The sequence below is a fragment of the Tachysurus vachellii genome, chromosome 4, assembly GCF_030014155.1.
Source record: "Tachysurus vachellii isolate PV-2020 chromosome 4, HZAU_Pvac_v1, whole genome shotgun sequence".
NCBI classification, from domain to species: Eukaryota; Metazoa; Chordata; class Actinopteri; order Siluriformes; family Bagridae; genus Tachysurus; species Tachysurus vachellii.
Genome location: NC_083463.1, coordinates 17,702,089 through 17,846,267, shown reverse-complemented (window position 1 = coordinate 17,846,267; position 144,179 = coordinate 17,702,089). Strand labels below are relative to the sequence as shown.

The 144,179-nt window shown below is 36.4% G+C and overlaps 5 protein-coding genes across 10 annotated transcripts in view; all 5 read right to left on the bottom strand.

Moving 5' to 3' along the window:
• Nucleotides 1–8,641: 8,641 nt before the first annotated feature.
• Nucleotides 8,642–24,910, bottom strand: LOC132843965 (immunoglobulin-like and fibronectin type III domain-containing protein 1). 2 transcript variants are annotated; one of them, XM_060867110.1, is made up of 24 exons: nucleotides 24,791–24,910; nucleotides 23,279–23,344; nucleotides 21,220–21,342; nucleotides 19,435–19,574; nucleotides 18,293–18,392; nucleotides 18,097–18,120; nucleotides 16,571–16,616; nucleotides 16,237–16,426; nucleotides 15,959–16,072; nucleotides 15,681–15,849; nucleotides 15,255–15,527; nucleotides 14,636–15,142; nucleotides 14,409–14,533; nucleotides 12,899–13,040; nucleotides 12,508–12,801; nucleotides 12,114–12,410; nucleotides 11,708–11,887; nucleotides 11,422–11,550; nucleotides 10,986–11,294; nucleotides 10,808–10,893; nucleotides 10,462–10,654; nucleotides 9,965–10,258; nucleotides 9,283–9,609; nucleotides 8,642–9,164 (listed from the first exon to the last, which is right to left on the bottom strand). In XM_060867110.1, exons 2-24 carry the CDS (start codon nucleotides 23,289–23,291, stop codon nucleotides 9,160–9,162), a joined length of 4,080 nt encoding a protein of 1,359 aa, XP_060723093.1. In that variant the 5' UTR covers nucleotides 23,292–23,344; nucleotides 24,791–24,910; the 3' UTR covers nucleotides 8,642–9,159. The 2 variants fall into 2 exon arrangements, with proteins under 2 accessions (XP_060723093.1, XP_060723094.1); XM_060867111.1 differs by lacking the exon at nucleotides 18,097–18,120.
• A 5,132-nt stretch (nucleotides 24,911–30,042) lies between these two features.
• Nucleotides 30,043–38,729, bottom strand: igfn1.4 (immunoglobulin like and fibronectin type III domain containing 1, tandem duplicate 4). Its single transcript, XM_060867262.1, has 22 exons — nucleotides 38,681–38,729; nucleotides 38,387–38,509; nucleotides 38,016–38,155; nucleotides 37,831–37,930; nucleotides 37,690–37,725; nucleotides 37,513–37,555; nucleotides 37,236–37,422; nucleotides 37,037–37,150; nucleotides 36,780–36,942; nucleotides 36,440–36,712; nucleotides 36,030–36,332; nucleotides 34,479–34,591; nucleotides 34,154–34,286; nucleotides 33,440–33,733; nucleotides 33,036–33,335; nucleotides 32,702–32,881; nucleotides 32,408–32,536; nucleotides 32,216–32,295; nucleotides 31,934–32,126; nucleotides 31,328–31,621; nucleotides 30,148–30,468; nucleotides 30,043–30,047 (listed from the first exon to the last, which is right to left on the bottom strand). Exons 1-22 carry the CDS (start codon nucleotides 38,727–38,729, stop codon nucleotides 30,043–30,045), a joined length of 3,573 nt encoding a protein of 1,190 aa, XP_060723245.1.
• Nucleotides 38,730–46,303: 7,574 nt separating this feature from the next.
• On the bottom strand, nucleotides 46,304–58,782 carry igfn1.3 (immunoglobulin like and fibronectin type III domain containing 1, tandem duplicate 3). The gene is made up of 22 exons (XM_060867261.1): nucleotides 58,734–58,782; nucleotides 58,488–58,610; nucleotides 58,238–58,377; nucleotides 58,050–58,149; nucleotides 57,775–57,820; nucleotides 57,467–57,650; nucleotides 57,203–57,316; nucleotides 56,935–57,097; nucleotides 56,556–56,828; nucleotides 55,171–55,815; nucleotides 54,792–54,916; nucleotides 54,545–54,686; nucleotides 53,812–54,105; nucleotides 53,407–53,703; nucleotides 51,224–51,403; nucleotides 50,769–50,897; nucleotides 50,387–50,695; nucleotides 50,175–50,260; nucleotides 49,820–50,012; nucleotides 48,020–48,316; nucleotides 47,578–47,904; nucleotides 46,304–46,326 (listed from the first exon to the last, which is right to left on the bottom strand). The coding sequence occupies exons 1-22, from the start codon at nucleotides 58,780–58,782 to the stop codon at nucleotides 46,304–46,306; spliced, it is 4,239 nt and encodes a 1,412-aa protein (XP_060723244.1).
• A 5,056-nt stretch (nucleotides 58,783–63,838) lies between these two features.
• Nucleotides 63,839–92,072, bottom strand: igfn1.1 (immunoglobulin like and fibronectin type III domain containing 1, tandem duplicate 1). Of its 4 annotated transcripts, XM_060868123.1 has the most exons (27): nucleotides 91,956–92,072; nucleotides 82,552–82,636; nucleotides 81,434–81,463; nucleotides 80,462–80,581; nucleotides 77,967–78,106; nucleotides 77,730–77,829; nucleotides 77,574–77,615; nucleotides 77,352–77,391; nucleotides 77,039–77,222; nucleotides 76,813–76,926; nucleotides 76,537–76,705; nucleotides 76,158–76,430; nucleotides 75,289–76,041; nucleotides 74,761–74,937; nucleotides 73,218–73,784; nucleotides 72,097–72,221; nucleotides 71,735–71,879; nucleotides 71,370–71,663; nucleotides 70,993–71,289; nucleotides 70,714–70,893; nucleotides 70,490–70,618; nucleotides 69,970–70,278; nucleotides 69,723–69,808; nucleotides 69,262–69,454; nucleotides 66,991–67,287; nucleotides 64,910–65,236; nucleotides 63,839–64,514 (listed from the first exon to the last, which is right to left on the bottom strand). In XM_060868123.1, the coding sequence occupies exons 2-27, from the start codon at nucleotides 82,598–82,600 to the stop codon at nucleotides 64,510–64,512; spliced, it is 5,145 nt and encodes a 1,714-aa protein (XP_060724106.1). In that variant the 5' UTR covers nucleotides 82,601–82,636; nucleotides 91,956–92,072; the 3' UTR covers nucleotides 63,839–64,509. The 4 variants fall into 4 exon arrangements, with proteins under 4 accessions (XP_060724106.1, XP_060724108.1, XP_060724107.1 ...); XM_060868125.1 differs by lacking the exon at nucleotides 74,761–74,937; XM_060868124.1 differs by lacking the exon at nucleotides 81,434–81,463.
• Nucleotides 92,073–114,563: 22,491 nt separating this feature from the next.
• The window catches only part of grm4 (glutamate receptor, metabotropic 4), a 157,910-nt gene continuing 128,294 nt past the window's right edge, over nucleotides 114,564–144,179 (bottom strand). Inside the window, exons 4-11 of one of the 2 annotated variants that reach the window (XM_060868120.1) lie at nucleotides 141,061–141,196; nucleotides 140,394–140,548; nucleotides 139,888–140,028; nucleotides 134,156–134,356; nucleotides 129,728–129,864; nucleotides 128,504–129,439; nucleotides 119,720–119,969; nucleotides 114,564–115,636 (exon numbers count right to left, since the gene is read on the bottom strand). In XM_060868120.1, the coding sequence (XP_060724103.1) occupies nucleotides 115,587–115,636; nucleotides 119,720–119,969; nucleotides 128,504–129,439; nucleotides 129,728–129,864; nucleotides 134,156–134,356; nucleotides 139,888–140,028; nucleotides 140,394–140,548; nucleotides 141,061–141,196 (2,006 nt within the window). In that variant the 3' untranslated portion in view covers nucleotides 114,564–115,586. The remainder of the gene's footprint in view (nucleotides 115,637–119,719; nucleotides 119,970–128,503; nucleotides 129,440–129,727; nucleotides 129,865–134,155; nucleotides 134,357–139,887; nucleotides 140,029–140,393; nucleotides 140,549–141,060; nucleotides 141,197–144,179) is intronic. The other variant, XM_060868121.1, reaches the window with a different exon arrangement.

Genomic DNA, 144,179 nt, shown 5'->3' with positions numbered 1-144,179 from the left:
AACTGACCAGCTGTATGAGAATAGATAGAAAAAAGGCAGAAATAGAACAAGTAAAGAAAAGAGGGTTCTAAAAAAAATAAATAAAAATAAAAATAAATAAAAAAATAATAAAAAAAGAAAAATAAACACATCAAAACAAGTATTAATCACGTTACAAGAAATATCTCATCATATCTCTTCAAAAAAGAAATACATTTTTTGTTATTAATTACTCTCAGTGATTTAATTAAATGTTCTACTACACATAAGAACTCTATAAAAGTAGGTATTTTCTTAAGAAATCTTTGTTTGTGAAAATAGATCTTTGCCACGAGGATAAGAAAGTTAACAGTTGACTCTAAAGATTTGTTTTGGTTTTCAAAAAAGCAAACAATATCCTTAATGTGAAAAACACCATTCACGTTAACTTTAGAAAAACAACAGATTTAGACAAAAATGCATTACAAGGGTATATATTATGCAAAATTTTGAAGTGCACTTCTTTCACTTTATTCGGTATGCAGTATTTATATGGTAATAACCATGTTTTCCTCCATTTAATGTTATCTATTTTAGAACTCCAAAAAAATTTCCCTTTTGGAGAAATTGAGTTTCGAGATTGAAAAAGTTGACGAATACATTTATTATTACAATCTTTACTTAAAAGCGAGACACCTCCCAAAAATAACTGTGAAAGTTGTTTTGTGCATGACTCATGGGTAAGGGAAGCTTTCATTAGACATATTAATCCATCAGGAATTGCCTTTATAACAGAGTTAAATTCTTTAAATGGAACGGGACAAGGATGGATATTCAGAAAGCTTTCATAATATAATAAATCACCATTAGAGTTGAATAGATCAGCAACAAAAATTATGTTTTTATTAAACCATTTATCAAAAAAGATTGATCTTTTTCTAATTTTAATATCCAAATTATTCCATAAGATGGTCTTGTGGGGTGAAATGTTGTGGTTGTAAGCCAGTTTCCAGGATAACAAGGCTTGTTGATGAAATCTAGCCAGTTTAATAGGTAATTTACCAGTGGAGTAATTGCATTTCATCAAAAAAGAAAGGCCACCTACCCTCTTAAATATATTATTAGGAATAAAATACCACAAAGAATCTGACCCAAGCAAACATCTTTTTAACCAATTAATTTTAAATGTATTGTTAGTATCATCAAAATGCAGGACTTCGAGACCCCATCATTCCTTTTGTTTGCTAAAACATATTTCTTCAACTTGTGTGACTTATTGCTCCAAATGAAATCAAGAAAAATCTTATCTATATTTTTGGAGGTGTGATTATCTACAGCTAAAGACAGGGAAGGGTACACAAACCTGAATAATCCTTCTGTTTTGGATAAGAAAACTCTGCCTAAAATTGATAAATCTCTTTGGAGCCAATTATTAAAAATATATTTTGTTTTCAATAACCGTTGAGAAAAATTCAGAGATTGTCTACTAATTAAATTTTTTGTTATATGAATTCCCAAATATTTCACTTCATTTTTAATTGGTATATTTTCAATTTCAGTTTCCACAGTGTCAAATAAGCAAATAATTTCACACTTAGATAAATTAAGTTTGAGCCCAGAAGCATTAGAGAAGGCATTGATTGTAGTTAAAACTGGAGAAACTTGCTCTTTATCCTTCAAAAATAGAGTAGTATCATCTGCTAACTGTGAGATTTGAATCTCTCTGTTAAAGATATTAAGGCCAGCAAAGTTATTATTGTGCAAAATATCTATGGATAATGTTTCAACAACAAATAAAAATAAAAAGGGGCTCAAAGGACAACCTTGACGTATTCCGCGAAGGACAGGAAACCTTGGTGATGTACGTGAATTTAAAATTATACAACTATCTATTTCTTTGTACAGCATTTGAACAATATTTATGAGTTTAGAAGGAAATCCAAAAGCCCCTAAAGAGTCTATAAGGAATTGGTGCTTTACAGTATCGAAGGCCTTATAAAAATCGAGGAATAAGATAATTGCATCAGACTTGATTTCATCTCTGTAATCAATAAGATCCAGAACAAGTCGAGTATTACAACTAATATGACGACCTTTCATAAATCCAGTCTGTGTTTCATTAATGATATAATGTAAGTGCTGTTTTAATCTCTTGGCAAATATGGATGCAATTAATTTATAGTCAAAATTAAGAAGAGTGATAGGGCGCCAGTTATCAATTATAGTTACATCTTTATCTGGTTTGGGAATGAGAGATATCACCCCTTGTTTCATAGTAGGAGTCATTGTACCATTTTTTATACATTCTTGAAGCATTAAGAAGAAAGGTTGTTCTAAAATCTCCCAGAACTGTATGAAGAATTCTAAAGTAAGGCCATCGGAGCCAGGCGATTTCCCCTTTTTCATTGATTTCATTGCATCTCTTATTTCATTTAAGGAAACAGTAGCCTCACATGACAATTTAAATTCATCACTTATTTGAGGTATATAGGTATAGGTATAATCTGTTGTAGGTATGACATACTTTGGTTTGCCTGTAAATCAGGGGAGTACAGGTTCCTATAAAAATTAGTAACAAATTTCTCAATTTCTTCAGGGTTTTTAGAAACTGAATTGTTAATTTTTAATGCAGAGATGCTTTTCCTTTTAAAATCCCTTTTCTCAAGTGAGAAGAAGAAACTCGTATTCTTTTCTCCTTCCTCAATCCATCTCGCTCTAGATCTAACGAAGGCACCCTTAACTATTTCTAAATATATATTGTCTAATTCCAATTGCAAAGTTTTTAACTGACTAATTTCTGTAACAGAGAGATTCTCTTTTTTGATTAAGGTAATTATTTTAATTAGCAAGTCCGCTTCTCTATCAGCATTAACCACTTTTAAGGTTTTAGATTACTATTTATTGCTAGTAATCTTGCTTTATATTTAAAATATTCCCATTTAGCACCATGAGACTCAAATTCATTATTTGAAAAAATTCCATTAACTAATCCCTTGATTCGATCATTAAAATTTTTATCTTTTAGCAGATTATTATTCAATTTCCAGTAACCACATACAGTACTCTCCCTGCGTTTAGTCTGCAAAATCAGCTTAATTACTAAGTGGTCAGAAAATGGAGCATATTGGTGACTGACATCAAACACATATTGCAGTAACTGTTGAGAAATAAAAAAAAAGTCTATTCTAGATTTAGAAGACAACAAATTATTACTCCAAGTATATTCAGTTACATCAGGGTGATAATAGCGCCATGCATCTGCAATATGAAAATAATCACACAGATTACAGATAATATTATTAGTGAGGCTCATCTTAGGAGGAAATGTGTCAACTGAATTATCTAATACATCATTAAAATCTCCAGCAATAATAATAAAAGCTTGTTGATATTTATTTTTCAAGGCTTCGATATTTCTCTGTAATAAGAAAATAAGAGACTTGTTGGCAGATTTTAAGTTGTGGCCATATATATTACATATTATAAAAGTAGCATTATCAAGTTTAGTGACCAGAATAACCCATCTTCCTTCCATAGAAATCAACGATTCAACAATATCTCCTTTAAATTTGTTAATCAAAGTGAGAACCCCTGCGGAGTGGTTAGATCCGTGACTAAAGTAGGCCTTGTCACCCCACTGTGATTTCCAAAAGCGAACATCACCCTCACAGGAATGAGTTTCTTGTAACAGTATTAAGTCAGCATTCATTCTTCTACAGTATAAGAATAAGGCTTTTCTTTTAGTGAGATCTCTCAAGCCACGAGTGTTCAACGATAAAATACTCAAAGAGTTAAACTCCAAGTCTTGCATAAGAGAAAGAAAAAAGAAAAAAGAGAGAGAGAAAAAAAAAACAGTAAAGAGTAACTTGACTAAGAACACAAGAGGTTTTAAAACTTACCGCTGTAAAACTGCGTTGACAAAGAGGTAGTTGAAGCTAACACATACCCTATAACTTAGGCAAAAGTGCAACTGTATGAGAGAGCATCACTTATTGTGATAAAGGAACCATAACAAAGTATAAAACTTTCACGTTGCCCCATAAATCGGTCTGTATTTAGAGAATGTTTGTCAATGCACAGTTCAGGAGCCAAGTTCGACTTCAGATGCTCCATGAAGACTGTAAATAAGATATTATTATAAAATAAAATAAGAAATTGTCCGAGCACAAATGAAACGTTCAAAAGGAACACTCTTTGAAGGTTATTTGTAAATGAAAGACTGATCAAGAGCAACTCGTGAAGAGAACACAGGGGCAGACATCAAAACGTGAAAAACTGTTCACGCACAATTCACACACACAGTTAAATTCAAAATAAGTTGCGCCATGAAGGTAATCTGCGAATATAGAACAATACGTTGTCCATCTCAAGGGCAAAGTTCGAGTTTTTTTCCAGCGACAAAAGCATGGGGACCCTTCCACGAAACCTTCTTCCCCTCCTCACGAGCCTTCTTAACCAATGGCCATAATTTGGCTCTAGCCTCAACATCTTGTTTGATCAGCGCCTCCTTAATCCGAAGCTTGTTTTCTTTTAGATAGCGCGAGTCTTTCGCAGCCCTCCATACCATGTCTCTGTAGGTACGCATGGTAAAACGCATGATGATGTTACGAGGTGCTCCGTCGGATCTCCTTAGCCCCAGGCGGTGTACAACATCAACTACATCATCCAACTTGTTCTGGATACTAGGGACCATCTTCTTTAGGGCGTCGAGTGTCACTCCTCTCGCATCTTCTCCGTCGCGCTCTGGGACCCCCTGTAGCTTGAGATTCCATCTACGTGAGTACCGTTGCATTTCATCGAAGCTTTCTTTCAGACTTACATTCTCAACTCGCAATTCCTTAATCTCCTTTTCAAGTTGAACGATCTTGACAGCGTGCATCTTGACCTCTTCACTCATATGGGAGACTTTTTCAGATAGTTTGTCGAGTTTTCCGCAAGAAACGGCAACTGTTTTATCAATGGAGATCACCTTGTTGTGTGTTTCATCCACTTTAGCAGTTAGCTTCTGAATCGCGTCAAGTAATGTAGATAAGGAAACTTCGTTCATGCCTTTTGAACTCACAAGTTTCTTGGATGGAGTAGAGCAAAGAGGCCTCGCAAGAACCTCATCATTGGCACCGATTTCTGTCTCAATATTAATATTAATATTCTCCATGTCGACCGACTCCATGCAGCATTCTTCCATAAGGTGTCCAGCTAGTATAGCGCTTTCATGAATGGACTGATTTTTCCTTTTTTTGCCCATAATATCACGTCAAAAAGTGCAAGTATTGCCAGAAAAATATCGAAAAAGCATATATTTTCTAAGTTGGAACTTTACATATTCAAATTTAAGTTTGTTAGCTTCAAACTCCTCAAACTACGTAGACGACTCTAAAACGTGACCATTCACACCGCTGCCATCTTGGCCCCCCGTCTATTTTGTTTTTAAATGTTTTTAAACGCACGCAAGAGCGTAATCTAACCACGTGACGCAGCAGGCAAGCAGAGGGAGCGCGCGCACTAACTAATAAACCTTGACAGTCGTGACGAAACATGGAAGGCGCTACACCCAAAATAATTAAGTTCGGGTACCGGGATTTTGTGCAAGATGAGAAGAGAAGAACAGCAGAATGCGACCACATCGCTCACAATTGAATGACAAAGTTCTATCAAATAAATTTTTTTGAAAGCGCAATGTAGTGTAAATGGTTTATTCACTGTTTATGTGGAAATATCAGCTTTTTTGCAATAGCTCTTATAATTGGTCTTCAGTGTTAGGCTTTGAGTGAAAAGCGTATGGATCGTTTATGGGGATGCATATATATATATATAAAAAACATAAATATAAATATAAAAATAAAAAACTTCGGAGTTGCAAGCAGAGCCATATTCTTGTCTCGCATGCACACGCACACACATTCAATTTAAAGGGATAGTTCACCCAAAAATAAAAATTTTTTTTTTATCCAAACCATTCATGAGCCCCATTCACAAACATAGTATTCTTTTTTCCCACTATGGAAGTGAATGGGGCTCATGAATGGTTTGGTTACAAACATACCTTAAAATATCTACATGTGTGTTCATCAAAACAAAGAAATTTATACAGGTTTGTAACATAATGAGGGCGAGAAAATGATGACAGAATTTAAATTTTTAGGTGAACTATCCCTTTAATATTACTAAATTACACTCACTCCAATCATCTCTCTCTCTCTCTCTCTCTCTCTCTCTCTCTCTCTCTCTCTCTCTCTCTCTCTCTCTCTCTCTAATAGTTAATTCACTTCAAGGTTTGTGGGATTCAATAACTTTTTGATTGACGTGATTGGTTGTTGTTGTTATTCTGTTGTAACAAAGGAAGGATCTAATTTAAGGATGTGTTCATGTCCCATTAAAAGGGAATGCCTGTTCAAAAATGCCATTTGGTTCCATAGAAACCATTGTACTTTTTTTTATAAATATACTTTTCCATGGTCTTCTGCCATGTTTGAGGCATATTGAAACTTTTCATGCTTTTATGTTGGCCTTATTTCAGTTACATTTACATCTTAGGCTTTGTAGTTTTGATTTTTATTCATTTTTAGATTTTTATTGTATTTACAACTCACCTGTATGTGGACAAATTTTAAAAATAAATGCATATAATCATTTTTTGTTGCAAATAAAACTCTCATAGTACATAAATACTGTAGATTTAACTTTGTTTAATATATACATTTAGTTAAATTATCAAACATCTGTATGACTTGCCAGTGACTTGCTTGACTCAAGCTATGACTTGACTTGACTTGCTTGACATAAAGCAGTGACTTGACTTGACTTGACTTGACTCTCACAAAAAATGACTCGGACTTGCTTGAGACTTGAAGGTTAAGACTTGAGACTTACTTGTGACTTGCACATGTGTGACTTACTCCCACCTCTGATTATATCTTTTATCCTGGATTTGTTTTAAAGCTCATCATTGAGTAGTTTTATTTCCAGATTGTATTGTGTTGGATTAGCGCTATTTGGCCAGTAGATGGCGACAAAATGGGAAATTAATCCTTCATCTTCAGTACTATAGACTACAGTGATCAATTTGTATTTTACACCTAAAAACTGCTACAAATTTACAGTCATGAAGCATCATTGACATGGGATGCTTTAAATTTATACAGTTAAGACGCCTTAATTGGCACACAGCTGAGGTAAAGAAAGTGCTCACAGTTTTAATAGTTTTATTGTGTACAACGGTGTAGCCCGTTAACCGAGACCAAGTCTAAATCCAGTGTTTTAATATTTTAAAATTTATTTTTTTTAATAATTTTTTAATAATTACAGCTGAGGAACAGTGAGGTAAAGAGCAGGAACTTTGTATCTAATGTTAATTTGAGTCACACATTCTGACAGTTGTAATCATATTTCCCAATGAAGATGATCATCTCAGTTTGACTATCAATAATATCTCAGGTTGACTGGTTGTCCATGTTGTGTGTGTTTCTAGGAGCAGCTCTGTCTCTGCTGATTGCTCAACTTAATCTTGTTCACAATCTTTAACTAAGAAAGTAAAACTATTCACAAAAGGCTTGACTAAGCTGTGTTTTCAGCTTGGAAAATGTCTTTTCTGAGTCCCAGCCTCCCTCCACAATCACCGATCCTTCCCAGTTCTTAACAGGTGACCCAATGCAGACCCATATCTCGACTGTTTTAGTCGCAGCTCAGGTGGTTAACGATTTGGAACAACGAGCCATTCCAGCCAATATTAGCTAATTATCCAAAAGCGGTCATTTTTCTTACAGAAGCATGCATCCAGCTACAGTCATTTGCAGAATCAACAGAATAAATCATCGACTGTATTCTGGTGGGTAAAACACAGCTTGGAAAAAAAAATGCTTTTATGTCAAGAGCATGCTTAGTGTAGATAGGTTTGTGTGTGTGAACGTTAGGGCTCTGTGGAATTTTGTAAATATTGGTCATGAGGACAACTGGATTAGGAGTCAGGGCCACTATATATGCTCACCTAATACAGTACCAGCTCACCCTAATATAACTAGTTGGAACCGGCCGTGGTAAACAATATTTAACTCCATTGTGTGTCTGGTGGGGGGTGGAGTGTGTGTCATGGTGGCTTAGTGGTACAGACGTTTATCTATCACCTGTGTGTTTCCAGTTTGATTCTTACTTCTGCCCTGTGTGTGTGTGTGTGTGTGTGTGTGTGTGTGTGTGTGTGTGTGTGTGTTTGTGTGTGTAAATGCTCTGCCTGTGATTTTAATGTTTTTTCCACAATCCAGAGAAATGCACCCTCTTTATAATCTCTGTTCAATGTCAAATGTCCAGCATCAGCACAGAACATAAGAAAAGCAACAGTGGCCTTTCTGTGGCAGTTGTATTTTTCCAGTCAGTATAGCCTGCTGTGGGTGCAGACCGAGCATTTTCTTCCCCAAATAATTTCATGTGAAACAGAAATACCTTTTCAAGTGGAATAAAGCAACCATTCTTTTGGCACCTTTACACTAATTGCCAGTTTGCCAAGTATTTTGTTGAATGTCTCAAAATAAAGGTCTGACATGATTCATCTTTGGTTTATTTTTTATGTCACAAAAACTTGAAAAGTGTGTGTAGACTTTTTATAGGCACTTTATTTCATAAAATATCAAGCCATGTCATCCCTTTGTCACAATTTGTATGTTTCAACATTTTCAACAGTGTCTCTTAATAGTGTTGTTCTGTCAGTACTCTGTAGAGAAACACATATTAACCTTAAATATCCTTTAAATCAATACATATGAGTATTTGCTTTATGTAATTCAGTGTTTCATTAATTTTTTTACAGAGGAAAATATTTTGCAGAAGACTAAATATACTGAATCATGCAAAAAACTTTAATGGAAAGCCAATAATCATATCCTCTTCAGGTCAGCTTATAGATATTTTTAATAGTTTTGGTTCTAAATAAAAAAAAGCAAACAAGAAATACATTGGCATTCCAGAAAATAAGTCTTCACATTCTATTCAAATTAAAATTAGTAGATGAATTAAGGTTATATTAATTTGGCTTTATGTTGATCCTGTTGAATATTCCAATAAACATGCACACAATTTATTCAGAATTTTCACAAAAGAATTTTTCTCAGTAGAAAGGGCCATGCCACCACTACTAATGAGTACAGCTTGCTTTGATCCAGGGGCTCTAGCCTCAGGGTTCATGTTGCAGAAGATGTTTTGGCTTTTTTTTTTTTATTCTGGCAGTCAAAAAAGTAAAAGCAAATATTAAATAGTTTGATCACTTCTTACTACTCAGCCTCTTTTAAAACAATATTCAATAACAGAAACTTTGTTGTCAATATCTTTATACTGTACCTCTGACTGTGAGATTGGTAGAAGTCTCAGCCTGGCCCAGATGGTTCTCTGCCACAACTTTGTACTCTCCTGTGTCTTTAGGGCCCACCATCAGAATGAGCAGGGAGCAGACTCCACATGTGTTGGAGATGTAGTAATTGGTATTTGTGTTGAGACTAACATTGTTATGATACCAGGTGACATAGGGGGTTGGTGTACCACTCACAGCACAACTCATGTAGCACTCATAACCCTTTGGTGCTATGTGCAGTTTCAGAGGCACTGTGAATTTGGGAGCTGACTGGAAGTTCAAGTTCTTTGGTTCTGGATGGTTTACTATGAATTTACCTTGAGAAAAGGAAAACAGCATTCAATACATGGTTCTGATTATGTGAAAAGGCCCAAAATTAATCTGTCCTTGGTTTTTGAATTGTTCTTCTGGTATTGATGGTAGAACTCTTCAATTAGTTAAATGACTGGTTTGAAAAACAATTAATGATTTTAAATAGGATGCAAAAAATGTACAGTATTTATATTTATTTATACTTATTGTTATTTACGAATTATTGTAGTGATTGGTTTGTGAATGGGTTGAAATGTTATGAATCAGGTATAATAGTACTGGTTTTATGATATCATCCATATTGTACAGACAAAAGACTGTGTGTGAAAAATATTTAGAAAAACCTATGTATATCCAAACCTTTCTTTTTAACAGCTCCCCATGTTGGAGACTCAGATGGCTCAGACAGCCCCATATCATTTTTAGCATATACACGGAATTTATACTCTCTCCCCTGCATAATAACCATGGTAGATCTGTGGTTGAACAGGTGATCTGCTACCGTCCACCAGGTCCGTTTAACAGAGTCTCGTTTCATCACCATATAGTGCAGACGGTCATCTCGTTTCTCATCAGGAGATGGAGTCCAGGCAAGAGTTAATGTTCCCTCAACATTCTGCTCAAGTTGCACTTCGCCCGGAGGTTTGGGTTCATCTGAAATCATTTAAGCTATACAGTATAATTATTGAAAACCTTCAAGGACAAATCTTTGCAAGTGACACCAGGAGAATTTACACATTCAGTTTACAGAGTACCAATAGAATTTTTTTCAACAGAGGCTAAAATTTTAAATAACATTTGGCAAAGTACAAAGTAGCAACATAAATGTATGATTTATGATGATAGATTTACATTACCAGTGACTCTAACATCTACACTGAACGTTTCCTGGCCAACCATATTTTTGACAAGGATAGTGTAGATGCCACTGTCTGATCGACTGGAAGTTGGAATGAGCAGCTGGGAAACCTTCTCAGAATTAGTAATTGTCACATGTTTAGCCACAGGCACATTATCTTTTAGCCAAGTGATGTCTGGTAAAGGAGAGGCCTGTAAGTAAAATATTAATAGCAAACTTGAATAATAGTATTCAATAATACAACTATTTTTATCTAAATGTTGTAAGTAACTGTTTTAAGACCAAAATGTATTATTAAAATGGGGTTTCAAGCTACAGTTGAACTCTAGAGGTTTTATGTTTACCTCAAAACATATGGTGACTCGGACTGTGTTTCCAGCTTTCACAACCATAAAATTTTTCATCTTGCGGTCCGTAAATTTTGGTTTTACTGTAAAAACCAAATTGAACGTTACTGAAAATGTCATATTAAGGCAGAGTTTCTAAAGGAACAACTAAAAGTTGAACGGCATTCACACCTACCAGGTGGAGGCATGGCAGTGACGTAGTTGTCAAATCCTTGTGGCTCTCCCTCTCCTCCTTCATTGGTTGCAATCACTCTGACCCAGTACATGGCTAAGGGCTTTAAACCTGTTATAGTAAAATAGGTCTGGACAATAGCATTTGTATTGCAGCGGCTCCACTCAATTTGGTCTGTAGGTCTGATTTCTACAAAGTACCCTTTTACTTCATCTTCCATTCCTTTCACCACATTTGGTTTAGACCAAGCCAGGCACAAAGTGTTATAGCTTGAGTCAGTTACCTTGAGATCTTTAATCTTTCCAGGAGGCTCTGTGGTGAGAAAAGTAATATAATGAGAAGTATACAAAAAATATCAAAAAGTTAGATTGGAAAGTCTAAGGTTACTAGCCAGGAAACCTAAAAAAATCTAACAAACTCTGTTGTTGTTTAATCTTACTTTGAGGGTCTCTTGCAAACACACTATCAGAGGGGGCACTTGGTTCTCCAGGACCACATGTGTTAATTGCAACCACTCTGAATTCATACTCGGCTCCTTCCATCACATCCGTCACTGCATATTTTTTCTCTGAAAAAAAAATAAAAATTATACAAATATGTAAGCATTTGTGATGCAATTTACATCTGGAAAACATCTGAATCATTATGAAAGATTCAAACAACTAATTGCACATAAAAACAAGCAAATTATGCATAAGATTTTGACATGGAATTTACAAAAACACCTCTAATTGGCTCATTTAGAGGATTCACTTGACTCCAGACATTACTGCCTTTTTTGCGTTTCTCCAGATTGTAGCCTATAATACTTCCCCCACTGGTGTTTGTTGGCATGAGCCATGATAGATTAATACAGTCCTTGAATGCACTGACCACCTTTGGAGAAGCAGGCTGTCCAGGGAAAGCTGAAAAAACAGAGCTAAGCTCAATAAATTTCATCTAAGCAGCAACATGAGATGTCGAGAACACACTTATATTTTCTGCAGCTCAGGGAATTTTAGTTTTTTAAACAAAAAACACACAAAGTATTCTTAATAAAGAAATACCTCAACTAGCTGAGGAACACAAACTCTTAGTTTGGTTAACATTCATAAGGTTCATATAACATAAAACTCTATATTAAAAATGTACCCAGTGTGCCAGCTGCTATGTCATCGGTTACAATGATATCACTAATGCCTTCTGAATTTTTGGCACTTATTCTGTAGCAGTACTTCCTGCCACGGTCAATATCTGTATCTCTGTATGCAGGTTGTGCAGAGATTTCTCCAATTTTAGTCCAGGTGTTACGTCCCACCTGCTGGCGCTCTAGGATGTAATTGGTCACAGGACAGCCCCCATCATCTTTTGGAGGCCTCCATTTAAATTCAATAGCAGACAGTGAACTTTCAACCACATCTACAGGTCCTTGTGGTGGACTTGGTTTGTCTAGAAAAGAAGAAATGTAAAGATCATAAAAAGCTCTTGTTACTTTTTAGTTGTTTTAATCACTTTCTACAAAGCAGAAGGGTAACAGACAACATACCAAGTACAATGAGCTTAGTTCTAGCCTCAGTGGTGGCAAATTCATTCTTAAGTTTGATTTTCACTTCTCCAGTGTCTTTACGCTGACATTTATTAAGAAGAAGCTGGCTTTGGGTTGAGGAACTCTCAATCCTGACACCAGGGCCTTTCAAAATCTCCTCTTCATCTTTGAACCACTGCACTCTGATTGGTTCCTTTCCTGAGAATGGAAGCTTGAAAACTGCATTTTCACCAGCTCTTACAACAACAGCTTCTGAGAACTTACCCAGGGCATCTGCATCAATTTTTGTTGGCTCTAAATATGAATGGAGAGAATGGAAGAAGTTCATTACTATAAGATGCATGGCTGGTTATGTGATAATCAAATTATGAAATCAGTTTGTTGTTTTTACCTTTAATAGTTAACATGGCCTCTGATTTCCTTCCTTCTGCTTCAAATCTATACACCCCTGCATTACCCTCCTGACAATTCTTCAGTATTAGTTTGTGAATGGCCCCTTCTTTGGAAACAGTAATCCCGTTCATAGATTCCAACTGATCCACAAAACAAAAAAGAATAGAAGATGCTAAAGATTTCTGTTGTACATTAGTCAAGTCAAGTCAAGAGGCTTTTATTGTCAGTTCAACCATATAAACATGGCTACATAGTGAAATGAAACAGCATTTCTCTAGGATCATGGTGCTACATAAAACAACATAGAGCTTCATAAAACAACACCGACCTAAGGACTAATTTGTTTTATCCACATAAAATGCAACATGTGTAACCTATTGCAAACAATGAATGACAAAAGACAGTACATTGTATTATACATTACAAAGTGCAAACATAGAGGTGTCTGAACAAAGGGGTTTCCTGTAAACATAACGTCGCTGTCGGACGGAATCCTCATATCTCCAAAACCATTATTTTTCAGGAAATGAAAAAAACGCTGTACCTTATCTGCAATGCACAGGGTTTAGTCCGTGTTGCAGTGGATTGTCTTGCGCTAAATTCCTGTCCTCAGACGAGCACCAGAACTAGCGGGGGTCAAGATTTTTTTTCTTTGAGCCCAGTGTTTTGATTACATTACCTCAGAAGACGTGTTGATTCGTTGCGACTCTTATTAAGGAGAAATATGCCGCGAAGCTCTCCCGCGGAGTGAGGAAGAGGTGAACAGTTGAAGTGTCCAATGGAGTTATGAGATTTGCCCTCAAGCTATTTTCAAGACTTTAGATTGGTTAATAACTTGTAAAAATAACAGACCCACGTGGGGACTGACCAATAGCATCGATATGTGAAAAAATATGAAATTGACCAAATTTGGACATACAAGGTTTCCGCCCGACAGCGACAATATATACACTTGTTTTGCACACCACATTTCAATGCCTCATGCAACTGCTGCTATTACACAGCAATTGCGTGAGTAAGGAAAGCTTGTATTGTACTCTTAGAAGATAGATACAGTATGCAATGTTTTTAACACTGCAGGAACTCCTTACAAATAATGATAGGTAGGATATAGAGTGTACACAAGTGCAACAACAATAGGTGCGCTACATATTTACATTATGTTCATATATTGTTATGTCTTTAAAGTTTATCTACATTAAAAAAAAATTTAGGGGCATTGTTGCTTAGTGGTTATCTTGTTTGCCTCACAACTCCTGGTCTGGGAGTTTGATTCCTGTCTCTGTTTGCATGGAGTTTATGTTCTCCCTGTGCTTTGAGGGTTTTCCACCCCAGGTCCAAAAACAATGCAAAAACATGAATTGTAAGCTTGGCATAGTGTTTGTGTGTAAGAGATCGTGCCCTATGACAGGTTGGCACTTTGTCTAGGGTTTCCGTGTTCTTGTGCCCCTGAATTCCAGGGATATCCTTATTCAGGTAGGATAAGTGGTAAATTAAGAAGGGTTCACCTTTTGACCATCTTTGTACCAAATTCCAATACAGTCCTTACTGCTGAGTGTGCAAGATAATTCTGCAGTCTCTCCAAGATTGGCAGCAGTATCAGACAATCCACTAACAAAGCGGACTTCAGGTTCTGTAGACAAGAACAGTGGAGATACTAGTTTTCAGATTACTGCTATGTTATGCACAATTCATTTTTGTTTATTAAAACTAGAGTTTAGCATACAGTATATACCTTTGTTAGTGTCAGAAACCAACTGACCAGCTCCAAGGTTCTTTTTATGCTTAGAATCTCCAGTTTCATCTCCATTTGTCATGTCTCCACCAGCTCCAGTTACTTCAAAACCATCTTTTCCTGACCCATCACCCAATAGTCCATCTTTTTCGGCTCCATCTTTTCCTGATCTATCATCTAACAGTCCATCTTTTCCCGATCTATCTTTTTTTGATCCAACTCCAGATAGGCCATCTTTTCCTGATCTATCTTTGCCTGAACCATCTCCGAGTAGTCCTTTTTCTCCCAACCCATCTTTTCCTAATTCACCTTTTCCCTTTCCCTCCTGCCTATTTCCATCTCCCATGATTCCATCTTTTCCAATCCCATCCCCAAGGCTGTATCCACCACTACCAGCTCCCTTAGCTGTTTTGTTTGTTGTGCCCTGCAGCTTCCTGGCCTGCTCTTTATTCAACTTTTCAGCATTATCTGTACCTCTCTGGCCTTTCTGGAGGGCATTTGGATCATCTACATGAGAAAAGGCACAGTAAATGGTGAAGTTTGTTACTTTTATAGAATAATTTTGTTACTTATTTAATTTATACCTATAAGCATATTAAAGAAACAAACAACAACCCACCTTTTACAGTCAGAGCTGCTTTGGATAACTTGACCCCAGCAATAACTGTGATGGTACCATTGTCCTCTGCTCCACAGTTCTTTACTACTAGTTTGTGAGTAAGCATGTCTTCTGAGACTGTTATGTTGTATTTATCCCCTGGCTCAATGGATGCATCATTGGCACACCAAGTAATTTTTGACGCAGGACCAGATAATACACACTCAAATGTAGCATCTTTCCCTTTGACCACCGTGACATCCTTCAGAATGCTATCAATTTCAACATCAGGAACTGAGGAAAGAAATTAATGAAGGAGGTTGGCTATGCTGCTTTAGTCCAAACTCTAGATCAGCTCTTTGCTCTACAGATTTCTAAAACAACACTAACTATGCAGTTGATGTTGCTTGTTAACATTTTTAACACAGTGATTAAATTTAGTCTTACTCTTCAATTCAGTTGAAAACATGTTTGCATCTTCAACATCCACTTGATACAGGCCTGCATCGTCTGGGCACACGTTATTAATGCTAAAATAATATTTATCACCAACTTTTTTCAGATTGTGTTTGAAGGAATTATCCGTGCCATCGCCATATTCAATTGCATCACCATTCTGCAAAGAATAAAGAAATTGAATTAGATACAGCACACCTAAGCAGAGTGATTTTATATGTCTCTACTACACAAAATATCACTGTGTTTCTGAAATTGTTGGTTCTCACCTTGTAGAGATAAATGTTGCTTTTGGGATTCTTGAGCTTCATGTCAAGTTCAAATTCAGCTCTTCCATTTGGTTTAATCTCTATTGGTTTCATATTTCCAACTGTTTCCACATACTGTGTAAAATAAAGAACAATACTGTAAGGCACAGTATGTGTTCATTGCATCTAAAAACAAAATCGTGGTCAATGGAAAATCAAGAACATTTGGTGAAAATTCAGTGGCCTGGTTAAACACTTTAAATTAATCTTTGACTGCAGCAGTCTTAAGGTTCTGATACCTTCCCCTGTTCTTCCTCTCTCTCCTTCTTCATTTCGGCGAGTCTCTTCAACATCCATCGGAAATCAGTTATCCCAAACTCACGACAAATGCGCTCATAATCTTTCTTCTGAGCACTTAATAACACCTCCCAAAACTTTGGGTCAACCTCTCCCTCTTTCATTGGTTTTGGTTTAGCTTTTTTCACAACTCTATGCAAAAAGTGACAAAGTAGAACATCACAGCAATATTGTGAAAGAGATTTGCTATCCATACATATTAACTGTAAAAATAGATCATGTGAAACAAACAAAAACAAAAGTAGATTCCCAGATTATTTGGTTGTAATACTTTACACAGTTTTCTTCAGCATTTTTCTGAAGTCTTCAGGTTCATTTTGCCCTGAAATAAATGAATGAATAAATAAATAAATAAATAAATAAATAAATAAATAAAAATAGATGTCTGACTCATCAAACTATCCATCTAATTTCTAGTCTGAATCCTATTACCATTATCTTTAAATTAAATTTCAGTTAAAGCACAAATACTGCACCCAAACAGATTGTGTTTTGAAAGATTATCATTGCGGATTTGGCAGGCTAAACATATGTAAACTTTTGTCATATTTAGATTGGAATGTTTAACTTGAGTGTATTTAAGATATATGCACATGGTTTTGCTTACCTAAACAAAAATAACATTTGAATTCTATTTAATCTACAAATTGAACCCCTTAACTATTTAATTTATCTCAATTGACCATGTAAGGTCTATTTATACTAGTATAAGAATGTAAATGAGAGGTTATAATTTTTCTTTGATGTTGATGACTAATTCTGTAAATTGTACTGGATAACGGTATATGTTAAATGTTGTACACACACAGTAGTATAAAGAATAGAATAATGAGGTTTGCCGTTATAGGAAAATAATCAATGAGAGGTACAGTAAGTGTGATTTGGCTTACAATTGATTATTGATATCAGCACATCCTAAATTGTTTTATTCCTCATATAAAACAGCAATTAGGAAACAATTAAATTATTTGTCTTGATAGAAGATCCACACATCAGAATTTTTAATTTGTTTATAGTTCTATTTAATATGTTGATCAGTCAATTAGTTCATGTTATTACTCACCTTATGTTAGTTAAACATTTACATGGTATTTACATGATTCAGCTGATCACACCATCTGGCACTACACACAACCTTGGGGGAGTTCTCAACAACCAACTATCCTTCTTTCTCAGTTGGTCATCAGGAAGATCCAGACATTTCTTTCCATGGAGGCCACTCAGGTGCTTGTTCATATTCTTATCATCTCGAGTTTAAACTCTTGTGTGCAACTCACTTCTGACAGATCTGGCTATAAGCTCTATCTAATTCAGTGAACTCTTCAAATTCTCTTACACCACCTCATTGTTTTCTTTCTTTCTACTTGCTTTTTGTTGCTGCCCATATCAGATTCAAAACACTTGGAAATTGGACCAGTGCCCACATACTTAGAACTTATCAGTTTCAAGGTTCTAGCATGGCTTGACTTGACTGGACTGGACTGGACTGGACTGGACTCTCTTCTGTCTTGGCATACAGGAAGTGGAATGAACCTTCCCTGGCAGTCTGAACAATGTCTGTCATCAAACAAAGACTAAAGAACTACCTGAAATGACACATCTATTGAAATAATCTATTGTGTGTTCTCTTTTCATGCTGTAACATTTTAGCTTGATGACCTAAACCTAGTCAACTACCATTTGGAATATTTTGAGAGACTTCACTACACTGCAGTTCTTTTGTCTGTTAACTTTAAGAGAGAGAAATAAACTGAGCTGTGTACTTATAAACATCAGATTTACTCTGGGATTCTTAAACATACCTGGCCTATTTCTCCTGAATCCAGCTGAAAAAGAATGATTACAATGAAGCTGGGGTACAAGGAATTTTTATTATTATTATTATTATTATTATTATTATTATTATTATTATTATTATTATTATTATTATTATTAGTTGTAGTAGTAACAGTAGTAGAAGTGGTAGTATTTTATCTATGGACATAAATTTTGTCTTACCTTCAATAACCTTAAGCGTAGCTGTACAAACAGCTTTACCAAATGGGTTTGTAGCAAAACATTTGTATATGTCTGCTTGGTCAGCTGTTACATTTAATATCTATAACACAAACATAAACAGAATATTTGATTATACAGTGAGTAAGAATATATTTTGCAGAATTTAGGTTCACGTAAAAGAAGTTTTTTAATGTTCACAGCCATCTCTCAATGTTAAGACTTAGATATGTTAGAAATATTCAGTATTATAAGAGAAATCTAATGAATAATGAAATCTAATTGTCTCGTATCTACCAAAAAAAAACAAAAACAAACAGCACCTGGGGCTGGATGGTATGAATGATTATTAGCTTAAGCAGTATGATATTTCACCTCAGTATTACTTCTGCAAGTGATTTCATGTCATCTTTTGTCTTAAGAATTGTGAACTCTGTTCACTGTAATTCACAAAAACAGCACTTTTGGGTTGCTAAAGATTTTGACTTGGGTTAAAATATTAAATAGACTTACAATGATGTGTAAAATAATGTTTAGTTTCTGAATATCTTTAAAGATAATGTTAACTATAATTATAATTGTACTGAGGTATATAAAAAATATGCTGATTGTTTGCTTTGCAGTCTTGCACTGCACCCCAGTAATTGAACTGTGTCCTATCCAGAAAGTATTACTGCCTCACCCCCAGTGTTCATAGAAAAGGCTCTGGATCCACAATGACCCTGACAAGGATAAATCATTTACTGAAAGTGAAAAGAGTAAGTGATAATTAGCCTAGTCTGACAAACTAAATTAACTGGAACTGACATTTAAATAGTTGGCATGATGGTACAATGAGTAGCTTTACTGTCTCAAAGATCTAGGTTCCAGGATACCCAGTTCAATGTTGAGCTCTGGTTACTGTTAATGCAGAGTTTCACATGTGCCCCTGTGGACTTTCTGTAGGTTTTCTTATCTTCTAAAAACATGTTTGTTTGGTAGGTGGTTACGCTAAATGGTGGGAATGTGTGTGCATGGTGCCCTGCAATGGACAGAAATCCCATTAAGGGTGTATTGCTTCAGTGTTCTCAGGATAGGCTCCTGGTTCCCCACGACCCTGATCAAGGTAAAGTCGTACTTAAATGCATGAATGATTAACATTTTACCTGTAATATGTACTCTCCAGTCTTTTCATCATATCTTGTATTATATTTCGCTGGATCAGAGATATCTCCTTTGTTACGTGTCCATTGGATGGTGGGTGCTGGCTCTCCTTTTACCACTGCTCTGAAAGTAGCTGATTTACCTGCAATCAGGAAGTTAGATCATAGTAGTGCTCTGATAAAAAAAAGGTTGGACTTGTGACATTGGAGATATTAAGATTATACACTTATTTTTTATACAAAATTATACAATATTTTTTTTATATATTAAAAACCTTTATTTGTTTGCCTTAAAATACATTTTAAGCAGCAAATCAGGGCTTTAGCCCCTTCCTCATAGGCAGTTGTGAAAAAATAGAACTGTTTATAGTTTATTTTTCATCAATACACAAAATGCAAAGTGAATGAACAGAAGTGAAATACAAATCAAATCAATGTTTGGTGTGACTAACCATTGCCTGCAAAACACATCAATTCTTCTAGGAACACTTGTATTTTGGCATCCTAACCACAGACTGCCTCAAATCCTTGTCTCTTGTAATCCTTGTCTCATGTAATCCCAGACAGACTTTATGATCTTGGCTCTGTGAGGGCCAAACCATCTCTTCCAGGACTCTGTTCTTCTTTGCGTTAAAGATAGTTCTTTATGACATAGCTGTATGTTTGGGGTTTTTGTATGGATACAGAATCTCAGGGCAATTAGACACCTTCCTGATGGTACTGCATGGTGAATAAATATCTCCCTTTATTTTTCAGCATTGAGGACACTATTAATTCTGACCAAATCTGCAACACCATTTGAAGAACTGCCCCAAACTTGCAAGGAACATACACTATGCGTCACTGTTGCTCGTAGACACTCATTATTGTACCGCTCCCCAGCTCTTTGGCAAACAACCTGCCTCCTGATATAGCCAAATATTTAAAATTATGTCTCATCAGTCCAGATCACTGCTGCCATTTTTCTTCAACCCAGTTGAGCTCCTTATCCTTGTTTTTACTTCGGAGGTATGGTTTTTTTGGATGCAATTCTTCCATGAAGGCCACTTCTGGCCAGACTTTTCCAGACAGTAGATGGGTTTACCTGGGTCCCACTGGTTTCTGCTAGTTTGCTGATGGCACTGCTGGGCACCTTCCAGCGTCAAAGGGAAGTAAACATGATCTGTCTTTCAACTGCTGCATTAAATTTCCTTGGCATTCCTTGCATTTATGGTCCTCAACGTTGCCCGCTTCCAGTGTTTCTTCAAAATAACTTGAGTGATACTGTACCTTACTGATGCAATATAACTACCTTGTGTCTTGTACACAGTCTTGCCATGGTGTATGACCTATGACATGAAACTGTCTTCCACAACCTCACCTTAGTAGAAGTTTTAAGCTCCTACACAGCTGATTCTGTTTCAGTTAATGAAAGAGTTTCAAGCTACGTATGAAATTGATGATTAGAACCTGCGTGGTATAATCGGTTAATCATACACCTTCAAAATCACTGACTTTGTTCAATTGTGCAAGTGTAAGAATTGATGCTTGTTTAAAGCTAAAGGGTAGTCATAATATTGATTTGATTTAGATATTTCTTCTGTTCGTTCACTTTGCACATTGTAAATAAATAATAACTAAATAAAATATATATATTTTTGAAGGCATTCTTACTCTGAAGAGGTAAGATTTTCTTCACGCCTGCATAAAACACTTGCACAGTACTGCATGTATATAGGTAGATTTTTAATCTGCATAGTAAAGTTGTGAAAAAAATGTAAAATATGAAATATTAAGTTGTTTGAATACCTTCCATAATGTTTACAGCCATGGGTTTTCTGGTGAAGTCTGGGGTACTTTTTCCAGGTGGTATTTCTTCTACATACTGTGTGATAATAACACCAGGTATTCTTGAACTTTTCCTGATTGCCACTGTTAATATCACAAAAGAACTTTAAGAAGAAACATCTTTTCATTTATTTAGAAAAGTAATTAATTATTTAATAGGAATTTGTCATATATATATATATATATATATATATATATATATATATATATATATATATATATATATGTGTGTGTGTGTGTGTGTGTGTGTGTGTGTGTGTGTGTGTGTGTGTGTGTGTGTGTGTAATTTGTAACTGTCAGCCACAAGAGGGCAGTAAATTGCTACAGTGGATCAATCATATATATATATATATATATATATATATATATATATATATATATATATATATATATATATATATATATATGTGTGTGTGTGTGTGTGTGTGTGTGTGTGTGTGTGTGTGCGCGCGTGTGTGTGCGTGTGTAATTTGTAACTGTCAGCCACAAGAGGGCAGTAAATTGTAAATTGAAGTAAGTCGTCTCAGTACCATTCCAAACAAAATCTACAATGGTTTGATTGCAATGGAAAGATTTGACACTAAATCATCCAGTAATGTTTGATCTGTTCTAGGAAACTTGATGTGATGCGTAATTGGAACTAATAAACAAAAAGAAACATGAAACATTGCTTGTCAAAACAGTTTAGACCTCTATCTGTGTACCAGACACTTTGGGTCATCCTCTGATTTTGTATCCAATTGTGTTTTGACCCTTGCCTGTGCTACCATTTTGGTATTTGGCAGTGGTTTGGTATTGTAAATCGATCCTAAACAACCTCCTGAGTTCAGGGATCTATTCCATGAGCTAATAAATCTGGGGCCTATTTGAAATAGCCTATGCTTGACACAGAGTAACAGGTCAATCCAGCCGTACTGAGTTCCATCAATGATGTTCAGGTGCTACTTGCAGTGTTTCCACTAATTCAATCCAGAATTGGCCAAACAAGGCTCATACGTGCACACCACTGAGCACTTTATTTGGAACATTGCAGTAATACATGGTAATAGCCTTCATGGCATGGATTCCACAAGATGCTGAAAACATTGTGTTGAGTCCTTGTTGGCAACCTTTTGCTGGGAATCTTCTGTTCTACCACATGCCAAGCGTATTCTACTGGATTCCGGTCTAGTGACTGAGAAGACCACTAAAGAAGACTAAATTCATTGTCATGTCCATGAATCCAGGTTCAGACAACTTTTCTTTGTGACGTGCAAAATCATGCTGGAATTAGCCATAGATATATAGAAATACTGAAATATTCTGTCTGGCACCAACATCCATGCCACAGCATGAAAATAACTGAGATCAAAACGTCTAATGAAATTATATGACAAGCATACAAACATTATTGCAAGTAAAAGCAACATCTCAGCAAGTAGGCAGAAATTATACCATAGAATAAATGTGTAAAAGCATATAATTCAAACAAAACAAAATAATATGAAAGACAATATAAATAGGTTCTCAAAATTAACATGCTTAAACATATATAATCTCATCTACTTGAAGTACAAATAGTGGATTATAAGTCAAAAAACAGAGGATTTATTTTTGTTGATATCTGACTAATTTAAGGCCAGATTTTATGTATTGTAACCTGTTCATATAATTTCAGAGATGTCTAGATTTTTTTTACATTTAAATTTTAAATTTTAAATTTGCTCAATTCAAATGTGTATATTGGTTCACATGAACGAATACACTTCAGGCAACATAATTATCTCACATATTTTCAAAACTTTGGAATAAAACTGCTCATTCAATCTCAAGTTTTTAATATGCCAATTATTTCTCTCTATATAATTCAAATTAGTTGATTAGAATAATTATTTTTAAAAATAATTTTACTGTATGCAATGAAATCATATTTTGATGAGAGACTACTGTTTATTTATTTCATATAAATTATACATTATATTTAAACACTAGCAGTTTATTTTTGTTCTGCAAAACAAAACTGTAAAAAATATATACATACCTGTTGCAGACATTTCTAAAATGCCTTTGTGCTTTTTATTACACAGTTTAAAAAGGTGGCTTGGCTCTGGAAATAAAAAAAAAAAAAGGTAATTCAATCATCAAAATATGCCATAATAATAACTAATATCCTGTCATATTTACACATTTATTACAATCAGCATTAAAATGGATTTGTTTCCTAATATGAAATAATATTTGCATTTTTACATAATGTTGAATTCTAACAATTACAAATTCAGCGGTATCATCAGCACCAAAGAGGCTTGTGTGAGGATGGCAGAGAACAGAGATCCTTATTTAACCAATATGGACATGGTAATCTATCCTCTCCTATTCACATAATAAAACCAGGCCATCTTTCTCCTGCGGGAATCTGATGTTGAAATGCTTTTATTAATCATGCGCTAATCATGCTGTCATCATACTGTTATATTTTCAGTACTTACATTTCCTTTAATAAAAAAAAAAAACTTTTCTAATTTTTTTTTAAAGCTTCAGTGATAAATATTATGTCAAGATAGGTGTGACAGCACCTACCTACTTTAAGAAAAGCCTGTGACCTCCATTATTAGCCAATAAAGATATATTAAGATTTTGATATTATTGACACTGCATGTGTAGTAATATGAAGCTGATGATGTAGCTTTTACTGGCATTCTACAGTTATGAGATCCTTCTCGATGCATCAGCAGCTATTTAGGCTCTGCTTTTGATAGGTCACATACCTAATAAACTATGAGAGATATGCTGGCAGCCATAACAGCTCTGCTAAAGAAGCAATAAATAAATAAATAAATAAATAACTAAAATTATTCTAGTAACTGAATAAACACAAGCAAAATCATGCAAAGATCAGCAAAATATACCTTAATAATAACTAATATCCTGTCATATTTACAAAGTCAGCATCAAATAATTTCCCAATATTTGCTCCATGAAATAATATTTTCATTTATACATAATGTTGGATTCTAACAATTACAAATCTAGTGGTATTTTCAGTACCAAAGAAGCTTGTGTGAGGATGGCAGGGAACAGAGGTCCTTATTTAACCAATGAACATGCAGTGGTTTCATTCATGAGATCTAACAACATGCATTTCAGTTCTTGAAAGAACAGCATGATCACAAGTTAACACACAGGAAACATCGAAAAATAATGTGATGTTAAGGGTGATCTCTACATGCACTGGATATCTGCACTCTAGTCTGACTAGAAAAAAGACTTCTAAAGACTTATTTAGGAATGGACTTAGTTTTGCTTTAAACACATCAGTACCCTGACTCTATTGTTTCTTCTTTGCTGCAGGTATAACGTTCCTCCTGTTGTAGGTTTCCTGTCCTGATTCCTTTTTAAATGCATGATGTATTCTCTTTCATTTCTCCATAACAGCCCATTTTATGATGCATTTTGAAGGTAAATATGTGAAACCTTTGTTCAGAAAACGTGACTAGGTCATTTGCGATATATGATAGATACCTAATTGTAGATTGCAAATGGTAGGGCTTACCTTATAATCCTTGTAGCACAGTTTTCACACCTGGATTTTTTATCCTAAACGAATTGCTCCTTTTAAAGCAGTAAATATTGGTAGACTGAATGAGCAACCCCATAGGTAGCTAAGTCAGTCAGCTGTCACGGGTGTTAACGGCTTTTATTTGGGCGAGGCTTACATTAAGAAGGCGGTCCTGCACATGGTCTGTTAATATTTTATGATAAAGAATGAAAGATTTTTGCCTTATTCCAACATGGTCACATTCTGTCCTGTTGAAATTATACACACTACTGAATAAAAATTTGGACATACTCAGTTCAATATATATTTAAAGAGTGAAGCTAATGCCAGTGTATAAATTTACTTCTTCAAATCTAAATGTATTTTCAAGTACTCATGCTTTATCTTCATTCTGGAGAAGTTAGAGGAAAAAGCTTCTTTGGAAACATTCAGAAAATCCACCAGGGTGAAGCTCCTTCATGAAGCTGAGAATTTACAATATAAAATAGAGTTGATTTGTATTTGATATGTGTTAATGTTCTTGTTCACTGTCTATTTTATTATTATTATAGAATAGAAATTGCAGAATTCTGAGCAAGCATACACAAGCGTGGTAGTGTAGGAGTTTGCCATCCACTCAAGAGTAACTGAAGCTCAGACTAATCTCAAAAGAAAATCTTCACAGGTCTTTAATGCAGTATTAGGGGGTCTATAACCTCATCTCTGTGTCATGTATTCACATGCTGTATCCAGTTTCTGACTGTTGTGATTCCAACTGCACTGGATAAGATGTACCATTTACAGATTAATAACGTCATGTAATATGATCGATCATAGTTCCTGTTTATTATACAACTAAAGGACATCTAAAACAACACCGTAACCACTCACAGCCGGGGACATCCAGGATATAAGACACTTAAAAAGAATAACTGTATGGACAGGAATGTCTAATATTGATATGATAGCAAATCTCACTTTGTACAATAACAGGTATGGGCTGTTTTTCCATTTCTCCTGTAACAGGCTTATATTTCACATCAGCAGGTGTTTCCCTGACAGCTTTCCCTTAAAACTTCTGCATCCTTTGTATATACTGTAAGTATAACGAGAAATAATGGGCAGTGGAATAAAAAACTATTCTAGTAAAATGCAACATTTGTAAATTGTTTAATTGAATGTCAGCATGCTAATAACAGCTGTACAGTGATTATAATTACATATATATATATATATATATATATATATATATATATAATTACATATATATATATATATATATATATATATATATATATATATATATATATATATATATATATATATATATATATTATAGTATGGTGTGAGTATGTATAGCATAAACATGATATTTAAATCATGTTTATGCTATACATACTCACACCATACTATACTATAATAAAAATGTATAGCCAAGCTCATGGATTGCCAAGAGCACTGTCCTTAACCCCACTGAACAACTTTGGGATGAACTGGAACACTGACTACATGCCAGGCTTTTTCTCCCCTGACATCAGCACCTGACTTCACTAACACTCTTTTAGCTGTTCAGGCACAAATCCCGACAGCCATGCTCAAGAATCTGATGGAAAGTCTTCACCAAAGAGCAAAGAACATATAAATACGTTTTAGAATATATACAAGAAACTAATAACACATACACCTGTTCAAGGACTTTGGAAGTGAGTGTGTCTTTGAAGCACCCCCAACTTTCATTTAGACAGCTTTACAGAACATAAGAAATATAGTGTACAAAGTTTAATATTACAATAAAGATTAAATATCATACAAACGTTCAAGATTAATATTAGATATATTTAAATCTCTTTGTATTTATCCCCAATGAGCAAGCCTGAGGTGACTAAGGTGACTATGACAAGGAAAAATTCGATGGAAAAGGAAGAAACCTTGAGAGGAACCGGACTCCCAAGAGAACCCATCCAATGCTCAAACTTTCATGAATCCTTTACCTGCAATTGAAATAACAACAACAACAGCAATGATAATAACACAGGGCATGTCACATGTGAGCTGTTTAAAATTCTAGCATCTCCCCCCAAAAAATGTCTGCCCTTTTATAGAGGTGCCAGCTGAATCATTCAGTGGCAGTGATGCAGTGCATAAATTCATGGAGGTACAGTTGAAGAGCTTCATTTAATGTTTACATGAAACAGTACTATGTGGAAAATGTGATCTCACTGACTTTGACAGCGGTGTCATTGTTGGTACAGGCTGGATTTAATATTTCAGAACTGCTGGTACCACATGATTGGCGTTGTTGCATGACTTAACAGGTGCACATGTGAGTTCCTTTAAAAGTGGCCCATGATTGCAAATTTTAAATCATGTTTGCATCTTTACTATCCACCACTTGGTACAGGCCTGCAGAGTCTGGGCACATCGTCTGGGTAACCCTACCCAGATGTTGTTATTGAATGTCTACTTTCTGGCTCCTTGTAAATAATTTGAAGAGAAGCTGTAATGTGGGTGGCCTGGGGTATGCTATGGTCTTTCACTATCAAAATACTGCCATTAAAGGCTATTTATACTTTGCCTCCTGCTGTATTGCATTATGCTTGTCCTTTTCTCTGGTTAAAAACTCCTTATGCCATTCTAGGCTTTCTTTTTTCTTTAGATTTTCAGTGTAGTGTTAGAGCTGCATTGCAACAGTTATACGATAGTACCCAATATACTATCATGTGACACCTTTACTCTTAAATGGATATTAACATGCAGTCAGAAATGAAGAACACAGTGAAAAAGCATGGTTGACATGACCCTTCCTTAATAGTAAAATTCTTGATTAAGCTATTTTGTTCTTGAATAGAACGCACCTCTCAATCTTGTGTTTTCTACTTGATCGTTCTTCAGAGGCCTGAAAAATCTCTTTTAAATGAGAAAGAAAACACAGTGTAAAGCTAAATTAAGGACTTTTGAAATCCAAAATGTATAACATTTTTATATATCAGGAAAGGACCTAAAGATACCACATAACCAATTGTTGGCCAAATGAGCGGTGTAAATTTAACCTCCACTCAACTTAATGACCAGAGTAGGAGTGCCATGTTCGAGTACATTTTCTTAAATTTAACAGATGCCCACCCAAATGATGTCTGGGTTTATTGGCTGCTTGAGAAATGCTACTTACTTCAGTTCGTGATGGTAACTGTAAAATGTGATGGATATATTCTAAGTTTTAGGTTTGTTTAACATACAGTGGCAAAGTCCCTGAGACAGAAGTAGGGAAGAAACCAAACTCAGAAGGTAACATATCCGCGTCTGGACTCAAATATTGAGAATATAAATCATTACTTTTCTACATTTGTATACTATATTGTCAAGCTGTACTGCTATATTGCTTCATAAAATATTCGAACATACTATGAGGAGATGCCAACTCCATGTGGTCCTTAAGGACAACAACCTCCTCATCAGTACACAATTGTCAGACTGTATATTTATAATCACAACCTCCAGTGTCACCCAAATGAGGATAGGTTCCCCTGAGAATGGTTCCTCTTAAGGTTTCTTCCTTTACCATCCAAGAGAGTTTTTCCTTTCCCAGTCACCACAGTCACCTCAGACTTGCTCATTGGAGATAAATACAAACACATTTAAATATATCTAATATTAATCTTTTTTTAAATATATCTAATATTAATCTTTTTTTAATCTTTAATTTATTGTATTATATTAATCTTTATAACTTTTTGTTTCGTGTTAATATTTTGTAAAGCTGCTTTGAGACAATGTCCATTGTTAAAACACTATACACATAAATTTGAATTTATGTATGTAAAAATTATGTATTTTAGTATGTTGACCATAGTTTTAGATTTAAGTATATCATATCCAACATTTACACTTATGGGATTTGGCCGAACTTCTGTTAAGTATGTAAGTTATCCATGTTAAAATTGAGCAAAGGTTTTAGTGGGTATATATTAGAATCTAGAACTCTAGAACTGTGTATTGTGTAAGATAATCTTTATTTGTTCTTTAAACAGCTAATGTATATATAAGGGCCCTGATAGCCCCTTTATATTTCATAATAAATCACTACAAAGCTACATACAAGTGCTGAACTCCAAGCAACACTGTGTGTGTAAACATGTAATGTGAAACTTCATCTGACAGCCATATTTCACCTAGCACCCCATGGACACGTCTGGGTGTGTCATGAAATACCAGCCTCCTCATATCCTAGTAGTAAACTGCATCTGTCTAATGTGGCACTGATATTCAAGTCTGTAAATCTTGCAGTTGTGACTGTGCATTTCGGGCAATGTAACTAAATAATTAATACTAAAAAAGTTTTGAATGTCAGATATTACTGATATGAACTCATAAGAGTAGAAGTTTTTTGCTTCATGTGACTTGAAAGCTTTTAATTACTGTATGTTAATGGAAGCCATTGCTTGCCTTACATTTAGGACGATTAAACAACTTTATACAACTACCACCATAATATTGAAACATTTTTGACAACAATAAGCACAATATTTCAGCATTCTTTAATTATGATGAAGATTCAAAAAATCTAGCTTCTGTTTAGCTACTTGCATTACACTGAAAAAAAAAACACATTTTAACAAGCAGGAATATCTTGAATTAAATATTTGTAATACAATACAAAAAAAAATTGTTATCCATATTTCTAGATATTTTATTTTAAGCTTCTGTTCTATTTTTGAAATAAATAAAAATGAATCTTGAAATATATTAGGAAAAAATATTTTATTGTAATCTTTAATTTGATTGAATTATACTTAAGACAGGGGGCACGGTGGCTTAGTGGTTAGCACGTTCGCCTCACACCTCCAGGGTCGGGGTTCGATTCCCGCCTCCACCTTGTGTGTGTGGAGTTTGCATGTTCTCCCCGTGCCTCGGGGGTTTCCTCCGGGTACTCCGGTTTCCTCCCCCGGTCCAAAGACATGCATGGTAGGTTGATTGGCATCTCTGGAAAATTGTCCCTAGTGTGTGATTGCGTGAGTGAATGAGAGTGTGTGTGCCCTGCGATGGGTTGGCACTCCGTCCAGGGTGTATCCTGCCTTGATGCCCGATGACGCCTGAGATAGGCACAGGCTCCCCGTGACCCGAGGTAGTTCGGATAAGCGGTAGAAGATGAATGAATGAATGAATATACTTAAGACAATCTCACTTGCTGGTCAGATATAATATGTTTTTTTGAGCATCTGCTGTGTACGATCCCACTATTAACACTGAGAAGTTTGAATTGGCACAGTTCAATCTGAAAAACAGAAAAAACATAACAATACTTCTACTGAATCACTGTACAATAATAATAATAATAATAATAATAATAATAATAATAATAATAATAATAATACCTTTAACCTTAATGGTGGCAGAGCACTCTGCTTTTCCAAATGAGTTGACGGCGACCACTTTATATTCACCAGCATCTTTGAGCTCCACTCTGAGGATGTACATGGAGCACACACCATGAGCATTTGTGATGTAGTAGTGTTTATTTGAGTTGATGCAGATGCCATTCAGGTACCAAGAAACATGGGGTGTGGGGCAGCCTCGGACAGCACAAGTCATGTAGCACTGGTAGCCTTTTCGTGGCGTGTGGACTTTCAGAGGAACCAAAATGGAGGGGGGCCTCTCGAAAGTGATCATGGATGGCAGAGTTCTTGATAGTGAAGCTAAACAATCAACAAGTATTAAATAGCTGTGGAATAACTGTGAATAACTGTGAAAGTACATGTAAGTGTTTTTAATACCAGTATTGACAAGGACCCCAAAGCTCCTGCATTTACCAAATTGGGCCTAATTTACGAAGCTATTTCATTATCTATTTATCTATTTATCTATCTATTCTGTAACTCTTGTTGTTCATGTAAACCTTTTTTAAATCATCTAATTTGGAATTATTACTGCAATAGATATTCTGTCTGTTAAGTGTAAATTACTTATTTATTTACATTTACAGAATTTAGAAGATGCCTTTATCCAGAATGAGTTTTATAAATGTTTTGAAAGAGTTTACCAGGTCAGGGACTACCACTATGTGTGCCAGTGAATTTTAGTTATTTTATTTTTCATCATTGGAATTAATAATGTCTGTGATCACTTGAGTAAAGAGTAAATCTTTGTTCACCTCTATTTTTATCATGCATTATTTTCTTGTCACCACAACTAATTAAAAACCCAATTAACCTTGTAACTATATTGTTTTTTGAAAGAAAACTTTTAAGTTGCTTTTAGTGTGCTGCTGAATAGTTTTCTTGACGTGTGAAGTGAAGTGAATCAACATAGATTCAAATTCTGTTTAGAAGTCATTTTATGTTTCCAGCTCTCTGTTCCACTACATTTTATGCAGTGTTGTGGGTGTCACATTATGCAAATAAGCTGTGTTTAGAACGTTCTTTGCACCTACAGGTGATCAACATATCAGTATAGATTTTCTATGCTGAATATTACTTAATATTCAGTTAATAATACTTCTAATAAGAATAAATAGTTCTCATGTGCACACACATTCTTCAAATAGAATCTTCTTACTTTTCATGCTGTAAACTCCCCATATTGGTGAATCTGAAGGCTCTGACAGTCCCATATCATTTTTAGCATAGATTCTGAAATGATACTCATGTCCAGACTGGGTATCGGTAGTGTAGGTTGTACAGAAGAGGCGCCTAGCTATTGTGTGCCATGTACAACTGTTGGTGTCATGTTCTGCTACAATGTAGTGCAGCCGATCATCCAGTTCCTGGTCTGGTGATGGAGCCCATGTGATGATCACTTTACCATGGACCCGTTGCTCTAGTGTCACTGGGCCTGGTTTCTTGGGTTCATCTGGCAACAAAAAGAATGCTTTGATATCAGGAAGATCAGCAGGAAACCATTTGACCTTCAAGTATAATGATTAGAATAATGTATAGCATTAGATTACATTAGCTGCATGATCACTGGATTATGAAATTCCAGATCAAATTCATGTGATCTGAATATTCTATACACCATGCAAAATCAATTATAATGACATGACAGCTGTATGGACTATTAGAAAAATGGGACCATTTACAGTTGGATAAAGTGCAGGCATAATATGATTGGTGTGAGAACTTTAAGCATAAGGCTAATGAGAGACAGTAAGGTTAATGTTACCTGTTACTCTGACATCTATGTCAAAGTGAGTCTTCCCATTAGAGTTTTTAGCCATGATGGTGTACATGCCCGAGTCTGAGCGCTTTGTGTTGGGTATGATAAGTGCTGACATGCCTTCAGTGTTGACAGTTTTGAAAGACGCAGACACAGGTTCATTATTTTTTGACCAGCTTATTTCTGGCTGTGGGGATGCCTTTCAAAAAATTTATTTTGTAAAAATCAGTCATATGCAGAAATAACTAAAAATGATAAATTATCAGAGGTAATCTATAAATTACTTACATCATAATTTACTACAATTCTGACAGTGTTTCCTGCCCTGATAAGCATGAAATCTGCAGAGTCCTTGAAACGAGGTTTCACTGAAAATCAGTAATCGGTATAAAAATCTGTATAATACATTCCAAAAAAACAAGAAAACTTTTCAATTAATAATTGACATTTACGTTATTGCCTAATGTGCCCACCACTTACTGGTAGGATTTTTAGCACAGACCATCCGAGAGGGTTGACTGGGTTCTCCTCCTCCTGATTCAATAATTGCTGACACTCTAAACTCATACTCTGATCCTTCAGACACTTTCTTCACAGAATATTTCAATGCTAAAAAAAATGCCAGACACATTTCACTTTTTTCATTCATATCAAATTCATTGATACATGAGTGAGAGTACTAAAAATGCTGATTGCACAAAATGACTTAGTGGTCTGAAGTGATAAGAAGTGATTTGTCAAAATTAAAACATCAAAGATAAAGTTGCTATATACCTTCGATGGGTTCATTAATGGAATTCAATGCGACCCACTGGCTTGTGTCTTTCTTCCGCTTTTCTAGCTGGTAGCCCAGAATTTTGGTTCCTCTATCCTTCTCTGGAGGAGCCCACTCTAGATTAATGCAATTCTTGAAAGCACTGACAATTTTAGGAGGGGCTGGGCAGTCAGGAAATACTGCAACACAATAGCAGGTATTTTTTTTGTTTACTCAGTTTTTTTTATATGTATTCGATTAGCTTGTTTTCTACAATCCATACCTGGTTTGTCCACAGTGCTATATGACCATAAACTCTCTTTTAACATGTATGTTGACCTTTCAATCTCTTACCTAATGCACCAGCCATGATGTTGTCTGTCTCCAGTGGGTCCCCGATGCCCTCACTGTTCTCTGCATAAATGCGGTAGACATATCTTTTTCCATGGCACACATTTCTGTCCCTAAATTTAAGCCAATCTGCCGAGACATCCCCTAATTTCTTCCATACACTTTGGCCTGTATGCTGCCTCTCAATTATGTAATTCTTCACTGGTGAGCCACCATCATTACTTGGTGGGTTCCACTTGAGTTCAATTACAGATGATGTGCATTCCAATAGCTCAGCTGGGCCTTTTGGTGCACTGGGCCTGTCTGGTGAATGAATAAATATTACCACAATTCTTAAGTATTCAAAATAATGAGAAAGAAAATCTAAATTAAAATAATATTATGTTTGTCTTGAAAAGCTATTTTACCAAGTACGATCAGCTGGGATATGGCCTCAGCAGTTCCAGAAAGGTTTTTAAGCTGGATCTTAATTTCTCCAGCATCTGATTGCAGACAGTCTTTAATTTGAAGGCGGCTATTGTTTGGTTCCTTTACCACTTTCACTCCACCGCCATCCATCAGCTTAGAACCGTCCTTAAACCATTTGATTTCCAGAGAATCTTGTGGTGGGAATGTCATCTTAAAGGTCGCATTTTGGCCTGCTTTAACCACAACAGGTTTGGAGAATTTGTGCAATTCATCACTGTCAAATCGAGGAACATCTGAAACATTTATAGAATCTTTGTTATTTTCCTGTACCACTTATCATCACAGGGAAACAGGAGCCTAGGAGGGCACAAGGCTTGGACAGGGTGCCATCACAGTCACAGGGCACAATCACACACATTCACACAATTTTCAGACACCAATCAACCTACAGTGCATATCTTTGGAATGTAAGAATACCCAGAGAAAACACCTAAAGCACAGGGAGAACATACTGTACAAACTACTGTATATGCACACAGAGCAGAGATGGGAATAAATCCCCCAACCCCAGAGATACAAGTCAAATGTAATAACCAATAAGCCACCATGCTTTAGGTATTTTAAATTCTTCCAAAGTCATATGTAATCATAAAATTATTAGATTATTAGATTTTCTTCAGTTAGAAAAAGAACATAATAAATAGTCTTGATACCTCCATCTGTAATTGTAGCTTGACTGTTAGAGATATTTGCTGCAAACCTCTTTTCATCTGAGTTGGTGTCCTTGTCATTTTGGTTAGTCAGAGTAGGAGTACTTGCATTTTTACAACTAGGCACTTCAAGATGCTAATGTGAAAAACAAGTATATTTTAGAAGACTGAGAATATTATTGAAAATGTAGTGCAAAAAAAATGTTTGCAGAAAGCTCCAGAATTATTGGCACCCTTCAAGGAATATACAATAGATGGATAATTCTGGAGTTCATATATATATGAAAATGAAAATGTGCGTTTGTGTGTGTGTGTGTGTGTGTCTTACTTTTTCTGCATCATTGGAACCACTTCCAATCATTCTATCATCACTGTGTCTAGTGACACATGTTGGTGGCTTGCCATGGGCTGCATTTTCTGGCAGCTGGCTTGTCAGGCAATCTTGATAATAAAACAGAAGCACAGGTGGAGGTGTTGGCTATTTAGCAACTGGCCACAAGCATAATTCTGTTTTAGGTCATCAATTTGAATCTGTTATGCACTCAAATAACTGCATTATTTCCTGCACAATTGTTTTTACAAATACATTGTCTTATACATTTTTGCCAGGATACAAGCAATTATTTTTTACATTTTTCATGTGTGTTGGATTTTGCACTTTGATTCTGCACTATAACACAGCATACTCACAGTAAAGATTATATTGTGACTATAATTAATAAGGTTTTGTTATTTTCATACAATTGGAAACTCTTACTTTTTTCATAGATTATGTGCAAAAATTGGTCAATGAAAACAATAGGCAGCTGAATATTAGTTTTTTATTAGTCATAAATGATCTTAATAATACTATATTTTGTTAGTTGTATTACATTTCAGTTAAATAATTAATGCTGGTTAATAATGTTGCTTGTAGAATACTGACCATTTTGACAGCTTTCTTTACTGAAGGCTAGAGATGTTGCATTCCTGGTTGTAGAAATAAGGTTTGCATTGTCTTCAGATTTTGCCAAGTCTGATCTTGTTTCCTCCACTGGAGCTCCTGTCCCACAATCAGCCACACATCATTAATATAATTTTTACTGAGATATAGTGTCATACTAACAGAGTTTGGAATTTCTCAGAAACCAAACCAAATAAATAGCTTGAACTGATAGTAATTTGATTAATACTTTCTTTTGTTTAGAACTATCTGTCCTGAGCATGTTTTGTTATCCACACTGTAAAGGCTTTGTGATCACTTGCTCGCTTACATATGCATGAAATAAAAAGTCCTGTTTGCCCTGTTTGTTGCTTTCAGGTCTCAGTATCTCTCAATGAACAACTCCATTTTCAACAAGATAAATGTAAAGTAGATCAATAGACCTTTCTTTCTAAAAAAAAAAGAAAAAAGAAAAAAGATAAAACCTTATCTGTTCATTCCAAATACTATTTTTGAGTTCTCTTACATCCCTAGTCTAGAGCATTTATTAGAGTGCCACCATGTGGCTAAAGAACATGTAGCTGACAAACTACATTTTGACCCATAAATCCCATTAATCAGATGCTTTTGTTTTGCACTTTACATCTTTCTTAGATCTGCAAAACACCTTTATATACACCACTATATATAGTGACTCCATATCTATCTATATATCTATCTATCTATCCATCTCTCTCTCTCTCTCTCTCTCTCTCTCTCTCTCTCTCTCTATATATATATATATATATATATATATATATATATATATATATATATATATATATATATATATATATATATATAATCAGTATGAATGTGCTCATAATATTTCTTTACGCACTAAGCAAAATCTCCCAGAAATTGAGATTTTTTTTTGGTCAGTTTCTTAGTTCTATGACTAAAAATGTTCATCCTTACCTGACCTTCCTATATCCTGGCTAGCACTAGATCCTAAGCCAGAATTACACTCAAAAGCACAACCCCCCTCAGACTCAGATCCAGTGCCAGACCCTGATGCAGATATAGGAGTGTTGTTGTCTCCAGAAGCTGCTGAATCTTTCTCTGGCATAGTTGTTTTGATGTCTGATATCATCTCCTCTTTCTCTTTCTGCAGTTTGTTTTGCTGCTGTGATGCAATTTTTGCCAGATCAAGGCCTGATCCTCCTGCCTGTGTTGTTTTTCGCACTTTCTTTTTGCCATGTAGGTTTGGATCACTATCAGCTTTATCATGAAACACAAATGGCAAGTAACATGGAAAATATATTATTATTCATATTATACATATTATGTTCTTCATCTGTCATCTACCCTAGGGAAAATGAGCTTACTTTCCACTCTCAGCCAGGCATTACAGGTCCTGATACCTGCCACAGCAGCATATATACCCTTATCCACCAGCATACAGTCTTTTACCACCAGTCGGTGAATCAGCTTGTCTTCAGAAACTGTTATGTCATATTTTTCTCCCTGTTCCAGAAGGACATTCTTCCCCACCCACAGGATTTTTGAGAAGGGATTAGATAGAACACACTCAAACACTGCATCTTCTCTCTCCATAGCTTTAACCTCCTGAATCTTTACCAGGAATTCCACCTTTGGAACTAAGGAGAAATGTATTAGAAGGATAATATGAACATCACTTAGAGCTTACATAAACTAATCACTTACTCTTAAATTCAGTAGAGAACATGGTCACATTCTCAACATCTAACTGATAAAGGCCAGCATCATCATGAAGAAGGTCCCTTATAGTAAACACAAACTTATTGCCCACTTGTTTTAGGCTGTGTTTCATCTTCATGTCTTTGGAGTACTCAATCATTTCTCCATCCTACCATTTCACGAAATAAAAAAAGAGTTTTTGCCACTTTGAATTTATGCTGATTGTATTAATCAAGATGAGTAGTACTTTTCAGTCACCTCACCTTGTAGATGAATATCCTTCTACTTGGGTCTACAAGGTCCAAATCAACTTCAAACAATGCTGTGCTACTGGGTTTTATTTCAATGTGCTTCAGGTTGGAAATGCTTTTGACAAACTGGAGATAGGAAAGAAATGATCCATTATTACAGTACAATTTTCAAGCTGAACTGAACTCATTACCTGGAAGGTCTCTGAAATACCTCAGCTTGTTGCTCTTCTCTTTCTCTTTTTATTTCGTTTAGTTTCTTCAGCATCCATCGAAAATCGGTTACGCCATATTCAGAACAAATGCGCTCATAATCTTTCTTATCAGCGCTAAGCAAAATCTCCCAGAACTTGGGGTCAAGTTCTCCTTCCTTTTTTGGTACAGTTTTTGGACGCACATTACTGTAGACAGTGCAAAAAAACAAGTTTAGAAACTGGAACAAAATATAAGTAGATATTTGACTAGAATTACAGTGTAAATGCAAAAAAGACCTTTTTCTTTTCAGTGCAGTTTTGAGTTCATTTGGTTCCAATTCTGTTTCGAAAAAAAATAAAAATCAAGAAAATGACAGTTACAATAACATGATGCTGATGGTGATGATGATGATGATGATGATGATGATGATGATGATGACTATTATTATTTTTATTATTATTATTATCACTCACTTGCATCTTTCTTTGCTTTGTCTTTCTTGTATCCCACTGAAATGCATAAATACTACATTTGGAATGATTTAATTTCATTATTTAATTTCAATATTTTATTTATTTTTGAATGCAAACACAGGATATCATCAGATTTCACACCTTCTATGACATTTAACACAACAGTGACAGAAGCTCTGCCAAACTCATTTGTTGCAAAACACTTGTAGGTGTCAGCCTGTTCTGGAGAAACCCTGGGCATCTAGAACACAAAAAAAAACCAGCAAATATTATTTTCAGAATTGTCATTTGAAGGAAAGGCAAGCTAAATAATTCTATGTACTTACCTCAATTGTGTGTTCTTGAGAAGTGGGATCATACTTAGTCTGATATTTCTGTTGGTCAGATAAGTCTCCATTATTCCTGGCCCATGAGACAGTAGGTTCTGGATCCCCTATAACAATGGCCTTGAAAATAGCTAATTTACCTGTTTGAAAAGAAACATGGACATACTGTTTTAATAGAGTGTGGTTTTCCTAATATGTTAGCACTTTACAATATAGTTTAGTAATTCATAGGTAACTATACTGGGGCAAAGCAGGAACAAATGATAATTATTAATATATAGTAGTACTACATACATCACTATTATTAACTACTAATGAATAAGGGTAATTACTCAGTAAGCAATAATAAATAAAGATTTAAAGAAATATACCTTCTTGAATGGTCAAAGCGATGGGTTTGCGGGTAAAGTCTGGATGAGCTTTTCCTTCTGGAATTTCTTCTACAAACTGAGTAATCATCACTCCAGGCACTTTGGACCTTTTCCTGATGCCCACTTATAAACAAAACATGAGCAAGAATGACTGGTTTGCTACTGTCACCCTGTCACTTAAAATAGTTGAAGTTGATATAGATTTTGTTGTCAGGATTGTGGTTTGTGGCAAAGCACAACAGATACTTTGTATAAGATCTTTGTAGATCTGCAAATACTGTAGAATGCATTTACCTTGGCCTTCAGCTGTCTGATCTGTCATCTTTGAAGTTTTCTTCCACATTATAGTAGTCAGATGAACAGATAAATCACAAAAGAGATCTGAAAGCATGGCAACGAAGGCGTGGTTTAGGTTGATGATGCTTTGAATACGATCCAGATTAAAGACAGGAATCTTGTTATATGGTGTTTGAGTAAATCAGTATATAAATGAGTTGCTGTACTTCACCTTTAGGGGGCACTCAAGTCTTACTGGTGATTCTCTGTCTATTTCAGATTTAAGAACCTGTTTCAGATCAGGCTCAAAACAACCAAAGACTAAAGGGGAAAAAAAGGTTGACCAATCTTTTCATTGAAAATATTAATATGTAAATATATAAACATAGCTTGCTTAGCTGTCCCTCTAGCAAGTGATTTACTTCCCTATTCTTCCAGTTAATTATAACGTAGATAGCTAACAACGTACATGTGTAGCATAATAATAAAGGAATAAAGGTCCTGGGATTCGAAATTACAACCTTCTAATCAGTAGCACTTTAAACCACTGAGGCATTAGTTCAAAGCACAGCATTACAACTTGTTAACCACATTAACTACAACATAATTAGTCCTATTGCTGTGTTTTATTGAAAGATACTTACTCAAAACATTTATATTAGTTTATATTGACTATATTAAAGACTCTCTTTCCTAGCTTACAGCTGATATGGTGAAATTTAAAACTCTCATGAAATTCCCTAAACTTACAATGTAACTAGACCATGGATATTACACAGTAGACCATGAATAATATGCTTTCAGTTTAATATATGAATTTCAGCATCGGGCCTGGATTGGCTGTTGGGAGATTCAGGAGATCATTTTCACAGCATTTGTTTAATTATTGTTAAATGTAAAGTAACTCATGCTTAGAAATTATTATGAACTCATTTTAGGAAATCATTTTAAAATCAGGTAACACTGTGCATTCGTAGATGCAAAATGTGGTCATCTGAGTTACTGGAGCATTCCTGTCAGCTTGAACTAGCCTGGCCATTTTTCTCTTGCCCTTTTTTTCTTTAACAGTTTCTGAAATGCTCAAACCCGACTGGCACCAACAGCCATACCTCAGTCAAAGTCACTTAGATCAAATTGTTTCCCACATTCTGATTTCACATTTGATATTAATATTAACTGAACCTTGTGACCTGTGCCTACATGATTTTATGCACTGAGCTTTAGATATTTGCATAAATGAGCAGATCTGCTAAGGCTTCCTAATAAATTGGTCATTGAGTGTATTATACTCCTGGCTTGAATTTTTCTCCCAGTCTGGAACTGCTTAAGGGTTGTAAGAAAAAACTGTATTTTCATTTATAAAATGAATTATCAGCATTTACTAATAGACTTTAGAGTATATAAATAATAATAGATATTTACTGTAGCTGAGTAAACTTTAGAGGTAGTAATTGAAATGGATCTTCTGCTCTAATGAGTAAATGGTGTTGTGAAATAAATCAATGACCAATGCAAATGAAAAGCTTGAAAAGCCTAATTTTTTTTTTGTTTGTTCCAGATTTTTGTTTCTTCTGCTACTGTAGTGTTGAAGATGTTTATGCAACACTTAATGCTGTTAGGATTCTACTAGACGTTATTGCATTTGCACACTGCCGAAACGCAAGGTGGCACCATCATAGATCTCTGTTCTCATTCAGTATACTGTCTCTAGGATTGTTTTTTTTATGTTCTCAAGGTTTCAAGAATATTCTCATTCATATTCATTCATTTATATTCATGTATATATAAATGTTGTTATTTTATATCTATTTTATTCTATTTACTGAATGGCTTCTCATATTCAGTTTTATCTTATTTTCTGTTCTTAATCCTTCTTAAAGATAAAATTTCTTTATACCCCTTTTTATTTTTTATTTTTTATTTTATTATTTATTTATTTTATTTTATTTTTTACAAAAAATAAACATTCTGTAGAATTTTATTCATAATTAATAAAAATATGATGCAACAATCTACTAATGTAATACAAATAAAGTTGTCAATATTTGGATAAGCTAAAAACACATTACATTTAAAACATAGTAATTAAAGTGATATATCATTTAAAGCAATATAAACTTAAAAATCCAGACTATTCATCCAACAAAAAAGGCCATAATATTGTGATAAAATATTTCAAATGTTGGGTGAGATTCCAATGCAGGCTCTAATCAAGAGCACCTTTGAGTAGTATAAAAAAGTATAAAAATAATTAGACTTATAATGTGTTAATATCTGTTTCATCAAACCCATGCAGGTGTAAATTTGGCCTGTGCCCCATCAGCACAGGGGCTTTCCTTTTCTGGTATGAATTTCATGGCTGAAAATGGTCCACTGACAGAACATTTCAAGCTGGGGCACCTGTCTCAGTAGGGGTCATTTTTTATGATGCCATGTGGCTGGTTACATATGCTAGCATTAAATGCAGTCATCTGATGCCAGTATTCTTGCCTGAACAGAGGCATGGCAGGAGAAGCATTGCTCTCTCAATGTGTAAAATGACATAATGTACTCTTCAAGGGCATTTAGTATGCAACCTGAATCAAACATTTACAGTAGTATGAGATTTAAAGATAATAGATTAAAAGATTAAACTCAACTTTTAGCTTTAGCTTTGTGTTTACTTTCTGTGCACATAAAATATTTGCTTAACTCACAAGCTTTTTGCCTGCCAATGATTATTTTACTGCTTTTACTGATTACTTTTATTTTACTTTTATGATGGGTGAATATGTGTGAGCTTGAATGGTCATATTTACTATTTGAAATATATAAAGAAATAAAAAACCCTAGCTGAATCTATTTTTGCTTTTTAGGTTTATTATCATTTCCTTGTCATCCTGTCAACACACCACTTTTGTATCTACCAGTAATTATATAAATAATGAATTTCTGACAGCAGTTCTCAGACAGCTGTTAACAGTGACTTGGGTTCATGGAAAATGTTTAGCTGAGTGGGCACAGGCATTTGCTGGCATGATCTGAAACAGCACTGCAGATTTCTTAATACTGTAACAGATTGTTTTCTAATACAGCTTAGCAACATTATTATAACAACAATTTATATGAAAACAACTCTGGCAGTAGTGCTGGTTGCAATTCAAACCAAAGGTTTATTTAGACTCAATCTGCTATATTAGAATTTCTCAACATCCGTGGATTTATTTGGTAGATGTGCCACATAATTATCAAAAAATTAAAAATAAATGAACAATAAAGGTGTTACAGAACACAGGAACTACCTTGTAAAATAATAAAACTATGACAATAAATTGTTAACATTGCCATGGTGTAAGTGCTTTGCATCAGGGCCACATTACACCACACAAAGTAATTATTTTCATATATTATTATTATTATTATTATTATTATTATTATTATTATTATTATTATTATTGTTATTATTGTTAATATTATTAACAATAATAACAATAATAATAATAATATGAATAACAACAACAACAACCATACTACTACTACTACTACTACTACTACTACTACTACTAATAATAATAATAATAATAATAATAATAATAATAATAATAATAATAATATCGTTTGTTCTTCAAAAACATGTTTTTTAATCAGTTAAGCTTTAATTAAGTGTCTATTTAGTGGGTTCCATGCTAAACAAAAGTCAGAAATATAGGACCTATAAGGTGCATTAGGTTAATGTACATCTCTATAATGTGCAATCAACCAACTAATATAAATGCCATTCTATGGCCATAAAATATACTATTGTGTCTGTGTGTGTGTGTGTGTGTGTGTGTGTCTGTGTCTGTGTGCTGTTTGTTTGCGGGATGAACTAAGCCACAAATACACACAAATATGATTTGATATCAAAATCAAACAGTGTAGCATTACACCTTCAAAAGCGAATGAAACATTTGAAGGTGCAAATGATGCACATGCAATACAAAGTGATCATATTACCATTAAAATTGAAATTCAACTTCAAATATTAAAAGATTTTCTATCAATAAATCATATTTAGATCTTTAAACTGTGCAATGTATGAATCTAAAATGTGAGAATCAAACTGCCAACACAATTTAAATTGTAAACAGCAAAAAAAAAAAACATTTAATTGTAACATGTCTACAGTAAGTCTGGTGATGAACTTACCCTTAGTAAGATGATCTTCTCCACTCTTTGCTCTGCTGCTCCACCTAATAGTCCAGTGTATCCTCTGACTCCACAATTCTAATAAATCCTTTTGCAAATGCCAGCGCATCAGCAACGTTCTCCACCCCAACACTTTACTGCCCAGTGAGTGTCAGAATGAGGATCTTAAATTATAGTAGGGATCTACCAGAATTGATGCTAGTTGTGCAAGTACTCAGCAGAAAGGCACTAGAAGCATCTTAAAGGAGGAATGTTTCCATTAGCTTTTTTAAACAGAAATCCCCAGTATAAAATTTCACTGTTCTCACCATGCAAGATCTAGTGTTCTGTAGTATCACATCCCTTTACCATTTGATGTTTTTTCTGCTTCTACATCACCTGATTCTTCTTGCCATCTTAATAACATGCCTATAACAGACTGCACTGGGTGATTTAGAGGAACAACAACACCAAAATTTTTTGGAGGATAGTGGAAATGGAAGCCACATTTGCCAAACAAATGTGATGATATAGTCATAAAATGCTAAAACTGTGTCAGTTGTTTTTTTCTTTTAAAGTTTATTGAATTAAATATTTGTCACAAATATTATAGCGAGGAAAAATGAAATGAAGGCAGTTTTTCACATTGCTATGTTATTTTATATATGATTTGACGTAATACAAGATATTCAGTTAATATATAATATTTGAAGAGAGCCATAATGAATGTTCATATTGTGTATATTTTAAGTATTTATAAACTATTTGTTGTCTAAATAGAATGCTATTGTTCCTCTTTACTTGGTCTTTTGCCACTAACAGATAACATATGGTTATATAACCCAGGAACATTTTCCTCTATTCTTATAATATTAGACCTATATTATTAATGCAAAGACATGAAAAAAAAAATTAATTAATGGTGCCAATAAACCTGTAATTAGCACTATCTGAATGGAAAATGATGGGATGAAATATATATTTAGCTCCTCCATGTTGTAAGTTTAATAGTGAATCTTTTATAAGTAGCTTTTGAGCAATTAGATCCACTACTTTAATGTATTCCAGGATTTTCTCTAGCATAGCTATGAGACATTTATTGTTATTTTCTTGCTAGTCTGACGATAGTGTACATGAAAATCTTGCTATACACACTGGAGGTGAGCCTGTACTATAAGATGAACTAACTATAAAAATGAATAAACAAAGCATGTAATGTGAAATTATTGTTAATGTTAAAGTAAAATAATGTTCTGTCAGAATAGTTCTACATCAGTATAAATAATGACATACTATAGCTAAGCAAATAAATCTTATAGGACACAACTTATAATACTGATTTGCTATAACAATTTTGAACAATCTGCTGTAAGCTTTAGTGTAGGCTTTGTGAAGCACCTCTTCAGGAACCAGGAAAAACTCAAATAATATGATAATCTTGTGCAAAAACAAATTCTGAAAATATATTGAAACATGTAGATCACATTTGACATGCCAGATGATGACTGGTCCAGTAATATGTTCAGCCGACAAATTAGTGTTTATTCAGTGACTGTTTTTTACTGTCATAGATTTATTTTCAATTGTGATTCATGAGACATCTACTCATGAGTTAAACACAAAGGTATATATGATCAGTGTTTTGCCTATTTAAATGATTATTTGGTTATTTATATTATTATGTTATTTCAGCTGTGTGTGTTTTAAAAAGAATCATGTTCAACACAAACTGTACAGCATTCTGTCTGTGTTATATCAAGCAGCTCAGTTGAGCTCAAAGCTCAGCTCTGCCTTAAACCTTACTTTTTTTTAACATGAATACAGAAATAGATCATTCTAATGCAAGCACATTTGTGAGAGATAGATATTATATAAGTTTCAGTGCTTGACACTCCAGGGCAACATAAAGCAGGCCTTTTGTGTGCAGAGATGTATGTGATCTGATAGTGTTGATGTCCTAGAAGGTATTTATTACTGTGGTGAGGCAGGGTCAATGGGTGGCCATGGTCCAGCAGGAAACAATGCTCAGGACTGTGAAATAATTTCAGAGTCATGCAGCTCTCTGAAAAGCATTTTTTGTTACAGTGGCAATGGTGACAACAAAAGCTTAATTATTTAATTATTGCTGGTATTATGTTATGATATTGTATATATATTGTATGTATATATATATATATATATATATATATATATATATATATATATATATATATATATGTGTGTGTGTGTGTGTGTGTGTGTGTGTGTGTACATATATGTGTATATGTGTAAGTGTACAGAAATATTGTAATGTAAGATGCCTTTAGATACAATGAGATTATATAATTTACAAAAATAACAAAATAAATAAATAAATAAATAAATGAAAAAAAAATAAAAAAAAATTTGTCATGACATCCATTTACTGTTGACTGGCACAATTTTGTTTCAGGTAATGCTGAAAGCCTTCTTTATGTTTTTTGCCTGAAAACTTTCTATACATGTCTTGTATGAAAATCCATGGTGTACTTTAGAATGGAGTACCCTGAGAAACCCCCAAAGAACAGGAAAATCTCTAACTCTGGAGGTATGACGCAAATGTGCTAACCACTAAGGCATTGCAGATTGATGTTCATAAATCAAAAATCTCTCTACAGAAATCTAATCAAATCTAAAAGATCAAATAAACATCTAAGACACAGTTGGTATTTTCAAATAGACCTTCTTTGAACTCTTATCATTATAAGCCTAGTCCTTCTGTAGACCCCTGTAAATTTATTGTAAAATCCCAGGAGTACTATTTACAGAAATGCCTGTAGTCTCCCTTTATCCTCAGAGTTCGTCTCTCTCTCCTTGACAGCCACCCCAACTCATTGCATTTCTGTTTTATTATCAACATACAGTTATGTTCCCTTGCAGAATATTAGTTATTAATGGAAGACTGTAAACTGTGAGCATGGCTGATATAATGAGCACATGTCCAAATGTGTTTTCAACCTTTTAAGAGACATGCCGTATGGGTCATAGTCAGACTGCATCATTACACACTGCATGTTGATATTATGTAAGAAGAAAAACGCATGTTTATTTGACTTCAATCTGTGTTTAAACAGATTTATTCACCTCAAACAAAAATGCAAATGAAAGGCACCAAATTCAGAAAATAATTTAACCATGTAAACCTAATACATAATTCACAAAGTAACTTTCAAAGTAAATATTCTGTGAATTATAGCCATAATAAGCTACATTTAGATAGCCTAAACTCAAATTTGTCAGCTATATCGTACAATAATTAACTTTTTATTATTTACTTATTAGACATATTTTTCACATCTGTGTATATGTCTACAAATGCTGAAACATTTGTGCAACATCACATTGAATATTTTCTCGTATTAACATTGCATTTCTGTTTTATTATCAGCATGAGCTCATGTTTTTGTGCAGAATATCAGTAGTTATTAATAGAAGACTATAAAAGCAGGTCATGGTTGACGTATTGAACACAATGTCCTATGTCATAAATGTTTTCAACCCTTTAAGAGACAGACCATATAGTCATAAACAGGGGCATTTCTATTTTGATCACGTCTGTACTGGGGCACAGGCCCCCAAGACTTTTACAAAAGTCCATCAATATTTATAGGGGGTCCAGAGGCAAAGCCCAATGTCAAGAGATGTGTTGCAAAAACATGTTTGTATGTATGTTTGCATGTATGTATGTATGTATGTACTGTATGTATGTATGTATTTCTTTAAATTTACTGCTAGTATTTTTGTAAGTAAACTAGCTAATAAGCCCCCTAAATGAATAAATTAATTTAAAAAGCTAAAACACTTAGTGAGATATGCACTTTTTAGCAGTTAATAAGCTAACATTATCAAACATCAAACAATCAAACATGTGGCAAGAATATCTAGAAAAAGGGAAATCCTATTCAACTGAATACAAATTCACATACAGCTCATTTACACAGCGATAAGCGTTAGCCTGGTAGTTCTTTCTCCTCAGTCCTCAGTTACAATGTCATATTATGAATTATTGTCTGTCTGCAGTCGAGGTTTCCATGGTGAAAAGTTAAGGGAGGAGGAGCACAGCGAGGGGCGAGGCGTATGATTGCTTCAGTTGGCTTTACAATCAACCTTCATGTTTTAAATAATTAAAATTTTGTAAATGACAATATTCAATGACTTGGAAAGCCTGTTTTTAACTACTATAATCTACCTCAGCAATTAATCTTGACAATGATTTATCAGGAAAATTACATATTTACAGCAACAATAAGGGTCTAGCCATGCCCCCTTTTAAATTACACTCTGCATATGTATTCTTTGTTCATTTCTTTGATTCCTTTGTTCATTTCACTTTATGTTTTGATTAGAATTTTTCTTTTAAAAACTGATCTGCAAATGTTAAACACTAAATTCTGAAAATACGTTAACAATGTTTATCCAAACTGGCCTAAACACACTTCTGACATTGATATAGTATGATATGCTAATATTAACTCTAATGTTCATTACATTTTTTGTGTTTTTTGTGTATTTTTGTGTATACAAAAACAAAATCACCATGAACATTTTTGTATTTTCTTTTATTTTGGCTACTATTAAATACAACTGGCAAAATGTTACTTAAGTGAATGTTTATAGTTAATAAAGAATTTAAGAAAGCTCTGAACATCTCCAAAGTAGCATCTCTTCATTCTAGGGTACAAGAAAAAAAAAATAGTAAATATATATTCAGGTAAAATGTATAGTGTGGACTATTTATTCAAATAACTTACCTCTGATTTTGAGTTGAGTGGTGCACTCAGCACGACCTAAAGAATTTTCTGCAATCGCTTTGTACTCTCCATTGTCTTTAGTCCCCACTCTTAGTATTTTTAAAGAACAGACACCACATGTGTTGGTGATGTAGTAGTTGGTGTTTGTGTTGATACTGATGTTGTTGCGGTACCAGGTCACATAGGGGGTGGGATTGCCTCTCACAGCACAACTCATATGACATTCATACTTCTCTGGACTAGTATGTGTTTTCATTGGGACTGTAAAAGTAGGTGGTGACTCAAGGTTAAAGGCCTTGGGTTCAGGCATACTGAGGGTGAACTTTTCTGCAGTGAACAAGTACATGTATGTTAACATGACATCTTTATTCTAAATATGTAATTTCATGTTTTAGCAGAGATTAGTGTAGTTGGGGATTATTAGTTACACTGAATGCATTACCTTTCTTACTCTCACGCCCCCATGTTGGGGACTCAGAAGGTTCAGAGAGCCCAATGTCATTTTTGGCATACACTCGGAAGTTATATTCTCTTCCTGGCATGATGTTGACAGCTGTGAAGCTGTTGTTGAACACTCGGTCAGCCACTGTGTGCCAGGTCTGCTTGACTGAGTCACGTTTGGTCACCATGTAGTGCAGACGGTCATCTCGTTTCTCATCAGGAGAGGGGCTCCAACAGACTGTTAATGTGCCAGGAACATTTTCCTCCAGCTCCACTGGCCCAGGAGACTTTGGGTCATCTGTGTGATGGACACAGGTTTTTCTACCATTCTTTGTACAGCCTAAATCTGTTCTAAACCATTCAGATTCCATCCATGGAATCAATAAGTTTCCATTTTCTGATAGACTTGTCATTTATAGAATGTGAATATGTACTTTGCCTCACTTGAAATTCTTGAGAATATGTACATATGTACAAATATTTTAGAAAAGCAGAAAAATCAACTGACACCCTGAATAAACATAATACATACACTCTTCCAATAATTCTGAATGAAATGCTTGAGTAATACAATCCTAATCAACAGATTAGCTTTGATTCTTAGAAAATAATTTGCTAAGGTATACTATTAATAATGACATAATCTCAAATAAAATTAAACTGAGAGGTGATCACACTTGAATTATGTTGTTATTGACTAACTGAGTGTCAACAATATACAGTACAGTCATCCAGCCATCAGTCTAGCAGTTTGTTTTTGAGAGGGTTAAAGCTGAGGGTTAAAGCTGAGTGTTAAAATTTTTTACAATGTGCTTGATACAGCAAGTGTTTCCTATCAGGTTGCACACAGAAGGCTTATATCATTAACCAGAGGTGTTAGCAAAATTCCCTTTCCAACAATATCTCAAAAGCACACACATAAACTTGAAACTAGCCCAAATAATCTGGGCACTGGCAATGTATTTGCATGGTACATAAGGTTCCTGTAGTGCACACATATTTCTAATGTATGGATATTATCCACTCCAATCCTCCTTTCCATTAGCCAATCTGTGCAATATAACTTACAATAGAATTGGTTCTGTTTAACATGAACACACTGTTTGCAATTTAATATTTACTGACATTTCTTAGCATTTTCATGGGGAAGACATAGTATTTTTAAACCACCCTCATTTATAGTAAAATCTGCAGACTTGTCAAGCATGTTATTAACTGTTCTGGCAGCTGCTCTTCCACCAAACATCAGGCAGTGTGACTCTTGCCTGAATGAGCTCTTTAAATAATTTTTACATCTCCAATTTTGACCAACGCAAGACATGGCACTTAAATCATACTTCACAAAAATTTTTTATACTGTCTTTTCCCCAAAATTTTTCTTAAATCAGTAATTTTCCAGTACCCACTCATTAGCTAGGTCTCCATTATTACACAAAGCTGCCACAAAGTGAAGGCTAGCACCTGCTGTTTCCAAGTCACATGCCAGCGTTCGCCCAGCCCAGTTGGTAGCTGTAATGTGCTATTGAATATCTAGTGAGTGGGAGGAAAGATCCCGACATTTACTCGCAGATGCCCAAGATTGGCCTAATTGATAGAGGAGAGAGTGACAACTTTTGTATTACCCAAAGAGCAAGTCGAATTGCTCTCTTGGACTTGGACTCTACAGACATTTACCTTTTACTTCTACTGGATATATTAAATACAAGAAGCTTTGAAATTTTTCAGTCTGCTCTTATCAAGGACATTTTATCCACCCTTACCAGTTAACTCAATGTATTGCATATTCATTATGGTAACTTACCTGTGACCCTAATCTCAGTACTAAAGGTCTCTTGGCCCACCATGTTCTTGATTATAATGGTGTAAACTCCAGTATCAGAGCGCTCCGCAGATGGAATTAAGAGCTGAGATGTACCTTCTGTGTTGCTTATAGTCACATGTTTAAATGGAGGCATTCCGTCTTTGAGCCAGTTTATTGTGGGCATTGGGGAACCCTGCCAATTAAAAAATTTCAAAAAAATATATAACATCATATATATATATATATATATATATATATATATATATATATATATATATATATATATATATATATATATATATATATCGTTTTAACATATTCATTTCATTATTATTTTTTCATATATATTTTATACCTCAAACTGAATGTTGACCCGAACAGAATGTCCAGTTCTCACCACCATAAAGCTCTTCATTTTTCGATCAGTGAATTTTGGTTTGACTGGAAATGAATTTATAAAAGAGTAAATAAAAACATTAACATAATGCACAAATAAGTCATTTATATTTATAGCTAGTTTGATATATATATAGTTAATGGGTGGATTAGTTAATGAATTAGTTTTACCTGGTGGGGGCATGGCAATGATGTAGTTGTCCAGGTTTTGTGGTTCACTATCTCCACCTTCATTTGATGCCACTACTCTTACCCAGTACATAGCCATGGACTTAAGACCATGAATTGTGTATGAAGTTGTGATAACTTCATGGGAGTTACAGCTAGTCCATTCAGTGTTCTCTGCTGGTCTTAATTCTACAAAATATCCTTTAGCTTCATCTTGCACCCCTGTTTGCTCTTTTGGTTTAGTCCAAGTCAAAGACAAGGTAGAATATGTGGAATCTGCCACCTTCAGATCAGTAACTTTACCAGGAGGCTCTGAAAACACCAATGATCATTATTTAAGCTGAATCAAAATTTAGCCAAAGAAAGACATTTTTTCATGACTCACTTTTAGGATCTCTGGCTTTCACAAAGTCAGAGGGAGAGCTTGGTTCTCCTGCACCAGAGAAGTTGATGGCTATGGCACGGAATTCATACTCAGTTCCTTCAACAACATCTTTTACTCCATACTGTTTGGCTGGAGGCAAAAGCAAAAAGTGAATTTTCATTGGGTAGTTAAACATTTTAATTGTATTTAATTTTCTATTATTACCATGATTAAAAAGTTATTTCATGATTGTCTACTAGGACAGAATCTAAAACTGATCAAGGCACATTAATGATTAATGAATGATCATAAAGACATTAAGGCCAAAAGTAAAGTAGAATTTCCAAAATATATCTAGCTATAAAATTAACCTTTGGATGAATAATATCCCAAAAGTGACCCATTCTCAGTATATGTCACTAAGATACAGTATGTTGAAGGAAATTAAATGAAGAAATATGCATATACATTTTAACCTTTGATTGGCTCCTCTAGAGGGTTTACTTGGTTCCACAGGTTGCTGCCTTTTTTGCGTTTCTCAAGGTTATAGCCCACAATGTTAGTTCCTCCTGTTTTGGTTGGTGGGGTCCATGACAGGTTTATGCAGTCTTTAAAGGCGCTGACAACTTTTGGTGTGGAGGGTGGACCAGGATATGCTGTAAGGCAGATTTTTAAAGAATGCATTTAAAATATAAAAAAAATCAAATGTTTATGAACTAGCGGCTGTTCAGATTAGCAGACATTTTTCAAAATACCAGAATATGAATTAAAGTTGTTTTACATATTGTTTTACATAATTAACAGAAACGTCCATTCATGACCGTTTCGATTGATTTGGCATTGGTGAAGAACACAGAAACACAGACTTGCAAAGAATTACTCAAAATTGGACTAATAAAAGAAAAACGGTATAAGTTAAATAAAATAGTGATAAGTTTAAAACTTGAGCAGGTGAAATCCAAACATAGATCAAAAGTATGGATTCCATAACACAAAGAACAATCACAGGCAGGGATACTGAACCCTCAGGACACTGAGTATCTCTATTAAATTGAGGGTTTAAATGATTCCATAGATGGAAACAGGAGATATTTTACTACAATAGGATTAAAGAATGAGTGCCTGAGACCAGAACAGAAACAGAATCAGCCAGGAGCAGGGTCTGTTGGGTAACAGGAAGGCAAAAACACTGCTTGAGATTGACACAGAGACGAGATCAGGACCAACAATTGGAGTTGAGTTATGAGCAGTGACTGAACAAGGAGTAGGGAGCAGAGGTAGAGGTAGTGAGTGAGGGCAATGAAGCAGAAACATAATGGACTATGTTTGAGTATAGAGTAAATGTAATCCAGGGCCAAATAAGTGGCTGGGACAGTATTCACTAGATTGACCAGGACAAGAGTATGAAGAATCAAGTCCCCTTGCCATGTCTAACACCACTGTAACAGAGGGAAGGAATTCTAACCTAGACAGACCCTTGGCAGCTACTTCCAATCGCCTGTCTTGTTAATAAATCAAACTGAAGAGTAATTGGGTAATAAACCCTTCTACAAGCTGAGTTTTAATGCTCAACTCCTGAGTTACAGGCACCACTCATATACTGTACTATCACCCACCAAGAACAATAAGCTAATGCTCAGGAAATGGCCATTTTCACCATATGCATAATGCATAGTGAGCACTGAAAAAGAAAACTTTTCAAACCTTTGTGATGGGACAGACTCACATTACAACAGCTGGCAAACTGGGACAGTTTCCTTAGCAATTAATGCAGTGAAACCTGAATGCTACCTGAAAACTGACTGGTGTCTGATTCATGACAGTACAAAATAAACACTACCATACACAAAATAATGAGATATATTAAAGCAACATCAATGTGAGTAATGTTCAGAAGGATACAGAGATGGAGTTAGAATGACTGTCAATAGGAAGATTTAAAGAGATCTTGTAACTTACAATGAAAATGTGTGTGTATGTGTGGGTGGTGGTGGTGGTGGTGGGGGGGGGTTTGTTTGAATCTTGCTGCCTGCAGCTCATCTCCATCAAAATGACTGAAATAAAATGCTTCACACAATAATGTAATATCCTGCAAAAACTGCTGCTTTGCTTTATTGAAAAAGGTTGTGCATGGGATATTTACTTTAAAAATGCCCATGTATATTGCAAATAGTTTTTTTTTCCCTTTGGTGTGGTGTTTTAGTAGAGGCCCCTGATGAAAATTCTGTCATATGACCATAAGTCTATGCGGGGTTGCAGAATGTCTCCTGTGAAAAACATTAACAATTTATCTGCTAACAGAAAAGTTTTGTCTTTGTTTATAGAATATTATAGATTATTGAATTATTATATATATTATTATAGAACTATTGTCTCCTTTACACATAAACACCTGCACAAACTTTTTTTTTTTGCTTTTTTTTGGTCAAAAATTCACCATTTTCTGCATGTTTTAGTTTCACCTATCATTTTGTTTTGAGATCTTAATTTAGATGAACAACAATATAATTGTTGTAACTTGTTATAATGCCTATAATCCTTTCTAAAACTGTGTTACTCTGCTGTGATTTTCCTGTTCTCTTACAATTGTTTTAGCTTATCAAGACTTCGAAAGTTCACCAAATGGGTTACACCAAATGCAGTCATACAGCAGTTTCACCTTTAGTGCCAGCCTGTATGTCATCCGTCTCATACACATCACCGGTGCCTTCTGCAGTTAATGCCCTTATACGGTAGCAGTACTTCCTGCCATGGTCTACATCGGTGTCTTTATAGTGGGGCACCGGAGCAGTATTTCCAATTTTCTTCCAAGTGTTCCGCCCAATCTGTTGCCTTTCGAGATTGTAGTAAATCACAGGCGAACCTCCGTCATCTTTGGGAGGCCTCCACTTGAACTCCACACATGATGATGAGGCTTCAATTAACTCTACAGGACCCAGTGGATTGCTAGGTTTATCTATATTTGATAAAAGCAATGATATTATGAATTTGTACTTACACAACAAACAATAAAAGTACTTACACAACAAACAGTAAACACACACAGACCCTAAACACTACTGACCTAAGACAGTGAGCTTGGAGAAAGCTTCAGTAGTCCCAAATTCATTCTTCAGCTTGAGCTTGATCTCTCCTGTGTCTTTGCGCTGGCACTTAGTAAGAAGTAGGCGGCTATGGCTGAAGGATTTTTCAATCTTTATGTTAAAATCTTCTAGTAGCTCCTCACCATCATGGTACCACTGCACTTTTATTGGCTCTCGACCCACAAAGCTCAGTTTGAATGTGGCATTTTGGCCGACCTTGATGATCACAGGTTGTGAGAACTTGGTCAGGTCATCTTGATTCATCCTAGGTGGGTCTGGATTACACATAGGATATACATTCATTGTCCACTTTAATAGGATCCCCTGTACACTTGCTCATTTTTAAATTATCCAATAATTCTGATACTGTTTGTGTGAAAATACAAAGAGATCAACAGTTTCTAAATGTTCAAACCAGCCCAAACTTGCCAAGGTTAAAGTCACAAAGATCACACTTTTCCCCATCCTGATATTCATGACCTGTAACTTCATGATTTCATACATTATGCTGTTCCCACATGATAAACTATTTTGATGTTATTATCAATTAATGATAATATGCATAGGTAAGCAGCTACACTGCTTTTCCTATTCCTATGGAAGGCGAGTGTAAATTGTTCTGAACAAGTAAACATTTCTATTATGAATTGTTGTCTAAAACATACAAACATTAACAGCTTAACATACTTTGAATCAATTAATAAATTAAATTACCTTCTACAATGAGCAGAGCCTCTGTTTTACGCCCATCTGCCTCAAAGCGATACTTTCCACTGTCATTCTCTGTACAATTTTTAATCACCAGTTTGTGCAATGCTCCATCTCTGACAGTCATCAGGTCATCTGTAGATTTTATCTGTGCAGATATTATAGTGACTTTTGGACCAAAATGATTCTTTCCAAAAACTTACTTCATCACTTGCTCATGACCTTCATAAGCTGAGTATGAGGGGATACCTACCTCCTTTCCATCCTTATACCACACTCCATCATAGTCTGTGTTGCTTAACTTGCACACCATCTCAGCTGAATGGCCCACAATAGCTTTGACATCTTGCAGCCCACTAGTGAAGTAAACCCCTGTGTCTGGATAAGAGATTAATTGTCTGTAACTTGCTCTATTATATTTTTCTTGTGAATAACAATAAGAAAATACATTGTAATTAACTATTTTGGACTTGTGCATCTTTATTATTTACACCTCTGGTAGCTTATTTACATTATTTACTACATATCTATACTATACATAATGTTTATGCTACAATTTAAAATGAATCACACCATTCATAATGGTATAGAATTTTAGCTTTATACATGCTGATGCTATGCAGATGACATACCAATTACAGTATCAGGGATCAATGGCCCTGACCTGACTCTCTTATTCTTCTCCTCTGCTTGCTCTTCACTTATTGGCTCTTCATGCTGTTCACATTCCATGACTTGTCCACATTCTTTATGCTTACTCACTGCTTTTTGAGGTACTTTCTTTACTTCTAACTCCTTTTGCTCTTCTACCAACTCCCCTTTTTGCTCCTTTGGCTCTTCTCTCACTGCCTCCTTTGGCTCTTCTGTCACTTCCTCCATTGGCTCTTCTCTTACTTCTTCCTTTGGCTCTTCTGTTGCTTCCTCCTTTGGCTCTTCTACCTTACCTTTAGAGACAGAGTTGAGCTGAGCTTTAGGCTTGGTTTTAGCCTTGACTTTGTTATTCTGGGAGGTTTGTGGGATTTGCTCAGCTGCAGGTTGTGCTACAGGGTTAAGAAGAGTCTCGAGTGGAAGCACAACAGGAGGCTCAGCGTCATTTTCTTTTGCCTGTGCAGCCTGGTCGACCTGACATTGTTTGAGCATTGCTTTTCTCTCCTTCCTCTCCTTCTGTAACTTGGCTTGCTGCTCAGTTGCAGTCTTTTCCAAGTCAGTTCCACTACCTCCGGCCTGGGTTGTTTTGCGTGCTACTTTTTTTTCACGCTTGTCTGAGTCATTGTCAGCTGTTCCAAATGACAGACATATACAGACATGTAAATATATTATAAAGGGATTAAAAAAATCCAAACAAACAGAAAACCTAAATGAACTAAATTATAAATGAAAAAGGAATGAATGAATGAATGAATGCTATTGTTTATTGATTGTCAAACAGATTAATTTTAAACTAATCATTCAGGTTAAAAACTATAACCACACTGAAAATATGATCCTATTGTAGATTAAATTGTACTAATATCCCAAATGGTACAGTATACTGATAAAGATGTGTACCTTTCAGCTTAACTTTCAAACCTTTCAGCCTTATTATGAAGTATTCACCCCTCTTCCACCATTTGTATTATTATATTTTGAAATTGAAATAATCTGAATTGGAATTTGTTTAGTTTGATAGGTCCATAGTTTCATACTGCTGTTTGTTTAGATATGGTCTCAAACAAACTCATTCAGGATCAGATGTATTTATATTGAGATCATGTGACACTTTACTTGCACAAAGGTTTACTCCAATCATGTAATTGTCTGACCTCTGATGGCTTACAGTATGTAATCACACAATTTCCACAAATGTGTACATAATTTCATTTCCCTCCTTCTCTTCAATATTTTGCATTATTTCATGTCAATTCATGATGTCCAGTTTATGATGCATAACATGCTAAGAACTGAACTCTCCTCATTTATGCACAAAATAGTTTAAGCTGCTAATAACTAACAAGCAGCTGGTCAAATATGCACCTACCTTCCACTATCAGCCAGGCGTTGCACGATTTGATTCCAACCACAGCGGCATATATGCCCTTATCCACTAGCATACAGTCTTTCACCACCAATCTATGGATCAGCATATCTTCAGACACAGTAATGTCATATTTCTGGCCTTGAGCCAATGCAGCACTCTTTCCCATCCATGTGATCTTTGGGACTGGTGCAGACAGAACACACTCAAAGACTGCATCCTCTCTTTCAATTGCTGTAACCTCTCTAATCTTTACCAAGAAGTCCACATTTGGAACTGTAAGCACATAGAGCAGGTTAGACAAATGAATAGTTCAAATTCAACATGTACATTAGTGTATAAAAAATTATTTTGATTGGGATTTTTTTTAAATTATACTTACGTTTAAAATCTGTAGAAAAGATATTAACTCCTTCAACGTCTACTTGGTAGAGTCCGGCATCATCTGGAGACAGACCACTGACACTGAAAATGAACCGTCTGCCAACTCGACGCAGACTGTGCTTCTCACTTGTGTCAGCACTGAATTCAACCAGTTCTCCATCCTGTAACACCAACAATGCTGAATATTTAACAAATGCCTGTGCTTGATTTGTGTTTATATATCTAAGTGTGCAATTAAAATATGAGAAAACTTAGTAGTGTCTTACTTTATAGAGTAAGATTTTGGCATTGGGATCCCTGAGATCCATTTCAAATTCAAACTGTGCACACCCAGGGGTTTTGATGTCAATATGTCTCAAGTTGCTCAGATATTCAATGTACTGTGGGAAGAAAGGTAATTTCATGTTTCTAAGAATACATAATGTTTCATAAAATTTAGCAGAGATCATTAAATTTTCATTAATTTTGTTCTTTATTCTCAAGGCAAATATAAATGGAGCACTTTTAAATGAGATGCCTGACATTTTTACCTGTGCCTGCTGTTCTTCTATTTCTCTTTTCTTTTCATTTAATTTCTTCAACATCCACCGGAAGTCAGTCACTCCATATTCAGCACAAATACGCTCGTAGTCTTTCTTATCAGCACTCAACAGTAGCTCCCAGAACCTTTCATCAACCTCTCCATCTTGTCGCTCCTCTTTTGGGCGATTAGCTCTGTATGAACAAAGGGCACAACAAATGTGACTAGTGTATTATTAACAGAAAAATGTCAGACAGGATCCAGAATCTTGAAAGAGGAACAATGAAATGTGTTCACATAATATTTGAAATATCATACCGAGTTCTTAAGCTCTTTTTGAAATCAGCTGTTTGTTCACGTTGAGCTAGAAAATAACAGGAGGCATGATGTATTTGATACCTTTTTACTTTTAATTTAAAAAAAGATAAAATGCATGACATTAGGAAGACAGACCCGTTCGTGATTCTTGCAATTCCTTGCTCTTTTTGAATCCAACTGTAAGAGAAAAAATTTAACCAATTGTTTCATTAGATACATCATGGTTTTCAGCTTAGATTTTACACAGGTGAGTCCAGTTCTTGAAATGTACATACCTTCAATTATATTCAATGTTGCAGTAACAATAGCACGACCAAACTCGTTTTCAGCCAAACATTTGTAGGTGCCTGCCTGGTCTACAGCTACATTAGGCATCTAAGTACAATATTCATATACATTAATAATGATTTATATTTTCAACCATAAACATATCACAATACTGTTAAATAGACAAATACGGTACCTGTAGCTGGTGTTCTCCTGTGACTGGCTCATACACAACGATGTATTTTTCTGTGTCAGAAATGTCATCATTATTTCGAGTCCATCTTACTGATGGAGTTGGAGTCCCTGTTACGATTGCTTTAAAAACAGCAATCTTTCCTTATTTGAAAAAAGCATTAACAATGTGAGTAATGTTTTGCAAGTCTGCAGTCTCAAGATTACTGATCTTTTATCATTTAAATCAAGAAGTTACGTTAATATACTTTTACCTTCTTGAATAGTCAGGGCGATGGGTTTGCGTGTGAAATCTGGGTGGCTTTTACCTTGAGGAACTTCCTTGACAGTCTGAGTGATCATCACACCAGGAACTTTGGATCTCTTCCTGATGATTACTACAAAGGAAAAATAACATTATGTAAGTGTAAATTGTCTAAACTGTGCAACATTACCAATAGATTTAATGATAGATATTTATGAGTTTCCAGAAAGTAAAATTACTTAATTTTAAGACCTACTTTGCTCAGGAGCTGTTGGCTCCTCTTCCTTTGTCTTTGGGAACTTCATCTTATCATGCAGGGCTCAGATGACTCGAACTATTAAAAAATAGTTTTGAGAAACACAATCTTAAAAAAAGAACAAACAAACAAACAAACAAACAAAAAAAAACACTGTATTGTGCAGGAGAATAAAATCCAAGGGCAATATTTTCCTTCAGTATCCATACCAGAATCGTTTTTGGTTGTTGTTACAATAAAAAAATATATACATTAATAATAACTAGATTTGTAAAGTTCGTCGTGACAAACTTTGATGTTGGCTTTGACGATGCAAGTATTCGCAAAGGCCGGTGCTTTTTGGAGGCGAGTGGACATAAGGGTCAGTGTTACTTTTGGAAGTAGACAGAAAGGTAGGGTGCCAAAACATTTGGAGGTAAGTAGAGGCGTGCATGTGACATCATCAGAATACCCGTGAATTAGTTCCCCTCATTGTTGTGAGTGTTTTGATATGTCACATGTCCATGTTGTAAAAAGTTTTTTGATTTTGCATATTTTGGGGGCGGGGCTGCGGCACAACCGAAAGGCCAGTCAGTACACCAATTTAAAACTTTGTTCGGAGTATCACCCTAAAGGAGCTGGCCGACTTTGGTGTAGATCGTTCGAAAGCTTGCCGAGTTATAAACCTCCAAAGTTTATAATGGGAGTCTATGGGAAAAAAGGCCATTTTGAGACCCGGTACCGGAAGTACTGGAACTCGGATCGCTTAGAAAAGTAATAGCAACAAACTTCAGACCAGGGTCTACAACATATCCGAATTTGGTTCATGTGGCTCTTGATAAATTTTTGTCTAAGCTTAAATAGGAAAACAGAATGTTGGCTTCTACAAAGCCAACATCATCATCATCATCATCATCATCATCATCATCATCATCATAATAATAATAATAATAATAATAATAATAATATTGACATCAAGGGGGGCACGGTGGCTTAGTGGTTAGCACGTTCGCCTCACACCTCCAGGGTCTGGGTTCGATTCCCGCCTCCGCCTTGTGTGTGTGGAATTTGCATGTTCTCCCCGTGCCTCGGGGGTTTCCTCCGGGTACTCTGGTTTCCTCCCCCGGTCCAAAGACATGCATGTTAGGTTGATTGGCATCTCTGGAAAAAATTGTCCCTAGTGTGTGATTGCGTGAGTGAATGAGAGTGTGTGTGCCCTGCGATGGGTTGGCACTCCGTCCAGGGTGTATCCTGCCTTGATGCCCAATGATGCCTGAGATCCCCGTGACCCAAGGTAGTTCGGATAAGCCGTAGAAAATGAATGAATGAATGAATATTGACATCAACAATAACACTACTACTACTACTACTAATAATAATAATAATGGGGGGGTGACATAAATATTGAGCATCAACAAACAGGGTTTAGAGAAAATGTTTTAATCTTTGCTATGTAAAGATGGTAATATGTGTTTATTTAAGATCTTGAGTTTGAAAACTTCTCATCCATGGCAGCATGTCACACATCTTTGTGCACTGTTCAACCCACAGAAAGTGTTAATTTATGACCATGAAAATAGCAACTGAGTGCAAAACAAAAAAAAAAAATTCTTGCATGCAACTAAGATAGCAACATGCCAACATTTTGACATAAAAATAGAGCCCTATATGTTTTAACTACAGTTTGTAAGACATACTTTGTTTATCTCTTCAGAACTATGTCTAGTGGGGAAAAATTTAGTTAATGTTTATTGTGTTTTTGTTTGTCCCCTGAAGCAGTGAGTTTCAAGTGTGGCAAATACGGCTCCTGTCAAAATTCTGTGGGAAACTCCATCTGGTTGGGATATAATTCACAGCACAGATCAAGTTGGGAGAGGTGTCATTTACACTTCACTGCAACCTCATAGCATGTCCACAGCAGGAAAGTGTTACTGACATATTTTGAGTAAACTTTGCACATGCTCAGATCTCTATTAGATGGTGTGATACAGTGAGGAGTGTGAAAGATGATGTGATAAGGCCTTAAGATGTAGTACTCCACCTCACTGGCTGAAAAGATGCTGTTCTTACAAGAGCATTTACGTAGCTTTCATTCAGGGACTCATTTCATTTGGTTCTGATCATAGCGTGAAGTCTAAATAAATAAATTACTGTTGTGTAAGACTCTGGTTTAAAAGCTTGTCAAATGATTTAGAATCATCTGGAAATAGCTTTCTCATGTAAAAGGACACAGGCTTTACTGTAGTGGGAGTACAGTGAGAACTGCATGTGTGTCTTAGATGATGCAATGAGCTTTGGATCAGTTTTACTACTTAGTAAGGTGGTAATTTAAAACAACCATTAAATCCTTGAATTCCTGTGATAGCAGAATACTGTACCTTACAAGCACTTGGGAAGCTGTCAAATGGCCCTGCCTATCTTGCATCAGATAGGTCACATACCACATAAACCGGTCAGTCAGAGAGCACTCAGTGAAGTACATGCACTCCTGCACACATTTTTATTGCCTAGGCTAATAAACTTTTTTTGGAATAGTGTGAAGGTCAAAGCACACAGCAAAGCTACCAGTGTTGATTTAACCTCAAAGCTAACTCAATATGACTATAAGTACTTATCTTCATTATGTACATTCACACCTTACTCATTGATCCTTATAATCTGTAAAGATAAATAGAGACAATCTAAAATGTTTGTGTACTGAATGAAGCTGTAAAAATCAGTACTTTCAAAGCAGTTCTTTTATAACCGAATGCAAACGGTCAAACTCTTTCCTAGTAAGGTGCATTCATCTAATGAGTCAGCCAGTTATAAACAAAAGATAGTTCTTGTCCTCGATATCCATAGATGTAGCGTTTAAATCTAAAAGAGCAATGCTCAGGAACATAGTTCCTTGAGTGATTTATGAATAAGTCCAGGATGTGCATGAGTTCTGAGATAATGAGTTTCTACTAGTAGCACCAGGGCTCCTCAGATTTTACGATGTTAGAATCCCCATGCGTGCCTGACTCACCCCTTGTTTCTTACGGCACGACTCTCTGAATCTGTCATGGTTAAGCCAAATTTGCACATGATTATGTTTGCACATCACTTAACCTTGACATTCACCCTGTCACATTAATGTTTCATGTGCAATCAATATAATCATTGGTCTTTGCATGTTCCATTGTCTAGCATTTGTCTTTTATAGTCATGTGCACCGTCTGGTATTTGCCTTGTGTTCATGTTTAAGATTCTATTTGTTCTAAAATAAACTCTAATCTTCACTTACATGTGCTGCCTCCACAATTCCTGACACATTCACACAGTGAGACAGTTTTGTGTACCGGCATATTTTTTTTTTGGGGGGGACATGAGGTGAAACCAGAGAACTTTGAAGAAATCCATGCAGACACTGAGAGACAGTAACATGAGCTCAGGATCAAACATGGGGGACCCTGGAGCTTTGAGGCTACAAGGCTATCCCACTGGTAAGCACTTAAGGAGCTAAAATCACATAGTAGTGCCTTTCTTTCCTTTGCATCCATTTATTTAGATTGATGTCCGATAGCTTAATCAGTGGATTAATATTGTGATCTCCAGTCAGCACACACCACACACACACTGAATCAAAAACTTTTCTTATATACCGACCCAGAACCCTGTATTATTCAGTCTTTAATATTTCTTCAACATTTCTATAGTTTCAATAAAATTAACCGAACCTTATAGAGTAATAAAGACATGATATGTGAATAGTGATTTCACTAGTAATAAACCGTCATGACTAATTTATTATCTAAGAATTATCTCTGTTGAGCTTTCTTTATGGCAGAAGTCATGTATTCTGCCTCTAATGCTCATTTAGTTCCCTCCTGATGCATTTATTTACACCATAAAACGTTAAAAAAAGGGTCTCTAATCAGTCAGCTAATTGTTTATTTTATGTCAGGTGCAATTTCTTTGAAAATATAATGTCATTATAAGGTTCATCAGTGAACTAAGATGAATGAAAATATGCCCCGAGGATGTCATATAAATAGTTTTTGATGGTTACTTTATAGAGAAGGCTTTTAAACATTTGGGATCAATTAGCAACAATATCTCGTCTAATGCTAATAGTTTAAACCCCTGCTTTGAATAGAGTTGAGGATCTCTTACTATGTGTAGTGTGTACAATACCTCTGCTTAGCTTCTGAAATTTCTGTGTCAATTATACTGCTTTTTTGGGAAATATAATCACTATGGAAAATGCACTTTTTCTTAGATCGAGTGCAGTATTTCTTATTCTTGAGTGGTAAAAATCAATAAGGGATAGACTTACCTTAATTGTTGGTCACAGCAGAGAGTGTGGAAGGGGATGTGTAACTCCTCCCTAGTGACTAGTGACTAGTGTTCAGTGTGTAGAATGCTGGAGAGAAGGCTTTATAACCTATGCCCTCAAAAACGCAGTACTGGCATTCCATAAGGGTATATGTTCAACACTCACTGAGAACATCGCTGAGTTCTAAATCACTTCTCAGAAAGCTACCAGCAAAGAGGTATGTACTTATAAGTGTGGCTTAGCTGCAGCAACAGAGTGCATAAATTATTAGTCTTATTTAAAAAAAAAAAAATAATAATAAAGTAAATAAAAAAATAAAGGTTTTATCTTTTACCTTAATAAATAAATAACGTTTTTATCAACAATAGATTTAAAAAAGTATATTCACTGTGATAAAGGTCTAAACATTTAAATGTAAAACGTATTTCTTTGAGATTAGTATAATTCATATAATTCATAAAAACTGTGGTTTAACCAAAATGTGATTTCTTTTATATTTGTTAATGGGAATGAAGCAATTGTTGTTGCGTCCTTGTGAACGCTTGGATGCAGTCTTGAGCTTCATTAACAAACTGAACACACTAAATTAACCAGGGTGGATGTTCTCAGTGTAAATGAGATGTGACTTTGCATCCATATATAGACCAGGGAGAGGGAAATGCAAATCATACTGCTTTAGTGACACTTGCATACTGTGACACCATATACGTAACAAACACATGGCCTTGGCTGATGATGTATAGGCTGATCAGTGTGTCTGGCATCTGACCAAAATAACAGGATGTTTTAGTGCGTTGCCTTATGAGAAAGAAAACTAAGAAGGAAATATTTTTGTCATGGGTTTCCTTTCCAAATTTATTGCACATGTATTAACATGCATGGCATTAGTCTAACAGAGTAGAATACATTTTTGTATTTGGCAATGGTAACAAGCAGGAAAATAATAATAGATAACATTGATTATGAACCTGCTCATGCATAGGCTGCTCATGAAGCTACAAAGAAATTCAGTTACTTTACCTACTTACAGTTAATAACTTCTAGGCCACCTTATCAACTGTATTCCTTTATTCATGCCAAGAATCTTGTCATTGTTTATCATTACTGTATATCTTGATTTAAATCCACTCATTTTGGGTCAGTATTTAAATCAAACAAACAAATGCTATTTATTAAAAATAAATCTATTAGGCTTTGCAGAGTAATATTAATTAAACAGCAAGTAGCAAACAATGTGTTCAGCAAAAAACATTGAAAATCTAATCAGTGAAAAGCAAAATGCCAATGGTTTTGAGGACTAAATAATAGGCATACTCTAAATCATCATCAGCAACAACAAAAACAACAGCCTCATTGACATACATTGTATGCAAAACAAAGAATATTAAAGATATGCACTTATGATTTGTACATGTTGTTTTCTACATAGCTGAAAGACATAAAAATAAATAATTATAAAGACTTAAAAGTGATTTTTGCCTTTATCCAGCTGTTGCCTTATTCTGGAAAAGAAAAAAAGATCATTATTTCAGCATTTTAGTTGAGCTGTGATTGTATTTACAATAAATACATTTCACTTTTCACATAAATTCGCACAGCTACTAAATTAATCTTCATCAATTAAATGAAAAGCCAATGTTCAGATTAAATATATATATTAAACTCACTAAATAAACACTAAATGAAAATAAAGAAATTAGCATTTACTTTGTGGTTATTTCATTACAGGCTATATAATATAAAAAAATATTCTCAAATAATAACGTTGCTTTGAAACACACTCAGCAACTAAGAATTTCTAGAATATATTATTTTATCTATTCTTATCTATATCCTATTATAAAATTAAATTGAACCAAATCTGATTATCCAACATAGGAGACTGAAAAGGTCTTACCTCTGACTACCAGCTTGGTGGAGCACTCTGCTCTACCTAATTTATTTTCTGCAATGACCTTGTACATGCCTGTGTCTTTGGGAGCCACCCTCAGGATGAGCATGGAGCAGACGCCACACGTGTTAGTGATGTAGTAGTTGGAGTCTGAGTTGAGACTGACATTGTTGCGGTACCATGTGACGTATGGGGTAGGATTGCCTCTCACAGCACAGCTCATGTAGCACTCATAGCCCTGTGGAGCTGTGTGCAGTTTCAGGGGGACTGGGAACTTAGGAGGGCTCTCCAGGTTGCAGGCTTTTGACTCAGGCAGGGTTAAAATGTATTTCTCTAGGGAAGAGAAAATGAAACACCATGTTTCCAACAGTGACCATTCACACTGATGAAACTACTTGCAATGACAGCTAAAGCAGAAGCAGCAGCCTTTATTTTTCTCATATACATTACAGCATATCCCAGCTTGTTTAGAAAGTTGGGGTCAAAGTGCAGGGTCAGCCATAATACGCTGTACTCCCTGTAGCAGAAAGGGTTAAGGGCCTTGCTCAGGGGCCTAACAGTTGCAGTGCTGGGGCTTGAATCCCCAACCTTGTTAACATCTCTCCTAGACAAAACTACAGGGAGGTGACGAATTAAATAAAAATGAATGAAATCAAAACCAATAAAGAGTTTTTAAGGTGTTGGATCACCACATGCTACCAGAACAGCTTCAGTGCAAAATAATTATATGATTTAAATAATTTACATACTCAAGAAACCATTTATTGGGCCTGTGTGTGTATATTAATATCCTGCCTGAGACCACTCCTATCAGGATAGAAATGTTTTAGAATAAACTTTTTTACTGCTTTACAGTGACTATTCTTTCCAGTAGAACTTCTCCACAAACCAGCATGTCTCCCCAAAACACAACAAGCACATAAAATTCAAACCCTGGACTATCCATATCCTGGCTGAGTACATTTGTCAGTTTCTTAACATAAGCTGTGACAGTAGGAGCAACTTCTCAGGAGGATGTCAAGTGTTAGGGTTGACAACACAGTGCAGCTATCTTCAGTGTAACACAATGCAACTATCTGTTTGGTGCTCCAAATATTCATATTTGTACCTGTATTCAAAATCAAATCAAAGCCTTGAAGGCCTAGACTAAATATAAATTTGCACATAATCCAGGTTCTGTGAAATATTCTCGAAAGCTTTCAATAAATAAATAAATAAATAAAAACTATTTTGCGCCTCTTGTGTGTATTTGAATCTAATTAGAACATATTATCTGTTTAATCCTATTAATGAATAATTTATTCCAACAAATAACAAATCTCATATGATTATTAAATTGTTAACATGTTCCTGGCACTGAAATAAAAGTGTGAAAGTAAGGATGAAACACGACCCGTTTGCTTGAATTTTTTTCTACAATGCTCATCTGGGCACTTGGTAGCACGGTCAACCCCAGTATGTTATATCCTATATAGGGTGCATACAAAGTGAATAGGAAATCACGTATTGAAACATTAATTTGCAAGAGGATTTTGAAAGCCGTGAAAAACAATTGGCAGACACTTCACTAGAACTGAAGATTTTGGTGGCAGTAAAGAAGCAAGCCAGTGGCATTAATCAGGATATCAAGTTTGATTAATTGAAGGTCTGCACCATTTTATTTTCTGCACTTACACATATGTCCTGGCTCAGGAAAATGCCCTTGGAGTAAAAAAGAGCAACTGATTTTCATTGAATTTGTCACCTGTCTGTATACAGCTAATATCTAGTGAACATTTATATTAACTAATATTCAAATATATCCAAAATCTGTCAGGCAACAGTAGCTTTTGATTACCTTCTGTTGCCTTAAGGCTACAGAACACTACATACTGTAAGGCATGAACACTTAACTATTGTACAAGCAATATTTTAAGAACTCTTATGCACCTCTGACAACTGGTCCTTAAATATGTTTCTTTTTCTACTGATACAGAAAATTAGTAATTATACTGTCTAGAAGTATTATAAAAGTATATATAGCTTAGAAAAATGCATTCAGTTTAGAAGAGAATGAAATAGGACTGTAACAGAACCTCATTACAAACCTTTCTTCTCAGTAATTAACCACTTTGGAGATTCAGAGGGAACAGATTTTCCCATGTCATTTTTGGCATAGACACGGAACTGGTACTCTCTCCCTGGCAAAATGTTGCAGGCTGTGAACCTGTTGTTGAAGATGCAATCGGCCACTGTGTCCCAGGTTTGTTTAACAGAGTCCCTCTTGGTCACCATATAGTTCAGATGATCGTCTCGTTTTTCATCTGGTGAGGCTGCCCAAGTGATTGTCACAGTGCCTTGTACATTCATATCAAGCTCCACAGGCCCAGGAGGCTTCGGCTCATCTAGGGAGGTTTAATAGACTGTATGTTTTCAACTGCATTTATTAATGTATAGTCAACCCCAGAATTACTGACAAAATAACTACATCAATCGAATATTTAATAAGTGATATCCGATAACATATAAAACATGCTGATACTCTATGGCAGGATTCGGCAACCTTAAACACTCAGAGCCATTTGGACCCGTTTCCCACAGAAAAAAAAAAAAACACAGGGAGTCACAAAACCCATTTGACATCTAAAATGAAGATAACACTGCATATATCGTTTTTTACCTTTATGGAAAGTATAGAAAAAACTGTAGTGTGTTACATTTATGAAATCAATGAACTGCTACAGAGTAAACGAAATTTTATTTCTGCAGGCAAACAAAAATATTTTGAACAGTTTGAACTAACCTTAACAAAAAGACGCTGGGTTTAAGGTTACTTTCAAATAAAATGTTCAATGTCTAATTGAGTTCTCTCCGTATTCATGACATCAAAATTTTAACACAGTAAGTAATGTTGGCCGCATATTCACAGATTCGAGTTTCCCGAGTCAGTAACTACTGAGCTAAACGCTGTTACTACACAAATAACACCTCTGTTTTATAGTAGTAACTTAGAGATGCAGCTACAACCCAATTTTCCTCAATATCAGCTTTCCTCCGCAGTGGACAAAATACACAAGTCTCTATGTGCAGACGACGGAGAGACAGATTCCAAGGGACCGTCTGCAAAGTGCAAAACCCGAAAAGCGACTACTAAAAAGCAGTAAATAACTTCACTGTAACACACTGTACACTTTTTATTAATTTTATCAAATAACTGTTGTAGTGTAACTATCAGGACATTAGTGATGTGTGAGCAGATGACAGTACAGTGTATTACAGTGAAGTTATTGACTGTTTTTTAGTATTCGCTTTTCGGGTTTTGCACTTTGCAGACAGTCCCTTGGAATCTGTCTCTCAGTCGCCCTGCTCTATGGGCTTGTTGTATTAGGGTTTTTCATAATTTATATATTTATTTACATTTTTTTAAGTACTGAATATTTTCTACCAAACAGTAACTTACAAATTAATGGCACTCATAACTAAAAATTTGCTGAAGTAGTGGAACTTTGGTCCACTCTTCCATGCAGAACATTGAAGCTCCTGCATATTCAGATCTCAGGTTTTTAAAGATCAAATCTAGCATTAAATTCTCAAGAGTGATATGGGCACTGCAATTCAATAAGGTTAAATTAATACCAATTTTAAATGTACATCTTAAATTTCTATAATTGTAATATAATAAGATTATTATTATTATTATTATTATTATTATTATTATTATTATTATTATTATTATTATAAGCTGTTATTTCTATATCATTTTGGATGTATATCTAGGAGATTATGGCCTAACATGTTACACAGTGCTCTCCATCACCACCACCTCAACCATCTTCATCTTTAAAACACCAACTAAGTGAATATTTTGTGAAAGACTGAAGTTCATTCCTCCAGTACTGTTCTAAAGAATCATTAACAAGCTGTTCTCCTGGCAAATAGGTTCCCAAGAGCTTACTAAAAAAATATTTTTTATTTCATTTGTCTCCTTTGTTTTGACCACTCTTTGAGAAAGGACATTTTTTGAGGTGGGGATTTTTTTGTTGTTTTAGTTTTTATTTTACATTTTGTAACAGCTGTCAATAATTGTGACATTTTTGAGGGAAAAATGTTATTATTGTTGCTCTCAGGAGAATAATTTTGTGCAAGTATTCCCTATAAATGATAGAAAGTGTGAACGGTTATGTGTACTGCTTATTTTTTAACAATCAGCCTTTCATGATTCTTTCAATGTTTTTTAGATTTCTATTTTCTATTTTATTCTATTCTATTTAATGTTTCTATTTTTAGAAAATTATATAAAACAAGAAAATTTACAATACAATACATAACATTAGAATATTAATTAAATATTTAACAAAAGAAAGTGTAGAGAATTTTACCTGTGACTCTGATCTCAACACTGAAGGACTCTTGGCCCACAAAATTCTTTACTACAATGGTGTAAATTCCACTATCAGAACGCTCTGCTGATAGAATCAGGATTTGAGAGCCTCCTTCAGTATTGGTAACAGTGACACGTTTGGACACTGGAGTGCCGTCCTTTAGCCAAATGATCTCAGGCCGTGGAGAAGCCTGACAAGGTATTCAAAGGATTTTATATCATATAAACAACATTATAACCAATGTCATATTAAGCTCTGTAAACATGCAGAGTAATATAGCTTACATGACGGATAATACTCAAAATATTCTTAAGATTTGAACCAAATGGATATTGTCTCCTATAAAATTTAAATGATTTAAATATCCTATGACAAATGATGCTTCAAGTTAATCAACAATATTTAAAACTTGTTTTTCATGTTTATTAATATATTTGAAATAACAAACTGATATTTACCACAAATTTAACGGTGAATCTTCCTGAGTTTCCAGCTTTGACTACCATGAAACTCTTTATGTTGGCATCTGTAAACTTTGGTCTCACTAAGCGAAGAGAAGTAATTCAAATCACAAGAACAATATCATTTATTTCTGTATTGGTTTTACTGCTTTTTCAAGTCTTTAACCTTTCAAAAGTTAATGTTTCCCCAAATAAGAAATGAGAGTTTAACATGTGAAATAGATGAATTCATCCAGTGACATACCAGGAGGAGGTGTTGCTATGATGTAGTTATTTAGCTCTGTAGGTTCTCCTGCTCCACCTTCATTCACAGCTATCACTCTCACCCAGTATATGGCCAGTGACTTCAATCCCTTTACAGTGTAGGAGGTTATGATAGTGGCATTGGTATTGCAGCGATTCCATTCTGTACTCTCTGCAGGTCTTATTTCAACAAAATATCCTTTAGCTTCATCATGTTCATCCTTTACTTCTTTTGGTTTTGTCCAAGAAATGGATAAAGTGTTGTATGTGGAGCCTGTCACTTTAAGGTCAATTACTTTGCCAGGAGGTTCTGAAGGGGAGAGATAATGATAAAGTAATTTTTGTTGGCAAGGAAAAATGAAATGCCAGAGCAGAAGCAAATCTAGTGCCATTTCAGAATATTTGTGGAGGTGGGTGTTGTGCAAAAAAATGAATACAAACACAAATGTTTAATTTTGCTACTTTGTAAGAGATTATACCATTTTGTAATTTTTATGATTGAGCAAATGAGTTTGAATTACTTTTAGGATCTCTAGCGAACACTGTCTCTGATGGTAAACTTGATTCACCGGCTCCAGATATGTTGATAGCGGAAACTCGAAACTCATACTCCATCCCCTCAATAACATCTTTACAAGGGTATTTCTTAGCTTTAGAAGACAAAAGAATTTAAACAACAAGTTCAGCAAAAATATATTATGATTGAATAAGAGTGAAATAGTGCAATTTGAAGAATGTGACAAACTTTTGATTGGTTCTTCTGGTGGATGTACCAAACCCCAAAGGTTGCTGCCCTTTTTGCGTTTTTCAAGGTTGTAACCCAAAATGTTGGTTCCTCCAGTGTTGGCTGGAGGGGTCCATGACAAAGTGATGCAGTCCTTGAAGGCACTGATCACTTTAGGAGTAGATGGTGGGCCAGGATATGCTGAAAATGTAAATAATATTTCTTATGCCCTATATTTTTATGCATGAAAAGGATTTTAACTTCTGGGTTTTTTACTGCCAAAGGAGCTGAGAATCTAACCTTTAGTCCCAGCTTGAACATCTTCTGTCTCCATTACCTCACTGATACCCTCTGAGGTCTCAGCTCTGATGCGGTAACAGTACCTTCTACCATGATCCACATCAGTGTCTCGGTAATGTGCCTCACCAGGAATCTGTCCAATCTTCTTCCATTTGTTGCGTCCAACCTGATTACGCTCAAGGATGTAATGAGTGATTGGGCAGCCCCCATCATCTTTTGGTGGACGCCATTTGAACTCAATGCTATTTGAAGAAGCATCAACTATCTCCAGAGGTCCAAGAGGTGGAGTTGGTTTATCTATTATACATCAAGACCACAGATTAAGTCTAAATGCATAAAGATATGTAATACCAGAAACTGCTGTTTGATTGGCTTACCAAGAACAATTAAATTACTTATTGCCTCCACGGTACCAAACTCATTTTTTATTTTGATTTTGATTTCCCCTGAATCTTTGCGCTGTAGTTTGCTGAGAGACAAACGGCAGTGACTTTCAGTAGTTTCAATCTTACAATTTGTATCTTTTGCAAGTTCCACGCCTTCCTTATACCACTGTATTTTAGTGGCTTCACAGCCAATATATGGTATTTTGAATTCTGCTTTTTGATTAGCCTTGACCACTCTTGGCTTGGAAAATTCTTCAAGGTCTTTTGTAGCAAATCTTGGTGGATCTAGGAAATAAATATATCTTAGAAAATAAGGTGTATAATTCAAAATAGGCAGATGAGTGATTAATACACACCTTCAACAATAATCATAGCTTCAGTCTTACGGCCATCAGCCTCAAATTTATATTTTCCCGCAAACTCCTCTGATACTTTGTGGATTTTCAGTTTATGAGTTACACCATCTTTACTGATAGTCATACCCTCAGTAGAATCAGAAATCTATAAAAAAAAAAGAGTAAAACATAAACACTGATTATATCTTTTATAGAAACTATTCTGGCTCCTGCTAAAAATACCTATAAAGTTTATATACTGAGGTTACATATGGTGCTTAATCTTTCTGTAGGGATGCAAAACAATTTATTTACTGCTTTATTATTACCTCTCTCAACAAATTTCTCTTTTCAGTTTTACAGTATCGAGAGCCTTAGCATACCTCTTTTCCATCTCTATACCAGAGCCCCTTGCAATCTGCATTGCTGAGTTTGCAGACCAGCTCCGCTTCCTCTCCTACAATAGCGCTGCAGTCTTCCAGGGCAGCAGAGATGTAAACACCAGGATCTACAATTCATTTGGCGACATTTTTTTATCAATCATATTATCTGCAATAATGGTAATATGTAATAGTACTTACCTTATATAAAATATGTATTCAGCTTGTTATTTGTCATTTTGTTAACAACACCATGTATTTTAATGCATAAAATACATGTTTGAATATAAGCCAAGAGTCTAAAATAATTATTTGTTAACAAAAAAATTCTAACATTCCCAGAAAGACATCTGTCTTCTCTGTTGACTTTTTCCAGGTTGTAATAATTTCCATATTTTGATGAGGAGGTTCAGGATTCTGGTGCTTTTTTAGTTGCCAGGCTAACCATCTCCTTCTTTTTATTTTTCTTCTTCTTCTTCTTCTTCTTCTTCTTCTTCTTCGTCTTCTTCTTCTTCTTCTTCTTCTTCTTCTTCGTCTTCTTCTTCTTCTTCTTGAAAATGGTGTCATCTTGTATTAATAGCAAATATAGATGTTAACACATCATCAAATGATAGATGTTTTTTCTGCTTGTTGCGTCTTCATTATGTGATCACTGATTTGTCTAATTTTATTACCAACTGCTGGATTCAGTGATCATTTAGCTTCAATGACATGAGGGAATCTTAATGTGCTTGCCTTCATTTTCACCTGAGTGCAGTAGTCTCCTGTTTCATTGTTCATTCTTACTTCTGAAGTGTAGACCTGTATTTGCTTCTATGTTAATTTTCTCATGGATATAATTATCTAAATTAGTCAAGCTTGGCAAGGACAATGGGCTCAATATGAACACACAAACACTTGCACATCAAGACATTTTTTTTTTCACAACAAACAATTTAGAGAGACAAATTACAATGGGATAAAGGGTCAGTGATGTGACATAGGCGTTAGATCCAAGTGCCCAACAGTGGCTAACACTGATATTCTGTATCCTACAAAGCAATGGTAAATCCACTCCTGTCTCAAATGACCATCTTAAAATATTGCTTCCATGCATGTTTGATGCAGGTTTCACCATTTCTTACCAGTAGGTTCCTCTGGAAGCAGGGGACCTTGTCTTGTCCGGCCTGAATGCTTGTCAGCCTCAGCTGACCCATCTTTTGTGCCTTCAGTGGCCTCACCATCAGGTGGAGAACCCTCGTTGCCCTCGGGCTTGGCACCATTGCCACCTGGATTGCCACTTGGGTTGTCACCTGGATTGCCACTTGGGTTGCCATCTGGATTACCATCTGGGTTACCACTTGGATTATGACCCGGGTTGTCGCTTGGATTATGACCAGGGTTACTGCCTTGCTTATGACCTGGGTTACCACTTGGATTATGTCCTGGGTTACCACTTGGATTATGTCCTGGGTTACCACTTGGGTTATGACCTGGGTTATGACCTGGGTTATGACCTGGGTTACCACTTGGACTATGTCCTGGGTTACCACTTGGATTATGTCCCGGGTTACCACTTGGGTTATGACCCGGGTTATGACCTGGGTTACCACTTGGGTTATGACCTGGGTTACAACTTGGGTTATGACCTGGATTACCACTTGGGTTATGACCTGGATTACTGCCTGGATTACCATGTGCGTTGCCTCCAACTTCAGGTATTTTATTTGTTCAATCAATGATGAACATTTAGAAGGTAGATGGTGGCAGAAAAGGTTATAAAGAACAACATTAAAACAAACAACATTAAAACAGTGACAGAAATGTAGACGAACTGTGCTTTCAAACTAATATAAACCTGCCAAAAATTGATCAATAGAAATGGGAGGAAACAAAGTATTTATGTTATAAAATCTTTTCCTTTTGAAGTTTGCTTAGCATTTAAAGGAGAAACTGGAGAGAGGGATATTGTAAAATCTGAAGACTGTATTTGTTTACATGATATTTAACAATATTTAACAAGATGATATTTGTTTAAAATATTTATGCAAACTAATTACTGTAGGTTCTTAAGAATCAGTTAGTTAAATCAGGTGAAAATTAGCTTTTCTCAGCACAGATAACACAGACATGTGATTGACACAGTGACAAACAAATCACACACAAAACGCAAATGAGTGTGTACACATAAAGGACATAAAGAACACAAAAAGACACAACAGAGCACAAGACACAGAACAAATCTGTTCTGTAAACAGTTCTGTTTTGTAATTTGTAACTGTGGATGTTGTGATAAGTGCTGCACATGCAACAATTAGGAATATGATGGATGGTGTTACTGTTAAGGGGAATGCCAACACCATCCATAATGTGTATGTTACAGTCTAGGTCCCAGAAATATACAAGCGAATGATTGATTTAGGAAAAGTTTTTAAATGTTGTTAATTGATCCGGTTTTTTTGTTAATTGTATTATTTAAAATGTCCTCAACATGATTAGAGGCATGTACTATCATGCCTCATGGAATCCTAAAAGTTTATCTCTGAAGTTAAAAAAAAGTTCTGCAACTCAGAAATTCACATCAACACCACTGTTAAAATTCCAATATATTAAAGAGTTAATGATGGAGTCAGTTCAGTCCAATTTGGTTATACTATATTCATGTTAAAGTTTAAGCCAGACTCTTACCAATGACTGTGTCTGGCATCAGTGGGCCTTGCCTCACACGACTTTGCTTCTTAGCCTGGTTTGGCTGTTCATCAGTTTGTTCATTTGCAACCTGTTCTGGCTGTTCCACGCTCTGTTCTTGCTGCCCAATTTCTTCAACTGGGGCAACTTCAGTTGAATTTGGTTCTGGTACTGTAACTATCAGTGTAAATGGTAAATAATTTTCCCTTGGTTTAGGCCTTTTTTTTGTGCTTTTTCTTACTAATTTGAACAGCTTTTTAACTCGTATGTATTCCACAGCAAAGACAGTAAACACAGTAACAGATGCAGGTACAATAAATATACCAGAAGCAATAACATTTAGGCAGTCCAAACAAGACACATAAAAACAATAGCATAGGATGAATAAGCATGGTTGAGGAAAAGAAAATATGGTCAATGGAAAGAAAATAAATAGTAAGAAATAATATTGCTTACAAATAATCTAATAAATTGAATATATGTCTGTAAGGTTTCAAATTAGGGAATTTCAGTGTGTAAACTCCTTACCTTTGGCAGTGATAGCCACTTCTGTTCTGGCATGCTTCTTAGACTTAGCACCAGCATCAGCTCCTTCCTTGACTAAGGTGTCCAGTCCTGCTTGGTCTACACTTCCAGCTCCATTAGCATCACCAGCACCTCCTGCAAGAACAGAACCTAGTGCAGGACCAACACCTCCTGCAGCACGAGCACCTCCTGCAGGATTAACACTTCCTCCAGGACCAGCACCTTCTGCATCTCCCATGCCTGCTCCATCCAGCCCAAGTCCCTCTGCTGTGGCTATATTTTGAGTAAGCATGGCAGAAGCAGCTGCTCCAGCCTTAGCAATGTCCTCTTCACTCAAACCTGCTTCTTTAGCCTTGGCCTCAGCTAACTTTCTGGCATTCACTTCAGCTTCAGCTTGTGCTTTTGCTGCTGCAGCTGCAGCTGCTGCATCAGCTTGGGCTTTGGCATCTTTCTGTGACATGCCTTTAGCTTTAGCTGCTGCAAGTGCAGCCTCAGCAGCTTCAGCAGCAGCTGCTGCTTTTGCAGCTGCAGCAGCTCTTGATGCAGCCAGTGCAGCTTCAGCTTCTGCTTGGGCTTTGGCTGCAGCAGCATCCCTCTCAGCTTTAGCTCTTCTAGCCACTTCCATAGCTTCTTCCATCTCCTTCTTGTTTTTTTCTTGCTGCTCAGAAGCAATTTTTGTTAGATCAACTCCACTGCCACCGGCCTGTGTAGTCTTGCGGCCTATCTTTTTACCTTTCCTGGTAGAATCTTTATTAGCTGAAAAAGACAATTTCATAGGTAGCGATTATATTAATTAAATTAATTTCAATGAAATTTTCTATATATATTTAGGATATTTTTTGGTTTTTAATACATTGTACAGTGAAACTTACACTCTACCACAAGCCAGGCACTACATGACTTTATGCCAGCCACAGCAGAATAGATTCCAGCATCCACAGGCATACAGTCAATGACTTTCAGACGGTGAATCAATTTGTCCTCAGAAACGGTAATCTCATATTTATCACTATTGGATAAGGGATTATTCTTCAGTGTCCATAAAATGTGGTTCATGGGTAGAGAAGTCACACACTCAAATATGGCATCTTCTCTTTCTTCAGCCTTTACTTCCTGAATCTTCACCAGAAAATCCACAGAGGGGACTGAAAGACAAATAGTGACAGACAGTGAGCACTTGGAATCTCGAAACCGCTAATGTGCTAGTGAGAATGATTTTTTGATTTTAGTCTCTAATTCAGTAAAACATACTCTTGAAATCTGTTGAGAAGACGTTGACTCCCTCAACATCCACTTGATAAATACCAGCATCCTCAGGTGTAAGATTTTTCACTGTAAACACATACTTTTTTCCAACTTGCTTCAAATAGTGTTTCATTTCATTGTCCAAATCTTTGCTGTATGGAACCATGATGCCATCCTAAAAGTAAATGCATATAAATTTAAATAATGCTGTAGCAAAAATGCTGTAGCCAAAAAGAAATTTTAGTCTCATGGTGATCACAAAACTTTTGAAATAGTCATTACTTTATAGAGGAAAATGCGACTGTTGGGGTCCTTGAGTTCAATGTCCAGCTCAAAAGCTGCTGAATTCGCAGATTTCACTTCAATGTGTTTCAGATTACTGATTTGCTGAATGAACTAATAAAAGCAAAACAAAATTAGTTTTTTTCCCCATCTCTCAGACAATCTATGTAAGTATGCATCATAGCTTTATTTTGATGTTTTACTGTAAATATCCACAGTACTGTACCAAGGCCTGTTCTTGCTCTCTCTGTTTCTTCAGCTCAGTCAGTTTCTTCAGCATTCCCCGAAAATCAGTGATGCCATATTCGAAACAAATTCGCTCATAGTCTTTCTTATCAGCAGACAGTAACAGATCCCACACTGACTCATCAATTTCCCCTTCTTTTTTTTCAACAATGGCTTTCCCAGCACTGCAGTTGCAACAAGAATCTTAATATTTAACCATGGGTTAACAAAACAATTAACATAGGAACTAATAGGTTTCTGAACATGGTGCAATAATAAAATATAGTCTCAAGTTTGCAGATCGGAGGTTATACCTTCTCCTAAGCTTGTTTCTGAACTCCGCTGGATCCTCCACTGAAAATAATGGAATATAATTAAGTTTAAAAGGACTTTAATAGCATTAGATTGTTATTACAAATTTATTTTCAACTGACTTATTAAGTTAAACTGTGATTGTAACTAAATTTATAAATTGTATTATATTTCGCAATGTAATTTCTTAAATAATGTAATACGTTGAAAAACTATAAACATACATTCCTCTGTCTTTTTTAATTCTTTGCTCTTTTTGAATCCAACTGTAAGAGAGAAACAAAACATATGTGTTATATTTCTATTAAAGTTGATTAAAAGTTAAATGTATGCTTTGAACTTCATTTGAAATACAAGCTTATCATAATTCTGTACTGTACCTTCAATGACATTTAGGATGACAGGGCAGACTGCTTTCCCATACTCATTTACAGCATAGCATTTGTAGGTATCAGCTTCTTCACCACTAACTCTGGGAATCTTTGAAAAGATAAATTAACCTATACAGTAGCTTAATATAGGTACATATAGGTAATATAGGTGGGAAAAAAATACTTAAGCTATAAACATGTTTCCAAGGGGTTGGTTGTCTAATTTTACTGAAATATTATGCCTACCTCTAAAGTATGTTCATTAGTTACAGGGTCATATTTGTTCTGGAACTTTTCTGGATCATTCATTTCTCCTTTTGCTCTTTTCCATGAAACAGTGGGCTTGGGTTCTCCAATCACAATGGCTTTAAAGATGGCTAATTTACCTTTAATAGGAAACATAAGATTTAAAAACAGAGTAGAAAATGCAGCTCTTAAATTAAATCAGAACCTAAAATGTCTCAGTCAAAATGAATCATTCTTTACTGTGATTGTTTCTGTCAGGATCCAGCCTGGACTTTGGCCACGTGCTTTTGTTTATGTTCTGTGTTCACGTGTCTCCCCCGCCCTTGTCTCTTCCACCCCGCCTCTGCATACCTGTTCCTCATGTGTTAAAATAGTCTTGTGTCTTATCTGTGCCGCGTTGCCTATGGTGCCGTGGAATCCCTGTTGTGGTTTGTCATATCCTGTCGGCTTGTGTTACGTTATTGGTCTCATCTCTTGTCGTGTCTTTGTCCCTGTTTTGTGTTTTTTATTTAATAAACCAGTTTATTTTAGCTATCCTGCATTTGGGTCTGTTTTTACCCCGGATTCCTAACAGTTTCTTAAAATGAAATGGGTAGTAAAATTAAGTTGTTCTGTACAATATCCTCTAAAGTAAATAACAACCATGATGATCATAACCTGAAAGTCCTGCACCTGTTTCTGTTAGTCTTGTTATTTTGGTCGCTTACAGTGGGTGAAATTATTTGATCCCCTGCTGATTCTGTAAGTTTACCCCCTTACAATGAAATGAGTGGTCCATAAATTTTTAAACAAAAACAACAACAACAACAAAACACAAAATAAATAAATAAATAAATTCATTAATTAAAATAAAGGTTATAAATTAATTTGTATTTGAGTGAAATAAGTATTTGATTCTCAAGCAAAACATGATTTAGTACTTGGCAGAGAAATCCCTGTTGGCAAGCACAAAGAGGTCAGACATTTCTTGTAGTTGGTCACCAGGTTTGCAGACATCTCAGGAGGGATTTTGGTCCGCTCCTCTTCACAGATACAATTCAAATCCTGAAGGTTTTTCCTTCCACAGATTTTCTATGAGTTTACGGTCCGGAGACTGGCTAGGCCACTCCAGGATCTTAATGTGCTTTTTTTTGAGCCACTCCTTTGTTCCCTTGGCCGTATATTTTGGGTCATTTTCATGTTGGAACACCCATCCACGACACATCTTCAGGCTAAGGCCAGGAGGTTCTCATTCAAGATTCTATACTACATGGCCCTTTCATCATCCCCTCAATGTGGTGATGTCTTCCTGTACAAGAGAAACAGCCCCACAGCATAATGCTTCTACCGCTATGTTCGAAGGCAGAGAATATGGCCCCAAGAACACCATCTCTACACTTTCAAACACGGCAAATCGAGTTGGTACCAAAGTGCTCAATTTTAGGCTCATCCCTCCCAAGCCTTCTCTGAATAATTCAGGTGTTCTTTGGAAAACTTCAGACGGGCCTGTATATGTGCCTTCTAGTGCAGAGGAACCTTGCGGGCACTGCAGGATCTCAATCTATTACAGCGAAGAGGGTTACCTGTGGTTTTCTTGTTGACTGTGGTCCCATCTCTCCGGAGATCATTAACAACCTCCTCCAATGTAATTCTAGGCTGATTCCTCACGTTTCTATAATGAGTTGAGATTAAGAGTATTTTCCTAAAGGAATAGGACAAATTTGTGTGTCTCATGGCCACATAACCGGTCTTTTGGGGGTCAGTATTCCTGCTGGTTGGTATGGGATCAAATACTCATTCAAATAGTAATTAATAACCTTTTGTTTTTTTTTTTCTGGATTTTTTTTGGTGATATTATACATCTCTCTGTAAAAATAAACCTGTCACGATGCAGGACAAAGGCAAGTGAGGATCCAAATGCAGTTTAATTATTCGACAGACAGACAGACAGACAGACAGACAGACAGACAGACAGACAGACAGACAGACAGACGCAACAAACAGGGCTAACAGGAAACGGGAACAGGCACACCAACATCCAACATGCAATAACAACCAACACCAGGGAAGTGAACAAACAGAGTATATATAGCTGACAGGAACCAATGACAAAGCAGAGACAATCAGAGACAAAGACAACACACCTGAGGAGATGAATGAGTTCAACCAGTGTCCATGGGAACAAACGAGTGGGTGGAGCAAACAATTAACAATAGGGAAAGACAGCAGACAGAAACATGGCAGAAACACAGACAGACTCATTACAAAACCTACCATAAAAATTCTAGACCGTATTTTCCTGTAAGGTGGTAAACTTGCAAAATTAGCAGGGGATAAAATAATTATTTACCCAATGTATACTCTAATGTATTTCAAAATAAGTAAATAATATTTCAAAAAACAATTACTGGTAAAAAAAATTACATGATTTATTTCAGTCTTACTGTATCATTTTTATCTGGCAGGGGTTGTGAATTATTTCATTGCAGAATACTTAAGTTTGAAAATATTCATACCTTCTTGAATGGTCAAAGCAATGGGTTTGCGTGTGTAATCAGGAGTAGATTTCCCCTCTGGTAATTCCTCCACATACTGGGTGATCATAACCCCAGGAACCTTTGATCTCCTTTTGATACCTATGAACAACCAAATAAAATATTTTCATGTGAAGCTTCTCAATAGTTTCTGAGAAAAATAAAAATGTTACAACCGTAACACTATATGACGTGTACAATAACTGCAAACTTGACAATTTTGAGTTCTGGTAATAAGAGGATTCACCATCTTGGTAAATAAATGGCTTTAAAGTGTTTTCTTTTCTTAAACATTCTTTAAATGTCCAAATGTCTATAAACACTGCATTATTTCTAATACAATCAATACTTGTATGCGTTTAATAATACAAAACAAAGAGAAACAAGGATGAAATGTTAATCTGACCACTTGTTATTAGGGATGTCAGGTTATGGCACAGAATAAGAAATTACAGGAAATGACAAGTATGACAAATGACATTTGTTATAACATAATGGTTTTGTTAATTGTTGGTTGTGTGCATGTGGCAACGTAATGGGTTTTTTACATTGCTTTGAAATGTTCCTATTAATAATCTGCACATAATATAATCTCTATTTGCAACAATATCCAGTGTCAAATAAATATTTAGTCTCAAAAGATCTACTTCCATAATTTTGCTTCTAAAATCAAATTCAAGAAAAATTATCTAATTTTTATTTAAATATTTACTATAATATAATTTAAAAATAATATAATATTTTTTTAAATAATCATTAAGCATACATAAACTAATAACTGACAGAATAACAAAATATTAGCTACTGTAAAATTTTCTTTTATAAACGACTATTTTGTTTCTCTTTTATGTAGATTGTAAACTAGATTCTCTTAGAAATATAGATTACAAACTGTGCCATTACAGACACACCATATTCATTTCCAACAATATAGGTTGTTGTCAGTTCTCTTACCTTTCTTCTTGGGAGGTTGATTCTCTGTTCCTGGTATAACATATGGGTTTAACATAGGATGATGGTGGAACAGTAGGAGAACATGTTAATCATGACAAAAGCATAGTTAAAAAGCCATTAATTTAATCAGAAATAAATGACATGACAATGACATACACTAAACAACAAACCAGCAAAACCCCAAATTATTCAATCTTGGATTTAGGATTGAATGTGAAATGGTTTTGCCAAATTGCACAGGAAATGAGCATCATCTAGATACTGTTATATGTTGTTAAATACTGTATATTAGCAGAAATTAGTAAGCTCATGTGTTAGGAACTAGACATCAAGTAGCCTTGGTTGCTATGATTTGTTGCAGTCAATTATCACAGTCAGTATAAAAATAATAAAAGGACCTTATTCTTCTCTTTACTGCTAATTTTACCACAGTACTGCTGAAGTCCTAAATTTGATTCACTGTAGAACCCTGCAACACAGTGCTTCGGTGTTAAAAAGGATTCTCATGAAGAATCATTTTAGGCAGCCTTGAGCCCTTAATTATAAAATGTTCTCTTAAAGCACCTTTAAAGAATTCATTTTATTCCTCACATAATTGCTGTGCTCCACAGCATACGATTTGTTGAAGAATCAGCTGATGAAGCAAAAAGATAACCACAATTTATGCCTCTTTTATTACTGGAAATGAAAAAAGAATGTGTTACATTCTGGTCTATAAGAGTCTTTCAACTGACCATTTCAACCTTTACTTGGTGTAACTCAACAGAGAGCATTAAATATTGTGATTCCTGTCTCCAAAACACTGAAAAAGTCAGAATTTGTGTTTCTGTTCATTTTAGTTTACTTACTCATTTACTAATTGCATGACTACTGTAACTGCTTTGCTAAACATATTATAAGAAAGTGCAGTTTAATGGTGTTGAAATGATGAGATATTCTTGCTAATTTAATTGCGTTATCTATTTATTTAGCGTTTCTTCTTTTTTTCGCTGAAAAAGAAAACAGCTTGCATGGCAAGTTCAGATAGATAAATAGATAGATAGATAGATCTTTGTAGGAAAGTTTAAATGTATTTGAAGTGATCATAGTTTTACTTGAGAGTGCATGGTTGTACTTACCACCCTGCCCTATGGCTGTTTGGTCTGTAACTTTTGATTTCTTCCACATCTTTAAATGTCTTTGCAACTCAAGATTTCAGTGCCACTGGAAGAGAGAGAGAGACACAGAGAGAGAGAGAGAGAGAGAGAGAGAGAGAGAGAGAGAGAGCAACATACAGACAGACAGACAGATACAGATTTTATTGGTTGAATGATTTTTATAGGTATCTTTAGTAAATACCTTTCTCTTTTGTTTTGCTTGTTTTCAGTTTTTGCAATAGTGAAAATGCGTCTCTTTTGCATTCTATTATAATTTAATGCATTGTAGTCCAGTATTGATTGAAAATATGCTTCAAAAATAAAGATTAAGAATCAGGAGAATCTGACCTTTTGTACATAATGGTTAAAATATAACAAATTTGCTTATATGTAAAATATGGACTTTTTTATATGCAATCAATAGTTACTATGCCATTTTATTTTAACATTTTCATTACAAATTCGAGATTTCCAATTTGGTTACAACTTTTAGCATATTCACTCTAAGAAAGCAGTTCAGATATCGTTATAGGAGATACAGTAAAATACATTTTATTGACTCCTCCTCTAAATATACATACTGTACATAAAATGCAAGAATATCAACATCCTCAATGTAAATATAATTGAAATCACCCTTATACAGTAGTATGTGTTCACAGCAGAAATAACTAGAACGTAAAGAAGATGGTATTACACACAGAAGTGATGTGACGTGCCAAATATTCAGTTTGAGTGATGGAATGTGACAGTGTAGAACATTATGTTGTACTATAGGCTTAGGCAGAGGCCAATCCAGGAACCAGCAGCTCCAGTCATTCATCTCTTCCAAACATACACAAGTACACACAAACCTGCTGCCAGACACAGACACTATGTCTCTTCTTGGCATGTGATGATGACAAGTTTTCTGTACTGACATCTTCTTTATAGTAAGTTTGGAGATAGCATGTGCTTACTTGTCAATTACTGGAAGCCCATTCTTCTGGAAAACCATCAGCATTCAAATTTTAGTACATGTTCATGTCCTGACATAAAAGCTGCACAAGACATACTTCATGTTATGTTGAAATGATGCCTGTTCATATATCTGATGTAAAAGTTCTTTTTTTTTTTTTTTTTAAAAAAAAAAAAAAAAAGAAATTGGCTGGCAGAATACCATGGGTGAGTGCAATTTTCTAAACCGTATGTATAATCAAATAAGTATTAAATACATATGCATTGTATGATTTTATAAATGATATTTACTGTATCTCACAGAAGCCATTTTCTCTCCCTGTGTCATGTGGCTCGTTAGTGTTACAAGGTCTCAGGTGTGAATGGAGTGTTAAATTTGGTGTTATAGCTCTCACTCTTGCATACTGGTCACTGGAAGTTCAACATGGCACCTCATGGCAAAGAACTTTATACACCATACAGCGGTTTAACAGGACAGGTTCCACTCAGAACAGGCCACGCCATGGTCAACCAAAGAAGTTGTGTGCACGTGGTCAGCATCAGAGGTTGTGTTTGGGAAATATACGTATGAATACTGCCAGCATTGCTGCAGAGGTTGAAGGGGTGGGGCGTCAGTCTGTCAGTACTCAGACCATAAGCCGCACACTGCATCAAATTGGTCTGCATGTCGGCCCAGAAGGAAGCCTCTTCTAAAGATAATGCAGGAGAAAACCCGCAAACAGTTTGCTGAAGACAAGCAGACTAAGGACATTCATTACTGGAAGTATGTCCTGTGGTCTAAGGAGACCAAGATAAACTTATTTGGTTCAGATGGTGTCAAGCGTGTGTGGCTGCAACCAGGTGAGGAGTACAAAGACAAGTGTGTCTTACCTACAGTCAAGCATGGTGGTGGGAGTGTCATGGTGTGGGGCTGCATGAGTGCTGCCGGCACTGGGGAGCTACAGTTTATTGAGGGAACCATGAATGTCAACATGTACTGTGACATACTGAAGCAGAGCATGATCCCCTCCCCCTCCCACAGGGCAGTATTCATACATGATAATGACCCCAAACACACCTCCAAGACAACCACTGCCTTGCTAAAGAAGCTGATGGTAAAGGTGATGGACTGGCCAAGCATTTCTCCAGACCTAAACTCTGTTGAGCATCTGTTCATCCTCAAATGAAAGGTGGTGGAGCGCAAGGTCTGATGTCATGGAGGAGTGGAAGAGGATTCCAGTGGCAACCTGAGAAGCTCTGGTAAACTCAATGCCCAAAATGGTCAAGGCAGTGCTGGAAAATAATGGTGGCCACACAAAATATTGACACTTTGGGCCCAATTTGGACATTTTCACTTAGGGGTGTACTCATTTTGTGTCCAGCAGTTTAGACATTAATTGGGCTACTGTTGGTCGAAGAAGTAGAGGAGGGAGGAGAGTGCACAGACAGAGAAGAGGAAAGGTAAGAGTGTAGGACTGAGAATAGGAACTCTGAATGTTGGTACTATGACAGGGAAAGGTAGAGAGCTGGCTGATATGATGGAGAGAAGGAGGGTGGATATACTGTGTGTACAGGAGACCAAGTGGAAGGGTAGCAAGGCTCGTAGTATAGAAGCAGGATTCAAGCTGTTTTATTATGGTGTGGATAGTAAGAGAAATGGGGTAGGTGTGGTCCTGAAGGAGGAGTTTGTGAGGAATGTTCTGGAGGTGAAGAGAGTGTCAGACAGGGTGATGAGTCTGAAGTTAGAGATTGAAGGGGTGATGTTGAATGTTGTTAGTGGTTATGCCCCGCAGGTAGGTTGTGAGTTAGAGGAGAAAGAGAGATTCTGGTGTGAATTCGATGAGGTGATTGAGAGTATTCCCAAGGGTGAGAGAGTGGTGATAGGAGCGGATTTTAATGGACATGTTGGTGAGGGGAACACAGGTGATGAGGAGGTGATGAGGAGGTGAGGAGCAAAGGAACCTTAAAGGACAGATGGTAGTAGACTTTGCTAAGAGGATGGGCATGGCTGTGGTTAACACTTATTTTCAGAAGAGGGAGGAAGGTAGGAGAACACAGGTAGACTACATCCTTTGTAGAAGAGGCAATCTGAAAGAGATTAGTGACTGTAAAGTGGTAGTGGGAGAGAGTGTAGCCAGACAGCATAGGATGGTGGTGTGTAGGATGACTCTGATGGTCTGTAAGACGAAGAGGTCAAAGATAGAGAAGAAAACTAAGTGGTGGAAGCTGAAAAAGGAGGAATGTTGTGAGGAATTTAGACAGAAGTTGAGGCAGGCTCTGGGTGGTCAGGTAGTGCTGCCAGATGACTGGGAAACTACAGCAGAAGTGATCAGGGAGACAGGGAGAAAGGTGCTGCGTGTGTCATCTGGAAGGAGGAAAGAAGATAAGGAGACTTGGTGGTGGAATGAGGAAGTTCAGGATAGTATCCAGAGGAAGAGATTAGCCAAGAAGAAGTGGGATATGGACAGGACTGAAGAGAATAGACAGGAATACAAGGAGTTACAGCGCAGAGTGAAGAGGGAGGTGTCTAAGGCCAAGCAGAAGGCATATGACGAGTTGTACACTAGGTTAGACACTAGAAAAGGAGAGAAGGACTTGTACAGGTTAGCTAGGCAGAGGGATCGAGATGGGAAGTATGTGCAGCAAGTTAGAATAATTAAGGATAGAGATGGAAGGGTGCTCACAAGTGAGGAGAGTGTACAGAGGAGATGGAAGGAATACTTTGAGGAGCTGATGAATGAGGAAAATGAGAGGGAAAAAAGAGTAGAAGGGGTGAACTCTGTGGAACAGGAAGTAGATAAGATTAGAAAGGATGAAGTCAGGAAGGCTTTGAAGAGGATGAAAAGTGGAAAGGCAGTTGGTCCTGACGACATCCCGGTAGAGGTCTGGAAGTGTCTAGGAGAGGCAGCAGTGGAATTTTTAACTAGTTTGTTCAACAGGGTTTTAGAAAGTGAGAGGATGCCTGAGGAATGGAGAAGGTGTGTGTTAGTGCCGATCTTTAAGAATAAGGGTGACGTGCAGAGTTGCAGCAACTATAGGGGGATAAAGTTGATGAGCCATACAATGAAGTTGTGGGAAAGAGTAGTGGAAGCTAGGTTAAGGAAGGTGGTGGAAATTTGTGAGCAGCAGTATGGCTTCATGCCCAGAAAGAGCACAACAGATGCAATCTTTGCTCTGAGAATGTTGATGGAGAAGTATAGGGATGGTCAGAGGGAGTTGCACTGTGTGTTTGTAGACTTAGAGAAAGCGTATGACAGGGTGCCAAGAGAAGAGCTGTGGTACTGTATGAGGAAGTCAGGAGTAGAAGAGAAGTATGTCAGAGTGGTGCAGGACATGTATGAGAGGAGCAGGACAGTGTGAGGTGTGCTGTAGGTCAGACAGAGGAGTTCACAGTGGAGGTGGGACTGCATCAGGGATCGGCTCTGAGCCCCTTCCTGTTTGCTATAGTGATGGACCAGTTGTCAAAGGAGGTCAGACAGGAGTCTCCTTGGACGATGATGTTTGCAGATGACATTGTGATCTGTAGTGAGAGCAGGGAGCAGGTGGAGGAAAACCTGGAGAGGTGGAGGTTTGCGCTGGAGAGAAGAGGAATGAAAGTCAGTCATAGTAAGACTGAGTACATGTGTGTGAATGAAAGGGAGGGAAGTGGAACAGTAAGGTTACAGGGTGAAGAGGTGAAGAAGGTACAGGAGTTTAAGTACTTGGGGTCAACAGTCCAGAGTAATGGAGAGAGTGGGAAAGAAGTAAAGAAGCGAGTGCAGGCAGGTTGGAGTGGGTGGAGAAAGGTGTCAGGAGTTCTGTGTGATAGGAAAATATCAGCAAGAATCAAGGGGAAGGTGTACAGGACAGTGGTGAGACCGGCCATGCTGTATGGTTTAGAGACAGTGTCACTGAAGAAGAGACAGGAGTCAGAGCTAGAGGTAGCCGAACTGAAGATGTTGAGGTTCTCTTTGGGAGTGACAAGATTGGACAGGATTAGGAACGAGTACAAAGGGGGACATAGTTAGGGAGGCAAGATTAAGATGGTTTGGACATGTTCAGAGGAGGAAGAGTGAGTATATTGGTAGGAGAATGTTGGACATGGAGCTGCCAGGCAGGAGGCAAAGAGGAAGGCCAAAGAGGAGGTATATGGATGTAATTAATGAGGATTTGAAGCTAGTGGGTGCAAGTGTTGAGGATACAGAAGATAGGGATAGGTGGAGAGAGATGATTCGCTGTGGCGACCCCTGAAGGGAAAAGCCGAAAGAAGTTTAGACATTAATGGCTGTGTGCTGAGTTATTTTGAGGGGACAGCAAATTTACACTGTTATACAAGCTTTACACTCACTACTTTATATTGTAGCAAAGTGTCATTTCTTCAGTGTTGTCACATGAAACGGTATAATAAAATGTGAGGGGTGTACTCACTTCTCTGAGATACTGTAGCTATTGGTTATCTGAAATCTGAAAACTGCTTTTGGTGCATGTTACCTGTTTGGTGCAACTTATAATGATGCATGTTACCTGTATTTGTTCTGAAAATTACTTAGATATTTCAAAATTACAAATATATTTATGCATTTAAAATAGACATTAAGATATTATTACTATCCTTTTCAATCACTTTAGTATTTTATCATCGTTATAAGCTGTATATGTTTTTAAGGCTAGGGTTTATGTTTCTTGGCTAATGGTGGTGTCTGAAAATGAAATGAACCCGTGTCGTTTTACACTCTCAAGTAGAGCAGCCAGAAATTCAAGGCGCCTGAGGAGGGGGAAGAGGGGTAAACTGTTCCAGCTTACACAACACCACATCTCAGCAGCACCACCTGACCAACTATCACCTGCTTTTACACGAGAAGTAAGTAATCAGCTCATCTATTTTTATGCCAGATTCATTTAGTTCGAGGATAATGTATCTTTAATGTTCAACAAATTAGCTGGATATTGATTGAAGAAGACTCGATGAGACAGACTATGCTATTATGGGCTCTCCATCTGGCTCCCTTATAAGATGTGTGTAGGAAAAGGGGTATTTTTTTGTTATGGTGAGAAATCAGAGCCACATTTCATAATTACCCATCAGTATGTGCTGCAGCTGTTGCCAAGGGTGAATAAAAGTAGTGTGGAAGTCAGCATCATAAGTCCAAATGGCCTTATTGTATTTTGCTAAATATAATTTGCACACCCTCAGGATTTTTGAATCTTACAGTAATTATTCATTTTCTTTTGCTATTTTTCAAAAATACATTATTATTATTATTATTATTATTATTATTATTATTATTATTATTATTATTATTATTATTATTATTATTATTATTGTTGTTGTTGTTGTACCTGCCACCATGTTAAATGTCATTAAACTCATTTTGTTAATATTATGTTTTACAGTATTAATAAAAGTAATTTTCATGATGAAATATGGATTTGGAAATATTGCAGGTTAACCCACATTATAGCCTTTTATGTTCAGACCATTTGAGACGCTTTTGTTTTTTCTAAACTAGCTCTAAAATAAACAATGTCACTTGATACAAATGATACACCTTTGGCATGAAACATATGTCTATACTGAAGTCTAAAAAGTCATGTTGTAACAATGACTTTTATATGCCACAGACCTTCCTGTGTACTTAATCGGACATACCGCCGTTGTGATTATTAGGTGAGATAACAAAACTGCAATTAAATTAATAATTAAAACTGCAATTAAACATTATCAAGAACCAAAATGAATAAACAACTTAATGCAAACATGGTAGTGACAACAATAGAGTGCATGTGATCCATGGCAAAGAGCACACACTGTTTCTCCTTCATCTTCTCTGATATGATGCATATATAAATGTGTGAATTTTAAATACAAACATTCTCCCTCAATAATGTTTTATTCTTTTATTTAATAAAATCTTCCTGTTTCAAAACTGAATTGGAATGCTGTTTTTGCAACCTGCTGTTTATTATTAACATTATTACTATGGCATCTAGTAGTAGTAACACTTACTGAAGACTTCAGTTAATTAATTGACCTAAATTAATGAATGTATACAACAGTGTGCACAAGATGTGTAATGGTTTGTATATCATTTTATATTTCTTTAGTTTCTTTATGTAATACTATGTACCCATTGTTTAGTTTTTTCTTTCACTGAAAGCTCCTGGATATAGGATTTAAATTAAGATAAAATGATATTGTAAGGCACTTACTGAAGAACATTTTGTAACAGAGGTTATGCTACAGTATCCTTCTTTGCTATACAGATTAATCTGACAACTGTGTATATGAAACCTTTTTTATGCACATCACAGTGACTCATAGTCACCGAGTACTAGATGAAAGAGAAAACTTCTCAACTAAAAGAAGCTTTTTGATCAGAAAGCGGAATGTAACCTGCTTGAGCTCCTGCTGCTTGAGTGTGCTCTGTTCTACGTTTCCTTCATTGCAGACCTGATTGCACTCCACTACAGTTTATTTCTACTCATTCTGTGAGATCAGAGATCAGCACAAAGGCAATTGCTAAGTTAGCTAGATAATGCTAGCTAACTAGCTCATAACATACAGTCAAGGGAATGTATTCAGACACTTTTATTTGGAATATAATTTCAGTGCATATGTCCACTTTACATTTACATGTCTTTGACATTTTTGCAAACATGTTGGCATTTACAACTTCAAAATGTTCAGGGTTATGAGACAATCTTTGTCCTTAGCGTTGTATTTCTTCTAATGGACGATTTAGTATTTAAATATTTTGGCCGTGTGTTTTGGATCATTGTCTTGTCATCTTCTTCACAGATTCAGTTTCTTAGTCAATGAGTATTGTATATGAGAAGCAATCGTATATCATTTGTCAAATGAATATCATTTTTTAAATGCAAATATCTCTCACTCATCACTCACTCATCTTCTACCGCTTATCTGAACTACCTCGGGTCACAGGGAGCCTGTGCCTATCTCAGGTGTCATCGGGCATCAAGGCAGGATACACCCTGGAGGTGCCAACCCATCGCAGGGCACACACACACACACACACACACACAATTTTCCAGAGATGCCAATCAACCTACCATGCATGTCTTTGGACCGGGGGAGGAAACCGGAGTACCTGGAGGAAACCCCCGAGGCACGGGGAGAACATGCAAACTCCACACACACAAGGTGGAGGCAGGAATCGAACCCCGACCCTGGAGGTGTGAGGCGAACGTGCTAACCACTAAGCCACCGTGCCCCCTTGCAAATATCTTTCTTTTTTAATTTTGCATGCCATGTAGAAATGTTGTGTTGCAGCTCATTGTCTATTGTTCTCTGTGTAACTGTTGTTCCTGGTGCTTTCAGTTGTTCCTGGTGCTTTTTTGAAATAAATACACAATGCATTTGTAAAAGTACATAGCCTATAATAAAAATAGACTATAGCATTAATCAACCAATTCAGTTTAATGGCAAAAATATGTTGCATATTAATTATGCTTATGCAAGTTCCATACCAAGTGGTTTGTGTTTTTCAAGGACATGTACATGCATAACATCTAATGAATTTAGCAAGCATACCTTTCATTTTTCATATCTTGTTTTATAAAATGTACTTTTTATTTAATGATATGCCTTTTAAAGTAATTTCTTAGTTATGTAAGTATGCATTGCATTAGTAAATTCATAAGACATTATTTTTCAACTGTAAAACATATTTCGTCATGTGGATGTTCTGTTTCTCAAGGACTTACACATGTAACTTAATAGGATACCTGGCAGCACATCAAATTGCATAATACATGACAAGCCCCATTCCCCTTGTCTACCGCATTGCCATACCATGTCCTGTGATACAGTTTGATCTTTTGCACTCAACTATAGTTAGCTGTCACCCCGTTACACTTTTCTATGACTTCATACCAGCTGACTAGCTCTCAGATTACACACCGCGAAACATGAACTGAGAACATGAGCTTACAGGCCACAACTTAAATGATTTTATGTGTAACTGCAAATCAACTGCAACTTGTACATTTAGTTTAAACAAGCCCACTGAGCTCTACAAAATGTCCCAGGCATTTATTGGGCAGTTAATGGTGGTGTAATGCGATTCATAAAATGCTCATAACTATGGGTAAAGAAATGAAAGCTTGAGAACATTGTCTTCACTTCAACACCACACTGAACGTCATTTGAGGTTGTCAACAGTTCCTCTCTGCCTTGGACTGTAAACAGTTCCCTTTAGTACATTCATTCAGACTGCAGATATACATTCGAAAAGATGAGAAGATACAGAAGAATGCTGTTCCACCTGACCCTAGTGCTATCTATCTATCTATCTATCTATCTATCTATCTATCTATCTATCTATCTATCTATCTTAACTTTCTTAAAAGCCTAGAAAAACCTAGAACCACACAAAGTTATTTTTTTTTCTTCTTTATCATAATTTAACTGTCACTAATCTACTGATGAAAGGATAGAGGAAACTGCCTACCTGTCCTCAGTCCTGTGTGCTGTCCTCACAGCTTCACAATGTAATGCTCTGTGCTCTTCTGATATTTCTGTGCCTCTGAGTTGTGTAGGTAATAAATTATTTGAGGCGTGTGTGTGTTTAAGAGAGAGAGAGAGAGAGAGAGAGAGAGAGAGAGAGAGAGAGAGAGAGAGAGAGCAAGTTAGGGCAAGAGATGTCCCCTCCACTCAACCTTGAACCATTCACCAACAAATGTCTTCTCTTTCTTTAGATGGATGGAAAAGTTACTGAAAACACTTTCTGAGTGAGTAAAGAGGTGTAAGTTAATCCTGCCCAAAGCATTTAATCAATCTCCTTGCTGTAATACTAAATAAATTTAGAGATGATCCTGCTCACCATTACAATGCCACAAAGAGATACTGTATACTGCAGTGTGTACATTTAATGTTATATAGTGTGTACACATAAAGTTATAATACATACATTTTTTTCCTGAGCTAAACTTTTATTTAGTGCAAAAAACCCTTTGAAATTAATGACCCTGCTGCATATTCTGTGGGCAATTATTCATTTACAAAGGTTTCATTTTCTGTGGATCTTTCATTGCAACCCATTACACTGAGACGGTTATTAGACATACTGTATATTCAGTACTGTGCAAAAATGCTTTAAAGCTAAATGAACACTTCATTGAACACTGTAATATTATTTCTGCCTTTAGATAGATAGATAGATAGATAGATAGATAGATAGATAGATAGATAGATAGATAGATAGATAGATAGATAGATAGAACATTTATACTATAGACAATATAAATAACTATAAGGTGCATTATCTGAAGTAAACTGAATATGATTTCTGCCTTTGGATAGATAGATAGATAGATAGATAGATAGATAGATAGATAGATAGATAGATAGATAGATAGATAGATAGATAGAACACATACTATAGACAATATAAATAACTATAAGGTGCATTATCTGAAGTAAACTGAATAAGTGACTATTTAGTGTGACAACCCTTAGCATCAGTTGTTTGTGCAGTTTTAGAAGGAAATCTGCTGTTTCTCAAAGCATCCTGGACGATTTGCCAGAGTTCCTCTGTAGACTGTTTTACCTGCTTTTATTTTAGCAGATAATACTTTATTGGGCTTTTGTCTGAAAACCGGTCCATTACATAAAGTTACTTTCTTTACTGGCATACTAAATTTTTCTATTATATATAATTTCCCTTTTTTCTTTCTTTCTTTCTTTTTTTTTTTTTTATTCATTTTCATTCAAGTAATGTTTGAACTCAACGCAAAGGTCTTGAAATAAACATCTAAGATAAAAACAGAAAAAAGGTGCATATAATTTTTGCACATTACTGTGGGTTGTATATTTTCTCCATGATGTATACCTATTAGATATTTACATATTTGCATTATTAAAATAAAACTGAACATAACCAAAACAGATGGTGACATTTACATGGCCTGAGATGGATATCCTGACACTTACAGTACATAATAACCCTGACCTTCAGTCAGAGAGAAGATGTCAGAAAATTTGGCTAATCCTTCCAGGCAAAGGTCAAGGGTCCATGATTTTTGTTAGAAATTGTCACACTGTGCTATTGACAGGTCACGGTCCTTAGATGGAAATGGAATGACGGGGCTTTGAAGGAGAGTTTTACAATGAAGTTTTACAAAGTCCATAAATACTTACGTTCATGATGTGGACAGTGGAGATCTTTTGTGACTGCATCTCCCTTGAATAATTCAATCAAAAGCTACAAAGTGTCCTTAGTGGTAGTGGATTTCTGCCTTTAGATTGATAGATAGATAGATAGATAGATAGATAGATAGATAGATAGATAGATAGATAGATAGATAGATAGATAGATAGACTATAAAGACACAAATGTGCTTTATTACTAATTATTTAAATATGCTTTATTGCACTGTATGGGAGATAGATAGATAGCTGCACTGACTAACTAAGCCAGATATTAAGATTTAATTGATGTTAAAATTAAAGAGCACAGAAATGCCTTTGCACTGTTCATGGTTTCTATTTCCTAAGGTATGTTCTTTGCTTATAAGTTTGCAAGTTTCCATTTATATCTGACAATGTGTAGCAGGAGAACACAGCTGGTTGTCCTGGTAGTAAATTAAATGACGCTACAATAGTTAAAGCTCTCAAATCACATAACATCACCAAGGTTGTCTGCTGTCTATCATAGTGAGGGTCACATTGTCTCAAACATTATCTCTTGTATTGTATGCTCTATTGAGCTATTGAGATTTCACTTAAGGCATACGATTTACATTTGCTACTAGGTGTATGCTTATTATAGTTTATCTTTCATTCCACGGACATTGCACATGTATGTGCGGCATATGTACATAAACAGTGACTTATTGTCTCTATTATTGTTAGTATTTTTATATTATCCATTTTTATTAATTCACTTTTTTTTTTTTTTATACATCGTCTTATCTATCTTTTCCATTATGCACAATTGTTCCCCAGGAACTTGTAGATCTCATAAATTGGTGTTCAATTACCTGCAGAAACAGAAGCATGTGAGCAAGTCGAAGTCTTCAAAATAAGTTAAGCAAAACTCTCAACAACTGTAAACACCTGCTGGCTGCTCTGCTGTATGTGAAGTATGTTTTATCTGCATTTTCAAATTCTTAAGTTTTAGAGCTGTAAAGTGTTGTGGTAATATCTGTAGAAATACATGGCTATGCACCTATTTATGAATACATTTATGTAATCTCATGCTCATACCTGCATATTTTCAAGCTTTTATGAATTTATTAAATATACATAAATAAACAAAATAAATAATGAACGTAAATTGTGCAGTTCCCTTTCGATACTCCACTCATACTGCGTATGGGGAAAAGCTCCTTTTTTCCTCAATACTGAAGCCTTTTTCAATAACGCAGTGCAACTGCACTGCCATTGGTTTAATCTGTAAACTTTTTTAAACCAATGACGGCGCTGCGTAGCTGCGCGAGCCTGTGGCGATGCAGCGCGCCAAAGCCCGCTAAAAAGGGGCGGGGCATATAGCTATATAAGCAGGCAAATCGCCAGAGGAAATCAGATCTTACTCCTTCAGCGACGACTTCACTTCGCTGAATTTCCTCTGAACGCCTTCGCTGGATTTTCGCCGTTGAACAGGCACCGCAGCGGACCAGCTGAGACCGCCGACCACTTGCAGCGCCGGCGCTCTTTAGACAGCCGCTTCTTGCGCCGTTCTCGGGCCGCCGGCTTCCTGCTTGCAGCCGCTTCTCAGCGATCTCCTGCTGCCATCCGGCGATCACAAAAAGAGCTTTCCAGCGGTTTTCCCCTGCCAGCGTTCTGCCCCGTTCTTCCCTGAGGTGCACGATGAGCTCACAAAGTCGTGGCGTGCCCCCTACTCGGCCCGCCTACGCACTTCCTCTGCAGCTCTCGGCGCAGTAGATGGCTCTCAGGAGAAGGGCTATGAGCAATTGCCGCCCCTGGACGAGGCCGTGGCTGCTCATCTCAGATCTGGCCCTGCGCGCCACAAAAACCACGGCCCAAGCCATTGGACGATCCATGGCCAACCTGGTTGTGCTGGAGCGCCACCTCTGGCTTAATATTAAGGAGAGCGACAAGGTGGCCTTTCTAGATGCCCCAGTCTCTCCATCCGGTCTCTTCGGGCTGGCCGTAGAAGGGTTTACGGAGCGCTTCACCGCAGCACAGAAGTCGTCCCAGGCTATGCGGCACTTCCTGCCCAAGCGCTCCACCTCTGCCCCGAGTCGCCCCAGGACTGCGCCGACTCAGCACCAGAGCAAACCTGTCCCTTCTGCCCCCCAGGTGGCGCCCCCTAAGGAGCAGCACCCAGCTCGCCCCACTAAGCGCGCTAAACCGCCTGGACGTCAGGGCCCCCGGCAGAGGATTGTGCTGGACCCGACACCCTCTAAATCCTCCTGATCGTTGGGGAAGGAAGAGGAAAGAGCAAAGTCCCGCCACGGCCGGACCACCTCAGAAGCTCTCTCGCCTGCTGGCTATGCGACCTGGGCCCACCGTTGTTGCGTCCACGCAAAGCACTGTTGTTATGGCAAACACAATAAAGATTTCACATTTTCTAAAAGAGAGCAATTTTCCTCTTCCACACTCGTCAGTGTTCAGGCCCCTAATCAGTGGCCTGCCATCCGACACTATCCAGCCCCTTGTCACGCGGGCCGAGGCCTGGCAGGCCATCCCCGGAGTGTCCAAGTGGGTGTTGGGGATAATAAAATACGGCTACTCACTGCAGTTCGCCCGGAGACCCCCGCGTTTTCACGGGGTGATTCCCACTTTGGTAAAGCCGGACGACGCCCAGGTCCGCTGCACGATGCACGGCCGCTTTCGCGTCAGAGTCAACCAGGCCTGTCTAGCAGCCCTGGAGCCTTGGATGAACCCTGTTTGGTTCAGCCGTGGAGTACCCCTACAGGCGGTTTCCAGAAGGAAGGTGGTCTCAACAGATGCGTCCAACCTGGGTTGGGGCGCTCTGTGCGAGGGCAGACCAGCCTTCGGCTCGTGGTCGCACGAGGACAGCCATCTCCATATCAACTGCCTCGAGATGCTGGTGGTAGAACGAGCCCTTCGATCTTTTCAGACGATCCTGGAAGGGCGCCATGTCCTAGTCCAGTCGGACAGCATGACAGTGGTGTCCTACATAAATCACCAAGGTGGCCTTTCATCCAGCCACCTCTACATGCTGGCAAAGCGCCTCTTGGAATGGGCATTACCCAGGTTGCAATCGCTCAAGGCGACACACATACCTGGCAAGTCGAATCTGGGAGCAGACATGCTTTCGCGGAGCAACGTCCCCTCGGACGAGTGGATGCTCCATCCCCAGATGGTTCTCAAAATCTGGGAGATTTTCGGGAAGGCAGAGGTCGACCTCTTCGCCTCAGAAAGCAACTCTCATTGCCCAACTTATTTTTCAAAGGACACAGATGCGCTGGCCCACGACTGGCCCAGCCTCCTTCTTTATGCCCGATCGCTCTGGTCCCTCAGGTCATCAGACGAGTACAGGGAAGACAGGCACAGAGTCCTCCTGGTGGCCCCACTCTGGAGGAGCCAAGTTTGGTCCTCGGAGCTATTCAGGCTTTCCATGAAAGCCCCATGGCCGATCCCCCTGAGGCGGGACCTCCTCTCTCAGGTGAACAGGACGATCTGGCACCTGCAGCCAGGACTCTGGGCTCTGCACGTATGGTCCCTCGATGGGAGCCTCTGAGCCTCCCCAAGGATGTGCTGCATACCATTGCTCAGGCGAGGGCCCCGTCTACGAGACGCCTCTACGCCCAGAAATGGTCAGTCTTCGTTGACTGGTGCTCCGCACGGAACGAAGACCCTGTTGAGTGTGACGTATCTCCAATACTGTCATTTCTCCAAGAGCGTCTGGACAAAGGTCTCACCCCTTCCACGCTCAAGGTGTACGTAGCAGCCATCGCAGCATTTCATGCTCCTATTGCTGGCCAATCAGTGGGTCGAAACGGCCTCATTTTAGAACGAGTACTGCGTTATATGCCGTGCCACGAGGCTGCGGCTTCAGTGTCGTCGCTTCAGTCGTATGACCTGATTTCCTCTGGCGATTTGCCTGCTTATATAGCTATACGCCCCGCCCCTTTTTAGCGGGCTTTGGCACGCTGCATCGCCACAGGCTCGCGCAGCTACGCAGCGCCGTCATTGGTTTAAAAAAGTTTACAGATTAAACCAATGGCAGTGCAGTTGCACTGTGTTATTGAAAAAGGCTTCAGTATTGAGGAAAAAAGGAGCTTTTCCCCATACGCAGTACTCGTTCCGTATCTCAGGGAACCGAGGTTACGTTCGTAACCGAGTACGTTTTGCACCCAGACAGTTTCCACAAACTGCACATATTTTTATTTAAATAGCATTTTTTTTTAACTACCCTTACTTCTAATTTATCATATACAGTGTCTCTGGACACAAACAATAGTCTCAAAACTTGTCCTCTGATTGTGGAAACACAGCACTGGCAGGGTTGCCAGTGTTGCCATTGTTAAGTCATTTTGTGCTAGATTTGGTACAAGTATGTAGGCTTTTATAGCAGGTCTGAACGTTGTTTTTTGCTTTGTAGTTCGGGGTGACTCATTTTGAACCTTGGTGTCAACCTGAAATCCTGTAATTATTTTGGATTTCAGTATGGATTTACTGTTATAAAGTTGTAAAGATATATACAACACATAGAGCTGTATGTATTTATCTAGCTAAATTTACCAACTTTTCTGATATATTTTTATTTTATTTTATTATATTCATAGCATTAATTGATATTCTATGCCATTAATTATTCCCCCTTTAAAATATTTCATGTTTCCTCCATCTACCTACCTAGGAGCCTTGTGACTATCACAATGCTAACATGGTTGAGTGGTTTTCTCTTGACATACAGGTTTAATGGTAAGCCTGCTAATTTAGCTAGCTTCCTTTTAATTCACAGCTTTTTGTTTGGCATTCCTTCTAGACTGATGTTGGATTGCATCACGTATTCAAAAATATCCATGCTACAAAACTGGTACTTAAACATCCACTGACTGCATATGAATGCCAATGTTGATACATCAGACTTCGATGGCAGATTTGAATTTGGCTCATGTCTTCTTGGCACCTGCTCCAACTTGTTGAGAACATTCTAGGGAAAGATTATGATATGATGGTAGAGGTTATTGCAAATACTGCACCATACATACGGAGCTAGCATTTTAAATAAAACCAAAGCAAATAAGAGTCTAAAATAACACACTGGCACACTTCTGACATTAACATTCCCGAGTTATAAGTTAAGTGTGCAATACAAAAATTTTTTAACTATAACAATACATGAATAATCATGCACTAATAGCTGTATTAATCAAATATGAACTAATAAAGTAAGAGATAACCTGAACTATGACGTGAGTCTTTTGAATCCATGTGCGATTAATGACCACCTTATGTAAATGTTAGAACATGTTTGCTAGCTAATGTGTTAATTAACATGTATGTGTAAACTAAATCAAGCAAGAATGTGCATAGTATTGCATAGAGCACATACTAGTATCACAGTGGGATTTGAAGAGAAATGGAGGAAGGATGGCACAAAACGGGTTGAGATGAAATTATTAGTGTATACTATTAGTCTTTTGCATGCTATAAGGAGGATAAATATAAATTATAAACAATTATATACAATTTGTGTAAATTCTGCATGTTTAATTCATATTCTTATAGAGCATGTATGAGTTTGTGTTAATTAATACATGTGCTGTTGGATAGGGCTCCGAAATGCACAGAGATCTCAGACGTTAACACAATTTATTGGTCAAAGAAGTACTCACAAACAAAAGGTCAGCCACTTCTCCCTTACCCTGATTTACAGCACTGACATGACAGCTATTCCAACAATATTCTATCTGAACAGGGTTCAGAACAGAATGTAAATCTAAAGCTATTTGCATGGCCTCATTAAATAACTGGCTGCAGAAAGGTTACTGAAAGGTAGACGCAGTTTATCACACACGCCATACATCACAGTAATGTAAAAGTATTAACACCCCACATATTATTGTCATGAACATGTTCTCTCTATCTTGCTTTCTCCCTCTATCTTTCAGAATGGCACTGTATTTCTTTTCCCAAAGTCATATTTTTATAGTTTGTGATGTTCTGCAATGGATTTTTATGTTGGAAAACATGTTACATATTTGTTTTTTAGCATTTCATAGTTTCCATAGTGGACATCCTTTAATCCTAGGGCACATCAAAAATATAACAGTAACAGTAGAAATGAGGCTTAACAATGAGTGAACATTAGGTGCACTTTAAAACTACTGCTCACCATATACAGTATGAACATCAGGTGTACTCTACTGTACATGACTAAACCAACATAACATATTTAAGGAGCTTTTGGAAAACACACTTCTGGTTGTTGGGCAGACCTCAGTTAAGCATTTGAGCAAAGTGTTACAAAATGATTTTGGTTTAGTTTAGCTATCCTAGAAATATAATGGAGTGTTTCTACACTATTTTGAATAACAGTGTTGAATAAGGGTGATAAATGCACATAAACCTTTGACAAGATGTTTGACAAGCATAATTTACTGGTCAAACAAGTACTCTCAAAAGGTCAGTAGCACTTCACACCTGATTTACTACACTGACAGAGCAGCTATTCCAACAGTACAGTGTCTTACCATGGTTTAGGATTTACAAAAGTGTACACTTATGGCTGCAAAAATTCCTCAGTTTACAGCTGAGCTCCAGAAGTTTAACTGTCAGCTGTCCAGCTTCTGTGAGCTTATGTTCACTGGAGCCTCAGGAGTAGGATCTAATGTGGGCTTCAGCTATTATAGGAATTCTGCCTTAAGGCTTTATGTGTTGTGTACTCTATTAAGGCTTAACACTGTAACCAACTCTCCTCAACAAAGCATTTTCCTGTATTGGATACTCTTTTTCTTTGTCTCACCAATCTGTGGAAAGTGAGAGAATGTTGTGAAAATCCCAGAAGATCAGCAATTTCCGAAATACTCAAGCCAGTCTAATTGCACCTACAACCATGCAACACGTCAATGTCACCAAGACTGCAATATTCCTGATTTTTCATATTTTTCCCTGTTTTTCCCTGTTCCTGTGTCTGCCACACCCTTGTCTAAATCCTCCTCGCCTCAGCACACTGTTTTTCATGTGTCTAATTGTCTCCCTGTTTGTCTTTGTGTTGCCTTCGTGGTCCCTGTTGGGATAGACTGTTTCTCTGAGTTTTGGTTTTATTTTCTTTCTCCGAGTGTTTCCTGGTGTTCTGTGTTATGTTTTATTTAATGAATCATGTTTTTACCTATCTCTGCATTTGGGTCTGAATTTTTTTACGAAAGCCCCCTCCTTTTCCTGACAGATTTCCTGTTCCATATTAACTTTCATTTACTGCAGGAGTTTTGTTTGTCATAGTTTCTGTTTTAAAGTTATCTATCTATCTATCTATCTATCTATCTATCTATCTATCTATCTATCTATCTATCTATCTATCTATCTATCTATCTATCTATCTATCTATCTATCTATCTATCTATCTATCTATCTAAGGTCATTCCATACTTACTGCTTTTGCAGGATGTATTTAGAAATTATCAGTAGATCTGCTTCCTGTTGAAAAAAATTATATCCAGTTAAATGTCACAATTATTTGACAGTTGCTTCAGGGTCATCTCTGGTTTCTGCAGATAGTGGCAGACCAATACTGCCACATGTCACCTGTTTTATCTTTTGGATTATTTCCAATTAATGTCTCAATAGTTGATTTCCTGTTGACTTTTTGCTGCTTTTTTGGTTGATTTCTCCTAACCAAAATTGTAATAGCCTAAAGTCTTAATAGTCTAAATGCTATTTATTTATTGATTGAATGATTCATTCATTGATCCAGGGTTGCAGTGAACCCATAGCCTATCCCCAAAACAGTATCGAGGCTGTTTTACCCTGGATCAGTCACAAGGCACCATGCACACACAATTGCACACACATTCACACCTAAGGGCAATTTAGAGTCGCCAATATACCCACTCACAAGTTTTGGGAGGTGGGAAGAAACTAGAGAAATCTGCATGAACACAGGTTGAACGTGCAAAGCACCAAGCATACAGTGACCCAAGAATAGGATCAAACTAGGGACTAACATAAATCATAAATCATTACTCAAATGTTCTCTGATAGCTCAAATGTAACTGATAGCATGAACATGTTTTTTTATATTGCCTAAAGCAATAAATACTTTCAAAACCCTCTTAATAGCAAAGATTTCAATTATTTCTGAATAATAATCCAAATTGCGCTATCTTGATGCCATGCGATATTAAATTCTCATTTCCAAATAAGCTGATATGAACCATTGCACATCTCTATAAATAGAAATGAAATCTAAGTCTGTAACATAACAGTTTAGCAGATCATCCAGTGGCATGTCATAAGGGTGATGATTCTTCTTTAGGTTTTGCTTTTAATTGACTGTGTGGCATTTCGATTAACTGTTTTTGGCATCAGAGAATGCTTCTGCTTGTTTTCTAATTGTATAGTCAGGTATAAGAGTGAAATGAACATATACATATATACATGCAGTTTCTCTTTATAAGGAATTTATGACATCTACAACCGATTGTCCTTTTTTGTGTGTAAGAATGTTGAGGAAAAACACAGAAGGTTATGCAGTCTCTAAGGGTTGGCAGATCACATGGACAGTAGAACAGAGGTGTGGTTGTGCTTTGGTTACAGATCAGCTTATATTAAGCCTCGAACACCTCAAGCTTGATTCTGTCCAAATTCCTGGCGCTCCATGGACTAGCTGTCTGCTCTGTGCCATTGCCTTTAGAGAGAGTGGTGTTGGGAGTGTGTGGGGGTTTTGGGACACAGATGAGGGAGGGGGAGTGGATAACTAAGATAGCTCTATTTACAGCTGCAGTCTGTGTTTAATTTCGCTTCTGTATAATATTTCAGTGGAACCTACCAGCAGTTATTCATCTGAGTGCCATGCAATTTCTCATAATTTTTTTTCATTTTGTTCACAGCTACTGGTCACACCTCCCTTTCAATGCCTGAGATTCAATTGCTCCAGCTCTCCTCTCCTACCCTAAACACTTTTCCAGATATTCAACAATTTTGTTGTACCCACTCATAGTGCTAAACCTATATCTGTGTTTTTGTGGGTTTCCCCAGCTTTCACGAGTAAATTACCATGTTACTGTACCTCTACATCCACTGACTATTCAAAATCAAACTTACCTGATGCAAAGAACTGGAAGCATTTCATCATGGTGATGTTCCTGCTGCTTTTTCTGTTACCTGGTACGTTGTTGATACTTTAACTTTCAACGGCACTAAAATTGCACAGATTTTTTTTTTTTCAAATTAGATGTTGCACATACATATCTGTATATGCAGTTATTAATACTCATATTTGTATTTGGCGTTAATCCTGAAGTGGGTGTGGCCTAAACTGGAAGAGTTTTTTTAAGTTCTTTCTTTATATTTAGTTCTATTTCAGAACAAAATCACACAAACTAGTAATCCATTTGCATGCTTTAGGGGTTTCCTTCAGGTAATGTGGTTTCCACCCACAGTCTAAAGAACACTTTATTAATATTAAACACCTAATTACACATAAAGCTATGTAGTCTATGTATGTATGTACAGACACATATTATATTATGTAAAAGGACTATCAAGGGTTGTATCAAGGCAGTCAAGGAAGACATCAAGCCTAATCTATTTATCATAATTGGTAATGTCCATTTTCTGTCAGCTGTCATGCTGTGAGTTAATGGTCCATAGCTTCTTGCTCAATTTGATGTATCTAATTGTGTGAGCTGCTTCAAAAAATGATATCATCAGAAATCTCTTACATCTTCCCTGAGACTGGATTTTATTTTGTCTTCCTACCATAAAACAAAAATGAGACATAATTCTCCACTTATCCCAAATAGTCAAGCTAAGACAGTTGCTTTTAGAGGTTTCTTTATAAAAGTTAGAAAAGTGTATATTCACATATGAAATGATGATTTGTTTTTTAAAGAATGCAAAGCAGAACTTTACAAATTTGCTGTTCTGAAGTTTCTCTAATGTGTGTCTAGATATCTAGATTACATAGATGTCAATGACTCTGTGGAGATGCAGGACTAAAGCTGGCTTTATTATTTTCAATCCAATTTTGCTCTCACACCAAAATCCACACACTGTAAAAGAACACGTTTGTTGAGAGCCAAGGTTAAATTTTAAGGGGAAAATTGTGATGTGCTCGATGGTGGGAATCGTAGTGCCATAATGACCAAAGTCATGTAAACAAAACATGTTAATATACTTTTTTCTTGTAGCACAATTTGAAAGCTCATTTTCTGCACTATTTTGGAACATAAGCAGTGCATAGACATTTCCTTTAATCTCAGGTCTTTCATTAGTGGGTCTTCATGGTATAATATGACATGGAGATCATCATGTTAAGCAAGATGTTATCACACAGTCTGTTAAAGATTTTGGCTAAGATTTTAATGGGATCATTTTGTACAGTCTGACAAGCAATCATTAAAAATAAATGCTGATAACTGACAGTATAAACAGACTTAAAAGGAGATGCCGAATGTACGCCTAAAAGAGAGCCACGGTAAAAGTATTTGAAAGGCACAGAAAATCTATACAGCTCCACAGCTATATTTCATAGTACTTGAATCTGTAACCATTTGAAATTGGTAAATTAATCATAAAATGCACTGACACCTGAACCTGCTAGCAAACAAATCAGTTTTATGTTTTTGACAGATTTTGACTTGATCTGTTCTTAATTTTATAGCATGTCATTTCAAGTGAACAGTGAATGGCTGTGAATCGTTTATTAAAAGGCAGACCTCTTAAAAAAGATATATACTTGTCATACTACAGGTGTTCCTGATGGTACACTTACTGTACAGCTACAGAGTCAGAAGTATATAAAGAGAGTTGTATTTTAATGTGTAATTTTGGTGTAAATTCTATTAATAACAAGACTCCTATTTATGGATTATTTGTCTCTCTCTTTTTTTTTTGTTGTGTTTATTGCTTTCTTGTATGTCTTTGCTTAGTATCTCAGAATGCTTTCTCATTCCTTACAGAGAGCGAAAAAGATGTGAAAAAAGTTTGTACAATAGTTTGTTTTTGCTTAATATCATGATGATATTGATATGTTTTTTTTTTTTGTTTTGTTTTTTTAGAAAGCCTCTAAAATGCAATTCAGGATATGTTATTGAAACAATATGAGCCTGGAGTGAATCTGCATCTCTCCTACTGTCACAGCACCATAGTGTTTAAAATGCAATACAATGCACTGCTTGTGCATAAGTAAGTTGTTGAAGATGTTTGCTTTTTTCTGCATGGCCCAGAGGAGTTTTTTAACTGCACTACTTTAGTCTAATTGGTATATTGTTAAAAATATTTGGATTTTCTGGTGTTTTGAATTCACAGTCTTGGACATGTACAGTATGTGCCTGGTCATGTATGTACCTAACTGTCATTCAAACCCTTTTCTATAGAATGTAATCACAAAGACACTGTGGAGGTACAGTAAAAGGGTGCACAGTAATGACCAGCTGTCTTTTTACTCACAAGTAAAACAAGCCATTTGCTAATTTTCACCAATGAACATCTGAACACATTTCCTGTTTCCATACGATCATTTCCCTACCCATCATTTCACATCCCTGCTTCCTTGTGACAAAGTTTCTGCAACTAACACCACTGAATCTCCTCCCTTCTTAAGCCACTGCTATCCAAGTCACTTCATTGTGCAGCTCACTGACAAGTACTTTCCATGTCACTCAGCAGGGAGGACCAGGACTAGAGCAGAACAAGAATTAGAGAGTACAATAAACTCACAAAATATCACAAATAACAAAAAATGTATATACATATACATAACTTTGAAATTATTTATAGACTGATACTGAAATTTCCATGCAGATTAATAATAAAAAATATAGGTTGGCAGAATAAAAACTGTACGCTAGACATGTGTGGCAAGCAGTTTTCATGGCGTGTATATAAGAAAAATGTATATTGGCCATAATTAAAGTCATAAATAAAGTGGCAGTGCATGTGGAAGAATGTTTACGAACAAAATTACTTGCCAGCAGTCCATTGTCCCCATTGTCTAATTTTCCATGTTTCCCAAGCTGGTGGTTGAGTCAAAAAAAAAAAAAAAATAGTTGCACTTAGAGGTTAAATGCAGCGGATCATAAAGAAATGCACTAGTAGTTTCCATTATCATGATGCAGCTTCCACTAAAGGTGAATCTTTATCACCAAATGCTTCAGGGCTGTTTACTTCATGTGAAGCATAGCTCAGAAATAGCTTTGTCAAAATGTCTTGTTGTTGAGAATGTCACAAATGCAATTATAAAGAGAATTTGCACATTATAAGGGTGTGTGGTCATGCCCAGCGGTCTTTGACATCACCATGTGTGGACAGGCTGATTTTTATACTTGCTCATTTACACACACTTCGTGAACCCAATGAAATATTTTTATAGTGAGGGAAAATAAGCGTTGATTTAGACCATATTGATTTTCACATTTAATATGCTTTAAATGTGCATAAGCCACTTTATATTTACACATATTTTTACTTTGAGTTTATAAAAATGAAGAAAGAATTATGATTAAGTCAACACCAATTAGCAACATTAATAATTTTTTGCAAAGTTGTTGTTGCAAATTTCAGCTTTGAGAGCTCTATGGTGAAAGAGCTAGTTTATTTTATTTATCAATTGTTTTGCAGAATGGTGGTTCAATTGTGGCCCATTTCCTATTGCAGATCATCTTAAATCAAGAATTTGTTAGTCCATTCAAGGGCCTTCACTTTCCTGTGTCAGTCCCTAAGACCAATATTTTGGCTGTATGTATGGGTTTGTTGTTGAACTATCCATCTTCTCCCCAGATTAATTTCTTTGCCAATCAAATTCAAATCACCTGTACTATGTTTCCTTCAATAATATGCAATAGACCAGAACTGTTTGAAAAGAAGCAGCATCATAATGCACCCACTCAGTGTACTTTGGATTATATGCGCAATCCAGGTTTCTCTTAACATGATGGATAAATTATTGCCAGTAAGACTTCACAGTCAAAATAGTTTACCGTGGGTCATTGTAAACCCTGAGTAAATGGAATCCTGGGTTATCTTGTTTAATGCTTTACACTGCTTACATTTTTCCTGGTGTTACAAATGATCATGCATAATCATAATCTAACATTTAACACTGCATATAATGTGGCAGTTTGATTCTAACTTAGTGATAATTTTAAAGCTCTAATAACACAATAATTACATGTGGGCATGCTTGTAACACATTAATAACATGTTAACATGTTTGTTATCATGTAAAATACCCCAGCATGCCTATAAAATGTAATAACATGTCTGCATGCTTATAACACTGTAATTGCATGGAACAGTGTTTAAAATGCTGTAATACTATGTATTATGTAGTATGTAGCTAGAGGTAAGAGTGCTTATAACAAAGTAATTACACCAAAGAGTGCTTTAAACTGTATTTGTACATTAACATGCTTATAAAACAGTAATAATGCATATGTATGCTTGTAACACCGTAATTATAATGTATCAGTGTGGTTACAATACAGTATTAACACAGTGGGGTGCTTAAAAGCATCCACAGAAATATATTACATGGAATATATAAACAATTATAATACAGAAATTAAAAACTCTGTAAGAGCACTTACAGTAATTATACACAAGAAAACCTATATCACAGTCATTACATGTTTTTGGTTTTAAAACAGTAATGCCACATCATCATGCATATAGCACTAATTACATGTTGGATTGCTACAGTAATAACACATAACAAATGTGCTAATAACAAAATAATAGCATGTCATTGTGCTACTCAGTAACTCAGTAGTTACAGTACATGTAAGATTCAGTAGTTATATGTAAAAACCTTATAACACAGTAATTACCAGAAAAGACACTTATAACTTGGTAGTACCATGTAATTGCACTTACATGGTTTTACCATGCTTAGAACAGTGTAATAATGCATCAGTGTGCTGATAACACTATTTAAGAGCACTTATAACAAAGTAATAACTTGTTTGCAATTAATTACAGTAATAACACATCATTGTGATCATAACAAAGTAATAATTAGGATTATAACATCATTCTTATAACAGTGTAATAGCATAACGCAGTATTTACATGTAAGTGTACTTATAAGCTAGTAATAATTAGATTAGATTAGATTAGATTAGATTAGATTCAACTTTATTGTCATTACACATGTACAAGTACAAAGCAACGAAATGCAGTATAGGTCTAACCAGAGTGCAATAGTAGCAAGTGCAGGATATAGTGTTTACAAGAGTTAAATAAGTTAAATACAGTGGTAATATGGAAGTAATTTACAGATGTGTGTGTATTATGAACATAATATACAGATTTACTGAAATTTACAGAAGGATATGTGCTGTAACAAAATATATGGCTATTCCTATAAACAGTAATTTACAGATGTGTATGTACTATGAATATAATATACATATGAATATACAGTATATGTACTATGAATTTAATATACAGATGAATATATATGTGCTATGAACATAATATAGAGATGGCTATTACTATAAACTGAATTTAACAGAAGGGTATGTGCTATAAACAAAATATATTGTTATTACTATAAACAAAAATATACAGGAGGATATAATTATGTGTCAGTGTGATAAAATTACATGTGGCAAAATTACATATGTCAATGTGCTTATATGATTGTAATAATGTGTCAAGATAGATAGATAGATAGATAGATAGATAGATAGATAGATAGATAGATAGATAGATAGATAGATAGATAGATAGATACTGATCCCAGAGGAAATTCAATCATCCACTAGCAAATAGAAAAGTAAATACAGATATAAAAATGTAGTAAGTCACTCCACAGTTTGTGTGCTTCCACCCTTCCATACTTGAGAGATGTTGTACAGTCTGATGTCCAGGAGGACACAAGAGTTCCTTAGTCTTGTGGTGGAGCATGACAGAGACAGCAGTCTTCCACTGAACACACTTCTTTGTTTGGTGAATATGTTGTGCAGAGGATGGTGGGTGTTGTCCAGGATGGAGAGCAGTCTGTCAAGGGTCCTTTTCTCTGCCACGGTCACCAGTGTTTTTTACACAGTAATATAATACCACCAGACCGTAGACATACTCGCACTTTCCGCTTCAAGCTGCTTCCGTGTTCTACTTTTAACCAATAGCGTCTCTGCAACAAAGTGATGTTATGCCGCACGCGCTGCTGTTTCTGTGTGGAGTCAAAGGGTCTAACTCTGTGCCACCGCATAACTATAGATGTGTTAAAAATAATGAGAATATATTTACATATATATCTGAGTCCTGATCGGGAGGTAACATCCGATTCCGATCGAGTCTGAAACCAGTGATCGGATCAGGACATCCCTAACCTATAGCATTGTAATAATGCATAAGCATGATTAGAACATAGGATTTACACATGACAGCACAGTGATAACATGCTTGCATGCTTTTAAAACATTATAATATGCATCACCTTATCTACTGTATAACACAGTAATTACATGTACTGTAAGAGAGCTTATAGCAAAGTAATTACACACTTAAAATACAATTATAGCATGTCAGCATGCTTATAAAGCTTTAATAACACATCATCTTACTTAGAAAGCAATATGACAACAATATATAACAAATATGATTGACTAAAACACTGTAATAATACATAACAGTGTTTATAACACAGTAATAGCATAGCGACATGCATATAACAGAGTACTTACACATAACAGTGGTAATAACACAGAGTAAGTGAATATAAACCAAAATGTCCATGCTTTAAACTAGTATATCCAAAGATTTATTATAAAATATAATGGCTGCCACTGAGAATCCCATTTTAATTATAATGATTAATATGCAAGTCATTCAGGATGGATTTTTCTATTAATAAGAAACATATATAACTTTTTTTTTTTTTATAATCACTCATACTCTAATAAATACAGTATAGTAGTGAGTAGGTAACCGAAAATTGCCTTAACCTAAGAATAACCTGGATGAATGGAAAGTTTATATGTAGATGCATCCTAAACTGTCCATTCATCATCATAAATAGATTGTTATACCTATTCAATATCAATTACTGTTATTTTGTCACCTTAATAAACATGTATTCAAACTGTTTATGCATGCAACTGTTAAAATGAAGAAAGAAAAAGTCTATAACAGCATTTGGAAGCAACTATGCTATTTCTGCAAAGTGAGAGGTGTGGGTGGTAAATATGCAGAGGGACTGTATACAAATCATTACTTACAATGTCTTCCTTGTTTAATGATTATAACTGTTGTACATGTAGCAAAGATTAGGTGATTTTCTAAAAAAAAAGAAGAAGCACACTGTGAGGTTGTTTTAACTTGCCAGCATGTCCTCTGTTATTATTATTATTATTATTTTTTAGGATGGATCATATGCTACCCGTCAGCCCTGCTGAGCAGGATTAGTGTCAGCTCCCATGCAGGAACATGATATGTCTCAGGAGGGTCTACAGCATTGTTAAAATGCAAACAGTGTTACTGACAATATATATTCTGTAATCCAAAGGCATTCTTCACTTAGAAACCAATGTACTCTATATAATCTGAATTTCAAATTCAGAATTCTACCATTGATTTAATAAAATTGTTCATGTTAATTGTTTTCACTTACAGTTTAATTTGTAAAAGTGACCATTTTTCTTTTATTTTTCCAGATTTGATTTACACTTTAGACTTACTTTGAGCCTGGTGGTCTGCTGAAAGCTTCTGAGCTGCCTGAGAATTGGATTAGGATTTTGAGATTGCAATGTACAAGGTAGGAAACTTGCAGATCTGAGCAAGTAAACATTTATGATGACACCTTGGAATCAAAGAGTGCTTTTCATTAAGAATATTGTGAACAGGATGTTTGATAGCCTTGAACTACAAGTGCAGAACAGAGAAAATGAGCTCTCTTTCTTTCCACAGCTCAACAAGATAAGAGATTGCTTGGCTATAATATTGCTTCTTGTATTCATATTCCTATTATACACTGCCACTACATTCATTATTTCCTTTGATTTCCATGTCTTTTGGTTCTTATAAATATGTTAAGTGCAGGGCATGGATAAGCTATAATTTACCACACACACACGCACACACACACACACACACACACACACAAACACACAAACACACACACAAACACACAAACACACACAAGCATATGGCTTAATAGAATATGAATATGGTTATGTTGAGCTCCCTTCACAATTCTAACAAGAAAGGGTTTTAGCTTGTACTTCAGAGTGAGCTGAGGCTGAGCAGAGGGAGCTCATGCTGGAATAAGAAGCCTTTGTGTTGACCCCATCCTACACGCTTTTGTGAATTTTCAGCATCTAAGCACCTGATTCACTTCATGGAGTGCATGATAATTAACTGATGAGGTGTTTAAAAATAAAATCTACCAGTAACAGCATCTAGATAAGTCTAACTCTAATGTCACAGGATGCTTCAAAAGAAGTAAATTTAGGTAATAATTAGCAAATAAAATAAGTACATGGTAATGATTCACTAGGTGTTACCTACTAAAATCTGAAGACCACGAAGGTGAAACCTAATTCCTGGAGGGCTACAGCACTGCATAACATTTTCACTTTACTCACCTGCATCATGGAGGCACTGAAAATTAAGTGCAAGCTGTAAAACAGCATGCTTAAGAAGAGAAATTTAAAGCACAACCTTTTTTTAATTGTGCCTTTTATAGACAACTGGCCTCTACACCCATATGTGGTTCTTCCCAGAATATAAAGTTTAAAAAATACAATTGTTTAGAATGTTTTTATATGCAGTAGCATTACAATTTCCCTTTATTGGAACAAAGATGCCCAAACATGTTCCAGCATGGCAATGCCCTTGTCAACAAAGCAAGCTCCATGTATACATGGTTTACCAAGGATGGAGTGGAAAAACTTGAGTGACCTGCACAGAGCCCTGACATCGTCTCCACTGAAAAGCAAGCCTCCTCACATGGCATCAGTGCCTGACTTCACTAATGCTCTTGTGCCTGAATCAACAAATCCTCACAACCACATGCCAAAATCTATTTGAAAGCCTTCCCAGAAGAGTGGATGTTATTATAACAACAAATGGACTACTTAAAAAGGATGTTGAATAAGCATATGTTGACATGCTGGTCAGGTGTCCACAAACTTTTGGCCATATAACATACACTGAAGAGATTTAAAACTGTAAGTATAACATTTTCTTTAGATTATACTCAGTTATGTATCATAGCCTTTAAACTACATAAATGGGTCATTCTAAGTGTGACCATCAGTGTGTTAAAATACAGAAAATGACAGAAAAAACAAAGATTCATTATTTTATCAGCCATAAAGAAAATGTTAAGCTTAAACATCTTTATCATAACATTTTATCATGAACATAAAGGTACCCAAGTATCTGGTAGATTTTTAATCTGGTACATTTTTATGAAAAATGACAAACTAACATTAAACATTATAATCTTTAATCTTTAATACAATGTGTTTCTGTTTATATGACATTGCCTTTGATAAATTTTTAGCACAGTCTTAAGGTAATGCACTTGGAATTGGATAATGCAGCATCCTCAGATCCTTATTGCTTACATTGATTTTTCTTTAGTGTTGTCTCACAATTGATTCCGGGAAGTTTATGTGTCTCTGTTATGTGGTTTGGGATATTGGACATATTGGTTACAGTAAGATGTACCAGCATACCATCCTCCAAGGCTTAATAAAACGTAAAAAAATACACTTTTCATAACAATTAGATATTTTTAAACTAATTCTGCTGTGTCCATAGGTTTGTAGGCCTATTTGATGCATTTTCCATGCTGAATGGATGGACCATTATTTTCATCTTTCAGCGAGTGCAAATGAATGCCGCCACAGCACCAACATGAAGTAATTTTCTGTATACAGGCCCCCCAACCGAGATTTGATTAGAGTCTTAATTCTCTTGGGCATTGTTACAATTGCCCTGATGAAAATAACACAGACCATTCTGCTGACAAGTAAAAGCAAAAATTACATCAATCATCTTACTGACAAGTTGGTGAGTGGTTGTTTACCACAGGGTTCGTGGTACCAACTGACAACCAACTGACCATGAAGGTGGAGTAGAAATGGAAAGAAAGAGAGAACAAACGATTCACGTATAGATCCTGCACAACATTCACAAATAGCTACTTCAAAATTGTTCGTCTACTTGAGATCTGAGCTGGTAATTTCAAAGAATTTATGGTATATTTTATTTTATAAAGGCTTTATTTTTACTTACTTATTTATTTATTTACTTTTATTTTCTATTTAATTAGGTCAACTTGAGGAAGGTTTGACACAGCCGTATAAAAATTCTTTATGCCATGCTCTGACACCTGACATGAAAGCTCTGCTGAGCTTGTCATCTCATAAAATGGTGCAGATTTGCTTCTCTTAGATATGCTTTATTGTTAATTGTTAACTCTTAAAGGATACCGGAGTGAGAGTTTTGGTGTTGCAATAATAGCAGACTTTGTGTTGTTAGTTAATAGTTAATGACTATTGCTTTACTTTTGCTCTTTCCCATGTTCCTTGTTTCTCATAATCTGTTCATCTGAATTTGTGTTACATTTGTGAAATCGGGTTATTCATTATTTAAGCATAGGTTTATGGACTTGTGCATTTGTGTGTGTGTGTGTGTGTGTGTGTGTGTGTGTGTGTGTGTGTGTGTGGACACTTTGGAGGCTTTATTTATCGACCACACTGTGGTGCTGTTTCACTGAACTGGGACATGTTACACACCAACAACCCCATCTAAGTAAGAGTTTTAATGAACATGTCCAGTCATCATCTTATAAAATATACCTGTTGCAATTATACTCAAATGAACATGCAAATTTCAGTATTACAACATTGAATAACCTAATGTAGAGTTAGTATTATCTACAGTTCATTGTACATCTCCAAATTTGCCAATACAGTTTACTGTGTTCTGCCATCGGACCTTTTGTTGCCTTTGCTTCACTTTTTCCCCTACTGCTACATTGCTGTCAAGTTTGACAGAAAGATGGATTATCATTCCAATCAGAACCCTGTTTTATATCCTACATTACAGCAGGACCTAAATAAGTCCGATGTGGGTAGTAATTTATCTCAAGCCGTGCTGTTTTACATCAAAGAGTCTCACTACCATAGCTCTACTTTATAGCACCTGTCTGCTTCTGCACTGTTTGAACTGATGGCCCACATAACTCACAAATACTAATGGGCCTTTTTAAATTCAATCTATGATGGATGGCTATTTCCTGCAAAATATATATCTCTACCTAAACACATTTCTTTAATCCCTCTTCTGTTGCCAGTTCTGTCTACCTGAGTATTTAATCACCATTAATAAAAAATAAAATATCCTTTTTAATTGAAAATATGCAGAAAATGTTCTTCACAGACATACATAAAGGAGATTACAGTTGCATTAAAATAAATAATCTGTTTTCCTTCTTTTATGGCATTGTGGATTACAGTTGCATGAATAACTCTTAACGCACAGTCTGGACACACCAGCTAATCACAGTATTGCACAACTCTAATTCTAATCCAACAGAATTAATGTCACTCATTTTATATGAATATGCATTTGATTATTAATATATGGTAATTATCTGTCACCCATGAAGGACATATAAATGATATACAATAAATTCTGGAAAAAAACATTTTTTATTAGAAACAACTTATGTATAAAAATGATCATGCTTCACATACCTCAATTTTCATATTTTACAAATACTTCAATACAGGCACCATTTATTTGTTTTATTTCTTTTTCAGCTTCTTGTTTTTTTTTTTGTTGTTTGTTTGCTTGTTTTTTTTTTGTTTGTTTTTTTTTTTTTTTTTTTGCATTTTATTTTTGCATTTTTAGACAAATGCAAACATTACCAGAACACACATTAAGTTGCTATTTAGCACGGTCAATATGAACATATTGCATTCGGCAACACAAACAGTGCAGAAATAAACAGAAGAGAAATCATAGGCGGTGAATCTTAATTTCACAGGACATCCACAAAACGCATTGCTGCAAAATATCACTTGACAACTCTTGATATTAATATCTATTTCCAGTCCTTATGCATCCTGTTTTTAATTTTCTCTTTTCAAATTGCTCATAAGAATAGGAAACTTAAGATTTTAGTTTTCTTTGGAATCTGGACACTTCTAAAAGTAATTCATCAACAAGGGGACTCAAGGAGTAAAATACTCTTTAATGAGCTAAGTACTTAATTGCAATTTCGACATTTTGCCAAAGTTGGCAGTGATAGCTATATTTGGAGTTTTTTTGGACCACAGCCGGGGGTGAGTTAGACTTCATAAAGTTTTTGTACTCAAGCACAAGCTAACATTACCCCAAAATTCCTTATACCTAAAACAGTCTATCATAAGGGCTCATAGTGTGATAAGAGCACAGCAACATGGTTTAAATGCATTCCAGAAATGTTATCAAAATGAAAGAAAGAAAAAAAAACACAACACAGGATGCCCAAACCAAACCAGCATGCTCAACATCTGTAAACAATGGATTTTGCTCTTGTCACCATTACCAAGAGGAAAACATGAGAACCCCTGCCAGGAAAGAGAGAGCTCAGTCACTCCCCCTATGTGTGAACACCTGAAAGTGATGTAGAAGCCTGGTAGTTATTTTGGTGTCATTTCAGCAATGACATCAAATTATAAGACAAATGACAAAAGAAGTTGTAATGGAATTTTGTAAATGGTTCCAGCATGAGGTCACTTCTGCCAGATGCCAGATATTGATGTGACATACAGTACCATCACTGAAACACCTTGGACTTCCCACTTTTCCCTCAGGGTCTTCTCATGATCTTCTTAGACCAGAAGGTATGGATGGATTCAGCAGGCTGTGTTCAAATCTCTCCTCCATCTGGAAACCAGAAGATTGGTTCACCTTATGAAGCTGTCTTCCACAAGTCACTCTTAGGAATCAGCCTTTTTTTTTTTTTTTTTCATTTTTGTTAGATTGCATGGTTGCTATAGCTGATGTATGTTTGTTTGGGGCTAAGTCCTGAAAAAGAGGAAACAGCAATATATATTTATCTCTAATCCATGTGGGCTTTTGGTGTCATGGATAGTGCAATAGAAAAAATGTCTAATCAGAATTGTAATTCTCCTTCAACTTGTCCGTGAGAGTGGCATTTAAATCAATTACCTGTGCAGTAGTCTGAGACATGTTCTTATTTGTTTGTCACTGGTTATATTCTATATGAATTTGTGACGATGTGTACTATTACTTATGAGTATTTAAACCCAGTGTAAATTCTCTATAATATGGAAGCTATCGCTTTCCTCAGACCTTCCTGTCTCTGTCTGTACAGGTTGGCAGAGAGGGTACACTTAATCACAGAGTTGTTACTGCTGATTCAGCTGTTTATGGCTTTATTGGTGTTTTTTGTATAGCCCATCTGCCTGCAGCATTGTTTTATACATATTCAAATTAGAGACTTATTGAGAGACTACTGTGAGTAAACCACTTTGCCTTTTGATAATTTACAATGGGCCATGTCCAAGCTGTGAATGAGACTGCCAATTTAACTTTTTACTTCTTGTGAGTAATGTTTGAAGAGCAAATCATCTGCTACCTTGTGAAATGGTAAGCAGCATATTTAAGAGCCAATTCAACTTTTACTAGAAGCGAATGATTTTTGTTTAAATGATACCTTTGCAGCTGAGGGTTATTTTCATCACAGAAATTGAAAATGTAAAACAGGAACTCATACAGCATACTTTAAAAATTTGTAGAAGTTGGATAACTGGTTTAGAAATACTTTATGTATAATGGTTTCCAGTAATTTGCTGGTGCATTGATTCACATGAAATTTCATCCTAATTGATTATTCTGGACCAAAGCCTTCATTTACATTAGGGAAGTATTATAGAGGAGTCTGACAGCACACAGACCAGCCCCATGATCATTGTTCCAATGTCCGACGGGAGCCTTCATCTATGCAATGCCTTCCAGAAGCTCAACCAGGTTTCAGCCTTTCACAGCTACCCCTTCCCCTGAGTGGATAACCTGGTGAACAGGACAGGACATTCCCACTCTAGACTTCACAAAGTGATACTGAAAGGTCACCCTAGCCTCAGATGCAAATGGAAATACAGCCTTCAGCAATGCCAGTGGTCACTGGGAATTTCAGATTCTCCCGTTTTGGGCTACATGGAGCACTTGGGGAGCATTTACTTTAGGGGAGTAAGGGGAGTCACAATGGAATTCACCATACCACAGATTTTTATTTCAACTTAATTCATGTAGTGTAGAATTCCTTCAGAAGCTTATGGGAGGTGAGATTTGAAAAAGCAGTCAAGTGCAGACTTCTATTCTCAAAATCACTGAAAGTACGTTGCAGGATTAACACAGCAACATATCTACAGTAAACTTTTAGCTATGGCATTGATGAAAAGCATTACAAAAAGTTAAACTCCAAGTAATGAAACATTAGTGGCTCATCCTGTACTAATAGAAACAGCTAAAACTAAGTGAAATTAGTATGTTTCAGTAATAAGTGTATGTTTCAGTACTGGACTAAAAATAACAGTTAATTAACAGCTTGTGGCTTTACAGTTGTTATTAATTATATAGACTATAATAAAAGATTAAAAACAGATAAACATATGCTTCCCAGTTTGATTAGCTCTTTGTATTATTTTTTTGTTTAGAGACAGTGCAGCACTTGCAGCAACACAGCAACTTGCTTACACTTATTTTCACTTAGCTGAAGCTAAGAGAACTGTCAATTAGATGTAATTTATATGATATAAATATTATAGTATCACTCTTTATGTTCTGGCTTTTTTTTTTAAGAATTACATGTAGCCATTATCTTGCTTTTTCACATTATTTTATGTTTTATGTTGCAGCTTTTTTAGACTTTCAGATAAGCCCATGCCCACCAAGCCAGACTCCCACACCTCCGTGAGCCAACAAGCCTTGCTTAGCAGGCTGTGTGCTGCAATACCCCAACTACGCCCAGAGCAGCCATGTCTCATTGGTGGGAAATGTATACCAAATGCCTTTCCCTACCAAAGCCCCACTATCAATGCCCCATCAGCACCGGAGTCCAGCCCCATGGGGGGTGTTCAGACATCCTCAGAAGAGGAGGCACCTGTTAATATTACATTTACATTTCCAGCATTTAGCAGACACACCTATACAGAGTAACTTATATTTTATCCTATTTTTATATGACTGAGCAATTGAGGGTTAAGGGTATGGTTAGGGGCCCAGAAGCATCCATTGGCTTCACTTCCTTCAAGCTACTTTTCTGGCCATGACTTGGGGGGTTGTTGAAAGTGTGGAAGGAGCAGCTCTATCCCTAACACTCTCTAATAGCAAGAATTGAAGACCGCATTTAGAAAGTCAATCCTATTGTAAGAGAACACATGAAGGCTACACAACGAGATCAGCAATGCTTGTACAAACAACCAGCACAGACAAGATGATTTCAACCTGGCAACAAAGTGCTACTGCTCATCCCCAATGCTGCATGTAAGTTTCTTGCACAGTGGCAGGGCCCACAGTCCACAGTCCTCAACAGGGTGGGAGCTGTCAACTATCACCTGCAACAGCTGTGTAAGAATGCAGACACTAAACTATACCATGTCAACCTGCACCTTGGTACAGAGAGGGGCTGATCTCACTCTGTCCCAGCTGCAGGACCTGATGGAGTTGGTCAACCCCTGTCCTCACACACCTGGTCCACCATGAGATCAAGACCCCTGCGGGCCTTATAGGGTCCCCGAAGCCTGCCGTTGAGGCATAGAGGAGAAAACAGGCCGAATGCTGCAGGACAGTATTATAGAGGGGTCTGCCGGCACAAAGACCAGCCCCATGATCTTTGTTTCAAGGTCAGATGGGAGCCTTCATCTATGCAATGACTTCCAGAAGCTCAACCAGGTTTCAGTCTTTCACAGATACCCCTTCCCCTGAGTGGATGACCTGGTGGACAGGACAGGACATTCCCACTGTAGACTTTACAAAGTGATACTGGAAGGTCACTCTAGCCCCAGATGCAAATGGAAATACAGCCTTCACCAATGCCAGGGGTCTAGTATATATATATATATATATGTATATATATATTTATATATATATATATATATATATATATATATATATATAGTCGGTGTCGGGCGGAAACCTCGTATGTCCAAATCGTATGATCGTATGTCCAAATCATATTTTTTCACATATCGATGCTATTGGTCAGTCCCCACCTGGGTCTGTTATTTTTACAAGTTATTAACCAATCTAAAGCCTTGAAAATAGCTTGAGCGCAAATCTCATAACTCCATTGGACACTTCAACTGTCCACCTCTTCCTCACTCCGCGGGAGAGCTTCGCGTCATCAGAGAGCAGTCGCAATGAATCAACACGTCTTCTGAGGTAAATGTCTTCAAAACACTGGGCTCAAAGAAAAAAAAATCTTGACCCCCGCTAGTTCTGGTGCTCGTCTGAGAACAGGAATTTAGCGCAAGACAATCCACTGCAACGCGGACTAAACCTTGTGCAGTGCAGATAAGGTACGTTTTTTTTTAATTTCCTGAAAAATAACGGTTTTGGAGATACGAGGATTCCGCCCGACAGTGACGATATACTAGAAAGAAATGTTATAAAAATTAATCAATAAAATGCCTATGTGTAAATGTATATCTGAATCCACAGATACATTTTTCAAGTGGCACAGCAGTGCTGTTCTCTCCTCACAGCGCATAAGCCCTCAGTTCTATACAGAGCTTAGGTTAATGTAGCTGTGTTATTACAGATGTTCTTTGGATGTCTGTGTAGGTTTCCTTCCACCTCCCAAAAAGTATATGTGTAGGTGGTTTGTGACTCTAAAATGACCCAGATGTGAATGATTATTCAAAGGTATACATGTGTGGTGCTCTGCAATCCACTGCAACACTAACAAGGATAAAATGGTTACTGCAGATGAAAGAATGAATTTGCTGTTTCCATTGAACCAGAGTGTTGAACTGAAGGCCCCAGGCAACACAGAGACCCTATAGGCAACTGTCTATGATGCCTGTTACTGGCACCAGCTGCATGTTCAAATAGGACAGCCATTGCTTTCACGCTAAACTCTCTTACCTTGAGTTTCCAGGTTCTCACACAGCTCGGTCTTGGCCTCTCCATTAGGCCGCAGGCTGGCCTTCGGGTTGAATTTGTTGGACATGGTGGCGGCAGTGACCACAGCCTTCAAGCTGCGTGTGCTCCGCTTAGCCACATTTTGCTCAGGGTGGAGAAGCACCACGTAGATTTTGGGGATATAGAGCAGTCCCAGAGACACAGAAGCACTCAGGCTCACTGAAATTGTTAGAGTCGTTGTCTGGATGTACATCTGTATAAGACAAACAACAAAAAGAAAGAAAAACAGCAAAGGTTTCTACATTATTCATTTTATATTTACCATCTGCCTGTAATATGCATTTAACTTCATTTTGTAAAATTTGATTTGACATGTACACATCACTTCACATGAGTGAATTCGCTCATAAAGGAAGCATGTAATACACTACTGTAGCAGATGTGTTGTGTTATGTAAGCAATATTCAGTTTAAAAACACACATGCAAAAGCATTATGAAATACATAATGCCATGAATTGAGTATTTGGATATCCAGGTGATTACTGTATATGTATGCTGTCCATTAAATATAAAGCATGCTTTTAAACAATGTTCGACTTTTAAGCAAGCAGACTTAGAAAAGAGTATATGTGTGTGCACAATATTTTCCAGCTCTCACATTACCAATATGCACTAATGATTCAACTTTATCTCAGCTTTACTGCAAACCTCCTGCTGTTGCTTTAAAACACTGCTGTGTTTGTCCTCCCTTATACATAAACTCAGCACATGGTTTCTGGCACAATATTATTAAGAGTGACTCATTGCTGTGATCTCTGTCCACTGTCTTGGGCAAAGAGTCCTTGTCAGAAGCAATCCAGTGTGGGGGAGCTTCTTCACAATGAAAAAAACAGGTCTTTCATTATATATCAGTGTGTTGCAGCAAAACTAATTGCTAGTGCATTAAGAAAAATGGAGTGAAAACAAAAAATATATAATACTTCAATGTCCTTGGCTGATCAGTAGAAATTTTCCCACTTTACGGTGCAAACATTTGAGGCTTTCAAGCACAGGACTGCATTTTACAGCACAATCAATTGACAGAAATCAAGTGCACCCTAGATTACATACAGGGTCTAATGAACTAACGGTAGCCATACAAGTTGAAACATCTGATTTTTACAGTAAAGAAATGTTTTGGAGGGTGGTAAATTCAACCTATTTAACTTATTTAACTCTTAAGTATGTTAGAAAGCAAATGTGATATAAATAATGGGTGAATTATTCCCAAACTTCCTATTTTTTAACAGTAATAACTGCAACATAAAAATACATGAGATGCCAAAACATATTGACTGCAAATTGTATAATGGGTAGATTTGTTTTTTTACAGAGTGGCTAAGATGATTTTAAAGTCAAATATACTGTCACAATAAGCGTTTGAAACAGACCATCTAAATATACTGTAAGATTTCAAACTTGGTGACTTGGTGTAGCACCTAGTGTAATGATGCAAGTGTTTTCTTGATGTTAGACATATCAGACAGATCAGAGATCATTAGTCACATGCACAAACATACCCCAGGAGTAACTTCAGAACCGATCCTTTTGCCACCCTGTTCAGGGTGTATAATAATTGTATTTTATATACAGTAGCATCTAGGCAGCACAAAGATCCTTGTAGCACTGACTCTGTGACCAGCATCTGTTGCTGAGCTCTTTAATAGTGCAAGACCCTCTTTAGCAAAACACCTGGCACAAGAATACAGATTGTGAATTACACTGACTCGAGTTCCAAGAGTCTGATTGCTCTTGTGCAACCTTTCAGATGCTGTACTGCCTCAGGATATTGTGCCTCATTCAAGTAGGTATTCATTCATTGCTCATCAGTTAACCAGTTTAGAAGAAAATTTCTCAACCATTATGACATATATTTTCCAAAAAAAAAAAAGCTTTAAAATTTGTATACGTACAGTAATTAACCATTTTTGCCTTTTGATTAACTACTCAGCTAAATAATACCACTACACTAAAGACAAAAATAATTATGGGACAAGCTTATTTCCACTGCTCAGTTATATGGACATTTCGTTACTTAAATTTCATCCACAATGCAATGAAACTGGGAAGAAAATCAATGTTTTGAATACAAATCTAATATGCATTTACTTAATTGTATCTACAAGTTTTCCAGAGTTGTTGTCATAAGGGTTGCGTGGATATTTTTCCATGTTCATTCATGGTGCCAAAAACTCAATAGGATGTGATTCACTCCAGTTATTAACCGGTACTATATAGGAGAATAAACAATTACCCAATACAACCACAAATTGGATGTAAAAATTATACTATACTGCATAGGCCCACTGGATGGATCTAATCTAATTTAATAATTGAGAACATGTTCAGCTCGAGTGGCCCTCATCTCATTTAAGATCTTTCTTCTTCATCTCCTTTTCTCCACTTCTCTTCTTAGGAGACAATCTCTTGCCTCCCTGCAGAGCATAAGTTGTCAAGTTACAAGCTGAATTTTATCTCATGCCTGACATGGCAGGCATCTGGCTGTGCGGGTATGCAATGTGGGTGTGGTTTAGCATGTGCATGCACTGACATGGAGGTGTTGGGAGAACGAGCTAGAGGTGTAATGAGTAAATATGGAACACCTGATTTCTGTCTCACTTATATTTATGTGCTCACTTTCTTTCTCTCTCACAGCGAGCAGATCTCGTGTATAACCATGAGCAGAGCAAAGTGAAAAGCAGTGAGCAAGCTGGAAAGCTGCAAAGTTTTGATAAAGACACAAAGGTACAAGCCAAAATAAAAATCCCACATATATTCTTAGTTTTGGTTGACTGTGTTCTCAGAGCGCCATTCTGGCAGCATTGTTAAACCATCCTTATTATCTTTGGATTTACTGGAACAGCATAGTCCAGCAGTGATTTACTTTATTTACCTCAAATTTATCCGACATGATTCAGTGCTTGGTGTACTTGATCATTTCCTCTAAACCCCTTCTAATAGTGATGCAACATCTGCACATGACTTCCTCTACTATGGCTATGTTTATGACATTTCACTCATTCTCTCCGTCCCCCATCAAATACTCACTTTCCAACTTGTCAACATTCTTATTTTGGCAGTTCCATTTGCAAACTCTCTGATCACGTTATCTGAAAGCATATGAAATCTTTTGTTGGCACATATTGGAAAACTTATTTAGTCTGCAGGGTTCTTCAGTAAACCAGAAGCTGGATATATAACGATTATGCTTTTTTTAGTCCCCTCGGAACTTGAGTAGTGCCAATGCACCTGCCATTTATTGTTCGCAACCAAAACAAAATGTAGCAGCCTGAATTCTTTAATTCTTTAGTATTTAATTTTCCCAGGTTCACCTATGTTTCAACCATTAGCTCCCCGTGGTCATCAAAGATATTTTCAGAGCTTTTATCTTTGCATATAACCATCAACAGCAAATCTCAAATCAACCTACTGCTTTTTACATCATGGCAAAGATAGGGCAGTAAAGAAGGGTAGTGGTAGCTTAGTGGTTTGGAGGTTAGAATGCTGATTGAAAGGTTGAGATAACAAACCTGCTGGGCACTTGAATGAGGCCCTTAACCCTTAACATCTCAGTTGTAATAAAAAAAAAAAGAGAGCAATGTAAGATGCTCTGAATAATGGTGTTTGCCAAATGCGATAAAACCAAACATTAAATCCTGTTCTGTAGGTTGAGTCTGTTAAGTCAGTTTGATCCCAAATGAAGAAAGGCAGCATTCTTCTATTTTTCTGTAGCCACTTAATGGAATAAATTTACTTCAGATAGCTGAGTCCCTTGACACCTTTAAATGCAGTCTGTGCATTAATCAAAATTAATTACTTATGTAGTAAGGCAATGAATTAGCTTATTTATATCATTAGATTCTGGTCTGTCTGCAGGAGGATATATTATCTCAGTAGACAATAAAACCCACTATTTGCTATCTGAGAAGATGTTTTTGATCTGCTAATTTCAGCCATCGTTCAGTATGTGTGATTTATAGCTGCCAGTGTTTTAGGTCAGCAGTCCTTCTTAAAATACTCTTGCCATTTAGTAAGCAGATTCATCTAAAGTTCCTTTAATGGAAATTCTCTCCTTTGCATAATTGGTATAATCTATTTTTGGGGTGTCATTTAGCCAGAAACACATGATTGACTACCGTCAGCAACTGAATAAACATTGTAACTTGTCTGAAGCTATAAAAAGGAGAATATTAAGAACATCCATTAACACTGATTCACAGATAACGTTGTGCTAAAATGTTTGCCATATTCCACAAGCATGCAAGCAGCAGGCATTGAGAATGTTGTGTAGATTTTGACTAGATGTGTGTATGCAATCCTATTACTGTACATTGGAAAGTCTCATGATTGAGTAAAAAAAGCAAATTCCATGGAAAATAGTGGAAAGTTTTGTTTTTGATTAGACAAACAGTGTTTTTAGCATTGGTTCATAAACTGATTTGAATTCAATAAGCAAACATGCCCTCATTCTTCTATAATATTTGTATTTCTATAGAAACCATTTGGTATCAAAAATAGAGAACAGCTTCTCATTTATAATATCAAGTGCAAAGATTTAATTTTACTTTACCTCTGCTTTGGACATATAGGGTGTATATATGTAGACCTCTACTATATCATTTCCTCCATTAGCTACTGTACCAAAACTAGGTCAAGGGGATCAAACTCAGTTAAGGGTTTGGCCACATCAACCTTTTCAGCTCCCTTTGAAGGGCCATGAACTAAGGCATGTTTTATTTTTAAAGATTATTATAATTGTTTCTATTCTGTGAGTTGAGGGTTATGAATCAGTTTACAATATTATTATTGGTTTTGCTCAAGCCCTCAGTTTCCTTTCTCTTTCTATCTTCTTTCTATCTACTTCTTATTTCATCATTGCTGTAACACTGTCTATGCATTTCAATCAATATATCAAAACCTAATTAACAGCAAACATGTTAATTTTTTGAAGTTGCACGCACACACACACACACACACACACACACACATGCACGCACACAACCACCGTTTCAAATCACAAGGGCTCCTTGAATCATCTAAAAAAAAATGCAATCCCACTGTTGCATTAGCTTTACAGAGTGTTCATGCTTTCCATGCTCATAAAGATGAACCCTATGCTTCTAATTACTATATATGATAAGGTCACTGTGCAGCACATAGTCTTTGTTTAAAGTGTCTACACAATAACAATACTAATAGGGTGATCAGACTAAACACTAGAGATGAGCGGATAAAGCACTTCTGCCGAGTAAGAGTATTATACGAGTAATACGAGTCAATATCTGTGCTCGGATTGAATGAAAATCATCATTGGGTAGCTGATTGTGTCAGCGTTCTGTGATAGGCTAGTCACAGCGCCCCTCCCCTACACACATACAGATGTATTGTGTTGCTGTGTCTCGCTCTGCTCACTCACAGTCACACACACAACAGCTCTCTGTCTCTCCCTCACTCACTCGGGTTCGCGGGTCTTTTCCGTTAACGTTTAGGGTTTCTTCAGCTTTTTACTTCGGGTTGTAACGTTAATAATACGTATTTACTAACCAGTAGAGTTCTGGTAAACGAGCGTCTCTGCCTGTCGGAGATTTTTTTCTTTTTTAAACCTTCAGCTGTCTCTAACCAGTAACCAGACACTGAGTGTGACACGTTTTTGCTGTATTTCATAAAAACATAAAGGTAGTAAGCTAGTGTTATAAATATTACAAATTAATTATTACCAGTTAAAGCCCCAGCCCCGATACAGATACAGATAATGCTGTACTCGCTCATCCCTACTAAACACCAGTATTGCTGATTAGTCATTGTCATTTTAACTTGTGTCATGTTTTATTGAACTATGCAGGTAAAATGTTAACAGTTGGCCCACAGCTGACAGCCTATATCTCTAATTTCTTAAAATAAGTTTACTGTTGTCCCCTTTGAGCAAATGATGGAGCAAGTAATTGTGTAGTAGTGTACTGTTGGCAGGTTTGTGCAAAGACCAATTGAATTGAAGCAACAGGCCAGTTGGAAAAAGCATGGTCTCCAAACTGTATCCTCTTTTCATTTCTTTTTGATGTCCATCAGAAAGTCTTGCTGACATCCAGAATACAAAATCCAGATAATGGAAAGATAATCCTAATCCTTTTATCCAGGTTTTAGCTATCCTTCTCAAAATGTTATCTCTATGCTGGTGACCACGCCACTCCTTCATCCATAGTCATTTGTTAAAATCCGACCTTCATGCAGTATTAATGTACATATCAGTAGCCGGGTTATAAGGGATACAGACCTCCATTTCCAATAGCATGAAAATGGATAAACATTGCTGTATATGATTTTCCATATATTTATTCGATGTATTATTTTACTTCATTTTCTGTCACCCTGCATGATTTTTGTGGCATTTAGTGGATAAATGGATGACTTTGAATAATCTTCAAATATAATGTCTCAACATGCTGTATATATAGTAAAGTTTCATGTGCATAAAAAAAATCCATTATTAATTACAAATATTTGCTATAATATAAACTCTTGAATACTCTAAAGGTATTGAAGCAAAAGTAAATAAGTGACTGCCTCAGATCACACACTGATTTTAGTTACTAATGGTAAATTAGTGGCTCTAATTAGAACCAAGGACGTGCAAAACCATTAGCCAAGGTTAATTAACAACAGCTTCATTTCTAATCTCTCAAATGTTAGCTAGCATGATAATAACTTAGCTGACTGAAATATCACAGTATGACTTTATAGACATATGATTATATAGAAATGTAGTGATTGATTAATTTATAGAAAGCAGAGATTTTTTCTTTTCAAATGTGGCTTAGAAAAGTAACACATACAGATACTTATGCAAAATAGACATACTGTACAAACAGTCATTAATTTGTCATTCATCTTCAGTATCGTCATTTTCACGATAGATCCGGAGCCAATCCTAGCTACACTGGGCACAAGGTGGGAGAATTCATTCTGGATGGAATCAATGTACACTAATAAACTAATTTTACTTTAATAACAATTTACACTTCTATAAAGATAACTCATCCCTCAGTGAATACGTTTCATGATGCTTTCAAGCTCTGAAACACACACCTGCATGTAATGCATTGCCGATCAAGCTCTTTCACTTCACAGACAGTAATTACTCTGTCAACAACAAAACCAAAGGAGAATCTCCTACAAACATCATAACAACTGAATAAAGAATAAAGACAGTTATCCTTGGATCTCACTGTCCTGTTGCCCTTGTCTCATTTTCAAGACTATAGTATTGCATGAAATTGTTACACTGACAAGCAAATTAAAGGAGTACCACAGAGAGGCAACACACTGAAATTTAATACTGTAAACCACACCCTCCTCCAAGCTTCAGGCTGAGTAGTAGCAATCATCCTCCACAGTTCCACAGTATTGACCAATTTGCAACGCTAGCCCTATCATTAGAATTTGAAGCACTCAGCAGACCTATTACATACAATGGAGACCAACTCACATGGCCAGGTGTAAAAGATTCATAATGCCCCTAGTGACATTTATTGTCTTCAGTTTGACATAAAACACTGACACAAATGATGGAGTGGGCGTTCTGTTTTAGAGACCTGGTGGTAAGTGGGTGACAAGGCAGACAGATAAGGTAAATTAAGTGCCAGGAGGATAAAGATACATTTAATTGCTCTAAAAGCAAAGCCATCTTACCCTTGCCAGTCTCATATATGCTTGTCAACTCTGATGATGCTAAGCCTGGAATGTTTTGAAGTGTAGATTCCTGTCAGAATTTGGGGCAAATATGACAGTGTAAATATGCCATGTGACACTTACATCCTTATCATCAGCCCTAAGTGTAAGTTCCAAAAATGTGCAAAGAAAAATCCCTGCTTCTCTCCACTATCCCTCTGATAGCAAACAATAATTGATTTATTCATTATTTATGGAGCATGGGCCCCGTGTTTGGTAAAGGAGTTTCCCAAATAATTTACCAGAAAGAAGAGAAATATTGACCATTCTGTTAACACAGTGGTTTACTAATTACAAACAGGATTAGAACATTTGGGCATGTGCAAAGTATTATACTGAATATTCTTTTAATTGAACACTAACTTGTACTCAGATGACTCTAGCCATTCTTCTTTACCTTTTTTACCTGGTTAGAGATTTCAGTAAAACCTGTATTTAGGAAAAGCAATTCCTTTATTGGCATGACATGCTCAGCTTGATCTAACAGATAAAGCTAATTCAATAATGTATTGTGAAACTTAAAGAGAAGGGGGGTAAAAAGGATTCTTATCTAAATCCTACGGGCAGAAGGTCCTAGGTTTTCTGATTGAAATGAGTAATACAGAATAAAGGTCTGAGCTGAAACTTAATGAATTCTTGAAAGGATTCCCTCATGAGTCCTTCCTCATTTATTTAGGTTTTTTTTTCAGAGGCATTTGCTATCAGTATGTTGCATCATCTCCAGAAAGTCAACGTTCGATGGCCTTGCTGTTTGAAAGCCTCTTTCATCTTTGACACAGTTACAGGATCAGCAAAGAAGAAGGTTCTTGTTATCCAGGTGCACCCATCATTGTTAATATAGCCATCAAATGTTTATATATTACAGGTCATAAATATGCTGCAGCCTGATTAAAGACAAAAACCTGACTCACTAGCTCTCACCACTCAACTTGTATGCACTAAATTAAAAAAAAAAAAAACACGCTTTGAAAATACCATGTTATATTTCTGCCATGATTTGTTGTTCCAGACTCATTTCCTACCTTTTCCGTTGACTGTGACGTGCCAAAGAAGATAGGTATGAAGGCCAGCCAGATAATGCAGGTGGTATACATGGTGAAACCGATGGGCTTCGCCTCATTGAAGGTCTCAGGCACTCCACGTGTCTTTATGGCATACACTGTGCATGTGACCATTAGCAGCATGCTGTACCCTAGCAGGCATATGAGTGACAAGTCAGAGATGTCACACTTGAGCACACCCCGTGCTAACTCTGGATTCGCCATCCGCTGGTCCTCATAGTCAACAAAAGACTGAGGAGGGTCCACTACAAACCAAATACACACCCCTAATAGCTGAACTGAGATCAGACTGAATGTGATCAACAATTGGGAGGCTGGGCTTATGAAGCGTGGGGCACTCACTGACATCTTTCCCTGCTCAAAAATACGATAAATACGGTTGGTCTTGGTTAGCAATGCAGCATAGCTAATACTCATCCCCAGTCCTAGGAAAATGCGCCGGAGTGCACAAATCCCAACATCAGGAGATGATATCATCAGGAATGTAGTGGCATAGCAAAGAAAGATGCCTGTAAGTAAGACATAGCTGAGCTCCCTTCCTGATGCCTTCACGATTGGAGTGTCATTGTAGCGTACAAAGGTGACCACCACAAACAATGTAGCCATAATGCCCATGATAGCCAGGAGTACAGGTATAACAGCCCATGGTGAGCTCCATTCCAACTTGATGATTGGGATTAGCTGGCAGCCTGTATGGTTCTTGTTGGGCCGCAAGTCAAAGCGACACATTTTACAGGTGAAAGCGTCTGCCTGGTACTGGTAACCATCACAGCGTTCACAATGCCAGCAGCACGGGATGCCTTTTACAACCTTCTTACGCCAGCCTGGTTTACAAGGCTGACTGCAGATGGAGGAAGGTATTTGCTTTATACCACCTGGCCACTGCATCTCGGGTATCTGTGATGCAAAACATATCACTTATTATTCACAGCAGCTCATAACTAAAAATCAGTCTTGCTTAAAAATCTATACTGACTCATTTTTTTTCACAGCTTGCCACAATTGTATAATTAGGGGGTTTCTCCTAGGCATTTCTTTAATCATTACTCAAACAAATCATTAAGTAAATCAGGCATTAATCATGCAACAAGACACATAGTACGAAGCATGGAAAAGGCATAAGAGAAATGAAATATACATTATGTATTGTCATATTCTGAAAAAGCCTTATAAGAGGAGGCTTACATTAAGATGGAGCTGGTCAGTCCATTGGCCAATGATTTTGTACTCTGCTGTTTTGTTATTTATCTGATATTGATAAATATCATAGCGGCCTGGAGCATCCCCATTCTCATTGAACTGTACTGGATTACCAGCTATGCCTGAAAACAAAAGAAGGCAGAGGTTATTATTCAATTCAATTCAATTCAATTCAATTCAATTCAAGTTAATTTGTATAGCGCTTTTTACAATGGACATTGTCTCAAAGCAGCTTTACAGAACATAAACATAGAACAGAAGATAAACATAAGGAGTAATATAAAGAATTAATATAATAAAAATTCAAAATATATATAGTTCACAGTGTGTATGTATGTATGTATGTATGTATGTATGTATGTATGTATGTATGTATGTATGTATGTATGTATGTATATGTATTTATCCCCAATGAGCAAGTCTGAGGTGACTCAGAAAATCACCAAAAGTTACATAAAGGCTACATAATCCACAAAGAATCTAACAAATCTGAGATTAATAGAATTTTTACATTTGATCATAATCATTTGAAATCAATATTCAAAACAAATAGTTTTGCCTCAGGAATATCACTAAATTAAACACAATTTAAATCTACACAATCTAGCAGAAATTGAGAGCAGAATATGGCAGTTTATGTATAACTAAGCATACTTAACAACACCTTGCACACTTTTGCTGCAAACTTTTGCTTTTGAACAATGCTGCCACATCCTCACGATAAATTTCGCATTAACTGTCTTGTTCTTTATAAAAGCTTGTGCCAAATTTTTCTATAGCTTTAGACTATGAGCTATGCTATCTGTATTCAAAGAACCTGACCATGTCTAACCCCAGTCCCCAGTCTAGCAAATCCCAGAGCAGCCAAGTGTGCAGCAAAAGCAATTGTTTTCGGTGCTCATGTTTGGCTTACTTTTCTATTTCAAAATCCTCAAAGGGCTTTCCAGTGGAAAGCTACTAGTGATTGAAAGAGAAGTAGATTTCTGTTGATGAATATCTTCTGCCTTTAAGATACAAAATGGCCATTCCACATCATTGTTTGTCAGTGAATAATTAATGGTTTACTTATTTATTTGTTTATTTATTGGTAAACATGTGATAACTGCAGCCTCACTACTATTTGACAAGGAAGAACTATTAATCTGATGATACACAAATAAAATACAAATAGTAAAATTAGCTTTTACTGTTGGTGAAAAGCCAGGATGATTTATGCCTCCATTCACTTTCAGGCTCTCCCTCATAGTTTTGTCATAGCTATTCCTGAAAGAGTTCCTACTTGCACTCTGATCAAAATATGCTTTCTTTTAAACCACTGCATCCATCCATCCATATTCTGTATCACTTACAGTATCCTACACAGGGAGCCTGAAGACTATTCCAGGGGCTCTGGACTTAATGCAGGGAAAGACACTGGACAGGATGCCAACTCATTGCAGAGCACAATGAAGCACAGACACTCGTATACCCATTTACACACAACATGAAATTTATAGATGCCGGTCAACCTATAAAACATGCCTTTGGGGCAGAAATCAGAGTATGAATACAAAAACCCTAAAGCATAGGAAGAACATGCTGAAGCGGGAATCAATCCCCAACCATGGAGGTGTGGGATTAACCTTTATCCTTTCAACACTGAACAGTTTGACTGAATAGTATACTGCTGTAGAAGAGTAATGCCTTTTACTAGCAGTATCCAGTGTCTTGCACTTTGTGTTTGGTTTCTCTCAAGTTTACTTTAATGCCAATGTTGCCGCTGGCTTACCAGTGACTATTGTTAAATGCATTAACAAAATAAATTTGAATTGAACCGAATTGAATTGCATGACTGATTTACCATTAATCCAACTATGCAACTTGCAAATCCTGTGGTTAAGTTTGTGTCTGTAAAGTGCAATTCTGAAGAGAAAGCTGCTGTCCAGTTGCTTTGAAAGTCTGAGGGTATGGCTCATCAATTCAACTGATGAGGTCAGGAGTTCAGAGAACATACTCCTTGCTACTTTCTTCTCTACACAGCAGGCAGTCTGACCAGCCAAGAATCTTTTCAAAAGGTGTAATCACTGAGCAGTGCATACAATCACACTGACACTTCTAGCACTGCAAGGTAATTTTCTAATATCCCAATCCATAAGCAATTTAGCACAAATTATGTGGTTCTTGAGAACTGCCAAGCTTCAAAACATGTTTAGGAAGTATGATATGCCGACACAGATTTACTAGAGCTGCTTGGAGGTAATATGAAGCAACAGTTGTTCATGAAATTTTTGTCAACAGTCAACTTCAGTGGTGATGCAAGAAGTAGCAATATTTTGACCACAAGGAATTAAAAAAATCTAATTGCATTCGAATCCATGCTTTACTGGCCCCTGCATGTATTGGGTCTGATTTATCCGTCCAATATTTCATGACCTTAGTATATTCTATTCATTCTTAAGAAATATACAAACAAGATCGGTATTTATAATTGCAAACGTTTTCCTTCTTCATTTCTATCTGCACTAAATTTATTTAAACATTTTCTGACCAAAGAAATTTCAAGCTTATATGCTGACAAAATCTGAATAAATTGTGCTTTTGATAAGTGTGTAGGCAGCCAAAGAAACTGCTGTAGCAGTTCACTCATGCTGCGTGTACTTCGCCTGGAGTGAATGCTGCATGGATGGAAAACTGACTGGGATGCTCTGTCCTATTGAAGTCCCTAACTAAGCTCACTCAAAGTCCCATCAAAGCAGGAAGTGTGTGTGTGTGTGTGTGTGTGTGTGTGTGTGTTGTGTGAGTGAGAGAGAGACAGAGAGAGAGAGAGAGAGAGAGAGAGAGAGAGAGAGAGAGAGAGAGAGAGGACAAGTTACCAAATAAGACAACCATGTAAAAACTTTATGTTCACTATATTAGGAACATCTAAACACCTGCACATTCAGGCAGTTATCTACTCAACTAATTATACGGAAGCAGTTCAATGCAAAATATCATGAATATACTGTTTAAGAGCTTCACATCAAATTTCAGAATGAATACAGAATCTCTGTATCTTTGAGCATGGCATGGGCTAGAGGAAACAACTAGTTTCCAGTCCTGAAAGTCAAGAACAAGGATCTGAGGAAATAAATGTTAGAGGATCATTAAAACCCGTTCTTATGTACACTATTAATACATGCAGACCTGGCCACAAAGTTGGAAAAACAATTATCTAGGAGGTCTTTGTATGCGGGGGGCATGGTGGCTTAGTGGTTAGCACGTTCGCCTCACACCTCCAGGGTTGGGGGTTCGATTCCCGCCTCCCCATTGTGTGTGTGGAGTTTGCATGTTCTCCCCGTGCCTCGGGGGTTTCCTCCGGGTACTCAGGTTTCCTCCCCCAGTCCAAAGACATGCATGGTAGGTTGATTGGCATCTCTGGAAAATTGACCGTAGTGAATGAGAGTGTGTGTGTGCCCTGCGATGGGTTGGCACTCCGTCCAGGGTGTATCCTGCCTTGATGCCCAATGACGCCTGAGAATGACGCACAGGCTCCCTCTGACCCGAGGTAGTTCGGATAAGCGGTAGAAAATGAATGAATGAATGTCTTTGTATGCTGTAGCATTAAGATTTCCCTTCATTGGCACTAATGAGCTTAGGCCAAACTTGATAGAGAATAACAACAATAACAGAATAATAATTCCAAAATAATGACAATAAGAGCTCTTGTTAAAAAAAAAAAAAACAAACACAAAAAAAAATCATAAACACATGGTTTGCCAAAGTTGGAGTAGAAGACCTCAAGTGGCCTGCACAGATCCCTGATCTCAAACTAAACAACACTGGACGAGAAGACTGAATTGTTGAGGTTGTTATAGAAACAATGAGGAGATGTTTTGAAATGAGATGGTTAGGTGGCCACTTACTTTAGACCATATATTCCATTATGAGAATTACTTCCCTTAATTACTTAGAATTTCAGTGTTGTCAACTATGCAATGATATGATACTTTCTCAGTGTATTCTCAGTGTTATTTGTTGATTTCTGTTAAAGAAAGAGTTATTGTGTGTACCCTGTCATGGACCTGAACAGCAGTGTTGTGTCAGTGTTTTTTCTTTAAAAAGACTCATGATTCATGACCCTATTCAGTTAAAAAATGAAGACAGTATAATTGGACATGCCTTTTAGATAACCCTGCCACTGAAAGAGTGGAAAAAAAATGGGATTACCTAAATAATATATGGATAATTTGCCTTGCCTATAGAACCTGCTATTTGATAGCCTGTTCTATTACAGTATCTTCTGGGATAGGCACTATTTAGGTGGATATTGTAAATACTAATTGATCAAATTGTTTTAGGCGAGCAAAAAAAGGTTGTCCATGAAATACCATGTGGCTTCACATATGATAAAACTGATGTTATAAGGTGAGATATACAGTATAAGTTGCACTGTACCTGTTATCTTCACTTCACGGATGTACTTTAACAGGAGGGCTCCATCGATGGGGTCCATTCTGGAGCAAAGTCCCACTTTGGCAGGACACAAATCTTTGTGCATGTTATGGAGAGCATGGGCCATGGTGTATACAGCATCGATCACAAACATTACTTTTCCCTCCTGCTCATATGCTGAGTCTTTTCCAATCCTCTCTTGATCTGGAAATGAAAAAGAGATCAAAAATATAGCTGCTTTCAAAAGAACTTGACCATTACTTAAGTATTAAGGTGTTTTTTGTAGAGAAAAAACACTGCCTGAAGCTATGGGTTTAACAAAAGAGAAATCTTCTATCAGCTCTACCATTGTGTTCTAGCTAATACTGGCTAACTAGCCCCTAATTGTTATTACTAATAATATATAATATCTATTAATATCTCAAAGGGGAAACCGTTGATGTGTAATTCTCATTCTCTTTTCATCTCTCCTTATTTAATTAGTAGGATTTTAAGAGTTGAACACCTTTTAAATAAGTGTCAACACAAGGTCACACATTACCAGTGCAGCAAGGAAAACCTAAATTTATAACTGACATCAGTGTTGTAACATTTCTGTTGAAAGAAAATCATTCCTTCCTTTGCAGTTCATTTGTTCCCTCATTTACAGTTTGTTACAGATCATTTCAAGACTGAGGTAAACACATTTTTTATTCTAGTACAGAGAAACAAGTCAAATTCTTGTCTGTATTGCATATTTTATAAATGTGGTGAATAAAGAGCTGGTTGAAGAGTGTTGTTTCTTTCTTTCCATTCTTCATGGACAACAAATATTACTGACCATATTACTAAATATATCCCAAGAAATGTATGAAGTTGATTGGAAAACAAAACAAAAATATTACACAGCTGTCCTATAGCTGTCCGTCCAGAGGTATCTACAGTCCTGCAATGTAGATATTTCTACACACATTTCTGATCCAGCTAATTCATACTAATCCAACCTCACTGAATAAAAAGACCATATTTGCCTGTTTTCAAACTGACCCAGATTGAGTTATTTTTAGCACAGCCATTTTTTTTTTTTTGGATGTAATATGTCTTAATCCAGAACCACAAAAGCCTAGACAGCTCTTTATAGATTTGATGGAATGACTTAATGTGTCTTCATTTGCATTATCTAAGCCCTGCATCATGGGCTGAGTCTGATGAATTGAACAGATCTTTTAATACTTACTAAGGGTGGAAAAACATGCAGTAAAGAGAGCAAGCAAGTTTAATTATCTTTCCATGCTCCTCTAATCATGCCAGACAGCTGTATATTCATTAGAGCTGGATTTACTCCGCCTGTTTGTTTTATTTTTTAATTATTATTTATAATTTTTTTTTATAAGATCTTAATTGGCTAGGAGCATTTTCAATTATGACCCTGCCGAATTAAACTGGGAGACGTGCTAGCAGATGTCATGGTGGTGGGTCTCAATTGTGTAGTGCAGTCATCAGAATAAAGCTTGCCATCAGTTATGACAGTGCTCTCTTGTGTTATCAAGAATGCTGCTATGACTTTGTGTTTAGAATCAAATTGTTCAAGTAGCCTTATAAAGCCGTAATGTATTTAGTACATCAATATGGAAATATCTAAAGGGTGGTTAACTGAATTATAGATTTTTTTTGCCCAAAAAAGTTACTGTAGTTCTTAGATAATGTGTGAGTCTTTTATTTCAGGGATTGTAATTAGCATCACTTCAGCCCAGCCTACTCCAGAAAAGCAAAGGCAATTTAACAGCCTGACAAGCCCATGAATCTTTAAAGGCCCAAATTAAAGAAGTGGTAATTGTTTGCCATAAGCATTACTGCAGAAGACAAAAAAAAAATTGTCATCATGTGACTCCGTTAAGACTATCAGGGTGGCTGCTGCTTCAGGAAAAAATATACATCAATCTCATAACTGGAGAGAACTGGCTCTACACATGCTTTTTCTTTACTCTTCTCTTGTATTTACTCTACAGACTCCCACCCATCCATACAGTTACTCACGTTTTCCATCACTATGTACCCAGTTTGTCACACTATAACACACACATAAGAAAGAAAGAGAGAGAGAGAGAGAGAGAGAGAGAGAGAGAGAGAGACTCCTCATCCTCAAATCAGAGCATGCCCACACATATTCAGCTGGCTCACAGTGCTTTTAGAGAAAACCATTTGGATTAGCTGAGGCATGCTTTTTTTGAGGGTTTACACATCTTTTTTTCCTCTCCTTTTCCTCTTTATTTATACATAGTGTCCGTATGTTACTGCTTCTTTGATAAAATATTTGTGGAGGAGTCACACGCCACTCTGCATATTCATCAGGCATGAGTTTTGGCACAAGGATTTTCTAATCAAACATACTGCAGCAAATATAGTGTATAAATAATACACAATGCATGTACTGTAGAGTATGCATTTTGTTTGAGACAGAAATCACAAAACACCGATGCACACACAAATAGCTTGAGGGTATGTGTCCAAGAGCCAGACAGAATTATTTTTTATTCAGCATGCCTGTTTAAATCCTATACTGAAATATGTGTTGTGAATGTGACTTTATTGACACATGGGGCTTCTAACCATGTAAGATGAATATATACTACCCTAAACATGCAGGTGGAATTTTTCTGCAAAGGAAACTATGCGCATGTTTGACAATAATCACATGTTCTGAGCCTCTAAAGCTGACCTTTAGTGCAACCCATCCAAATGCTTCTTTGCTATAATGGTGGAAGTGAAAGGTATCATCTTCACCCACTGTTCCTTCATATTGCAATCAATACTTCACCCATCATACAATCCTTATAGATAAAAGATTGGTTCCTGCCCTTCGGCTTTGATCAAATCAATTTCACAAAATCCTTTAGACATCAACTATCCCTTGCTCTCATTTGGCTTACACAAGCCATCAGGGAGACTTAGAAGAGTGCTGCAAAGGCATTTTAACTTGCTTTCGCGTCACCAGAGATTTTGGATTTGACAGTGTAGATGCTAAGACTTATTAAGAGTGACAACAACGGCAACAAAATCATCTGGAATATGACAAGACCCTCTTGTGTATTGCTGATAAATCCACCATAATCTGTTGTGTACCAAAACAATCTGAAATAGCCCCTTTTTCCTCTTTCATGACTTCCCAACAGAATATGTTGTGAAAGTCTTGTCTGCCCTGCTGTTCTTTCATTCCTGCAATGAAAAGAAGCCCAAACTACAGGCCAGGAACAGTACTCAGTAATTTATGTCTGATTGACTAATATCATCTGCTAAAGAGCCAGTCATCACATATTCAACAGCAATCCAGTTAAAAAAAAAGAGATGATTCAATGATTCAATCCATTTGATGACTGAAATTATATTCATTGTGGAAGTGTATATATCATCTGGTCTCTTCATGTTTGTTTGTTCTTTTTAAAAGGGGGACATCATGATGACGGTTTGAACACACACAGAGAGAGAGAGAGAGAGAGAGAGAGAGAGAGAGAGAGAGAGAGAGAGAGAGAGAGAGAGAGAGAGAGAGAGAGAGAGAGAGAGAGAGAGAGAGAGCATTGGGATGCAAGAATATCCAACCCTTTATTCATAATAGGGTATTTGGGAGGGATGAGTAATCAGGGCATTGGTGTTATTCTCTGCCATCTAACACCAGTGAATGATAGTAGAATTACACTTTTTGAAAGGCGGGCTCTTTGCAAAATCTTTAAGAAGTCATTAGATAACTTAGGGTCGTTAACTTCCAAAAAGATTTCTTCTTTGACCCATTCTGATAGGGAAACACTCAGAGTTCTACTTTTAAAAGTTCCCCTAGAGGGACAACTAAACAGGTAGAAACATATTTTATATTATACTGTAACTGTAATTGTACAATTGTTTGTTCCTTCATTTCCTAAACAGAAATCTACAATATAATGGAACATTTCATTCAAATGACGTTGAATCTGAATGCCTATCTGTTGCCTTCAGCAGCCTACATCAAACTTCTCTAGCTGTTTTGTGTTTACAGAAATTCAAGTTTTGTGAATAAAAATGATTTTGAATTGGTTCAGTCATTCAGCATTATATTTTGAACATCTGACATCATCATTAGTCATCAACAATGTCAGTGGTAATTTTGGTCGATCTGTGGGTGAATGTTGACTCATGCATGTGTAAGTTTGTTGGTTGAAGCACAAGCCTGCTGCTTTAGTTACATTTGTATCAGCACAGAAATGTGAAAAAGGCCTACAGAAAATTAGCGGACTTACGCATGTTTACAAAATTCATAAAGATGACATTTGGAGAACTGTGAAGCTATGGTCAGATGAGTCATCTTGAAAGCAGTCAGCTATAAAAATTAACTTGACTGCAAAGCCAGAGCTTGACATCCCTCCTGCCCTGTTCACTGCCGCAGTGCACATGCTGTGTGAATAGCATCCTCTAGCAAATCTGTCTCTAGAAAGCCCTGCATCCTTCTCATAAGAACACAACGCACAGTGATTGGCCACAGCCAGAGGTTTGTTGCTATGAGACAGCTGCACTGGGTGTCCAAAGGGTCAAGTGCTGACTGCAGATGGACACAATGGTAGAACGCCACTCCCTTGAGACATGAATCAATTACAGGTCATCAGCCCTTCTCTAGTAGATTTGACTGGTTTTATAAAGGTAGTGCAGTGGAAATGATGCTTAGCCCAGGAGTTTTGTGGGAAACAGTTTTATAGTTTATAACTTAGACACTGGTAGACATAAACACAAACTAGATGCATGCACATCAGACAACGGAGTGCAAAATTCTCTAAAATTGCCTGAAATTCACATTCGGTTTACTAAGCTTCGTGTCTAAAATGCTTTTATATAAAGTGAAAAAAAGAATTTGGAAGTTCAGTAATGAAGATAATGTGTTAATGAATGTTATTCTTATTAAATAAACACTCTATTATCAGAACAATTAAATATCATTAAAAAACATTATATACTATTTAATTAATATTTGGATTTAATAAGAAGGGTACTGCGTGCAAGTAAACTGTGCTAAGCAGTGTGTGTCTATATATATATATGTGTGTGTGTGTGTGTGTGTGTGTGTGTGTGTGTGTGTGTGCTATTGAATAAAAACATATCCACTGAATATGAAGCTTAGGGCAATACTCATGGTGGAAATTTACACCTGGTTTTAGGAGGCAGACCAAATTACATGCAAAATTTGAAGTCTAATTGCCCAAGGGTTAGTTCATCAAATGAAATATGTAGTCCGGAGCACTTTCTATTTTTTCTACTTTTTTTTAGCTGACTTCCTGCTTTTTGCGCTTTTCTCTCTTAAATGCATGCACTATGTATGAGGGAGAGAAGCGTACTTTGTGTCTTGTGTTAAATGTTGTGTTAAATTGCGAATTTAGGCTCATATGCCAGCTTCAGACATAACACACTAGGGTTTTTTTTGCACAGAAAAAAAGCATAAAAAAACAAACAGGCACAAACAGCTTAGTACATCTGGCCCTGAGTGCTTCTGAATGGATTTAGAATCCTGTGTGTATTTTCATTCTCTCTCCTTCCTCTCCATTACCCTCATCCGCTACCAGCCACCTAGGCACACACACAAACACACTCACACACACACACACACACACATACATACGCATATTCTGGGCTTCTCACACTCTCTCTCACCACCTCTCTCATTCTTCCCTTCTCTGTTCCCTGTTTCTTCCTTTAAGAAAAAAGGTTTTGACAGTCCTGAAGAAGCCAGGATTTCTTACTTGTACATTTCTTTATGCCCGATCCTTTCTTCAAGGCATGCCGATTGAGCTTGCAGTTGAAATTGTTCTCCCAGAACTCAGCAAACCAGATGTTCCTCCTGTTATTTTCTAGTGTCCGACTGGTAAAATAACGATCAAATCCTGAGAGAAGATCAATAAAATAAGTGTTATTTAATGTGTTCTGTCAAAATCAAATGAAAGGGCAGAGCTCCACACTTTAGATGACATACAGTGTTGCAAGACGTTTAACCATTTCTTGATGTGTTTTATTAAGATTTGATGACATTTGGACACTTCATTGGACATTATCATCAGTAAATAGCACCATTATGTTGTAATGCATAAAAATAGGCAAGAAACGCTTTTCCCATACACTTTAAAGTTGAACTTTTAATTGAACTTTAAATTGAACTTGCATTTAATATATACATGAAGCAATGCACTAACATATATTTTACATATAAAACATTCCTTTGTATATCATATATTTGTTTGAGCTTCCTTACCTTTAATGGACTGGCGCTTTGGTAGGATAGTAACAGCTCCCTCAGCCATCTCCTCTTGGTAGAGCACAGGAGAAATTTTAGAACCCCAGCTATCTGATCCTACCCACAAGAGGTGACCAGTCAAATTGCTTTTCTTTGCTGCCTGCAGCAGCCTCCTTCAAAGAGAACAGAATAACCAGATAGTGTAAGCATTATTTTACCAGTTCCCTCCAAAGCCAGTCACCTCAATTGTACTTTACAGTCTTTGTCCAAAAAAAAACATATTACAAAGCCTGTCAAAGACTTTCATTTAGAATAATTGTAAATCGATATATAACTGACCATTCTGTATTGACCATGTCTAACAATGAGCTATATGCAGCAGGATGCTCAATCAGACAGAGAATTCAAGATGGGGAATTTTGTCAAGCCCCTAAATGATCATCTTTTCTAAATCAAAACCAGCAATAAAGGCTGATAGGTCATCGCACTTCAGATACAGGAAACTAAAAATCCATCCCATAAAGAATTGCTAAACTGCTTATTATGGCTAAACCGATGGCACAAAAAGTCTTTAATAAATAGACAGAAACTTACAGATCAGTAATTACATTGGAATTAGTTGAAGGCTTTGAGTCATATTCTGTTTAATTCAATGTTAGCACCTTATATCATCCTTAAGACTCACCTTATATCATCCTCATTTGCAAAAATAATGACCACTCTTGCATTTGGGTTTTCGACCAGGCGATGAATGATCTTGTCAAATTCTCCTGCTTTGGGCTCACGGGGGATCTTAACTGACTGGGAGATGCAGACACTTCCTGTGAAAAGATGAAACAACAAGAAAGAGAATTGCATAAATTCTTAATCATTAAGGTTGTCACCATTTTGGACCACAAGAACCACTCAATTTCCTTAGATTCCCTAATTCATCACACCACTAAAGAGGTGACAAGAGGCAGTGACTCTTAGCAATTCTGACCTACTTACTGTACTTACTTTTTTGCTACTTGGTTGCTGCTTTTACATTAGTAACAATATGCCCTATGTTTAAAGACAGACTTGTAATGGAAAATTGGATACAGTCTCTTTTCGACTTAATATATAATTTTTTTTAATCCAAACTTTTTACCAAAGACCATCATCACAGATCAAAGAACATGCTTCTTTCACTAACGGGTGTTGTGGGGGTGTCTGTGTGCTGCCACAGGGGCATGGGGAAATGTACAGTACATTTATATTTACAAAATTCTGAGACTCTGTAGCATATTGGTATTAGGTAGATTTATAAAGATTTGAACATCATTTAATGCTAATTTTTGTGGGAGATTGATGAGACTAGACGAGATGAGATTAGACAACTAAAAAAACAAGCAAAAATATGACAACATACAAATCAAATCAAATCAAATCAAATCAAATTTTATTTGTCACATACACATACACACAGGGCACGACATGAAGTGAAATGCTTTTTGCGTCTGTCCGGTATTTAAGCATAAAAGGAATGCAATTAGGGATAAAAAAATAAAACCAAAAGGAGATAGATAAGACTATATAAAAACTATATAAAATATGAAAATATGAAAATATATATACGGAAAAATAATGTATATACACATTGCATATACAAATATTATACATATTGTAATTCATTCAATTCAATTTATTTGAATAGCGTTTTTAACAATTCACATTGTCTCAAAGCAGCTTTACAGAAGTGTAGAAGCAGAAAAAAAAGTTTAAAATTAGTTACAATATATTACTAACATCTATCAATATTCCTAACGAACAAGCCAGACGGCTGAGAAGAAAAACTCCCTGAGATGATATGAGGAAGAAACCTTTAGAGGAACCAGGCTCAGAAAAGAGCCCATCCTCATTTGTGTGACACTGGACAGTAAATAATGTGAATGTAAATAATGTCCTTTCTACAACAGTTTATAGTTGTGCAACTAAGAACTCATGGGTCAGCACAAACTAAATGCTGATACAGCTCAGACCATACAGCTGACTGACACAACAATGGTTCAAAGTTACTGATCAAGTATTGTATATTAGTAAAAAATGTGTACACTGGATTTTATTTTTTGCTCCCAGTGATTTCCTAGTTAGGTAACAACTCTACATTGTTGTGCAGCCCTCAATTGATCTTCTGTACACTGAACAGCAATTTATAAATACCCTTATTATGAGATATTCTTAGCTCAGTTCTTTTTCACCTTTTTCATGTCCCCAAATTGTTTCAGCTCTTGACAGCTTTAAGATGATTTATTTGTCCCCATCTTTAAAAAGGTAAGGGTTTGGCCTGTATTTGTTGAGAAAAGATCACTGCATGGGTTTAGAAGCAAAAAAAAGAAAGAAAACACCCTTTAAAAATGTCCCATATGACAGAGGCCATTCTTACAGCCATATTCAGGGCTATCTATATATTCCATTTGTACCAAGGGGCATTTGAGATGACTAATGAACTGTAGTTAAGAGACCTTGTCTCCACAGGGTAATGAGCGAAGGGAACATTTATAGAGACAAAGCCAAACTGTGAGGGAAAGTCAAGCTGTGACTCATCAAACCACTGTTTATTTTAGTTCAGCTGTAATATACGAGTTACCAAATATGAGGTGTCAGTACATTTTTTGTATAGTGCACAAAATTGCATCAACAGAAGCAAGCACTCACTTTTGTTGATGCAATTTTGCACACTATACAGAAAATTCACTGATACATCCCATCTCACTTTCTGCTTTTTCTCCATTTCTTTCTCTTCTTTAACTTTCCATTTTATTTCATTGCAGCAATTTTCCATTGTCTTAGACAAGTCTGCAAACGACCAAGAACATGTAAAGAGTGAAGACATGGAATAGGACAGTTTGATTTAAATAGATTCACCATTTGAATCTGCTTTATTGCACTGAATATGTGGGACAAAGAACTGATATAGCGCAACATTACCCAGGCAATGGGCCTGCTGAAAAGAATGCACAGTACTGAGACAAATCCTCTGTTGACTCTAATATGATGGTCAAGCAGCCAAAGCTTTCATTGTTCATCTATGTCCATTTTTTCTGTTTTCTTGCCTAAGCTTTGTAAAAATAAATCTCATTAAACAAGCACTCAGATCTGAATAGATTTACTCTGCACACTGTAATGGCTAACTGTGCAGTCACATAAAGTGAGATATTCTGAGTGCGGCAAATACTATTGAGATATAAGGTAAATAAATCAATTAATAATAAATAAGGACCCTCTCTAATCCTTCACAGCAATAGCATACAGCTAGGGATGGACATCAGGCTTCAGTAGGGCTCTTTCCAGGAAGGTCCATTATATTAATGACTTAATGGGCCATACAGTAGATTGTTAATTGCTCTCAGTGAATCCAGAGAATAGGAGTGTATGAACAAACTGTTATTGGTGCTTATGTCAGCAAATATTTAATAATAAACAAATAATAAACAAATATCTCACATAAACCTATAATGGCAATAAACATTTGTATTACTGGGAAGGTTAAAAATACATGATTGAAATAGGTCTAATATCTTCAAGCTCCTCTTTGGATTAGAAAATGTCCACCAATTTAGAAATATTGTGTAATACAGCAAATCAAGTGTAATATCATTTTCAAGTCTGCTGATCTAGTACAGTTTTGCTGTGATTTTAAAGGTCATATCCGTAATAACACTCCTCTTCTTCAAATTTTCTGGTGTACATTCATCTTCAGAAATCACTATATCTTTGTCGGGGTCATCATGAATCCACAGCCTATTCCAGAAACTCGAGGCAGGAATACACCTTCAATAG

What these genes read in the sequence shown, in the direction of transcription:
- igfn1.3 (XM_060867261.1), bottom strand. Translation starts at nt 58,782, where the DNA reads ATGAAGTTCCCAAAGACAAAGGAAGAGGAGCCAACAGCTCCTGAGCAA. An exon ending in AACATTGAATATAATTGAAG is followed by an intron (nt 57,821 to 58,049) that starts GTATGTACATTT and finishes GTTATTTTCTAG; the next exon opens with CTCAACGTGAACAAACAGCT. An exon ending in GGTATAAGGATGGAAAGGAG is followed by an intron (nt 54,687 to 54,791) that starts GTAGGTATCCCC and finishes ATATCTGCACAG; the next exon opens with ATAAAATCTACAGATGACCT.
- igfn1.4 (XM_060867262.1), bottom strand. Translation starts at nt 38,729, where the DNA reads ATGTGGAAGAAAACTTCAAAGATGACAGATCAGACAGCTGAAGGCCAA. An exon ending in CGCTTTGACCATTCAAGAAG is followed by an intron (nt 38,156 to 38,386) that starts GTATATTTCTTT and finishes CTTTTCAAACAG; the next exon opens with GTAAATTAGCTATTTTCAAG. An exon ending in CATAGATGTCAGAGTAACAG is followed by an intron (nt 31,622 to 31,933) that starts GTAACATTAACC and finishes TTTTGTTGCCAG; the next exon opens with ATGAACCCAAGAAACCAGGC.
- igfn1.1 (XM_060868123.1), bottom strand. Translation starts at nt 82,600, where the DNA reads ATGTGGAAGAAATCAAAAGTTACAGACCAAACAGCCATAGGGCAGGGT. An exon ending in CTAATGAACATACTTTAGAG is followed by an intron (nt 77,830 to 77,966) that starts GTAGGCATAATA and finishes ATCTTTTCAAAG; the next exon opens with ATTCCCAGAGTTAGTGGTGA. An exon ending in AAGTAATTTAATTGTTCTTG is followed by an intron (nt 71,290 to 71,369) that starts GTAAGCCAATCA and finishes GATGTATAATAG; the next exon opens with ATAAACCAACTCCACCTCTT.
- LOC132843965 (XM_060867110.1), bottom strand. An exon ending in GGTTTCTGACACTAACAAAG is followed by an intron (nt 14,534 to 14,635) that starts GTATATACTGTA and finishes TCTTGTCTACAG; the next exon opens with AACCTGAAGTCCGCTTTGTT. An exon ending in TCTAAATGAGCCAATTAGAG is followed by an intron (nt 11,551 to 11,707) that starts GTGTTTTTGTAA and finishes TTTTTTTTTCAG; the next exon opens with AGAAAAAATATGCAGTGACG.